The sequence below is a fragment of the Populus trichocarpa genome, chromosome 2 (assembly GCF_000002775.5).
Source record: "Populus trichocarpa isolate Nisqually-1 chromosome 2, P.trichocarpa_v4.1, whole genome shotgun sequence".
In the NCBI taxonomy this organism is placed as follows: domain Eukaryota; kingdom Viridiplantae; phylum Streptophyta; class Magnoliopsida; order Malpighiales; family Salicaceae; genus Populus; species Populus trichocarpa.
In genome coordinates this window covers 15,886,370-16,030,548 of record NC_037286.2, presented here as the reverse complement: position 1 = coordinate 16,030,548, position 144,179 = coordinate 15,886,370, and the positions used below count along the sequence as shown (strand labels likewise).

The 144,179-nt window shown below is 32.2% G+C and overlaps 12 protein-coding genes across 16 annotated transcripts in view; 7 read left to right on the top strand and 5 right to left on the bottom strand.

Annotated features, from left to right (window-relative positions):
- Nucleotides 1-11,767: 11,767 nt before the first annotated feature.
- LOC7460448 (BRCT domain-containing protein At4g02110) lies at nt 11,768-18,101 on the top strand. Its single transcript, XM_024594451.2, has 10 exons — nt 11,768-12,099; nt 12,194-12,283; nt 12,373-12,477; nt 12,598-12,699; nt 12,778-12,862; nt 13,605-13,674; nt 13,794-13,838; nt 14,521-16,608; nt 16,877-17,093; nt 17,275-18,101. Exons 1-10 carry the CDS (start codon nt 12,016-12,018, stop codon nt 17,827-17,829), a joined length of 3,441 nt encoding a protein of 1,146 aa, XP_024450219.2. The 5' UTR covers nt 11,768-12,015; the 3' UTR covers nt 17,830-18,101.
- Nucleotides 18,102-29,418: 11,317 nt separating this feature from the next.
- On the bottom strand, nt 29,419-32,391 carry LOC7481394 (uncharacterized). Its single transcript, XM_002302721.4, has 3 exons — nt 32,014-32,391; nt 31,440-31,837; nt 29,419-30,865 (listed from the first exon to the last, which is right to left on the bottom strand). Exons 1-3 carry the CDS (start codon nt 32,080-32,082, stop codon nt 29,635-29,637), a joined length of 1,698 nt encoding a protein of 565 aa, XP_002302757.4. The 5' UTR covers nt 32,083-32,391; the 3' UTR covers nt 29,419-29,634.
- An 18,506-nt stretch (nt 32,392-50,897) lies between these two features.
- Nucleotides 50,898-56,599, bottom strand: LOC7460449 (probable beta-D-xylosidase 2). The gene is made up of 7 exons (XM_002302722.4): nt 56,071-56,599; nt 54,503-54,781; nt 53,181-53,350; nt 52,968-53,065; nt 52,420-52,770; nt 51,927-52,340; nt 50,898-51,833 (listed from the first exon to the last, which is right to left on the bottom strand). The coding sequence occupies exons 1-7, from the start codon at nt 56,464-56,466 to the stop codon at nt 51,229-51,231; spliced, it is 2,313 nt and encodes a 770-aa protein (XP_002302758.4). The 5' UTR covers nt 56,467-56,599; the 3' UTR covers nt 50,898-51,228.
- Nucleotides 56,600-78,490: 21,891 nt separating this feature from the next.
- LOC7481395 (uncharacterized) lies at nt 78,491-79,414 on the top strand. Its single transcript, XM_002301470.4, has one exon. It carries the CDS (start codon nt 78,646-78,648, stop codon nt 79,237-79,239), a length of 594 nt encoding a protein of 197 aa, XP_002301506.4. The 5' UTR covers nt 78,491-78,645; the 3' UTR covers nt 79,240-79,414.
- A 5,171-nt stretch (nt 79,415-84,585) lies between these two features.
- LOC7481396 (60S ribosomal protein L29-1) lies at nt 84,586-85,190 on the top strand. Its single transcript, XM_002301471.4, has 2 exons — nt 84,586-84,796; nt 84,909-85,190. The coding sequence occupies exons 1-2, from the start codon at nt 84,695-84,697 to the stop codon at nt 84,984-84,986; spliced, it is 180 nt and encodes a 59-aa protein (XP_002301507.1). The 5' UTR covers nt 84,586-84,694; the 3' UTR covers nt 84,987-85,190.
- Nucleotides 85,191-87,248: 2,058 nt separating this feature from the next.
- Nucleotides 87,249-88,398, bottom strand: LOC7481397 (universal stress protein A-like protein). 2 transcript variants are annotated; one of them, XM_024594861.2, is made up of 4 exons: nt 88,035-88,398; nt 87,834-87,961; nt 87,632-87,750; nt 87,249-87,535 (listed from the first exon to the last, which is right to left on the bottom strand). In XM_024594861.2, exons 1-4 carry the CDS (start codon nt 88,213-88,215, stop codon nt 87,406-87,408), a joined length of 558 nt encoding a protein of 185 aa, XP_024450629.1. In that variant the 5' UTR covers nt 88,216-88,398; the 3' UTR covers nt 87,249-87,405. The 2 variants fall into 2 exon arrangements, with proteins under 2 accessions (XP_024450629.1, XP_002302760.2); XM_002302724.4 differs by having other exon boundaries at nt 87,834-87,943; nt 88,035-88,386.
- Nucleotides 88,399-95,130: 6,732 nt separating this feature from the next.
- On the top strand, nt 95,131-97,588 carry LOC7460453 (uncharacterized). Its single transcript, XM_002301472.4, has 7 exons — nt 95,131-95,405; nt 95,519-95,590; nt 96,104-96,168; nt 96,469-96,586; nt 96,917-96,997; nt 97,095-97,190; nt 97,393-97,588. Exons 1-7 carry the CDS (start codon nt 95,271-95,273, stop codon nt 97,465-97,467), a joined length of 642 nt encoding a protein of 213 aa, XP_002301508.2. The 5' UTR covers nt 95,131-95,270; the 3' UTR covers nt 97,468-97,588.
- Nucleotides 97,589-104,879: 7,291 nt separating this feature from the next.
- Nucleotides 104,880-105,770, top strand: LOC7481399 (protein TAP1). The gene is made up of 2 exons (XM_006386655.3): nt 104,880-105,166; nt 105,511-105,770. The coding sequence occupies exons 1-2, from the start codon at nt 104,914-104,916 to the stop codon at nt 105,588-105,590; spliced, it is 333 nt and encodes a 110-aa protein (XP_006386717.1). The 5' UTR covers nt 104,880-104,913; the 3' UTR covers nt 105,591-105,770.
- Nucleotides 105,771-114,222: 8,452 nt separating this feature from the next.
- Nucleotides 114,223-125,621, bottom strand: LOC7460454 (vacuolar protein sorting-associated protein 51 homolog). Of its 3 annotated transcripts, none has more exons than XM_052450677.1 (20): nt 125,318-125,621; nt 125,078-125,217; nt 124,929-124,983; nt 124,721-124,828; nt 124,128-124,226; nt 123,917-123,994; nt 123,220-123,297; nt 122,827-122,985; nt 122,654-122,754; nt 122,469-122,536; nt 118,050-118,123; nt 117,776-117,842; nt 117,421-117,536; nt 116,809-117,072; nt 116,579-116,695; nt 115,886-115,957; nt 115,753-115,803; nt 115,326-115,556; nt 115,053-115,229; nt 114,223-114,805 (listed from the first exon to the last, which is right to left on the bottom strand). In XM_052450677.1, exons 1-20 carry the CDS (start codon nt 125,489-125,491, stop codon nt 114,686-114,688), a joined length of 2,349 nt encoding a protein of 782 aa, XP_052306637.1. In that variant the 5' UTR covers nt 125,492-125,621; the 3' UTR covers nt 114,223-114,685. The 3 variants fall into 3 exon arrangements, with proteins under 3 accessions (XP_052306637.1, XP_052306638.1, XP_052306639.1); XM_052450678.1 differs by having other exon boundaries at nt 122,827-122,982; nt 125,318-125,620; XM_052450679.1 differs by having other exon boundaries at nt 125,078-125,230; nt 125,318-125,466.
- An 8,857-nt stretch (nt 125,622-134,478) lies between these two features.
- On the top strand, nt 134,479-135,688 carry LOC7460456 (bZIP transcription factor 53). The gene has a single exon (XM_002301475.4). It carries the CDS (start codon nt 135,027-135,029, stop codon nt 135,459-135,461), a length of 435 nt encoding a protein of 144 aa, XP_002301511.1. The 5' UTR covers nt 134,479-135,026; the 3' UTR covers nt 135,462-135,688.
- A 2,311-nt stretch (nt 135,689-137,999) lies between these two features.
- On the bottom strand, nt 138,000-138,765 carry LOC7481401 (calvin cycle protein CP12-1, chloroplastic). Its single transcript, XM_002302728.4, has one exon. It carries the CDS (start codon nt 138,609-138,611, stop codon nt 138,132-138,134), a length of 480 nt encoding a protein of 159 aa, XP_002302764.4. The 5' UTR covers nt 138,612-138,765; the 3' UTR covers nt 138,000-138,131.
- A 4,160-nt stretch (nt 138,766-142,925) lies between these two features.
- LOC7460457 (probable glutamyl endopeptidase, chloroplastic) overlaps nt 142,926-144,179 on the top strand; it is a 6,257-nt gene continuing 5,003 nt past the window's right edge. For both annotated transcript variants that reach the window (XM_052450642.1, XM_052450643.1), the window contains exons 1-2: nt 142,926-143,210; nt 143,595-144,179. The exon at nt 143,595-144,179 is cut by the window's right edge and continues 397 nt beyond it. In XM_052450642.1, the coding sequence (XP_052306602.1) occupies nt 142,961-143,210; nt 143,595-144,179 (835 nt within the window). In that variant the 5' untranslated portion in view covers nt 142,926-142,960. The remainder of the gene's footprint in view (nt 143,211-143,594) is intronic.

The window sequence follows — 144,179 nt, the reverse complement described above, 5'->3', positions numbered from 1 at the left end:
AATCCTATATTGTAAAAATAACTTTTTTCTTGGGAACATAGAGTATATATACTAAAGGGTTTCAAATTCCACATTGAAAAATCATAACTTTTTTCTTGTTAACATAAAGTATATATATGAAAGGGTTTCAAATTCCACATTGAAAAAATAGCTTTTTTCTTGGGAACATAGAGTATATATACCAAAAGGTTTCAAATCCCACATTGAAAAAATAAAACATTTTCCTAATATTTATATAGTGAACTTTAAAAAATGTTAATAACTAACTAAAAAAATAAGAAAAAACAGGGGTATAGGAGAAAAATCACATTTGAAAAAAAAAACAAAAACACTGGGTCTCGTCCGGGTTCGCCCGGGTCATGGGTCGACCCGCTGGGTTGATAGGGTTTTGCCGAGTTGTTGCACCGGCCGGTCTTTTAACAAACCCAGATCGGTCCAGCCACCGGGTCGACCCGCCGGGCTAGTCCGGGTTTAAAAACTGTGGTCTTGAGTTGAAATTTGTCTTTTACAAAAATATTTCTTTTGAGAATTGGAAAGATTGTTACTAGAAGAGTGCTTTAAAAAAATGTTGGATTGTTTTTTTTAATTATAATTTATATGATGTTTGCTATGTGTCCAATAAGATTAATAGTGGACACCTTTTTTTTTGTCAAAACAGAAAAATAATAGGTATCAGGAAAGTATTTCACACCAATAAAAAATTATAAAACAACATATCTTATTTTAATAAAAAAATATTTTATTTTCAATAACAAAAAATCTTAATCAAGAAACTTTATTTGGCTTGGGTTTCGAATTGAATCGAGCTTGATCTATTATGACCCATTTAAAATCTGATTTGACATAAAAAATATAAAATTTTATATTTAAATAACTTGTTTTTTATTTTAGAGTTTTTTTCTATCCAATTATACGACAGTAAAAGTTGACATCCATAAGAAAGCCATAAAAAAATTGAAGAAAAAAAAAGCTATTGTGAGGGGCTAAAAAAGGTGATAGCTAATATTATAAAAATAATGCTATAATTTTTTCTTGAAAATAAACAAAAAAATCAAATGGTATTTAATTAAACAACACCAAAAAAATGTAGCAATTGAATAGCTTTATTTTTTAAAAAGAAAAAAAATCATGAATGGTTATCCAAAATAAGCACTCGCTAATATAATAATAAAAAAAGGATATGATCTCATAAAGATTTGCATAATGTTTTTGCAAAAATATTTTTTAAAAAATTCCTCGATTGATCCCAAGAAGGTTCAAATGAATCCAAATCAACAAAAAAGTTATCCTTGAGTCATGATACCAAGGAAAGTTTTAATCTTACAATCAATAAATGTTGGAAAATCATGTAGCCAGGTAAGTCATTTCTAAATCTTGAGGTAGGTTACCTATTTAAATGACCAAATTTCAATATTTTTACACTGGGTAAGTCACCCATAAGAATAAGACCATCTTAAGTAGGTCATTCATAAAAATGAGACTACTTGGGTAAGTCACCAATTACAACGAGATCATCTTGGGTCCTACCCATTATAATGAGACCATCATATGATTTTCAAGAGTGCAAATCCCTTCGTTGAACTTAAAGGTGTCAAATCCCTCTTCTAAAATTTAAGGGTGTCAAGTCTCTTTTTTCCTAACTACGTGATTTTTGAAGGTGTTAGATCCCTTTCATTTCAAAATGAAATATTTGAGGTAGAAGATATCTCTTTTAGAATTTAAGGGTATCAGAATTCTTTCATTTCAAAATGAAATCTTTGAGGGTGTTTGATCCTTTTTTTAGAATTTAAAGGTGTTAGGTCTTTTTCCTTCCAACTACATGATTTTTTAGGGTGTTGTATCCTTTCTTTGAACTTAAAGGTGTAAGATCCCTTATATTTCAAAATGAAATCTTTGAGAGTGTCAGATCCCTCGTATAGAATTTAAGGGTGTCAGATCCCTTTCCTTCCAACTATATGATTGCTTTTCTGGAATTTAAGAGTGTCAGATCCCCTTTCCTTCCAACTATGTGATTGTCGAGGATGTTAAATCTATCTATTGAACTTTAAGGTGTTAGATTCTTTTTGTTTCTAACATCATTTTTTTCCCTTACAATCTTACTACACAAAGCTTTTTACAGGACTTTATAACGTAAGCATTGTAAATAATGGGTAGCTATCATAACCCGAAAACTGACCCCTCCCATTATAATATATATTTTGAAAATTAGAAAGATAAAAAAATATACCTTTTTAATTAATTTTAATCATTTTTTTCTATTTTCTTTATTTTATTTAATTTTAATGTGTCAAAAAATCTTTAAAATTATAAAAAAATGCAAAACTGCAAAAAATTAAAAATAAAAATATAACTGGGGTTGAGATTGGACTGATTGTTGTTATCTATTTTTGACCCTATATAAAATCAAGAAAATAAAAAATAAAATAAAAAATTCAAAATACAAGAGGATATACATGAAGAAAGCTTAGAAAATTATCCGAGTTGGTGGTAAAGGATTAAAATGACAAAGGGACCAAAAGTGCAAGAAAAAAAATGAGGGATCCCAAAAAATTCAAATTGCTTGGGGACCAAGCAATTGAGGGGAAGGAGACAAAAAAATTACCTATAAATAGGTGGTTATACACATACAAAAGGATATGAGTTTTAGGGAGCCAAAAACAAAAAAAAAGGCCAAAAAGAATTTCCCTTACTTTTCTCTCCATCACACATACTCCCCCCAAAAGATCTATACAACACAAAAAAAACCTTGTACCCATTATTCCAAAAGGAGTCATCAGCCACACAACAAAAAAAGGAACACCCTTCTTCAACCTCCCATCTCTTAGCCAACCTTCTCTAGCCACACGCTATCCTCTTCTTCAACCGAGATCGACCTGCCACCTTGAATAACAGCCCTCCTACACACAAACTAGAGCTCACAGTGACCATTTCCTTTCATCCAATGATGATTCCTCTCTCTCAAGCCCTCCTCCATAGCCCATCTTCCAATCGATAGTCCTGTCTTTTCTCTCTCTCTCTCTCTTTCTTGACCTCAACATCACTAGTGGAGGTGAGTTTCCCCAAGCCAACTGAACCAGCAAAGACCTATCAACGCCTGTTTCATCCCTATGGTTACAACTACTAACTTTATGACTAATTAAAACCAACAACCGACGACACCCTCATCTCATCTAGCACCTCACAAATCCATCGAAACTAAATCTACTAGCAGTAAAAGAAGAATAAATAAAAACCAACCCAACCATGGAAGAGGGAAGCAAACCTAAAGAAAAGGAAAACCAACTGTTGTTGGTGTCATTTTTTTTTTATAGGTAACAAAGATACTTACTGCCAGCGTAGGAAGAAAAAGAAGAATAAATTTTTTTAGATCCACCAGTTTTCCTTTCTCACCGGTGACGGCGTGATTCCACACATCGGTAGTGATGATGGCGTGTGAAACCCACATGCCGCTAATGTTTTCCTATTTCTAGCACTAGTTTTGAGTTACAATAACCTCTCTAGTCAATTCCCAATGCTTAGAAGGTCGATTTATAACCTCAAATTATTTTTTTGACAAATTTCTAAGCTTATGAAATTTTGGGACCAAATTTTATTATTTTGTATAATATTAGGACTTTTGGACACTTAATTTGGTTTGATGTGTGTTGTGATTTGAGATAATTTATGTTGGGTTGTTAGTTTTCTTTTAGGTTGTGATTGTTATTTAAACATTAAATGTTGATGCATGAATTTATGTTTGGATTTAGGTTGAGTCATTTGAATTATCATGAAATTCATATATAAGCTTGTGAGATCAATAAGATTTGTGTGAATGTTTGGCATTGTTTGGTTTTGAGTTGATTGATAATTTGTCCTGAATTGATATCGTTGTTGAAAAAGTCTTCATAAAAACATTTTTATTTGTGTTTTGCCAAACATGATCTTTGTCTTGTTCTTAATAAATTTTTAATTGTTGGAATATCATTTTGTAATTAATTTTGAATTCCCCATTTTTTTCTACCCTCATATATTTAATATTTGGAATTGTGACTTACATGTAATACGCTTATTCGGTATTAAATGAATCGGTTCCCTTCCATAAAAACAAAAAAAAAAAATCTTTCTTTTAAAAATACAATTTTTATTTTAAATTCATATGGCCAAAAACCCTAAAAATTATTTGAGGATTATTTCAAAATCTAAAATATTCTGGCATCTTTTTTTAAAAAAATATTTCATGGATTTTACAACAAGTTTGTAAAATTCAAAAGGATTTTGGCTAATATTTCAATAACCCTAAAAATTTTAATTATTGAAAACTAATAGTCAATATTCTCGTATATATATTGGACTTACAAATAGGCTGATATTTAAATATCAGAAGTTGACTAGAAAAATCTCAAAAATATTTTGGATACTCACCAATTTTAATTAGGGGTATTTTTCATCATAACATACGAGTTGTGAAAAATGCTTTCGTCTTTCAAGATGGACGAACCTTGTGAGGGAACCTACATTGATTTTTCCCACAAAAATTTATTTGGGTATACTAGCCCATAATAAATTCAAGATACTATATCTATTCATAAGCGTAAACCTTTATTTTAAATCATAGATGGACCATCGATTAGGAACCCATCAATACATTTAAGCCACTTCTAGACCATACAATACAGCTTACCTCATGTAAGATGCGTTAGGGATGATAATACTTTCCATAACCACAATCAATCTCTTACCTTAGAATTTCATATAAGACCAGTCCATTTGGGTCACCTAGTGACCTTGAACTAAACAACTAGGTGGTGAGTCCTTGATTCTGATGTCCCGCCACACAGCAAGCGTACGTGCGACACTAATAATTGAGTATTATGAGCAAAAACAAAGTTTGGGAATTTTTGGGCCATAATTGAAGGTTAAATTGAAGAGGAAATTGAGAAATTAGGTTTAATTTGATTAATTGACTAATATTAAACCAATTCAAAGTTCAAAGGATGATTTTGAAATAAAGAGCTGATTTAGAAATCAATAGAGAGCTTAATTAAAGAAGAAGATCAAAATTGAGAGTTAAATTGGTAAAAAAAAAAATACATAATTTTAGGAACCAATGGTGAATTTGCAACAAATTGTTAAATATGAAGAAATAAATTGATTCAATTAGGATTTGGGACACAATCAAGAACAAAAATGAGATTCAAGAATTTTAGAAAAACCAAAGACTAAATTGAAATTGAAATGATCAATTAATTCAATTTAGGGTTTAAATTGAAAGAAATTTCAAATTTAAACATCTTAATTGAATGAAATTGAAAAATTCAAAACCTAATGACTATAACAAAAAGGAAAAAAACATTTCAAGGTCCAATTATCTATTTATATAACTTTATTTTGGTCCTATTTGTTTCAATCCAGTCCAAATTGTCCCAATTAAGTTCAATTGAATTATATTAATTCAATTTAGCCTATTTAATTCATGATTTCGGTCCAATTGTTTTCAATTAACTTACTTTAGTCTAACAACTAAATTTGCCTAATATTTCATTTTGATTTCAAGGATTGAGCAAATCATGTTATATTCTCATTGGTCTCAATCTCTTCCGATTCCAGATTTTAGAGACCTAAAATACAGTAAACCAAACCTAAATTTCTTCAATCAAACCCTAAAATCTTGTCTTAAAAGAAAATAACCTTATCTTTCCATTTTAAAAAGACAAACCAAAACTAACCAAAAAGGAAAGAGCTAGAGAAAAATTCCCAGCACAAACTCTCATCTCCTCAACACACAAAAAAAATTATTAACCTCATCCCACAACAAAACCTAATCTGCCTAGACTAACATACAATGGACCAACCTTTCAATCATCAAGACAGAACTAACATCAGATTCTTCACTCCTAGGAAAAACACTTAATGTCCAAAACACTTTCCACCAAACTATCCCAAAACACCTTCCACCAAACTACCTTCAATCTCCATCAAAACCACAATAAAACCTTTTTCACCCGATCAATTTTCCTTACTAAAAACTAAGCACAACATTAAGGCAGAACCAACAGAGGCATATAGAGAGCACTATCACAACCAAGAACCAGAGCCTCTCATCAACCCATCACCCAAAAATAAATCAAATGAGATCTTCTACACTAACCTCCTTCTCACCACAACTAACAACTCAGCCACCCACCGTAGTTATCTTTTATCCTAAACCAACAACCTCTCCCTCTCTCGTCAACTTTGCTAGAGATAGCCACATCATTATCAAAATTAAACAGCCCACCAACGTATCTACCTCCCTCCCCCAATCGACCCGAGCTGGACATAATTAATCCATCCTTTATTAACCCGAAGCTTTTGATCGAAATGCCATCCTACTATCATCATAAGAACTACATCACCTTTCAACCATATGTTAGTCACCAATCACCAATCTCTTTCCTATAGCCATCACAATAGATAAACAATAGGAAGGGAAAAACAATCATGGCAGAGAGAGAAATAAAAAGGACAAAAGATTTTTTTGTTGGATTTTATGTTTCAAGTTGTTGGTGATTTCACTGTTGGTATTGAAGTGACGAGCAGAGAGAAGAGATTCAGATCCACAAGGTAGCACCCATTTAGTGGCAGCGACGCATGAACATACACACCAATAATGGTGGTGGTGCATGGCTGAAACACGCCACCACTTTTCTTACACCTCAATATCAATTTCAATAGTCTTCTTGTTTGATTTTAGCACTTCCAATATATTCCCAATGTTTTTGAATGTCCATTTTAAGTTTTTTTTATTGATTTTTAATGTGTTATGATTATAGTTGAATTGTGATAACTGTGTAAATGTGTGACTGTAAGGTGTGTGAGTGAATTTAATAAAGGAGATTAGTGTGTGTGTGTGTGTTGTACTTCTTTTTGCATGTGTTAGATAAATGATTAAAAGAAAAAGATAAAAAAATATTATACATTTGTTTTGATTTGCATCATGGCTAAGCTTTAAAAAAAAGGCATAAAAATATTTCTCTTTTGCATAACTTAGTATTTGTTTTTAATATCATGTTTAGTAAAAAAAAAAACCATTTTGAATGAATTAGCATTGTAAGAAATTATATTATTTTTTCATTTATTTTTGGGCTTGATAACAAGTTTAATAAATCCATTAAAAGCATGTCCCAAATAAATTGTTATATTGGGCCTACATGTATATAAAAAATAAAAAAATGATAAGAATTCTCAACATACAAGATATTCTAAACATAAAGCTAAAGTCTATTTTTGCTACTCCTGTAGATCCAAAGCCATTTCTTATCATCCATATGGATCAATGCCCATCCTTTTCACAACCTTGATGAAATCTTTTTTTTTAGAGATAAACGTCATTTTTATACCTCTCGTTTTTAAAAAAGAATCGATTTCCATATTTTAAAAATCAAATATAGGTTATGCCAATTTTTAACGATTTTGATGAAATTTGTTTTAAGACTTAAAATCAACATCTTTGATAAGTCTTTTATGTTTAGGTACTGGTGTTATTTTCTGATGTATCTAAAGACCGACGTTAAACTTTTCATAACATTAGAAATGAAAAATGACAAAAAAAGACTAAAAACAATTAGGATAATTGATGGCAATTGAAAAAGACAAATTTAAGAGAAAACATATAATAAAAGTAACATTTCGTAAAAGAAGATGTTTTAAGCATAATTAATCATTTACCTGAGTCTCTAGAACCAATGCTTATCTTTAGGATCCCTGGTTTTATCTAATTACTAGGTGGTGATTTTATTTTTTCACAATACATTTAGTCCCCGTTGTGATATCAATTGAGGTATGACACATAGGATAGACTATAATGGGTAACAATGGTGATCAAAGCTAACACTTACCATCTTTAAGACCTTAAGGTGGAAAGCCTCCCACATGCATTGCATTCAGATAATTAAATATGTATCATTAATGGATTGGACATTTTCAGTACTTATATATACATATGATTAAAAAATGTTAAAATTTTCTCTATAAATGGTCACCATTAAAATTGTTTTTATTTGTTGCTATCTAAAAATAATCTTCTTGAAATGATCTTCATACAATATTTATCATGTCATTTCCTGTATATAATTCTCTAACCATGGGCAAAAGAACTCATGTACCTATGTATAATGTGATATTTATCCAAGTACGGAGACAGCTTAGCCAACATAAAAGTTGTTCTCCATCCAAGCAAAGGCAACATCCAACCTAAATTCAATGATGTCTTCAAACAGTCATAAAAGGTCATCTTGGCCAAACAAAATGACAAACACATACTTGGAATTTTATTTAGAAAAAAAACAAATTGTAAATATCATATAAACACAAAAACCCCAAACATAACTTTATTCGGGTATTGTAAATATCATTTTCCCTTTCGAATTTACATGCTAAACACTTAAAAATTTCTAGGTATGGATTTTTTTCATCCTTTGACATACATGTTTTTTAAGTGTAGGGACTTTGAGTCCCTCAATAGATGGCATATAGGCTTTGGATCCCGAATAGAAAGATATAAAATACAAACATTACAAGATTTAGAAAAAAAATCATTCAATAAAATAAAATCCAAAAATAAGTTTAAATAAATTCATAAAATAAAACATATATTGGGAAAATATTCATCACACATGTAAAAAAAAAAAACTCATTGGTTCAAGGCTAAAGTTTAACAAAAAATAAAATAAAATATGTATACTCTTTATTGTAGGAAGCCTCTTCAGTTGGCTTCCTCGTCACCTAAGTTAGGGAATATGAAGGAGTCCTTTTTTTTTCCCTTTCGCGCTTCTTATTTATAAGCCTTGTAATTCTTAAAGAAAACCATAGTAGCCCATCCATTTAAGTGTAACTGACTTGTATAAATATTATAATGAAAATATAAACTTTGTACAAATTGGGAACTTATACCTATATTTGAACATATAAAATGGCATAATTATCTTCACCTCCCTGCTCGAGCCTTGTTAAGTTATCTACTAATCCTCTTTGCCTAGAAAGAAATCATAGCCATATATCCCCTCCATAACCAAACATTAATATCTATTACATGTTATATTATGGCTATGCTAGGGTAAATATTTTCTAACTGGTTATTAGATTGTCTTTAACCCTAGGGAGAGCCTTAGTTTATATAGGAGGTTTCCTAACCTCAAATTCAACACTTTCTATGGCCTTACCACATGGGGTAGTCCTAACCTAGACCCATAAACTTCCCTAAAAAAGTATGTAATACATAAGTTTTTTTAAAAGTTACAAAAAAAATTGCTAATCTAAAAATGAGTTTATTTACTATAATTAAAATCCCTTAAATGATGGTTTTAGAACTTGAAATTACACCTAAAATCCATACCAAGTGAAAAGGGAATAAGACTAGTTTTCGTGGTGATTTTCGGGTGGTTTTATACGATTTGGTATATGTTCTTGTAACTTCTTAATAATGGTCTTTTTTACCTAAAATCGTTTAGTCTAAAAAATATTGAGAGAGCAAAATTATAGCAATTTTGATTTTCCAAAAGGTGACAAAGTAAAAGCAATAACATACTTTATATACACCTTTATATAATAAATGATCGTGTATTATCTTTAGTCATGTGTCCCACTTACTTGACATGTAATGCTAGCCTATTTATCATTTACAAATTTTAAAATTCAAAAGTTATAAACCCTTCACCTCTTTATTACACATTCTTATGCTGGCTTTTAAGATTCTCTCGTATAATTTTATCATAATGATTCATAGGGAAATAAAGCAACATGGAAGATGTTTGTGCTTAGAATAAGTCCTAATAGAAGTATTTGTGTTCGATAACATAAAGACCCAGGGAAGTTGCTGGTACATATAGGATTTATGCCTATAACATAGGCAAAAAGTGCAAGGTACAAAACATAGCATAAGCCCGAAGGCATCGGACATGAGGTATATGTCAAGTCAAGCCTAAAAAATGATGGGTTAGAACATATACATAGGGTCCCCAGGCTTGAACATGACGCATCTCCAAGTTAGGCTTGATCACACCATTTAGCCTAATAGAACATTGAACTCATGATGATGACATGAGCCCTACGGGTGTACATGACCCCTAATTGACCCTATTAGCCCAAAAAGCCCTGGTAACTATATAATAGGCTCATGGTTTCCTCTTAGCCTATGAGACCACTCATATGAACATATATACCCTAACCTCAAGCACATCAATTTGTTTTGAATGTGTTAATATCATTCTATCACAACCATACTCATTTAAGTGATATTAATCATGTTGGACTTGTTTTAAACTTAGTTGATGACCTACGTGATAAGATATAAGAGATTAAGGTATATATGAGATAGTGAAGCTATTTGATTTTACTCAGTGTTTTTGAGGTAGATGTTTTACGAAGAAAAAAGAGGAAAAGGTCACGATCTTGTTGTGCTTTGCGAAGCTCTTAAAACCAGCCTAACCCATGACACCAGCTCAATTAAAGATTTGGGTCACAAGTTGATGAAGATGGTTAACTTGAGTTTATATTGTTTTAATAATTAATGATGTGCAATTTATTTATGGGTGCCACTGTTGGCACACTATAATTGCCAATGACATCCTTACCAAGTTGCAAAATAACAATAATGCCCTTCCTTTTAATCAAGGTCCATTTGTTTTGTATAAAATATTTTACATGTCAAATATTTTTTCAATAGTGGTGGTGGAGGAAGAGATTGTGGTGAGATGATGATGGTTGTGACGAGGCGATCATGATAGTGTTAAAAGAGGAGGTGGTGGTGGAGGATGATATAATGATTGAAATAGTTAGATGATATTATAAGAGGATTGTTGTTCATAAAATATTTTATGGAATTTTATGAGTTGAGAATATTTTATAACAAATAAATTAAATTTGAAGATTGATCATAAAATATTTTTTATCTATCAATTTTGTATAAAATATTTTATAAACAATAAACATGAAATATTTTTTTTAAAATATCTTCCAAAACAAACACAAAAGAATCCAAAAAATAGTTTCCTATAAATTATCTTACTCAAAACAAACAAACGGGCCTTGAAATGTAAATACTACTTCCTACGTAGGCATAAAAGCGCTTTAGCATTGGATCACAAACCATTTGTTAATCTTAATGTTTTATTTATTTAATCCAATATCCACATTTTATAGCAAACGTCTTAGCTTATATTTGATGAAATATACATTTTTTTAGAATGAAGTTTATATTATTTATTTAAATTGAAATACATAAAAATATTATACTATAAACATATAATTTATTTTATTACAATTCAATGTTTACAAAATAATATTGCAGGTTATATATTACAAATAAAACATCAAGTTACAAGACTGTTTAGTATTATATTATAGTAGCTTCTAGTTTTTATTATATTATAAAAAAATTATTTGATTGGTTAAATAATTTATGTTTTTTGCATCAAGCTCCATATATAATTATATTTTAAATTTTAATTTTGTAAAAGCTAGAATAATTTTTTTATTAATGTATATCTATTTTTTATTTATTCTGTATATAAAAAATCAACTCACAGTAATTTTAATTAAATATATATTTTTTAAAACTCTTTTTTTTTATTTGGCAGGAAGGAGATGACTTTAATTAAAATTAAGCCAAAAATAAAGAAATAAAATAAAACGATCAGAGAAGAGACGAACGACGGCGAACTCAGCTTCTACGAGGTTCCAATCTCGGTCAGGGCGTCGAAACCACTCGCGCACACGTGTCCTATCAAATGGAGGCACCCACAATTTTTCTTTCTCCCGCCAGCCGCCAGGGCATAAAAATGAAACCTATAATTCCCTCCCTCAATAATATTTCTCTCCTTCTTCCTCCACCAGCCTTGCCTACAATTCATACAGTAGAGAAGCCTCTCTTCATCTCCATTTTATCCTCTTCTCCTTTTCTTTTGACTCGAGAGTCACTTCTCAGTCTTATAACATACTCTTCCCTTCTCTCTTCTTATATAATAAATTCTTCATTTTGTTTTTTAAAATTTCGATTCAATGCTGGAAACAGATTCTCATTCCAAAACGTTTCTCGGCGTCCGTTTCGTTCTCTTTGGTTTCGATCCCATCAGCGAAACCGAGGTTCTTCCACCCCCTCCCTGCCTTAAATCATTGTTATTGATTGAAAGGAAGAAGATGTAATAGACTGATTTTTATTTTTTGAACTGTGGTGCAGGTTAAATCAAAGCTTGTCAATGGCGGCGGCGTTGATGCTGTTCAGTATAGTGAGAACTGCACTCACGTCATTGTCGATAAGATTGTTTACGTGAGTAATTAATTATTATTCACACTTTAATGATCAATTAAAAAAATTGTAATTTAGCCATCTATTTATTTTTAAATATGTATTTTTAGGATGATCCTGTATGTGTTGGTGCAAGAAATGATGGAAAGACGGTTGTGAGAGGATTATGGGTTAATCATAGTTTTGATATTGGGATGCCTGTTGATGCCACTTCTGTGAGTTTTATTTTTATTTTTTTAATTTCTATATTTTTATTTTTAATGCTGTTACTTTTTTCATTTGTTCTTTCACATATAAAATTGCTCGATGTTTATGATTTAGTTTTTGTACAATAGATAATGTATCGACCGCTTAGAGATTTGAATGGAATTCCGCGTGCCAAGAATATAACAATGTGCTTGACTGGGTACCAACGCCAAGATCGAGATGACATTATGGTAAATGTTGCTCGTTTTGTTAGCTTTCATGAGCATCTGGGAATGAAATCTTTATGGGTTTTCTATTTTCTTTCACAGACCATGGTTGGCTTGATGGGGGCACATTTTTCTAAGCCATTGGTGGCTAACAGAGTTACTCATCTCATCTGCTACAAATTTGAAGGTGTGGTTTTGATTTTCACATACTGAACACCATTCTTAATGAATGCATATATGCAGTTCCTCTTTTCCTTGTATTAATATGATTTTGCTTGATACCAAAAGCATACTAAGCTTGCTGCAGTCGCTGCATAATATATAGCGTGTTTTAGCTGCTGTTAGTTGGGTAATATGTTTCAAAGGCACGATAGTTTTGGAATGAGGCTTAGTTGACTGGAATATGCAGTCATCCATGGATTGCTCAGCTATGCATGTTATCATCTTCCCATAGCATATGGAAGATATTAACTCTAGAAAGGTACATTAGATGGAAAAAACATTGAACCAAACAAGAAGAGATATTTTTGCTTATGAATATTTGGTTAAACCTATCTTTATAGGGTTTTTCTCTTTAATACACTATGGATATTGTGCTCCTTTGATGATTTTGAAATCCTACTCATACATTAGGGTTATCATTGATTATTGTTCTGCTTTAAGTTCATATACTTCTTGTTTTTTTTTATGGTGAGACTTAATCTACAGAAGAAATTTTTTGCAAAGAGAGTTACTTTCATTTTTCTTGAACAGTTGACAGTAGCCTTCTTCTTCTTCTTCTAATGCTTTTATTTGCACGAACATCATAATTGCACTGTTACTTGCTGCTATTTTATCATTTGATCCTATGGAACTTTTCTTACTTCACTCTGGTACAATGCGAGTGCTCAGCTTGACTAGATGTTAATTAGAGATTTTCACTTGTCTAGGTGAGAAGTATGAGCTTGCCAATAAAATGAAGAAGATAAAGCTTGTTAATCATCGATGGTTGGAAGATTGGTGAGTCATCTTCTTCTTTTTTTTCCTGATTGGTAGACCACAGAGTTGGTACCTTTTGCTCTGTTACACATTGAAATACATGAGCATTCTCACATTTTGAACGTATCCTTCTGCTGCAGCTTAAGAAATTGGGAGCTTCTTCCAGAAGATAATTATAGCAAGAGGTGAGGCAGTTTAACTTCTGGGTTTAGTAGCATTCAACATGATAAATTGGACACCACTTCTTGACAACAACCTGTGCATAACGAGAGAAGAAACTTAGTATTATTTTAGCCCACCTTATGAGTTTGAACTCCAGTAAGGAATGACCTGAATGATAAATTGAGATTGTTTTAGGTGTTTTTGTTTCTTTCATTTGGATATTTCTTCACTTCAGAATAATGAGTAGAAAGAGAGGGCACGATTCTTTGTTTCCTTTCATGGACCACTCGAGCTTTGTGTGCATCCTCCATCCCAAGACGTTGAGTTTGGAGTGGGTTATCACATACAAGTACATGTCCCTTGTTTACTATATTGTTACTGAATGGATGGTCATTCTTCAGCTGAGATCTGTGACTCATTATCTGTTTGCACAAAATAAGCATCTCAATGAGTTGCATTGGTAAACAAGTATATGTTATCTTTTCTTATCCAAATAAAAGACAAACACACACACACACACACATATTAGGCAGCTGAGGTTTTCTAACCTTTGATTGTTTGCTTAACTATTTTTTCATATACAGACACTTGGATCTAGTGAAGATGCTAAAATATGTGCTTAACTTTGACTATTTTTTCATACACGGACACTTGAATCTAGTGAAGATGCTAAAATATGTGCTTAAATTTGCTCTATTTGAACAGTGGCTATGAGTTGGAGATGCTGGAAGCTGAAGCAAAAGACTCTGAGGATGAAGCTGAGGGTACCAGTGTGAAGCAACCAAGTTGTGAAAATGTGAATAAGAGTCAGAATTTAAAAGCTGGAACATCCAAGTCTTGTGAAATGCCCAAAACTGGGGAAGTGCTGAAAGTATCACATAATTTGAGTGAGCCTGAAGGTCTATCAAGGGTGCCTGGCCATTTGGACGCTTGTGGCTTCAAGGGTGCCTCTTCCAATGATCCACCTGATCCAAAAGAGAGGACTCCTATTTCTACAAGGACAAGCAATGACTTGGAATTTGTTTCTAGAATTGTTGAAAGGCCTTCTCATTCTGATGCTAAGTATAATGCTACAATAAGTTACACAAGGAGAACTCCACGAAGGTCCCCATCATCAATTTACCCTGGAAACTCAGGCAACACTAGAGGCTCTCCTAAAGTTCTCTTAGGTGAATCCGTCAACAAGTCTTCTGCCAAAGTTCTGAATCCATCAGTTACAAACGCAGTTCAAGGTTCTGAACCAACACATTTGGTGGATGGTCCATCTAGGATTAATAACCATTCTCCTCTTGGCAATACTGGTCACTCTGTGCATGATATGAGTAGTATGAATGCTGTGCTAAACTCACATGCCAAATATTCAACAGCCAAGTCATCAAAATTTAGTAGAAACACGGTCACAGAAGATAACGCTTTCCTTGCAAATATGGTCTTGGAAACTGGTGAAAATGAGAGTGCAAATAATAAGACACCACAACCATCCTCCAGGGACTTGAGAGAGAACAACTTGGTCCTCAGGTCTGATAGTGGAGGTTTTGTTGTTGAAAGATATGAACAGATGGTTGCAGAAGCAGGGGAGCCACAAAATCAGCAGCAAGATGGAGGCGGTCCATTTTCACTTAAGGAATTAGAGATAGATAAATCTGACATGCTTTCTGATTTGCATGTGCTTCGGGCAGGAAAAGATGACTTCATTACAAAGCCAGTTAGGAAGAAGATGATTGCCAAAAAGACTTTAGGTTCTAGATCAAAATTGAAAAGCAATGAGAGCCAGAAAGGTTCCATATACTTAAATGCAACTGCTTCTCAAAATGATCCTACAGTTACTATGGCTGAGGTGAAAGAGAGAGAAGAGGATGGGAATTTTTCTGATGCCACTGAGCTTGAGACATCCCTGGCAATTGTCAATGTTGCAGTAACAGAGAAGATGGAGACGGAAAGTGCTACAAAGCTGGGGAATAATATTGAGGTTAAGATTGGTTTCATGGATGATGAGACTGAGGCTCCAGATGAGAAAAATGAATGTGAAAACTTTCTCGAAGAAGAGCAGGCTGACATGATTGATTTGCCACATAAAGCAGATAATAAGATAGAAATGAAATTAGAAGCAGATAATTCTGCAGCTTACATGCGCAATGGTCCGGTAGAAGGGAAAAATCCAGTTGAAATACAAAAGAGGGATGAATCAATCTTGACAGAAGATTTTGTAAAAGGAAAAGGAAGGAAGCAGCCTTCAGGTAAGACCAATACCAAGACTGTTACTTCGATTGTTAGAAAAGAAGAGTCTAAGAAAGTTCTGAATATGGAAGAGAATCTTAATGGCAAGAAAATTGAGGAGAATGCTGCAGAAAAGGAAAGCACTGAGCCACATCGTGCAGGTCAAGGTAAAAGCAGAATTATATCTAGGAAAAAGTCCAAGAACTCTGTGGAAGCTGAGAAGGAGAATAAGCCTGCTGTTGATGGAGATCAATATGCAAGTCTGGATGACAAGCGTGTTGGTGAAACAGCTGCTAAATCCAATAAAGCACCGGTGAAGTTTAATCATAAGGTTAGTAAAAGTAATCTTGGTTCTACAACAGGAAGAGAGGTTACAAAGCAAGTGAAAGCCGAACCCCTATGGTTTATATTGAGTGGGCATAGATTGCAAAGGAAGGAGTACCAGAAAGTTATTAAGAGTTTGAAAGGAAAACTCTGCAGAGATTCTCATCAATGGTCATACCAGGCAACACACTACATAGCTCCAGGCCCAATTCGCAGGACAGAAAAGTTTTTTGCTGCTGCAGCATCTGGAAGGTACAGTACATTGTGCATTAACCTCTGAAGTTTGAATACAGATATTTAAAAAACCTCTTTTAAAATTCTTGTCTGTGACAGCTCAATGTGGTCCATTATTCAGTTTACTGTTGTAAACTATGTATTCCTCTTTTCTCTGCTGAGAAATTTTTTATTTTGTTCCTTTTTTGTGGTCAAGATTGGAAAATTGTTGGAATGAGTTACAGTATAGACCATCTATAATTGTACGAGTCACCTGCTCAAACTGATAGATATCTGTTTATTGCAGGTGGATTCTTAAGACGGATTATTTAACTGCTTGTAGTCAGGCAGGGAGGTTCTTGGCAGAGGAATCTTATGAATGGCACAAGAATGGCCTTAGCGAAGATGGAACAATTAACTTAGAGGCTCCAAGGAAGTGGCGGCTGTTGAAGGAGAGAACAGGTCATGGAGCCTTCTATGGGATGCGTATTATCATTTATGGAGAATGCATGACACCACCTTTGGTATGTTTTCTTCTCAGATATGTTTACCTGCGACTTTTTCCTTGGTCGAGTTATAACGTGTTGCATAAGCTTTCTCAGGGTTTCAGTTTTCCTGAAAATGGTGGTGTATAGATTTTAGCTGATCAATTATCTTATGTGCATGATCTGATGCACTGTCCGCATCTTACTGTTCAACAAACAGGATACTCTGAAACGTGTAGTGAAGGCAGGGGACGGTACCATCTTAGCAACTTCTCCTCCTTACACCCGTTTTATTACATCTGGAGTTGACTTTGCTATCATCAGTCCTGGCATAACACGAGCAGATGTGTGGGTCCAAGAGTTCTTAAAACATAAGATACCCTGCATCGTTGCTGATTACTTGGTGGACTATGTCTGCAAGCCTGGGAATTCTCTTGAGAGACATGTACTGTACAATACCAATGATCTGGCAGAGAAGTCATTTTCCAACCTTTTGAGCAAGGCAGAAATGATTCCTGAGGACTTGACAATGTCAAAGGATTGTGATGGTGGTGATGATATAGCCTGTGAAGTTTGTTGTTCTTGCGATAGAGGGGAAGATATGCTGATATGCGGTGATGAATGTGGCTCTGTTGGCTGTGGGGCTGGGATACATATAGACTGCTGCGATCCTCCTCTTGAAAGCATTCCAGAAGAGGATTGGTTTTGTCCAAAGTGTAGCGGAAGCAGGAGCACCAGCCCTAAGAAGAAAAGGATTAAAAAGGCACTTCATTAAAGGCTAATTGGTTTCTTATTTCTCTTGAAACCCTTTTAGCTTTCAATCAAAGATGTCCGTATTTAACACATTTTGTTGCGACCAAACATGTAGAATTTACTATACTTGATCTCATGTGTATGCCATAGATTTGTATAATAACCTTCCTAGTTAGCCACTGTGATTATAGGATGCATTCAGCCTGTGTTCAGGACATAATGTATTTATTTTCAGAAATTGATTCTTTGCATCTCGTAAGACATCTTCAATTTTATGTTTGTGAACTTATCCAATCCTGTCTCTGATGTTTAGGCATTATTCTTGATGCAAACAAATTTCATGAGCAATCCTGATGGTGGTTAGGATATATATACAGGACTGATCCTGTGATTGGTATAGGAGAAGGGGCAGAAATAGTGCAAACTGCACAGAAATATGCTTCATTTGCAATGAATGGGCGCATTACTATGGTCTTGTATTTCCTCTTTCAAGGTATGCATTCTGATTTCTCAGTTTTTCCTAGTCTTGTTAAAGAACTGCCAGATAAACGTCTTCATATTTGTGCATGAGAGTTGTGCCTTTTTTTTTTCCCTCTCGATTATCTAAATCCATGATGTTGGGAACTGCATAGTTGACATTTTGTACGTAGCATCCATGATGTTGGGAACAGTCCTCTCTATTTATAACCTAAATCCATCCTAAAATTTGAAAATGAAACTTCAAAGCTTGATGTCCCAGATTTAGCCATCAACTTATTCCCAAGAGGTGACTTTGGTTATGCGCCCCCCAAAGCTCTGGAATTCTTCTTCCTTTCTTTTTTCACGGAATCGGATGCCATGCAGGTTGTTCTCGTATGCACAAAATCGGGGACATGGCCCTTTGAAAATAGTAAGAAAATAAAGTGCCAAACAAAAGTTTTCTACTTAGCTTCAAGCACACTCTTCTATCTATCTATGATCTGTAATAAAGGTGTTTTTATTGGTTTCATTACGTGTTAAGCTGTGGGTCTTTGAGACAACAACCTCAAATCATGATTAGACTAGAGTTTTCTTACCACTAATCAAGCTCTTAATGTCACAAAAGTCATACTAAAAAAAGAAAGGAAGAAAGAAAAAGTCACTACAACAATATAATCAATCAAAATATTTATCGTTTTCCCATCTATTTGCCTGCAAGCCATAAAAATTAGTGCATGGATTACTTCAACATCAAACAATCTACGCCATGTCCCGTTGCTCCATGTAATTAAAAAGGTTTGATGAGATATTTTACCCTCTTAATTATTGGGTTGTATCAAAATAAGATCTAGACTGTCGACTAATTGATTTGTTGTATGTTTAAACTATTATTTAATGAATAAATTAAGATATGCTGTCAAATTTAACCGGTAGTTAAGCTTTGATCATTAATCTAAATGTTATAAACGAAGCAGTTTTGAAGTAATTTAATTTCTTAAGAGATTAAAATAATAAAAAAATAAAAAAATATGAAACGATGCATCATTTAATATTGTCATTTCAATGAATGATTTATGTGGAGAGAGGCAACATCAATTCCAAAATTTTCTTCTTCAAATCGTGTTTTTTTATATAGGATTTTAAACTAACAGCTGAAGTTCGATAATTAATCTCAACTATCAAATTTGATAATATAACTTAATTTACTTAATAAATAATAATTTAAAAATATAATAGACTAAATTAATAATTCAAAACTTATTTCTTCATAACCTAAGATATGCCATTTAACCTAATAAAAAAGTTATTTATGAGCTCACCTTCATAAAATGTGGATGCAAGTAAGGCATCATAGACCTTCAGTGTTGAATTGTTTTTTTAGATCTGAGTGACCCTAGTAGAATAGTTTTTAAAACTTGAATTGTTAGTCGACCCTGACTAAAGCCTGGGTTACGAGTTTTGACTGGGTTACCAGGTCATCTCATGTCGACCCTAATTTTTTTTATAAAGCAAAACAATGTCATTTTTGTTAAAAAAATAAATAGTCAACGGGTTACAACCGAGTTAACCTAGCCTTTCTACCGGGTCACCTAGGTTTTTACCTTCCCTTGTTTTCTTTTAGGGTTGGGCCGAGTTTTATAACTATGCCAGGTAGTAAGACTTATTGATTGATACTGGTGCCTGGAATATCAATTTCGTTAAAAGTATATTAGTTCCTATCAATTATTTAGAGGTCCAAGAATTTGATTAGTTCAATTTTAACTTGAGAAAAAGTATCTTGACATACTAAATTGCTTTTGGTGTATGCAATGTTTTATAGGAAAGAATCACTAACTAACTTCAATTTCCATCTTATAAGCCATTTGCATTGATTTTATTACTTCTTTTTTTTTATCGTAGCTAGCTAACTAGTATGTAATACTTAGACTCCAATTATCATCTCCAACACATTTATATTAATAAGAATAGATGTTGTGTTATGGTATACACTAGGTTGATCATTCCCACAATATATAGTATTGTCGGTATACACTCTAATTATTAACTCTAACATTTTTTTATATGTTTTCCTTACATCTTAACATATGCAATTTTGGAAAAAAGAGTTATATCATTGGATGTTCTGTGATAATTTCGGTTAAGTGAAAAACAAATTTTATTTAAATGTCATAGTTGAATATAATACTAATGTTTGTGCTTGTCCATGTTGAACAAGGCTAGAAAACCAAGCAATGGAAGGTTGTCAAAGTAAAGATAAAACATCCTAGATAAAAGAAATGTTGCATACTTTTTGTGACACATGTATCATAAAAATTGATAATGGTACGAGACCAAACACATATTTTAATAAAAATGGATGAAAATATATGATGAATACATTCAAAGAAAAGACTGGTCATTCTTTCATCAAGTTATAATTTAAGAACAAATGGGATGGTATAAAAAAAAATTAGAGGATTTGGAAAAAAATTAGTTGCTGAAACTGGTGTTGAATCGAATAATGAAATTGGAATTATTGATGCATGTAATGAGTGGTGAAAATTAAAAATTCAGGTTAGTTTTAGGAACTTTATGTTCTTAACTTTAAGTTGTTACTTTTAGTAGCTAAGAAATTGATTATATGTTATCTATTATATTGATTTCTCTTACGTAGAAAATTATAGGAGCCAAAAAGTTTAGGCGTGTTGGTATTAAACCATCTATTTGTAGTAAATTTGATAGAATATTCAACAATATTGTGGCTACTGGACAGTTTGTTTGGATTCCATCTACAAGAGTTTTATTTGATGATGGTGGTGGAGATGATGATGTAGGGAATGTTACAGATGATGATGATATGAATTTAGAGGAAGAAAATGGTAATCAGAGAAGGATGCCACAACTAATTTTGTTGATGATGTAGCAACATGGTAAATAGAGTGAATGTGGCAAACAAGAGCACCCATAATAGTGAGAAAAAAAACAAAGCATATTCCACAAAGAAAGGTGGGAGAAAAAGAAAAAAAAAGGTTTTGAAGTCTAACTTTAGTTAGTTTATTGTTTTGGTTTACTATTAGATAGTGTCTTCACCAAGAGTGAATTATGCATTTCTATCAATAAGGATAAGAAAGAGTATAGTACTACAGATGTGATGGCCGAGCTTCATTCTATTGATAACATTGTCAAATGTGGTGACTTTTATTGCTATGCTTTGGATTTTTTATTTTCAAGAAGCAAAAAATATATGTTGTTAACAATAAGAGACGTTACTATAAAGCTTGAATGACTACAAAATATATGTTAGTAAAGTTTAATGTCTTAATAACATGAGTTGTGCCTTATATACATCACTCTTATTGATTTTGTTCTTTTGCTTCATATATATACCATTATAGAATTGAAAATTATTGATGTGTCTACGTTATTATAATGTAAAGGTTCTTTGGCTATATGTAATGTACTAAAATTGTTATTTTTAGAATATTTGGTATTTGAATTGCTTAGATTGATATTTATATCAAGATTATAATGAATTATAAAATGTTGTAATGTATTTCCATTAAAAAATCTCAGTCTTTTTCTTTGTTATCTGGAATGCTAGAGTCCTCAAGTCAAGTTCTTTGGCCAATCCATATATTGACTTTTTTTTATTGTTATTCTTCTCCTTGATGATTCTATAGGACATGGATATCCTTCCCAAAGCTCTTTATAGCACAAGTAACATTATTATGTAGCAACTTCTCTAGGTATGTTAACCAATCATGATAGGTTACTAGCAATGAATGTACTAAGTAAGATTGACTATTTAGTCAATAACTCTCATGAACATGTTTACCATTTCTAGTATAAAACAAGAAACATGAAAATGATTAAAAGCTATTTTTATCCATCTTTTTTAGTGTCGAACAAAGAAACTAGGTAATGCTATGCTTAACAAAAAACTTGAGTCTATACAATTATAAAATCTCATAAAAAGTGTACTGACCATGCTAATAAACAAGGTTTTCCTTGCACTATTTGGGACCAAGCATGTCGAAGCACTCCCCTCGAGGTATAGCAAGAGATAATCCTCTCACTGTCATTTTTTTTAATTTCCATCCCTTCCTGGATACACCTTTTTCAGGTTATCACGGACGATTGAATGAGTTATTGTTGGTTTGAGCAATAACTACCTAACATTTCTCCCTCTACATTTAAAAAATATGCATAAAATTACATTTATACACGACTAACTAAAGATTATTGACATAAAAGTATTTAAAGATCAAATGAAAAAGTTGAGTGCTTGATAAACACATGAATAGAAGTCCATAAAAAATCATGAAATACTAATAATAGCTCTGGAATGATTAGAGGCATAGTTGGTCCACAACTCATAAGCCAATCCATCTTAGAATTTATTGTTTAGTAAGGAACATTGGGCAACTGTCCATATGTTGGACAGTTGAAATATTTCACTTCAAGAACTGCTCGATTTTGGATTTTATGGGATTCCAACATTATTTTCTAAATCCTCATTAGGCTTTATAAGTGGAAGTTTTAGATGTCATTACACAACTAATTTGAAACATCGTTTTCTTATGTTATTCTAAAAAAAGATCTACTTACCCATGTAGTAGTGCCATGACAAAGCCATCAAATCACTACAATGTCACCTTATAAGAATATGCATGAGGACATTTGCAGTATTGCATTAGACAAACAAGTTTCACTCAATAGTAGAGTGTAAAGAATAGAACAATGAGAATCTTTGTCTTGGATTTTTTTTTTGTCGGTAACTACCAAACTGTCAATACCCTGAGCATATAAGTCCTATTCATTTATTTTGGAGTGAGATAATAGAAAATTTTGCCAACCAACTTTCAAGTCTCTAAAATGATGCAAATTTTAGCAATAGAGATGAGAAAATAGCCATCTTCCAACTAATATCCAATTAAATTTGGTAATTAACAATTACCTTGAATAATATTACTAGTGTCCCTTTTTAAACATCTCATACTACAAAGGTAAGCCTGGTGCCAAGTTTTGCAGAAGCAGTTCCATTCTCATCAATCCAACCTTTGAATACATACCTAAACCCACCCTCCTCGAGAAGACGCTCATGCCTAAAATTTATGGTTACTAATTTAATGTCATTAAATGTCAAATTTTGGAGCTAAGAAGCAAGTTTCAATTCCTCACTGAATGTTGGAAGTGAGGATACACTCTCTGCATTGCTAGTCGTTTTCGTAGAATACATTGATAAAACAATAAGTTGGTCTTTGTTCTTATCTTTTATAAATTTACTTGGAACTGAAATTCAAAGTAATAGACAATTACTTGCTATTGTTCATTTCTATTAAAAGTATTTATATATAACAACTCATTAACAATGTTTATCAAAAGAACTAATTGGAAACAATTAAAATTACTGAATTTTAATAAAGTTCATTGAAGAACTAGTTATTGTCATGTTATTTTATGTATGGATAATATAGTAACTGATCATGATAGACATGTTTATCAATGAATATGAAGTTTTAGTTTAATTTTATAGGGCTTAAAATTATTTATTCTCTACTTAACATCCCTTAGTTTGTTTTTGGTTCACATAATATTAATTTCTTAACCAAACTAAAAAAAATTTATCTTTTCCTTTTCATTTGTGATTATAGATATGGAAGTCAAATGGTTTAATGCTTTATTCAAAGAAAATTTTGAGGAAGATTATGATAATGTAATGAATTGTGTAGTTGATTATATTAATTATAGTGGTGATGGAGGTAATGGTAGTGATGACAATGTTGGTGATGGTAGGGATACAAATGGTGATGACGACGACGACGACAATGATGGTGATGAGGATGTTAATTCATTTTAGAAGCAAGATTTTGGTTATCATAAACTAACAATATATACAGGTGGAGCTCTAATAATATATTATGTTAATTATATGTTTAAAGAACCTTGTATGGTTTTGTACAACACGGGTATGAGATGGTTGATGAAATTTTACAAGGATATTAGAAACGATATTTCAACATATTTAGGATGGATGCAATAACATTGCAAAGCCTATGTTATGATTTAGAAACAAAGTACGGGTTATAAGCTTAAAAAAAAATGAGTATTATTGAAAATGTGGCAATATTTCTTTATATACTAGCATTAGGTGTTTCAAATAGAGAAGTTTAAGAAAGATTTCAATATTTAGGCAAGACTGTTAACAAATATTTTAAGAAAGTGCTTAAATTTGTTTATGTGCTTACAACAGATGTTGTAAAACCAGAAGACTCTGAATTTCAAAACACTCCACTAGGAATCGAGATAGATCCAAGATATATGCCTCATTTCAATGTAACACTAATATATTATTGTATTATTAATGCTATAAATCTGTTTATATTTGGATAAAGTTTTTCAATCATTGACATCTTGATGCTTCTTCTATTTGATGTAGAGTTGCATAAGAGTGATTGATGGCACACATGTGTGTGCAATAATTTCTCAAGAAAATCAAATCCTATTTATTGATAGAAAATGTGTACCGACTCAAAACGTAATGAATGCATATAACTTTGACATGCAATTATTTTTTTGTTTGGATATGATGAGAAGATAATGCATATGACACACATATTTTTCTACAGGTAATTGAAAATTCTAATATAAAATTTTCAAAACCACCTCAGGGTAATTACATGAGAAAAAATTCATGTTTTTGTAATTATTTTTCTATATAATCTTCCTTTTGTGAAATAAGTTATTATTTGGTAGATGTTGGATATCCAAATGAGTATAGATTTTTAGGTTTATATAAAGGTGAAAGATATCACTTGCCAGATTTGCAACGACATAAACAACCTAAAAGTCGGAAAGAGGTTTTCAATCGTGCACACTTTTTAATACGCAGTGTGATATAACGTACTTTTAGATTATGGGAAAAAAAAGATGGAAAATTTTACAAAGCATGCTCGCATATGCTTACAAAACACAAGTTCAAACTGTAGTGGTATCAATAACACTACATAATTGCATTATAAGAAAGTTTAGGAAGATCATGCATTTGCAGAATATGATCGCCATTCAAACTTTGTTCCTAATGATATTTTAACCGATGTCGTGCCACGTTCAGAAAACCCTGGATATCATAGGCCATCTTGAATAGACCATGTTCGTGGTAGGACTGTAGCTAGTTTAATGAGATAATATAATTAGGACCCCAATGTTGCTTAGTGTTGCTTTGCTACATTTCTTATTTATTAATAATCACATGCTTTTTATTTAATTTGAAGCTATAAATTATATAATGTATTTTTTTAGTCATTTGAGTTTGAACAACGATTTTAATCAAACACCTTTTAATTATTTTTTATTCAACATGAATCTCAATAATAGTTTCAATCAAACACATATAATCATATTAGCAGCAATTATAAGTGTTTTTTATTATATAAAAAAAATTCAAATCACAACTATAAAAGCTATCTTAATGCCAACCAGTCCCTAAAACAACTTACAAGAAAAAAAAATATTTACAAGAAAGTTTTTAAGATTTCAAGTCATCAAAATAATGTTAAAGATTAGCAAACATTTCAACCACCCTAAAAGTTAAGCTAAAAGATGAAAAGGTGTGAAATGGACGAGAAATTGGTGCTAACAACTCATCAACGAACACATCTATTTGTAAAATTCCCCAAAACCTGGTTTTGACAAAGAGCTAGAAACAAGCCTTGAGTACCCACTCCTCCTTATCAGAAGGAAAAAGGAAGAAAAGGGAGATCATTGCACATGATAGCATCACATGGGGCTCCTGACATCATCATATCTGGCCACGACTTCTCCTCTTTCCATTGTTCCCAGCCTTCAAACACCGAGTCCTCTGTTCCTCCCAGTTCCCTTCTTACCCTCCAAATGCACCCAGCACGCGAGGGTGTTGTAGTCATTATACATGATACTATGAATTTAATTTGTTTTACTTTGTGGGGATTAAGCCTTAAATAATATCTCATGCTTTCAGAGATGCTCCATGATATCTGATCTGACGACTTTATTTATAAAAATGGCAGCCTCGTGAGAATTCGTGCAGAGCCCCCTTTCTTTCGCCATAAGAAAATAAATATAATGTTCTAAAAGAGTTGAAATTTAATATTGCAAGAAGCGTCCAAGAATTACAATGGCATGAAACTGGCTCTCATTCATACCAGAGTGCGTTTCCAGCATTTGAAAATTGCTGGAAATATCGACACAAAAAAAATACTTGAAAAAACTACGCAGAGGAGCTACATTAACAACAACAATAATATAAGAAATAATAACACGTCCGTTGAAAGAACACAGCAAGAACAAGTGTCATAAAATTCTACAGGAGCAATCATACTGCAGATTGAGAGCAAGTTTTCTGGTGGAAGATCAGCATGCTGTCCTAAAGCACGAGGATAAAATTCTCTTATGAGGTTAAAAAGCTTGAGCATCCAAAACTACAGGACGTACTCTTACTGGTAGGGTAAGACAAGTATCAAAATCATCACTCGTATTAACATCGAGTGAATCCAAGTTCAGACCAGCTGAGATCTCATCAAGGCTTAATTAATGGGAGAGAGAAAAGATACGCAGACGTTCAAATCATAATTAATCTCAAGCTCTCTGTTGATCAGAAGTTAATTATCAACATAATGATCATTTTGCATGAGGGTGGGGACTGGATACAACTAAAGTTGTTGAGTAGCGTGGAAGGACAAAAGGACAAAGCGAAATTTATGAGGATAAAAAAAGTTCTCAAATCACTTGCAAGGAAAGACAGAGAGAGCATTTTTAACAAGTAAAGATGGCATATTATTTGAGTACACTGCTAGGCTTGGGAGCTCCTTTTTGTTGCCTTAAAGTGAACAGAGGGAAGTATCACCTAAACAATGCATGCACCCACTTCCTCCATTGACAAGAGAGACATCAAGCTTTGGTCTCTTTTACCCTGTCATCATTTACATGGAAAACTATATGCAGCTGAGCTATCTTTCTGCTAGATTATAAAGATTATATATTAACACAGAAGATTATATCTTTTTATTTCAATCATAGTTTCAATCGGTGTAGATAAACATGAACTTAATCTTAAACATGAAATGAAAAGGATTCTATTTTGAATCGCTTAACAATATTGTTCAAGATGGGCTCTCTGCGGTAATTGTCAAATTACAAGGATAATTACTCGGCAGTTCAAGCAATGATCATGCTTGAATAATTGTTTTTCTTTGGCAAAAATTGATGACCACACGGAAAGGCAATCTTAATTATTTCCCACAGTAAAAGCAACTCATAGTAATAGTAAGTGTTTAATTGGCAAAGACAGTTTTGAGAAAAGCTTTAGCCCCACTGTATTTCTTTGGAGGTGAGTGGTTGTAGAACTGTTTGGAATTACGGTGAAATTATTTTTTAAAATATTTTTTATTTGAAAATATATTAAATAATTTTTTTTATATTTTAAAATTTATTTTTAATATCTGTATATTAAAAAATTAAAATATACTAAAAAATATTTAATTTAAAGCTAAAAAAGAATTTTAAAAAATTTCAAAAGCATAATTAGATTTGAATGCCAAACATGGGTATGATGCAACTTTTTTCATGGAATAGAAACCAGGTTTCTTTTATTATTATTATTATTATTATTATTTGGTTTACATAGGAGATATATGTTTTAAAATAGTATTTGGTTATTTTCCTAAAGTGAAATACAGATATTGAATACAACAATAAAACTAAGATAAAATTGTGTTTGGTAGTAATATACAAGATAAAATAATTGTTTCTATATCTTGTTTGATTATGATGAATAAACCATAATAAAATATAAAAAAGTTTATTTTCCCCGGTTGACCTAGCTCAATGTAAGAATAAAACTTATTATTATTGTAGTTTTAAAACTCACTCGGGGATCAATCGGGACAAGACCGAGGTTACAGATCGGAAGGGTCAACACAGGTTAACCTGAGTCAAAGTATATATAAAAATAATTATTTTTATAGTTTTAAAATCTGACTTGAGAGTCAATCCAATACAAGGTTCAGGTCATAAATCAAAAAGGTCAACTCGGGTTGATTCTCATAACACGTGACCCGAGCCATACCCTGAATTGACCCTCGAATCAGGTTTTATTCGATAATTTTAGAATTAAGAGTTTTTTACAATAATATTTTAGAAATAAAAAAAAACATCATCTCTAGAGATATGTCTTTCTGTATCTTATTTTTAAAAAAATATAGGAATTAACTCTAAATTTATATCAAAAACAAATGTATTCTCATATCAATTTCTTTTTTATATATTTTTTTTTCCATTCTCTCTATCTTATCTGTATTATCTTTTCTGTACTAGAAAAGTAATGAAATGCTATCTAAATGTTCCAACAGATACAACGAGGTCTGAGGAGGTTTACGAGGTCTAAGGAGGTTGGGAAACCTTATTGATACCCAACAACCCTCTTAAAAGTCGAAGCCTCCCCACAGTCACAGGACAGCAGAATGCGAATCGCCATTATTGCTCCCTATCTTGCCTCAACCAGTCATTATTTTGTACACTTTAGGTGTATATACACAGATGTGTGGAGTGCAGATGTGTAGAAAAAAAAGCTCGAAGCTCGAATGATGCAAGCCTTGAATTGACATGACACCTCCTTTTCAAAACCACCTTGTTTTTTCTTGTATTGAGTGCTTGATTAAGACCCCTTCTTCTGTTGCAATAGCCCGGCGTGGAAAAAACCTGACAACCTCTTTTCCGCTGGGAGATAGATACTTGAAATGGTCCCTTCTGCAGTTTCCACCATTGGAACACGGCCATGTCTTAATTACAAGATGCACTCAAAGCCATAACACCCACACAGCGTGGCTTCAAACCCAATAGGATTATAGCATTCACTGTTTAGTTACAGAGATTTTTCTCACCAAGCCAAGTGGATAGAGATAAACCTTAGGTGGCATTAGCAAATTAATGAGATCTAGTGGAATGTCAGATGTGTCAGCTTATAGATAGACTGATAAAAATTAAATGCCACGGATGAGACACCAGAGAGAACCCGAAGCCAGCTTGCTTCTCAGCAATCCCCTGGCTACACATGTGGATACCAAGTTACAAGCACCTATCTTTTCCAAAACCCAAATTAGTTAAAACGAAGAGTGAGAATAGGATGAGAAGGTACTAATAAAATTCCAAATTTAAACTAAGCAATAAAGCATAGACCCATAAATAGGAAATTCGGTACTGGAAATTCTGTACAAGTAGAGTAGATGGCGAGATTAAGAAAGAAATGGAAAAGGTAACAAAATTTCCCGGCAGCCTAAATTTATGTATGTGTTTGTACAAAATGAACCAGAGATTCCACTGCCGGTGACATCTCAAGAAACTTGTTTATCATTTAGCAGCTTAATGCTTCGAATTTCACTGCAAGTGGACGGTTAAACCCAGCTTGTGATAGCAAATTCCCAACCGCAGCAAGGTCGCGGCAAAACACCCCTTGAAAGACAGATGCAGTGTTGCTCCCTGAAGATGCAGATGCCACTTTATTTTCATTGGAATTGATCCTGTTGGGACCAGAAATCTCCACTGCAGATGGGTTCGATTCCATTTTGGCATTTTGAGTTGTCTGTTGGGTTTGAATGGCTGCTGCTTTCTTTCTTTGCTTCTCTGCAGCCTCTTCATCCATGATTGTTGACATGACGTTAGAATAACCCTTTTGAAGCAATCTATAGAGCAACAAAGCAGACATTTTTGCTCTGTCTTTTACCGATTCAAGATCCATATCATTTGCAAAGTCACACCTCTCAACGAAATTTATAGACTTATCAGGCTTGTGCCTCAAACTCAATAACAGATGAGCTCTCTCTAATTCGGATCTCGAACACCCACGCCTTAATCCAATCAAAGCATAATAATCAACATTTCTAGTCTCCCCAGAAGCAACTCTCTTCTTCAGTTCTTGAATCTTGGTAGTCAATGCACAAAGTTTCCCAGGAATCTCTCTGTACCTAACCTTGTGCCGCTTCCAAGCAGGACCTGGTAGCTTCCTATCCCTCAAGATTGAATTATACAGTAGTTTCAAGTGCTCCAGATCATGTAAACAATCGGGCAAGCACCGGATTGTTTCCAGAAGAGAAGCTCTTGTATCAAGCGCCTGAATGCAGGCGGGTTCTAAAGCTAAAGTCTTGTTGCAATCAGCAATGGACTCTGCAATTCTTCCTGATGCTTTGTATGCATAAGCTCTATGCATATAGCATTCAGCAAGGAATCCCTGTGGGGCCCCTCGTCGGCCCTCCAAGATCTTAGTGAAGTGGCGGATGGCCTCGGAATAGAGGCCAGCATCCAGGGCCGCCAGCGCGGCTGTTCGGCGGCGAAGCAGTAGCTTAATGTGGGCAAGGAGTTGCGTAACGCTTTCAGATTCGGTTAAATTTCTCGGTGGGGTAGGTGGGGCTGTCGATGTGGATATATCGCTGGAGATTGGGAAGTTTGAGAGAGAGAAGCTGTCCTCTGACCAGGAAATGCTTTGACGGCGGAATGCAGCAGTTGTCAGGCGTTTTCCGGTCTGGAGAAGCACCATGGCATCCTCCATTAGACCTAGATGGCAGCAAGCTTGGCCTAAAACCAGGTACCTGTAAGAATACACGTTAATGATCGAGTTAGTTGAATAGAATCATTCAGTTTCAAGTGTTTAACCACTAAATTTGGAGTCTTTGGCACCAAGATCCCAAGTTACAACTCAACTTTGTTTTTTTTTTTTTTAATTAGTCAATTTCAAAAGAAAATAATTAATTAGAAGCTAAAACAGTAGAATAAAATAAAATACTGATTTGGGCAAACGCGCAGATAGCCATCATGGGATTTTCTACTTTAACCTCAAAAGATGATCAAATCATGTTAAAGCAGGGCAAAGCCCGTGTGCTATTAGCCTTTATGAGAAGCAATAGCATTTTCACTGGAGAGAATTACCACGTAGTTCCCCAAAAAAAAAAGAGCTTTGATAGTTGAAAGTTTGAAAAATTCAATTATCGCTACCACCTTCATGTCCTAAAAGAAAAGGAAAAGGTAAGAACACATGGCTGGCTGGCTGTGTTTTACTCAAACCAATGCAAAAACATATCCACTGATCTAGACAATAAATATGGTTATTAAAAGTTGAACCGCATACCACAGCTTTAAAAGAGAAACAGAAACCGAGGAACTTACCTCCATTGCCCTTCTTTATCGCAATTTTTACAGAGTCCGGCCATCACTTTCTTCTTCAAGTCGGAGACAGAGAAACACTTGAAACTTGGATCAGAGTTATCTGAAGGCAGCAGCTTAACTCGCTCTCTTGAAAGCTGCTGAGAAGAACTATCAGAAGAAGAAATAGATCCCGAATCGTCGTTAGCCATTTTAAGGCTAGGAATGTAGTCTTGAAGCATATCAGCCACCTCCTTGAATCGCCTAAGATAGAGCAAAGATCTTGCTTTGAGTTCAAGAGCTACTTCTAGGCGAGGAGAGAGTGCAAGTGCCGCGTCTAGAAGCTTAAGAGCCGACGCAATCTCGCTCTGTTCTTCGCTTGCAATCAGGTTTCTTGCATCTTTAATGTACTTGTCCACAATCTGTATTATCACACGAAAGTTTATGCATTAGCTCATTAACTCTCACAGGAATATATATGTACGAAAAAGAAAAGCTCAAACCCATTCGAGAAAGAGATGAAATAAACCATAAGAAATGAAATGTAAAGGCAAAACAGAGATCCTCTTCATCAAAGGAAGAAAGTTGTATATTTTACCTTCCGGTTGCTTAGCCACCAGTGCTTCTTTTCATTCATACTTGGACAAGGAGAAGTAGAAGCAGCCATGGTTGTTTTTTTTTCTTGTTGAGGAAGAAGAATCAACCATTAACCACTCCCTCTCTCCCTCTCTCTTTTCTAAGTCAGGCTCTCTCTATCTCTATCTCTGTCTCCCCCAGAGCACATATATTTTTTCGGTTGTGAGATAAAAAGGAGAAGAAATATATATAGCAAGGGAATGAAATGGAGAGAGGGAAAACGGGAACAAAGTGGAGAGAGAGGGAGGGTTGATCTTTGGATTTAAAATCTTGTTTATGTTTCAAGTGTGTTGTAAATATGGGAGAGAAACTAAAGCAGAGAGAGAGGCCTGGCCTGGCCTTCAAAGAAAAGCAATAAATAAATAACTAAATAAATATATTGCCAGCTTTGACCTCAGAGAAAGCTTTGATCCTTCAACTTCATAGCTGGCACCACTTCCTTTTATTCTCTCTCTCGTCATCGTCACTATGGCTACGTGGCCTATAGCACTCTATACAATACCCTATAATTATTTTTATTTTTATTGTTTTTTTAGGAAAACAGTTTTATTACGAGCTTTAAATCTAAAATTTTGTCAGCCGTCAACGAGTTTTTTTAGAAAAATAATGCTTTTTAAGTTTTTTTTTTATTATAATGCTTTTTAAGTCTTTTTCTATTTGAAGAAAATTTATTTAGTATTATTAGAGTATTGTAATAGGCTTTTTTTTTTTTAACAAATAAAGACTTAAATGAAAAAATGAAATATTTTATAAATCTAAATACTTATAGTGATTTTGGTCTTTAAGAGTTTTAACATGTAATAAATTTATTTATCTTTTACTTAAGTCTAAGTTAGTTGATATTAAAACTCAATGATCCAAAAAAAGAGGTCAATGATTTTTAGTAATTATTTTATTTTGCTATATGCTATAAAACAACCATGATTGGAAGAGAGCCTAATTATCCATAGTGGTTTATTTTGCTTTGTTATGTGATGTGGAACAACTATGACGAGAAGAAGTTATAAAATATGATGTGTTTATGTATGAGAGGATAATGAAGATCACTCTAGGAACTAGTGTGTTGTTTCTGTTTGTATAAGTTGTTGTCATTTGTAATTTTGATGGTGGTACCTGTGATGAGACGTCCACAAAAGTATCGTGTTAGAGATTTATAATGAGATGTTTTGCACAAAGGTATTATAGATCCACGATGGGGCGACTCCCGTTTAAAAAAATGTTCTTGATGGAGAACAATTTTTAATTGAAGATTGAATTCGAGGATATGTTTCTTTCAACTTAGGGAGACTAATGTATGAGTTTTTTTTAAAAGATAGATTTTTTTTATTTTTTTTATGATATTTTTCTATTTAAAGGGAATTTTTTATAATTTTTATAATTCAATATTATTAAGGTTTTTTAATTTTTTTATATAAAATTTTATAATAACTTTTTAGCAAGTGAATTTGAGAATATGCCTATACATATAATATTATTATTTTTTTTGGTTTCTGACGGTTTTGATATATAATAAATCCATTGATGATTCGCTCTTCTCTATGTTATGGATACATCGGTTAGGGTTCATGATTGTTACCGGGCATAGACGGTCACCCATCACGGGTCCTCGGGTTCAACTACCGGGGACGAAAATGAAAAGATAAGACGCCATGAAATTGCCCGAAAAGAAAGTGAAGATCGTGTAAGAAACTCCCCAGTTATTTCTCTTTGGTCACTTTCAATTTACCCATTTGCCCTCCTGCTTCAAAGTGAGCTCGGGGAATAAGTGCACTTTTTTTCCTCTTTTCTTTTTTGTTCGAAGAATTTATTTTTAGCTCCCAAAATGGAACAGATAGCTGTAGGTCTTAGCAGTGTCTTCAGGGAGGGGTGACCATAATTGCAACCTAATCAAGCGTATTCTTTAAAATTTTTTTTTTTATTACAAAGAAACGACTCGAACAGGAGATCTCCCGACGAAAGAGAGTCTCTACCGCTAATTCATTCAACCAAGATGAAGCTTCTTGGTTCTTCCGATTTTCATTTAACCTCGTGCTCTATGATAACACACTCACTACTTTGGTTCTGGTTTCCTTCTTGTTTTGGTAATGGAACACACCAAGCAGAGGGGGGCTAGAAGGATGAGAGGGGTGTGGTGGTAATTATTTAAAAAGAGGGAGGAGGAATTAGTAATAATGTTGCAGGGGCATATTTTAGAGGGGGGGAGAAAGTGACCCTTCCCTCACCAGGCACAGGAATCATGCTTTTCTTTATGGGGTTTGCTTTGCTTTTTATCTCACTCAAATTGATTAATGTATGCACATGAATATGGATAGTAGCCAGATGGGTTTGTCTTAAAGGCTCCCCCTTTTTCCTTGGACCCCACCTCAAAAGGCCCAACAATCCCCCTTTCTAGAGGACAGTCCCTGCAATCTCGTGCCACGTCAGCTCCATTACATGGCCTGCATCCACGCGGCATGCCTCGATGGCAGGTCCCACGCAACATGTGGACACCCTCGCTGTCCAGATCAGCTAGGTGCTGGACGCTGTCTTGTACTCTTCTTGCTTTCGAGGCCTATATTATTGAGACTCAATCCAGTGGACAGCATAACATTATGGAATCAATGATGCAAAGTGTTTCGGATAATTTTTTTTTTTCAAATGTGTTCTTGTCAATCCTTTTTCGAGCAAGGTTTCAATTGCTTTACAAACTACTCGATTCGCCGTATCAGAGATTAAGCATTTCAGATACAGAGAAAATCATAACAAAAAAAAAAAAATACAAGAATATAGTGTTTATATTTTTTTTAATTAAGTTTATTCCGAGGAAAAAATTCACTATAATTATATCAATATCATTAAAAAAACACACCTACCAACAGGTACAGAAATACCATCCTTTATAGAACCACTCTTTGAAAATAAAAAAAAAATGACGCCTAGAGGGTAAAAAAACATAACGCAAGTAGGGTTAATGAGGCATTATCCACAGAAAATATAAAGGGCGTTTCTTTTTCACTTTTGAGCTTGCTTTGGATGTAAAGTTATTTCACCATGTGAATTGTTATAGTGTAATAATAATTTTATTTTTTAAAAAATTAATTATTAAAGGATTATTTGACATATTAAAAAACAAACAAGAAATTCATTACTTGTATATTGCTAATCCCTCCGCTCTCAAAATAATTGAGACAGATGCTTTTGAGTTGGGATACGAGGGTATTATTAAACAAGTACAAAATAACAAGGAATAAGTTCTTCAATCACATTTGTACCTTGGAATGATTGTTAAAAAAATTATTCCACTATAAATTTTTTATTCTATTGTGTTATGCATTACAAAATTTTAAAGTAATTTATTAAACCATAAATTTCTTTTAAGTATTTTTACTCGATATTTAAAATATTGCTTCAAAACATATTTTTACTCGATGACAAGCTATATTAAGTATTTTTTTTATTTTGATATAGAATATAAAAGGAGATACAAATTTCATTCTTGATTTTCTAACTAGAGAATTCCTCCAACATAGGTCTTGATGTCTCCCAAATCTAAATCCAGAGATAAAGGCAAAGCCCATAAACAAAGTCTTAATCTCCAAAATCCTGAAAATCACAAAAACACTACAAAAATCCTTGCCTCAACAATTTCTTCTACAAAACCAATTAAATCCTAATATGAAGCAGTAGTTGAAGATGAGGAAGCAGAACGCTCTTTAAAAGTATAAAAATGGGTAGAATCTCTATCCAATTCACCAGAATTACTTCTGGCCATACAAACTATTAGCCAAAAGTCATTACAAGAAGAAAAGTCTTCTTGAATAGGTAAACTTCTTAAACCAATTTTCAAAATAGAAGCTGGTTATTCCTTACAAAAACCCATGCATCCTTTTTAATCCAATTTCTCCATTTGAACTATTTCAAAAACTTCCAAAAGAAAAATCAAATCAAATTAAAAAATCAAAATTCCAAAATATTTTAACTATTGAAAATGGATTTTTCCATTTTTACCTTACCGCTACAAAAGTCTTTCCTTCAAATTAGTACTTCAAGCCTTGAGATTTATCCAAACCTTAATCTTACTATATGAAAATACTTGAAATAACAGGTTTCGCTAGATTCAAACATTTTAAACTACAACAAAATCATTCTTAATACGTTTACTCTACCTGTATCATTCAAAATATTTTTCATCCTTCTAATTGGAAACAACCCCTTCACCAAACAATTCAATTTTCAATTAGTTACCATGTCAAACTTTGTAATTTCATTGCCTATACGTATTCTTATTAGGGTTATCAACAAGCGTAGTTCAACACCTTTTTCCTTTCAAATTCCAAAGGTAGCCCACTCATGGCTATTCTGCTTTAATAATTCAATCAAGACTTCAAATTACCTAACTGGTTTCTTCAATGGTGGGATTACTTTGGTTGTATTTTTAAAGTAATAAAACCTCACCATTTAATTGAAAACAATTACATTTACTTCAAACAAAATTTTTAACCCTCAGAAACTAAGAAACAATTCTCACTAATTCTCTTTTTTTGTTCCAAATTCTTTGTCCCTTGGGTTTGTTCTTGGTGTTTTGACTACAATACTAAGCATGGGTATTCTATCCTCATTAAGAGATACAAAGTAAAATGCTATGACTTTTTTACATTAGAACCAAAAGTTTCAAACCTGTTGTCATTGAATGGTTACATCAACACCAAAATGCTAAAATTATAGACTCGATCTGTCAATCCAAATTCCTAGCACGTCGATCTCATGCTTATGCTTTTCTTGCCTCAACACAATATGAAGAAGATTATTTTCAAATCATGAAACAACTCTTATAAAGCATCAAAGACAATGATTCCTCTCCATCCTCGTCATCCTCAGGTTCTATAATTGGCTTAGCAGATGACAATAAAGATGATTGTTATGGTATCCTCCCTCCTATAGCAACTTATGTACAAAAATCTTAAACAACCATTGTCTCTATAAAAAAAAGTATTTTAAGAGGCACACAAATATTTTGATCCATTTTATTTCTTAGTCTAGACCCTCCAAACCATCAAGTCCAAACCATCAGGCTCAACTTCTCCAGCCGACACAAGTGGTTAAAACAGCTAGCTGTCACTCTAACTTTTCAAAAAGTTGATCCCCAACTTGCATAAATGACAAATAATTTTCGGTGATAATTGACAAATAACTTTTTCAACTTTTTAAAAAGCAAATCATTTACTTTACAAAATTTTTAAAAATGATAACCTTGTTCTGCTTTATATAAGAAGGCTCCTCTCAGCCTTTGAAAACAGAACTACATAGAATAGTTTCTCAGCAAAAGACATCAAATATTTATTTTCTTGTCATATACTCAAATTTTCCTATAACCTTTTGTATTATTATTTATCCCGATAGAGATCTAAACCTCTTAGATCCAAAATTCTACAACCACACACACACACATACACACAATGAAAAACAATGCATGAAGGGTATCCACAGTTGTGAAAATCTATACTTAGTCAGGAATGTATTACACTCATGTTTTAGTGCTATTATGGTATTATAATTTAAAATTAATTACTATTTATGGGTAATCAAATAATTCGACATGCTTTTATACATAGTTTGAACTATTTTTGTTCTTCTTTTAAAATAGTGTCATCCAATTTTATATATAGATTGTTTCACTCAAACTAACATTTTTGCGCTGGCCAGCAAATTTCACCCTACCCGCGACCAATTTCACCCTCCTCTTCTAATTTGTAATTAACATTTCTCTTGATACCGTGGAAAATTTCATCCTCCCCGCGACAAAGCGCGGGCGACAAATTAAGTAATCGATCTAATCTAAACCAGCAGCCAGGAATGTGATGCTATTCTCCTCTCGTAGTATTCAGGTCCTACCTACGTTACTTGGGTTGTTGCTGCTGTTCCCACAGGTCTGGGACCACTGGACCTCACGTAATTTTGGGGTCTACAAGGGTTGTTTTCTTCCATTAACGCAGGAGCAGCTCTTATACAGCTAAGGACTCCAGGTTGTAGAACTTGGGGCCCCTTATTCTGACGAAGACGAGCCATAATATTCTAGGTAAAGATAATCAATAGATAAAAACAGAAGAAAATTACGCACATCGCTCAACTTGCAGGGTCCAGTTAACTTTTTTATTTGAGAAACCTTTGTGAACAAAACGTTGAATGATCATTAATTCTCACTTATTCACTTGCATGTCTTAGGTTTGCGTGTCTCCCTTAATTAACCTTTCTTAATGAATGCTCTCCTCTTCACGAATATGTGTATATATATATATATATATATATATATATATATATATATATATATATATATATCTATCATCGACATCCAACACGACCTGTTCCATTTTAATTAGTGCTCATCTTCTTCCAGTTGATTTTCTTCTTCGATCTTCATTATTGTTTTTTTATCCTATAGCTAGCTAGGGCAGGTCTCTTCTGAAGAACGGAGCCTACACTTGTTCTTATTTTGAATGAAAATGGGCCAAGAATAACTAAAATTGACGGGACTGGTTTGTCCACCTACAAATTTCAATTTGAAGGACACATGCAGTGTCTCCACCATTATTAAAAATGGAATTGACCATATATATTTACATTATACAAGAACGTACATGGGGCATTAAACCTCCTTATATGATCCCTTATAGCATGAGAAAACAGGTTTCTTCGACCACGATAAGTATGGTAGGTGCTGTTTTCTTCAATACATTCATTCGAAGCCACCACACCCACAAACACATACGTGGTCGTAACTGGTAAGTGACAGTTATTTATTTGCATATAATATTAATATTTTAATGACAGACGGAAGAAACAGTACTTATCAACAACAAAGAAATCAATTGTTTTATATTTATATTCACTTTTAATTCGTCTTAATTATACCTGTGAGGTTTGATTTGAAAGCAATTTCGCGGTGCATGCCCCTTGATCACTTGGTTTATGTACATGCTTTTATTTTCCTGTCCTCACCCCTAGCCAAGGAGAATTCTACAAAATTCTTCAAGCATTGATTGGAGATGCCCATCATGCATGATTATGTTTTGGTTTGGACCACACGTATAATTAAGCTAATCATAAATATCAGAACCAGATTTTGGCGAAGTTTATGAGATTAATTAGTCAATAAATCTACAGATTAGTTGTTGATATCAAGGTTTTAAATTTTGTTTCGTACCTAGTCTTCATAATTAACACCCGACCTAATTTCTTGTCCTGTTATTCTTATTTATAAACCTTGGATGAATAATCCGGCAGAGTCTTGATTTCAAATTAATTAGGCTCACAGCTGTGACAGTCATGGAAATAATTCGGCAGAGCTCTGTCATCCTGTTAGCAGGTACGTAGCATTATATATGCACCAGAATATATAGCTTATGCTTGCAACAAGGTCCTTATTAAAAAGGGTAGGGGAATCAGCATCGTCATGGGATTCTCTCTTGTGCCAATCTTAGTATATAAACTAATTATAATGATCTATTAGTTGATCGATCGGGGGAGACGCTCCCATTCTCTAGACATGTTTACATACAAGGAAGCAAGAAAGGAGACGGGAATTCCCAAAGATTCTTGATTAAAAAACACACTGAGATAAGCTTGTTAAATATATATATTCACATACACAGAAGCCTCCCTTTTAATCTTGACGGCATGATAATGGCTTATTATAAATTTGGGTTTTTAACCAATCATGCTTTCTGAACTAATGATTCAACCAATGTGCGACACTCTTTCCAAAAGTTTGTAAATATGCTCATCCCTGCACAGCACAGATAAAAGCCCAGACGGATGCACGTGTCTATGGATGAAATTTCACGTGGGAGATGGTGACCCATGTGAAGAAGCTTTGTGATCATGCCCGCGCCGGGGGTCATCGGTTTAGTGGTGAGCCTGTAAGCCTTAAAATGGCCGGCAAAGCCAGCTTAATTGGGGTGGTCGTGCTTCATCTTTGCTCAAAAGTTGCTAATAACGCACGAAATTGTAGATTTACAGGAGCACGGATTGGCTTATTTCCTCTTGTGTGCTGATGAAAGATGACGATTTGCTCATATAAACAAGTAGGGTCATCCAATAGTTGCGATTCATAATCGTTCAATGAATCTTTAAGTTTCACTCATCACCATCCATTTAATGGATTCGGATTTTTTCTCTTACTTTTAAACTTTGAACATGAATTATTTGTATATTAAACACATATGCGTTGCCTATGATTCTCACCATACTTTGTTTATAATGATATATATAGGCCGATGTAATTCATCGTATAAAGAATCAATCTTGCCCACAAATTAATACCAAGGGACTTTTTAGCCTTAGCTACCATTCAAGCACTAATAAACAAATAAAAAGCTTCAAATTATGTTCTGGCCTAATGTGATTGTCATCTTGAGCATCTATAGTAAATGCAGTCATATTCTCTGCCATTTATTTTTCAAATAATTTAACTCCTGAAGAATATTCAACCGTTTAGTGGAAAACGAAATGCGTTCCAATCTTTATCCATCTAGGATTTTTCTCGTTGAATAAATTGTATAGCCAGGCTGAACATCATTGTGATTTTATTTCTTTATTTATTTTTCCATGTGATGTTTGTTAATTTCTCAATGTCTTAGATTTGTACTAGCCGTTGATATATATATATATTTTTTTTGCTATATTCATTCGATTGAACGTTTTATTTATCTCTAATCTTCATAAGGAAATGTTATTTTCTTTTACTCTATGCGTGCGCGGTCAAAACTCTGTTTGTTCAAAATTTAATTTAATTTTTTTTACTTAAAACTAGTGTGTTTTTTATATTTTTAGATCGTTTTGATATACTAATGCTAATTAATTATTTGGAAGTAGTATAATTTTTTCACAAGGTTTCATTGATCATCACCATATTGATAAGGATAGATTTGGTTTTTTACAATTCTAATGCACGTATAAAATGACTTTTTTACCAATGAAATCAAAATTCTTAAAATTGATGTCAAGGAATGTTTTTCATCTTTTTTTTTATAAGCACATTAGAACAATATAAATGCTCTTAAAAATATAATTTTCTTTAACTTACATACATGGATATTGCCGTCTTTTCATTCATGTTTTTTATTGAAGTTATTAGATTGATAGAGAGCAATTTTGTAATTTTAGAAATATAAATATTATTAAAAAAGTTGTCACACTTGTCACATATAATATGTGGGCGGTGCATGCAAAGTTGTTTGGTGACCAAATACCGCATTCCATAGTAGATTTTAAATTGTCTCGGTGTTCCCATCGTAATGAAATGGTGCATGGGGCCAAAGGCCATCCAAATTGGCATCATCGATCTTTTTTTTTCCTCTCTCCTCCTTAATTTATGTGACAACCCCTTCAAAATTATGAATTAGCCCTTCAATTTGTTATTCCTTCAAATTTGGTATTTGTTCTTTTAATTCTATTTGTTTTACTAGGAATAATTTAAAAAATCAATTTTTTTTTTAATTTCATCCCCTTTCAATTTTTTCATCTTTAAAATTTGATTCCAATTCTTTTAATTGTTATTTGTTTTATTTGAGATAATTTTTAAAATTAATTTTTGTTTACAATTTAATCATCCTTAAGTTTTTTTTTCTTACCAAATTTGATCCTTATTCTTTTAATTGCTATTTTTTTTCACTCTTGCATTTTTTTTTAAATTGATTTTTTTTCTATTTCATCATTCAATATTAAATTGGTTGGGAATTAAACTTCTTGATTGAGCCCTAGTCTAGGATCTCACAATATTGCGATTTTTAGAGATTGACTCAGGTTTAAGAGGTTTGTTCGGGTTCACTCCCCCCTTTTTTAAGGTCATGTTATTTGTTTTTCACTTTTTAGACTTCAATATTTATTCAATTGAAGATTAAGCTCTGCTATTTTTATTTATTTGCTTTCTATATAATTTTTTTATTGATCTTGAAAATGACCAAGGTTATCTTGTTCATTTTATTGGCCGCTCTTTGTTGAATTTACTTTGGAAAATTTTTTAAATTAAAATTTTTTTGTGATTTTATCTTTCAACATTATATTGATTGAGAATTAATTTTCTTTCTCACTTCCATCCTTCAGGGTTGAAGTTTTTTGATATTGGGCTTCATGATTTTCTTCAATTTCCATTCTATTTGTTTATGATGGTCGCATCACTTAGACAACGAGTTTGACTGATTAGTATGAGTTGACTCAAATTTTTTTTAAAGTTGTTTTTTTTTTAAATTTAATATTTGTTGTGTTCAATCTCTTGGATTTTCCAATTACGTCTTTAGTTATCACTAATGATTTATTTATTGACACATATAATCTTTGATTTATTTAGTTAAATACATGCATAAACTTTTCACTTTATATTTAATATTTTTTATATAAAATAACACGTTTTTTAAACTTGCATATTTTTTTTTTATTGAAAGAAAAAAATCAGCCCATGACGGTCAAAATAGCTTAGTGGACCTCTATTTTACATCACAAAACATTCATTTCTTTGTCATGAATCTATTAGAATAATATTCTAGCATTTGCGGGTTTCATATGCTGAAACCTTTATGAAACCAAAAAATTCCTGAACGGTACAGTTTAATTATCATAACGGCATGCTTAGTTTGAAGAATCACAAGTTAAAGTGTATTAATAAAATATCTATTAGAAAGAATAAAAGTGGTGAAATCACCTTGAGATTCAATATTCTTTTGCCAGTTTGCTTTTTAAAAATAATTTTTATTTTAAAATATATAAAATATATTTTTTAATTTTTTTAATTTTTAATATCAGCATATTAAAATCATTAAAAAAACATGCGAAATCACTTTTAAAAACAATGTAAAACATTAAATATACATATTGATGATGCATGCATCTAAGTGTTGAACTGTCTGTCTCTCCAGACGGCTCTGGTCTGGGCTAAATTTACTCATTTACTAAGAAAAGGCATCTACAATGAATCACCCGGCCCCTTTTATATATTCAAATATTGTTCCCTCTTCCTACCCTTCGCAAAATCAGGACAGGTTATACCGTGGAAGAATATGTGCGCCTACTTATATTAAATATTATAAATTAAATCTCCTCAAGTAATAATAATAATAGTACTCAACTTACTTATATGTATCTATTAGTAATAATCTAAGTACCATTTTAGAGAATTGATGCTCTTTTTTACTTTCAAATTCACTTTTGGATAATGCCACCAGCTAGAAAACAAGAATCTTAATCATTTAAAAGATCAAAACCCATTATATAATTCCAGGGAACAATACCTCTTCAATGGTCACAAATCGTCACCTTCCATCACTCATGGGGTCCTGGCGGAGTGGTTAGGCGCGCTCTCGTCGCTTACGAGGTCTGGGGTTCGACCCCTCTCTTCGTCTACAGCCGGCCCTTTGAGGAACACTTGCCACCCGGTGCGCAAAAGGATTAGTCTGGGTCAGCGCTCAGGATACCCTTGGTTCTACCAAAAAAAAAATCATCACCTTCCATCATATCTGATATATTTACTACCAAGTGATAGAAATTCAAACCATCAACCAGGTGCTCCAATTATAAAAGGTTGGAATAAAAGGATTTGATTCTTCTATAATCTTATATTTAGCCCTGTGGTTGCTAATATTGATGGTCACTAGAGGCTTATCTGGTCGTTAAATTGAGGACTCGTGAGAATTAGTCGAGGTGCATATAAGCTGGTCCGGACACCCCTTGTGAATAAAAAAAGAAAGTGATAAAAATTTGAAGTGGAAATAAATTTTTTTTTTTTAAATCAATTTAAAAGGAGTTGAAAGCATATCATCAAATAATCACCCTACAGGAGTTGAAAACTTCAACGAAGTTAAAGAGCTTTCACCAGCCTGCTCGCGACGCGCAAAGTCAAGCCTCCTTGGTTTTGTCCGGAGCCAACTCTGAAATCTGAGCTGTTGTCGAAACTTCTGCGCCGGGGCGGCATGGGAAATCGATGGTAGCATTATTCAACGTCTTTGGTCAATATTGATGCCAGGATCATAAAATGTCAACTTAATTGTTGTCGTTTGGCATGCCAGCTTCTTTTTTTTTTTTCTGGCGCAGGAAAATTTAAGATGAAATTACTTGTTACATTTGCTTAGAGTTGACCTTTGCTCGAAAAAGGAAAGAAAAAAAAACCCATTACACCATTTCATCAAATGCAATTAATACCAGTGCTCACTAATAAAGTGAAACAGAAGAAAAGGAAGAACAGGCTCTTGCAATTATAGAAACTTGGAAGAATCTGGAAAGGTGTCCATGGAGCTTCGGCAACTCAGGGGCTAGCTCCCTGGGCGCTCTACGAGTTTTAAGAATCTTTTCGAGCCATCCCCACCTAGGCAGCCTTTGTTAAAGCTTTCTCCTTGCACAATTGTATTCAGATTAAAGTGAAAAAACAAATTAAAGGAAAAGAAAATTCTTTCCAGATAGTTCACTCCACCCTGTTCATTCTCTTTACTTGGCAAAAAAAACTCTACCTAGGCCTATCAGCGGCCTAGCACTTGACTTGAAATGGAGAAACTTAGAGCAAACTTCCAATGAAAGCAAGAGATCACATGCAGATTGATATATTCTATGCTTCACGGTTCTCTATTTGCAGATAATGCTAGGCATTTTTTCTTTCTATATATGGAATATCAAAGCCTAATCATTCCCCCCCCCCCATACAATTACAAGAGATGATATCATGATACGCCAGAATGCTTCGCGCCACGGGTGGGAGATGAGTCAAAACGAACATGTGGATATATAGTACTTGCAAAGGGTACTGTACTAGGGTATGGTCACTGAGGATGATACTAGGCTTTAGAAATTGTATCCTCTTCCTCACCTCTCGTTGAGTTCTTAAAAAGTCTTTATTTATGTTTAAAGTGTTTTTTTTTAAAAAAAATATTAAAATAATATATTTTTTATTTTTTTAAAATTTATTTATAACATAGCATATATTAAAAAGATTCAAAAAAAACATTAAGAAAATTATTTAAAACAAAATTTTTTTTTAATTTTCTCAAGAACATAATAATACCACAAAAATAAACGGTTTCTTGCAGAAAGGCCAGCAATCATCAGATTTCGTCCCGTATATACATGTCAAAGTCAGTGCCATACTGCTTCATGATTTTTTTTTTTCCTTCCTGGTTTTTGCACATGCTAGGCTCACTCATTAGATTGTGGGAGCTGGGTCATTGTGTGAACAAGACAGAGGCCAAACAATGCACATGGGACATGAATGTAATGCCAAAGTAAGAGCATTGCTAGGATATATCAGCTTGAGGTATAGTTTGAAATTGCGTATTAAACGGTGTTATATGAGATTTTATTTTTTTGAATGATTTGATGTATTAATATTAAAAATAATTTAAAAATATAAAAATTATTATTTTCATATATTTTCAAGTAAATATAACTTCAAAAAATAAACACTGCTACTCACCAGCTCTGTCTAACTCATGTTCGGTCACTTTTACCCATTTTGGAAATGTTAATTAATAATTGCAAATGCTGAAATTTTCCCGCGTGCACCCAAAATCAAAACATGGTATTGATGTACAGCTCATGTGAGATGAGACTAAATGCACAGCTCATGTTCTTCAACAAGCAGAAATTATTGTCGTAGATTGCTTTTCAGTACAGTTTTTACGCGTGATTAATTTGTTTTTTATACATGAGCAATGTCTTCTCAATTGTAATTCTAGTTACAGAAACAGCATGTGATGCTGGCAAGTGATTTCCCCCTACCAGTCGGTCCAGTCTACCTTGAATTAGCGACTGATAACTGGGTCCAAGAACCTGCAAGATTCTTAATTGCCAGGCACGGAATGGTGATTTTCTGGTGACCATGACAGCCAAAGCAGCTCAACAGTTATTGACTAGAATGGGGCTTTACAAAAATGAAATCGTGTGGCTCTTCCTAACACTAACACATATATCTAACTATATTAGCTGTAGCCTATGGTCATATGAAAATGGTCTGTCCCCTGGCTCGAACGTTTTCCAGGTCCTCCCTATGGACTAGCTCTTGCCACAGATAGTCCTGTGCGTGTCAGGTCAAAAGTAGCTTGCCTATTCCAAAAGGATCATAAAACACTAACTGGTTGCTGGTCTTTTGCGAAGGGGAAAGGAGAAAATCAAAGAAATTACTCCATCATGTTGCCGGGAAGAAAAAAATGTCATTCACCAGACTATATTGAAGAAATGACTGTGAGGCCCAAGGAGCCACCCGATCCATAGATATAAGTTTTCAGTTATAAGACGCCATGGGCTCGCAAGATCAAAAGAAGGGCTTCGAAGAGCTATAAAATCGAATCAAATCCTAGCTGCTTCTTGCCCCCGGAAGGTTTATAAATGAGTTGAAAAGAACGATTCTTTTTTTACCTAAAATTTAGGATTAGAATAAACTACACTATTGGCACGCGGCGGTTGTTTTTCTATGAGAAAAAATATTTTTTTAAAAAAATTTGAAACTCGAGTTATAAAAAAATTATAATAATAATAAATAAAATGAAAAAAATAATAACAAAAAATGTAAAAAAACTTGACTTAAGCCTATTCAGAGTAAAAAAAATTTAATGTTAAATAACGAAACTACAAGAAAAAAAAAACAACAAAAAAATCATAGTTAAACTGAGTTAATTCACAAGCTCCATAACTGTAGAAATAAGATTTATATAACCTCATAAAAAGACCACTTGCAAGGAAAGGGGAAAGAAGCACAAAAACCAATTTTTAATATATTAAATGTTGAATAATAAAATTAAAATAAATAAACTTAAAAAATGACAAAAAAAATAATCAACTCACATTAACATTTGAAACAGTAATTTTGATCATAAACTCAAGACTAACCTCATAAAAGATAAATTGTACAAGATAATTAAGCAAAACTCTAAAAAAAAGGTGAGAAATACAAAAAAAAACATCATCTAAAAAAAGCAAAAAAAAGAAAAAAAAGAAAACTTGAGCAAACCTCCTAAACTTGGTTTAATTTATGAAACTTGCAACCCATGAAATCTTGGACCCGAGTTTAATCAAGAAGCTTAATTTCCAACCAATTTAATTTTAAAGGATGAAATTATGAAAAGATATGCAAAAGCAAAAAAAAAAAGATAGCAATAAAAAGAATAGGGACTAAATTTCATAGAAAAACACACATGGAGGATGAAATTGTAAAAAAAAAAACAATCTAAAAAAATGACTCCAAATAAAACAAATAGCAATAAAAAGAATGGAGACTAAATTTAAAAGATTAAAAGTTGTACGGGGTGAAATTAAAAAAAAAATTGTAATTTTATGACGCAAGCATGTTTTAGATTATTTTTTTAAATGTTACTCCGGTTATAGACCCGACCGAGAAAAAAAAAGCTAATACATGGACAAACTAGAAGAAAAAAAGAGAAATCATCAGAAAATAACGGTTAAAAAACCCAAATAAAAGGCAGAAAAAGAAAAGAATAAAACCTAATCACTAATGATATAAATGCTAAATGATACAACTAAAAAAACATAAGCTTTTTTATTTAAAAAACACAAGATAACTCGGACGAACCATCTAAAATCGGGCAAAGGTCTCAAACTTACAACCGATAAAATCCTAGACCCGAGTAAAATCAAAAAGCTCAATTCCCAACCAATTTAATATTGATTAGCCAAACTAAATCCAATAAAGAACACTAATTAAAAGGACTTGAGAAAACCTGAAGCATTTTCAAAATCATTGAGAAATCCTAGAGAAAGAAATATAATTCTAATGTTATAAATTGTTTTAAAAACTTATTTCGAAGGATGGAATCAAGAAAAAAAAAATATTAATTTAAATAATTAGCAAAAAACCCAATAAAAAATGATAAAAAAACATGGGAAAAACAGGTCAATTTCAAGATCAACAAGAAATTCAACATAAAGCAAGCTAAAAAGAAATGGAACATAGTCTCCAATTAAATAAATATTGAAGGATAAAACAAGAAAAAAAAACTACCTTTGATGAAGAAAAAAAATCAAGCAAACCCGAGCAAACATCTTAATCTTGGTCAAATCTTTAAAACTCTCAACCATGAAACCCTAAATCCTGGTCCAATCCAGAAGTTTTTTTTGAATCACTTTAAAAATATCAATTTAAAAAACTTGACAAAGAAAAAACATTAACAATAAAAAAAATAAAGATTAAATTTGATAGGAAAAAAAATTCAAAGGAGAGTTTATACAAAAAAAATATATTTAAAAAATGATTTGAAACAAAACAAATACTAATAAAAAAATGAGGACCAGATTTGAAAGATGAAAAAAATAAAGGTTAATGAAATTAATAAAAAACCTACCAATTTTATAAATTATTCAAGATAAAAAAAATTATAAAAATTATAAAAATAAGCTAATTCTGAAGAACCAAAAAATTAAAGGTTATTTTGGAAATTTTAAAGGCCTGAAGCAAAAATCTAGATAAGAAGAGAAATAAAAGTTTTTTAGCAATCCAATAAAGTTTTTTTAAAAAAATCATGAAAGATTGTACAAAAAGTATCTATTAATGTAATAAAAAAGATTATGATCTCATCAAATATTAATTTAAATTAATAGAAAAAAAACCCAATAAAAAATGATAAAAAAAGACACAGGAAACCAGGTTTTTTCAGGACCAACAAGAAATTCCACAAAAAACAAGCTAAAAAGAAATGGAACATAGTTTCTAATTGAATAAATATTGAAGGATTAAACGGGAAAAACAAAACTACCTTAGATAAAGAAAAAAAACCAAGCAAACCCGAGCAAACATCCTAACTCTGGTCAAATCTTTAAAACTTTCAACCCGTGAAACTCTTGATCTTGGTCCAATCTAGAAGTTTTTTACGAATCACTTTAAAAATATCAATTTAAAAAACTTGACAAAGCAAAAAAAATTAACAATCAAATGAATAAAAATTAAATTTGATAGGAAAAAATTATTCAAAGAAGGGTTTGTACAACAAAATATATTTAAAAAATGATTTGAAACAAAAACAAATAGTAATAAAAAAAATAGGGACCAGATTTGAAAGATGAACAAAATAAAAATTGATGAAGTTTAAAAAAACATATCAATTTTATAAATTATAAAAATGGATCAAATCTGAAGAACAAAAAATTAAAGGTTATTTTGGAAATTTTAAGGGTCTGGAGCGAAAATCTAGATAAGAAGAGAAATAAAGTTTATTTAGCAATCCATTAAAGTTTTTTTAAGAAAATCATGAAGGGTTGTACAAAAAAACATTTATTAATGTAATAAAAAAGGCTATGATCTCATCAAATAAAATTGAAAATTCAATGGTACCTAATATATATTTTTATTTATTGAATGAACCCAAGATTAAAATGCAGGGAAAAAACATGCTAAACATATGGGCCTGTGCTTTGACTCGTTAGGAAGAAGCCTAACCCACAGGGAAACCTTCTTTATATATATATATATATATATATATATATATATATATATATATATATATATATATATATATAAAAGAGGCTGGGTTATTTTTTTTTTAAATAACATAAATGACACACTGTTTATTATTTTAGATTTCAGTGACCAAATAGTTGTTGAAAAATCATAGCAAAGATTTTTTTATCTAAAAAATTAATTTTTAACCTGTTTTGCTCGAAAAACACTTAAAAGCATATTAGATATCCTAATAACCCATCTATAGCCTTTAACAACCCAAAATTGGTCAAAACAACCCAAATCCAACTTGAATTTCAAAAACTTCCCAAATAAATCTACTCTCTCAAGTAAGGTTAAGCCCAAAGAACACTCGGGTAGAACTTCTTTGATTGAATGAAACTTCTCCATGCTAAGATCGATCATTTTCATGGTTGGAATTAGCGTTAATAACAACTTTTTTTTTCAACTGGAATATGACAACTCTCTTTTCTCTCTTAAGCAAAGAAACAAAAATATAAAGAAAATAAAATTTTGAATCAAAAGTAAATTTTTAAAAACCAAAGGGGCTGTAAATGTATTAATTGGAATGTATAAAGACAAAAGTTCACTTTCACATCAAATTTAAAAGTGCTACCTAGTTTTTCCGCTTTTCTCACTTTGATCCTTCATTTTTTAATATTGTCCATCCTTAATAAATTAGACCTAATTGCCCATAGATTTGGAAACTAAAGGCTAAAATAGAAAAGAAAGAAAGTTCGACAAAAAAAATATTAAAGAAATCCACAATGATTTGTTAACATGTGCACAATGATTTTTGCATAAAGAAACCACTACGTCTTTTAATTTTTTCTATAATTATTTGTATTCTTAATTTGCTTGATTTAACAACAAACAACCTTGTCAACAAAAAACCACGAACAAGCTTATAAAGAAAAATAAGAACAACAAACCAGGCATAGACATGTTTTTCTTTGAGTTTTTTCTATTTTTGCTAGATATTCTTTATGAGACAATATATGGGGTTATAATCCTTGAAAAAAAGGTGAACTTTGATTGTCTCATAAGAACATCACATTATTTGTACAACAACACTACATGGTTTGATTTTTCAGGTTAAATGTTAATGAAAGCAAAACTAAACTGATCATTTAAAGCATAACTAGATAGCAAATTTACTATGATAAACCTAGTTAACTTGGTTTGGACAACCTCATTTTAGGTTTTTTAAAATAAAAATCCAGGTTAGTCTAAGTTACCTTAGTATATTCACAATCCAAACCATGAAATGAATTTTAATATTGAGTTAGGTTTCAAATCTATACTCACGGACTCAAATCAAGGATAAAAATTCACATAATTGTGAATATGGAGTTTTTAATAAGTTTCGACATCTGAATTAGAGGTAATTAGAGAAATGATAGCAGTTAGAGTGCTGTAAGAAGTTGAAGAAAAAAAGTTTATCATCTCTTTTACTATTTTCAATAATAAAAAGGCAGAAAATAAAGGAAAAGAAAGAGATGTTATGTTTCACAGCTTAAATTCTTCATTTCGTTCTGAAAACCCCACTATAATCGTCCTTTAATATGGACTATCATCAACGAATAACAAGAATTTATCAAAAATTTAATTTATACTCTGAGTGACGAGTTCTTTTTATCCCGACTCCGTGACTGTATGTCAATGAGATGATTTTGGTGGAGAAGATTATGCTACTACTGCTTGATTACTGGAAACGGGACATTTCAATAGCCGTCCGTCATGCCACGAGAGATTTTAAGACTTGATCACACCTAGAATTGAGGCTTGAAGTGACACCGAGTGCTTCACGTCACCAATATGAAGACTATGTGCTCCCATTGGAATTCTTCGAATTCCAGATCTGTCCACAACACTCAAGAATTTGCAAACATGAACGTTAATTCCCACTCTTTGCTGAGTCCCTGCTGCAACATGCACTTTTTCGAAGGCCACTAATTGTTTGAGAGGAGCCCAATGCCCTGCTGGTGGTTTAGAGTAGACGAGCAATGTGTGAGTTCCATCCATGGAGCCAGTGTTTTTCACGTCTACTTGCACTCCAAACGACAGCCTATTACATCTAGCATGTGTAACTCTGATTGCCTTTCCTGAAATGGTTGCATTTCTGGAGGCCTGGCGGTGTCCATCAAGGGGTACAGAAACCATTGTTGGTGCACTTGCAATGGTATGAACAAAATTTGTGTAGCTTATTCCGTGACCAAATGGGTACACCACTTTACCTTTATAGAATCTATAGGTTCTTCCAGGATAGCCATTTGATTTGCTTGGTCGCATGGCCATGTTTGTCATAGGCAAATTTGTGACATAATCTTGTGGGTACCATGTCATAGGTAGCTTGCCTCCTGCAAGACAAAAAAACAAGTCGTTATTCTCTGTTACATTCCTGATGAAGTGAGCCTAATAAGACACTCGAACAAGCACTACTAAAACCAAACCTGGGTTAGTAGTTCCAAACAAGACATCAGAAATGGCTGCTCCTCCAGCTTGGCCAGGATAACCAGCCCATACGATGCCTCCAATTTTTGGATCATTCTCAGCGAAAGACACATCAATAGGCCCCCCAGACATCAAGACCAATATGGTTGGGCCCTTCGATGCTGCGGCAACCTTGGATATAAGCTCTTGTTGGCGTCCAGGTAGAAGAAGCTCAGTCCTATCTCTGGATTCTGCCTCAATAGACTGGTCAAGCCCCATTACTAGAACCGTTGCATCCGCTTGACGTGCTGCGTCCATTGCTGCGACAAATTGCTGGTCACTAACACAAGCAACATCTGCACAACCTTGCTGGTATATTGTCTTGGCGTATCTCCCTATCCCTTGTAGGGGTGTTGTGTATCCACAGGCCACACCTAGTAATCGACCATGAGTAAAATTGTTAATGATCAATATATGTAGATAGTTCAAGTCGCCAGGCTCTATAGCACTCACCGGCATAATTGCCGATCATCGTAACAGTGACATTCGAATTAGGCCCAATGATGGCAACGGATTGATGATGGCGGGTAGATAAAGGCAATGGAGGACCATGATTCTTGAGAAGCACAATGCCTTGTCTTGCCGCTTCAAGGGCAAGCTCTTGGTGAGCTGGCGTGCACACATCTGTTGGGCCTAGGTTCCCATATGGCTTTGATGATGGCTCACCATCAAACATCCCTAGCCTCATCTGGACTGTCAGTGTGTTAAGTAATGCATTATTTATTTCTGCCTCAGTTAGCAAGCCCTTTCTCACTGCATCCTCGGTGTGTTGACCTAGGAATGGTCCGCAGTCCAAATCTAAACCTGCAACATATTAAAATTAATTTGTTACCAACATATATATATTTTCTTCGACAAAAGGTAATGTAGTCTCTCTCTCTCTCTCTCTCTCTCTCTCTCTCTATATATATATATATATATATATATATATATATATATATATATATGCGCGCGCGCGCGTGTTCATATTGGACTTAAGCAGTAGAATAAAGGCTACTGGCCTGCTTTAATAGCATCAGCAGCTGCTTCTTCTGGGGTTGTAGTATAGTGTTGCTGACTATAATAAACCCCAACTGAGTCGCAGTCTGAAACAATGTACCTGTGGTGATAATCGCAAACAGCATCGAAAGGGTTAGTTATATATTACATGATCATGTTATATATAATCATCAACATATATATAAAACCAGGATGCCGTTTGGATTTGATCATACCCATCAAGTTTCCACTGACCACGTACAGTTTTCTTTAGCAGCTTTGGGTCAGCGCAAGTGGGGATCCCATTCACTTGATTGTAAGAGCACATAACACTTGCCACCTTGCCTTCTTTCACACACATCCTGAATGGTACATCAAATGTATCTTCCATGTCCTGCTTGCTTACCTGTTAATGAACCCCCACACGTGAGAGGAAAAAAGGCAGCATATTTAACTTTAAAGTCTCAGGAAATTAGTACAGGCGCGTGCTGGTTCGAATATTCAAAGTAAAAGGAAGGAAGGAAGAAAGAAAGGCAGCACATAGCACTTGAGCAGCCGTGAGGATTGCTAGTAATTTGGTGGATTTTTCATCCATGTTATGTCTGGCTTAGGTAGGAGAAAGTTGTGCACAAACCAAAGCAATGATCAGGATGACACAATAATGATACGTATGGGCATAAGCAAAGACAGACTGAAAAGTGGGATTAACTTCTCTTGCTGCTACCTTGATCGACTTCTTAGATTTTGTCATAAGCGAAGCGAATAACTTTAGGGAAAAAGCACAAATACTTCATGTTGGGATCGGCAATTAGTATAAGGTCTGGATTTGCAGCCTTGCAGCTCGTGCATGCTGGCCACTTTGGTTCAAAAATATTCTAATATTTAATTATTCTTTTGTATAAAATAAAAATAAAAAAGTTAAACTCCATTTCCGTTCTTCAAGGTATATATTATTCAACCTCGAGATTATATTATCTACATCATGTTATTTATTAAGAGTTAAGGTACATATTGAGAGCTTAATATATAATCTCATACAATAAATTATATGGACCAACCTCATATTCCATAATGTCGAAAAGGAGACCACCACACAAGGCGGAGCCTCACCTCTATGTTATTGCTACAGTTAACAAAAACCCAATACCTAAAGTCAACAAAATTGACGATCAATCGTATAGCTCCAATGAAAAACCAAACCAAACTGAAACTAAAATTTATCAGAAAGTTCAAAAAAAGCTATATAAAAAATAAAGTTTTTGATTTTTAATATAAATTAATTGAATCAAACCGAACTGAAACCAAACTAAACTGAACCAAATCGAACCGAAACTAAACCGAAACTGAATTAAAATCGATTGGTAGGGTTTTGGTTTTTGATATAAAATAACCGAACCGAAACCGGTCGGTTAGAACCGGTTTCAGTTCGGTTTTTTATTTTATTTTTTATATTTTATGAAATTTTAATTTGATTGTTTTTATAGGTAAAAACTAGACCGAACAAAAAAAAAATCATCCTGATGTATATAGATTAAACATTTCTTAAATTAAAATGTACCTGGGCGTTGAAGTGGAACCGATCAACCCCATTCCAGTTATCGAGGTCATAGGCCGTGAAGTGCTTGCAACAAGCAGCCACCTTCAGCCGGTCACCGTCATTCCCCTGTAAACCTCTAACATAACTTGCAGCATATTTACCAGCTACTACTGGGTCCTCACCGGGAGTCTCCTGTCCACGACCCCACCTTGGGTCCCTGAATATGTTCACGTTTGGGCTCCAATATGTGAGCCCGGCCACCCCTCCATTGAACATTGCTCTTGCTTCATCTGACACAACCTGCACAGTACACAGGCTTGGTTTTATTTTAGATAATTTTATTTTATTTAGCTTTAATTCTAGCACCACTACCGTCTGTGTTGAGAGAGAAAAATAAAAAAGAAGCAACTTGCCCGACATTATATTAAGGTAAAATTAAATTCTTATCCCTTTTTCTATACCCTTTTGATTGGCCCTGCAATTAAAGTAAAATTAAGGTCCCATTTGGCGTAAAAAAAACATGGATATATTCGCTTTTTAGCAGCCCCATACACACTTGGCAAAGAAATGACTCTACAAATTATGATAATTTAGATTAATATTTTTTAATTAATTAAAGTAAGTAAGAACATTTGCGTTACCACTTTCTTTTGTAAAGACAGTAATATTTGGTATCTTTGTTTTATCTCTTTAATGTGTCGTAGCAAGCAAGCATGTCATAAAAAAAAGAGGTCGTCACATCATCGAATTTATATATATATATATATATATATATATATATATATATATATATCTTTAATTTTATTCTTAAGATCTCTTAACTTGTGGTGCTGTGTACTGGATGTTGTAACTAGCAGTAATTTTAAACTATACATTGCATTCATTTAATCACTGACTTTAATTTATGTTAAATCTATATATTAATTGAAATGCATAAAAATTTAATTAATGTCTGAATTTTAAATAATTAGTACACAAACAGCACCAGATGCAAGTTTTCAATGCGCACACAGTCATGATATGAATGTGTGGTTTAAAATTGAATTTTAAATTATTTTAATATATTTTTAAATAAAAAATACTTTAAAATATAACCATATTACTCTCAAACTGATAGCAGAACTTATACCTGAGATTCGTCTTCTTAATTTCCTCTCCTGAGGAGTGTTACTGTATCAATGGTTACTTTTTTTTCATGGTATCAATTATCACATATTAATGTTATGGTTATTGACAATGACACTCCTTCATAGAGTAATTATAAGCTTTGAAGAGTGATATTGGCTCATGTAGGAGGCGTCCCTATACATTATTTGTATGAGCCACCATGCAAATTGGGTTCACAGAACTGTCACATTTCATGCATGGTTCACAGAGCTGGGTGAGGTTTGCATGCTAAAGGGCTGCCTTCCAAAGTAACTGTTCTATCCAGCTCACATGTACAAAGTTAAGAACGCCATTACAAAAAGAAAACAAAAGGTTCTCCAACTGATAGAATTCTTGTTAATTGTTATGACTTGAATTAATCCATTAACTTTTACAGAGTAGTCTAATTATTATTTAATAAAAATCAAGGTTTGAAATCTCACCCGACCAATGGCCTCCCACAAAGTTGCATTGAAAGAAGCAGCGGTGGTGATCACTTGAGGGAAGCTAGTGGCCCCAGGGAAGGCCCCACCAAACTGGGTCCCTGGACCCACATTGGAAACTCCATGAAGAGCCTCGGACCACCACTCATACCCTTTAATCCCGAGCCGTGGAACTGCCGCAGCATCGTTCACTAGCAACCCAACCTTCTCTTGCAATGTCATCCTTCCAATAAGGTCACTGACTCTGCTTTGTATTGGCAACTTCACTTGGCAAAATGGAAAGTTCCTGCTCGTCCCATCTTCTGGGTCACAAGCAAAGGGGTCCAGAGCTTCGCTGGTTTGCAGAGAAACACCCAAGAAAAGAACCAAGAGGATAAAAACGAGGGATGCGGGCATGGTGGTGTAGTCCAGTATAATAAGAAATGGAAATGCTTTTCAATGGGGATGGAGAGCAAGGGAGCCGAGTGTGTAGAGTACATATAGGTGAGGTGAATTACCAAGTTCGTGAGAGAAATGGAGTGATGACGTGGGAGAACAACTTTGATGATTAGAGGACCATATTGCTCTTTTAACTTATGCCCTTTTCCTTTCTTGTGGTGGGATTACTATAAGGTGGTTGCTAATACAAATTTACCTGCCATTTTGAAGATAAGAGTGGAGTTCTTCGTGTAAGATTTCACGTGGCATGTTTGTATTGGTGGTTTGGAATCCAAGAAATGGTAGGTCCAAGATACGAGGCATTATAAGGATGATCAGGTGGGGTTAGATCATCCAATTGACCCTTAAGCCAGTGATAATATTTCTACAGATTTGCGTATCTGAGAACTTTTGTTATCTTGGTTGGCAAGCAATACCTACGGAGAGAAAATTATGGGCGTGTTTGGTATAATGGGTTTCGAGTGTTCCCACAGGGATTCTCGAAGCGTTCACGAGTTGGAAATGGAAGAAATCGATGTGTTTTTTTGTAACGAATCTGATTTTAATTGTTAGAACTATATAAACAAAAACATTAAAACGAATCAATTTGATATTTTCAACCAAGAGTCTTGCAAACACATTGCAAAAGGACACTAGTAGAAATTATCAGTGGTCTTGACATCTAGAGCAAGGCAATTAATGGTCAGAGGGCTGCCATGGTGGTCGAGCGAAGAAATATTGTCAGCCAGTTGCAACCTGCTAGTAGCTCTAGCTTCGCTTGAAAGGGAGGTCAGATTGGCTCAGGATCAGATCAGATTAACCCATACTGGACGGTGATATTCACATTATTGCATTACAGGATGGAATAAAAAAGCACTGCACTATCTCTCTCTCTGTCTCCTTTGGATAAGAAATAAATTTAAAGTATTCCCTTTTTTTTTTTTTTCTAATTAGCTAAGAACAAAAGCAACGTCTTGATCCAACAAGCCAAAAACTAATTAACTATGAAACTTAATTAACATTCTGCTCGGCTCACTAAGGAAAGGAAAATCCAATCGTTATACTGATATAAAAGCTTGGAAATCACAGAAGATCTAAGCACAGATTTCTGTAGTCGATATTTTGAAACCATCTACCAAAACGATTGAGCAATACCATGACACTGCGTGCTGCTTTGTTTTTATTTAATCCCAGTTATCAATCTGATTTCTGATAAGTTTTGTCCCTTGATTGCAAACGATAAGGTATCTGGAAAAGGACTTGGAAAGATCTTATCTTTAATATCGAATCATGGTTATTTGGAGTTCGCATGAGTATTGAGGATATTGTCTTTATACATGAGTGGTTTTATGAATGAGTCAGTACCCACTTGTTCGAGGTTTGTTTCTGTCATTCATTAAAATGCTTGTTTTCATTCCCGGGAAGGTTGAATTCCACCATTGGTGTAAGCTGCATAGCAGAACTTTGTCTCCTTTCATCTACTTCTCCCCTTTTTGTCTTTGCTAATTAGTTTTTGGTAGAGTAAATTATTATTTTGTTAAAATGCTTGTATTTTCCCTAGTTGGATCTATCTGTATTTTGGATAGTGAAGTATCTGTGTATGTGAGCTTAATTAGTGGATGTAATTTCTAATATTTGATAATGAAGTTCTGTAAAATAAATTTCGCCGACCATTTTTAAATTTTTATTTTTATAATTTCTAATATTTCTAATATGCGACCATTTTTATTTTTAGTTGAATAGCAGAAATACTCCGATTTTTATTTTTAATACATTTAACTATGTGGTTAGGATGCCAATTGTATCCATGTTTTATATATATATAAACCAAAACCGGTTGGTTTGAACCGGTTTTGGTTTTTTTTAAAAAAAAATTTGTTTGGTTATTTTTTTTTAATAAAAACCGAACCGAACCGAAAATAATTACCTCTAAAAAAAACCTATTACATTCAAAATAATTAATACTGATGAGAAAGTTTTTGAGATTTGAATATATGGTGGAGTTAATTCTTCCATCCAATCTCGTCATCGGTTTCCTTCATATTCAGAAACTCTAAGCTCATAGAAGACATGCATGCAATGATGTGCTAGCTGGGTTTTTAGGTTACCCAAGAGGGAAGGCTGGCTGGTTTTATTATTATCGATCATTTTTTAAGCTTATCTAAATCCATGCATGCTGTCAATATCTGATTATATATGTTGGTTTAAGTGCCACGTTAGCAATATCCATCTTGAAAATTATAAAAAGGAAGAAATTAAGAAATTGAAGAAAAACATTTAATTATCATCCATTATATATATATATATATATATAAGACCACAAAAATACAAGAAAATCTTCATATTAAAACGTGGAAGAACTGATCAGTGGTGATGGCAATTGCCAGGCGTTCGATTCATCAAGCCAGCCCCATCCTCTATCCATTTAAAAAATAAGGGTGGTCTTGTTCCCACTTTAATTTTTATTATCCTCACTGTATTACTTATTGTAGAGATTAAAATAGTTTTATTTAATGTATTTTTCTCTATTTTATTGAAATTTAAAATAACTTTCTTTATAATATGCCTTAATTAAAAATACCCTTCTTTAATAGTGGATTATGCCTTAATATTTATGAATTTATTTTCTGAAAATACAAGTCAATTTAGTTGTTTTTACAAACTTAACGTTGAGTTGGTAGATATCGGAGATTTTAAGATAAAGTTACTCAATGAATCATGAGCTTGAATCTTTTGAGTATTTAATAATAATAATAATAATAATAATAATAATAATAATAATAATAATAGTAGTAGTAGTAGTAATGCTTATAGTGATAGTGATAATAATAAGAATAATAATAATAATAATAGCAATAAATAATAATATTAGTAATTATAATAATAAAATTAATAGTAGTAATGCTAAACCATAGATTTGATGGATTAAACCATAACGTTCAAGTTATTTTTCTTTTGTTGTTTATTGTATTTTTTACCCCTTATTTTTTTTAAATAAAGATTTTACCCTTTGTTATGAATGATATGATTTTTTTATTAAATTTAAAACTAAAAAAATACAATTTTATCATTTGTTATCAATGATCTGCTATTGCTCCAGCATGCAACATAGCGCAGACCAATTATATTATCGTTTGATCAAATAAAGAATTTACTATAAGATACAAAATTATTAGAAGCAACTGGGTACATGACTAGTACTCCTGTGAGATCAAATATTTTGATTTATATCTATTTTTTTATTCTTCAAGTTTAGTTTTTGGTTATCATTAACTATTTATTTTATGTTTTATTAATACGAATAATCGTTTGATTAAATAAAAAATTTATTCAAAGAAATAAAATTATTAAACATAATTGGATACGTACATGGCCTATGTTGCGAGATTAAATATCTTGATCTATATCTATTTTTTAATTTTTTTTTAGTTTAGTCTTTACTTATCATTAACAACTTTGTTTTTAATATTTATTGGCATGAATAATTTTCTATCTATTTAATTTTATATATATATATATATAATCTGTTTTTTGTTGAACTTTTTTTGTGGCCAAAAAAGCATTGGAAATGCCCACACATTCATTTTCTTTGGTGAAAAATAAAATTATCTAACATGTAATGAAACGTGGATCAAATAGCTAATTTGATCTTTATGTTAATCTTTATGTTAAAATATGTTTTTAAAAAAGTCCCTACACTTCAAAAGATTATTTTTGTCTGATTTTAATAGGTATTTAATGGTCATGAGAAGGCATCAAGAGTACCTATATTCGGAAGCCATACTCACTAAAATGATGTGTGTGTGTGTGTCTATATATATATATATATATATATATATATATATTATTATTTTTTTCTATCTCTCATACATGCTTAAACACCATCAAATACGTGTAAGGTGCATTTTCTTGATTGTATAGGCGGATTCTTGCTTTATACTCCATCTATTGCCATCAAATCAAGTCTCAAATGATTGCTTCCTCTTCTAATACCACTTCTTTGGATTTGGTCGGTGGGGAGGTGTTTCTAGTCATGTCCTCAATATGCAAGTTCAAGATAATATAAAACTGTTAGATGTGCATTTTTGTGAGTGTAAATTATTTTATGAAATAAAAAACTAATTCATAACCAGTCTAATCATGAAGTATCAAATCCAAAAAATAAAAATCAATTTTAAGAATTTTTCAAAATAAATTTAACAAAAAACGATAAATAAAAAGAATTAAGATAATTCAGGTATTTTTTAAATTTATGAAAAAATCTATAGAAAAAAACAAATAAAAAAATAACATGTTCAATCTCCAATTAAATAAATGATGAAGATGACATCAAAAAAAACTTGAGCATTAAAAAAAAAAAACAGGTGAATCTTCTAAGCCTAGATTGATCTCTAAAACCTCGCAACCTTTCAAATTCTAGACTCGGACTCAATAAAAAAGTTCAATTCCCAACATATTTAATATTGAAGGATGAAATCAAGAAAAACAAATTATCAAAGTGAAAAAAAAATAGCAATATGAATGGAGATCGAATTTGATAGAAAAAAACTTAAGGATGATGAAATTGTATTAAAAAATCAATTTAAAAAACTATCTCAAATAAAATAAATAACAATAAAAAGAATGAAAACCAAATTTGAAAGGTGAAAAAAATTGATGGGGGATGATATAAAAAAGATTTGAATTTTATAAATTATTCTAAATAAAACAAATAAAAATAAAAGGAACAAATACCAAATTTGAAGAAACAACAAATTAAAGGGTTGATTTGAATTTTTAAAGGGGCAAGTGTGGAAATTAAGAAAAAAAAAGAAAGGGAAAAAAAAAGTCATCGATGCTAAATTGGAGAGATGTTGGCAACATGCGTCGTGTCATTACAAAAGGGACGCCGAGAGGATTCAAAAGTCATCATATATATAAAGCGGTGTTTTGGCATGTGCCGCTCAAATGGCACGAGGGCCGCCTATTTTCTGGCCTGTGCATATCACACGCTTGCAGTTTTTTAATTATAATTAATAATTGGTCAAATAAAAAAAAACGCTTGAGTCAACTTCATATTAATAAAAAAAAACATGTTGAAAAGATGAAAAAACCTCTGGAAGATAATTAATAGATTTTTTCTTTAAAGGTAATTAAGTGATTTTACAAATTAAAAAGGATTGAAAAGCCCTTTGACGTCAATATTTTTTTTTGAGGTAGCTAAGTAATTTTAATCTGCAAATTAAAAAGCTAAAAACTATTCTTCTCCCATAAAATTTAGTAACAACAATTGAATCATGATGAAAAGATCGTCTTGTTCCTAATACATAGTTCAAAGATTTTATAATTAAAGAAAGAATTTATCATTACATTATTATAATGTAAAATATTTTGTGAGTAATATTTCCGGAGAAGATTTAGTTTTTTTTTTTTTTCCTGTTAATCTCATTCCTTGTTCCAACTTCCAAATACAGTAAACTACATTAAAAATCTTTCATGAACTCATTTTACTTTTTCTTCCTTTTCTTTTTAAATTTCATAATAACATGCAAAGAGGACAAGAGAAATCCACCAAAAATAACATTAAACTTCATATAGCATGCAGTTCATCAATTTGTAAAGTAGTTTTTTTTTGTAAAATTCTACAGTATTATATGAACTATTTTAGTTGAGGATTTAATTAACAATATTCACTAGCAATTATAATTATAATGCTAACTAAGATGGGGTGCATTTTCCACCCATGAAGGCTGAAGCACAACGCAGCCGGTGGACCTTTGCCAGAGACATCTTCATCCAAAACTCTCAAGTTTCATCATCGCCCTGTATAACAATCCTACAAACCTGCAAGAGCAATTAAAGATAACTTCAGTGGTAACCTACCCTTTCCCCATGGAACCCACCAGCTTCATCCAAATTCTTGTGTGCCCGCTTGTTTCATGTGATCCAGTGTGGCACTTACGATCTCTGTCATTTATCTCAAAGTTACGAAAACCTTCATATTTCTCCCAAAAGAAAAAGGAAAAAAATACCTCAGATATATATGTTCCAGTGTCTAGCAGGTGAGAATTAGGACACTACCAGACTTGGGGGCCGCCCCTCGCTGCCAGCCGGATCAAAAGCCAATTATTTTATAAAACAAATATGAATGTTATTATTTTTTTTCCCTTGCAATTAAATATTTGGGATGAGAACTAAAAACTCAATCAGTATGTTATATCAAATTAATTGATTGTTAATAATAAAAAAAAAGTAGGTGTAGCTTGTTCAATCAAGTCAGTCAAAAGTGAATTGGTCGCCTCGTTCAAATAACAATATGGTTAAAAACAATTTCATACCACCGTTATTTTAACCTCTGTCTAACCCTAATTTATATGAGAAAGAACAGTCAAAGGATTAAATTGAAAAAATATAAAAAGTAAAATGAAAAGATGACAACATATTATATTGACCTGAGTTAACACATGAAAGTTACGAGTCGGGTAACGAACACGATCACATTGAGTTAACCTGGTTGGACATATCTCTTTCTTTTTCCTTCTCTTATTCTCTTCCTAACTGGGCCTTAATTGCTGGGGGGAAAGATCAACCTCGAATCCTGCCTTTGAACACTATTTGTTCTCGAATCGAAAGGGGTCTTAATTGAATCCAGGTTGAATTAAACCTAGAACTAAATTGAAGTGTTATAAAAGAATTAGAGATATAATTTTAAAAAATATAACATATTGTATCAACCCCGATCAACCTAAGTTGACACATCAAATTCACAAACCGGTTCATGAATATGATCCTAATTAGGCAACATGTCATTTTATTTTCTTATCCCTTACTCTCTTCCCAACTATACCTTAATGGGGCCTTAATTAGCTACAAATTGGATGAAATTCATGATTAAATTGAAGAGTTATTAAAAAAGATTGGGACCAAATAAAAAAAAGCTTAAATCCATGACTAAATTGAATTGACATAAAAGAATTAAATGGAAAATAAAAAATAAAAAAAATGTATGGCGCTTGCGTTTCACATGCCAATGTGTGAAGTCATTGAGATTTGGGCAACACGTGTGGTCTCCTCTGTGAACCGATGGTGGTCGTTTTTTGTGCTGCCAAAATCTTCTCTTCGAGTTCTTTCTCTCAAAATGGTGTGTGTCGGCGACCAACTCCCAACATAGCTCCAATGACCTCCCCCCCTTCATTTCCCCCCTTGTCTTGAGATTCGTGTAGCAGCAACAACAACAAAAACTTTAGTTATCCATAGTGTTTTGTGTGTGTGCGCGCGCGCGCGTGTGCTCTCAGTGCTTTCTATTGTAGTTATCCATAGTCTTTACTAGGATAGACACATGGGACTAAGATAACAAAAGTATGCATTTTTTTAAGCTAAATTATAATAAAGGGTGAAATTATATTTTTATTTTATTTCAACTTAAATAAAAAATAGATATAAAAAAAGGGCTTAAATTGAGGGGGGAAATGCATTAAACAACATAAAAGAAAAAACAAACAGTCTGGATGTTGTGGTTAAACTCATCGAATCTGTGATTCGAGTCATGAACTAAACTGAGTCTAATAGTTTTTTTTTCTTAAATTTACTTTGTACCTAAATATATAATAACAAAAATATTTTAAAAAAGCCTTAAAAAAGAGTCCACTTGCGCGGGCTACTAGCCCAGCATACTTAGGCTTCTAATAAAAAGATTGCCCAGGCGTGTGGGCTTTCAAGCTAAGACCTACGTGCTTGGGTTTGTCATATTTGTTTTTAACCTTTTTAAAAGGTGAATGACTATTTTTTTTTATCAAAAAAGAAAATAACTAAATCACTTGTTGAGGTAGACGACATTTCGTTTGTCTGCCCTGGTTATGGATACCATTATGATGGTAAAAAAATCAGGGTAAAGAATGTTTTGCCCTAAAAACCCATTTTCCTAACCCATTTTAACAAAAAAAAAAAAAACACCTTATAAACACCTTTAGAACATTTAGAAACCAATTTATCAACCTAAGAAAGCCAAAAAGGTCTAAAAACATGAAATCAAACCAGGTTAAATTTTTTTTCCTTAAATTGGATATACTTTTTGGACAATATTGAGGTTTTAAACAACCATCATCAAACTTCTTTCATCAAATGAAACTCGTGGATACTAAAATTAATTATTTTGGTGTTCGAAATTAATGAAGTGACTTTCTTTTTCTATACTGAAATCTAGCAATGCTCTCTCTCTCCTCCCATAAACCTAGACTGAATATTAAAATTAAAGTTTTGTATCAAAATTGAATTTGAAAAAATTTAATGAACTGAAAATGTATAATTTTTGGAAATTAGATGATCAAATTGAACTTTTCGCACCAACTTCGAACACACCATCTATTTTTGGCGCCTTTTCGACCTTGGTTCTTTTTCTTTCATTTTGACCCTTGGTCAACTAATATAAAGTAGTTGGCAATGAAAAAAACTTTGGGGACAAAATTGAGAAAAAAAAAAAAGGAAGCTCCGGAGTGCACTGTAAGTATATGCATGGTGTTTTATTCTGTTGAACACCAGCCTTATGTTTTTTTATTTAAGGAGTTTAATCCTTATTGTATAATTCAAGTAATGCGCCCACAGCTAGAGAAGGAGGGAGACAACGGTGGTTAGGATGATGATGAGGCACAAAGGTCAATAACAAAGCTTATTATAGAAGCAAAGCTGTAGCAGATGATGTTCCAAACGGAATCATGATCAAAAGAATTGGTGATCGGATAAGCACTCGAGAGAAGTTTAGAAACAGAAAAAAGGGCCTTCGAAGTTTAAATGTCTGTCGAATTTCAATTATGTTTTAATTGACCTAAGTTTCCACAGACCAAAGTAACAATACTGTTGTTTTATCTTATCCACTTGGTCCTTCTCGGAATTTAGCTACATAAAGTAAAAGAATTAGATATTAATTATTTTCAGTTATCATAATTTGTTACTTTGGTTATTTTATTTTATTTTTATATTGAAAAAGGGGCTAAAAGCTCTAAGAGAAAGAATTGCATGGGGTAGGGTCCATTAAAACATATCCCATACATTATTATTATTATTATAAATTATTATTATTAACAAACACTAAGCGTAGTTTTTTTTTTTTTTTTTTCTAGTAGAGGATGCACTGTGGATACACCCTAGGTGCACTGTGGACTCATTGTACACTAGGTGTTTTTTATTTTCATCATTTTTTTTCCTTTTAATTTCACCATTTCAAGACAAAATTTAAGATCAATTTAAGTTAAATTGTTAAGGAACAATAGAAATAAAATACAAGTGACTAGAGAGAAAAGGCATGTAAAATGAGTGGTGGTTTCAAATATTTACGTAAAAAGATTTATTTATATCCTTTTATTTTTTCAATTATATCTATTTTCAATAACAATAAAAAAAGGAAGTTCTCGTTGACACTGATTCTGGCTATGAAAAAAATTGATCTTGATTTCCATGGGTTTCATTAGATGAAAAGAATAAGAAAAGGCATGACACCTTGAAAATGCTTGAAAAAAAACAAATCTAGCATCGAAAAAGTTTAGGGTTTCAAGTTAATTTTTCATTTTTAGACATATATTTTAGTTGTTTTAAGACATTAAGGGTTTACAGGGGTATTCAAGCTGTTTTGTAAGTGTTGTTGGGTCAAAAGATGTTGAAAAATGAATTTTTAGGATTGAAAACCTCAGCCCTGATTTTTTGGCTACCTTGGGTCATCGAAAACTAAAAATGCAAACAACACGTCATTTATATAAAAGAAATTGGTTGTCGTCCACCTAGCCAAGCTAAAAAAAAAAATTAAATGGGCCTGCCTTTGCTTTGGAACTAGGAACTGGTCTGTTAAGCCAAGACTCTTTGGCTCCTTTTTAAAGGGTTTTTATTCCATTTTTTTAACTTCATTTAAAAAAAATCAAAATCAAAGAATTTATTTAAAAAACAATCCATACATCAATAATTTTTTTAAGATTATGGCAGGATAGATATTCTTTTTTCTTAACTCTACTTTAAAAAAACATTGCTTTTTCTAGGAAGTTACCCGGTTTCATGATTCATGTTACGAATTTGATGCGTTAACCAAGATTGACTTAATTTTTTAAAAAAAATTAATTTTTTTTTTGATTTTATAATTCAACAATTGGCTGGTTAGGAACTACTCATTGTCTTTTTTTCATTTTTTTTCTGTTAATGGATCCCGTTTTCATAATTTTAGTCGCAAGTTTGACTTTTTTTTCTAGTTTAACTAGAGTCATTTATTTTACGTCTTTTTTTTTTCAAATTAAATATTTTTTTCATTTTCATCCTTCAATATTTTATTGATTAAAATTGAGTTTTCTAATTTGTTTTAATTTGTGTTTTATGAGATTATCATGATTTCATAACTCGAGTAGTGGGTTGGTCTAGGTCAATCCAATATGTCATTGTCTTAATTTTTTAAAAACACATATGTCATCTAGTATATCATAATCTCAATATTTTAAAAGTGTGTCATCCAACATGCATCAGATTTTAGGCTTCCTAGCATCTTTATATTTTCTTACAATTAGAAAAAAAAAATGATTTAACTAGCGACGATGCCCGAGTCAAATAGCTGGTGAATAAACTAAAAATTGATTCTTTTTTACTATTTTTCTGTTACATTATGGATTGCTACAGTGCAACTTGCAATAGGTTGAATCTTTTTTTTTCTTTGAACAATTATGTGGTTTCAATCACTATTTTTTAAAATTTTATCCTTCTAAGTTATGTTCATATAGTTTTAAGCATGATAATTTGTTTTGATGTCAAAAAATATCCTGACATTAAATTGATATCTTGTTTTGCATAATAAGATTTAATTTTATTGATTAAAAAGAATTAAAACAATTGTGAACAAATTTAACACAAAAACAAGAAAAACAACTTTTTTTTATCCTTTTGGTTGTTTATATGGCGTGAAAAACTACAATTTGTTCCGTAATGATTTTTTTGTTTTTATTTTGGGTCCTTAGTTTTTAAAGATTTCATGTTTCAGTTCTAAAATTTATTAGTTTTGCATTGTAATCCCTAGAATGTGAGAGTAGAGAGAGTCATTGAAAAATGAAAGAAGAGAGGAAACATGGTTGGTAAGCCACTTTCCAGCAAAAACAAAAGTCTGATCTTAATGTCAATAAATTCATCTTGAAGAGAGAAATTCAATGAATATAATGTTTTCATTTGGACATGTGTAAAAAGAATATTCAAACCCAAAAATATTTTTTTTATTATTTCTATTGGATTTTGGTTTTTAGAGTCATTATAGTCTCTTTTAGAGGTTTTAAATAGGTTATTGAGGTTTTTTTTTTTTTTTTTTGTGGGGGTTCGATAAAAATAAATAGAAAATCAGGTTTATAAGGTCTCAAAACATAGACGCTGACTTTTAGACTATTAAAGATAGCTAGAAAATCAACCATAAAAAAACATGATGTCCACTAAATAAAAAAATTGAAGTTGTCTGCCCATTGAAAACAAAATGGTGTGCCTAGATTTGTTTTTGTAGGTATCTTTATTTTTTTATGAGAAAATCTTTTCGAATCAATCTATTAAAATAATATCTAAGTGATTGTATAATTATGTTATTTATTTTTAAAAAAATAAGATTAGGTCTTTTTAATGTGATATTATTGATTTTTTATGAATAATTATGTATTAGACTAATACATAAAATTTTTAAAATAATTTTCTCATTAATATTGAATTAAAATAAAATATCTATTTTTTATATAATTTTATCAAATTTATTTTTCTTATATTTTTTCATATTGGTGCGTAATAATTATAGATTCATGGTTTTTTAATTTTTAACTGAGAGTTTCTTTAATGATCATAATAACTTTTTACTTAAAAAACAATATTTTTCATAAACAATATAATTTTTGGTGAAAATAAAAAAAAATGCACGAATAAAGAAATTATGTTTTTTTTTTTACATTAAAAGTATATGTTTTGCACTTTGAAATTTAAATCATTATAGTTTTTTTAATATATTTTTTCCCGATTGCCGTTAATTTTTATTCAATGAATTATATTATTAATACAAAAATCATTTTGTTGTCAAAATAAAAAATAAACACACGAATCAGAAAAAAACTGACATGAAATTTTCTTCTCCATTATTTTGTTTGGTTGTCTTTTCAATAAATAACTATTTTTATTATTGTATAATTAAATAAAAAATAAATTTCAAAGAATTCTCAACCATAACACGTGAGCATTATCACTAATGTCATCTAAAAAAGAATAAAAAAACCTAAAGGGAATAAATTAAAACAGACATGGATTATTTAATTTATTTTATTTAAAACAACATTATCAAAGTGCAAATGGCCAAGCTATAGGCTACTTTTCGCGTGGTTTTAAAACATAATATGAGCTCTTTGGATTTGATATTCCTCCTGTCTGGCATATATGTGTGATAAACTTTTGACTTCAGATAGCTGCATTTCCTTTCAGTTTAAGACAAGAGGTAAACTCATTGTCTGGTCCTCAAGTTTTAGAAATTAGTCACTCAATCCTTGTACTCCATACTTCATTTTCCGGTCACTACAATCTGTAGCATTTTCACCTCTTTCTATTCGGTAACGCGGCTCAACCTGTTTTTTTAATCTGTTTTTTACCTGATGAAACATCAAATTTTATATGTTTTTTTAATAGTTTTGATGGGTTGTATCAAAAATTAAAATAAATTATTTTGGTTTATTTTCAATTAAAAAAACACCATGCAAAACGTTACCAAATACTTAATCGCGTGCATGCTGATCCTAGGCACATCATGCCACTAGCTGCCAAATATTCACATAAAAGTAGATGAAGGATCACATTATGTCCATAGTTAAAGTAGAGGGCTGATTTAACAGATTTATGAACTTGAGGGACCACACAAAATTTACCCCTTAAGACAAGTTTAGAAGATGCCTAATGTAGGGCGCGCTCGCTATAGGTATTTCTCTTTCAGACAATGCGCTTTTGCACCTTTACAATATGCTGCTGCCGAGATTGTCTCTATGACCTTGCTCCCAGAGTAGAAGAAGTAAAGGGATGTTCTGATTCTATACATGTTTGCACTTCGAATGTCTTCGTATGGTTGTGTTTGTGTTTGTAAATTGTAATTCTCATCCATATATGTTGTCCTTCGCTATTTTTGTATTTGGTGCAGAGGTTGCGGTTGCGTTTATTGTTAGGTATATGGTTTTTTTAGGATTGTGGTTGTGGTTGTTTTTTAAAGTGTTTTTCGTGTCAAAATACATAAAAATGATGTTTTTTTTATAAAAAAAATCATTTTTAAGATCAGCGTATCAAAACGATTTAAAACATATAAAAATAATAATTTTTAGCCAAAAATAAAAAAAATTAAATTATTTTTAAACACGGGGTGCTCCACGTTTCCATATACACCCATGATATTTAACAAACACAAATAGGCAAAGCATGTTTTTATATTTTTGTTTGTTGGTTTCATGTAAAAAGTTATTGTAATTGCTCCATCAAACACATTTTCAAAAGCTTTTTAAAATAAAAGGGTGAGAAATTTTTTTTTTATTTTTTTTCAAAGTGGTCAGCTGCCTTGACAGTGCAAATAATTTTACAATTAATGCATGAAGGATCTAAAACCTAATTTTAAAAGTAAATTTACGAAAAGCCACATTCTGTATTTGTTGCTCCATTATATGTACAAAGTGACATAATTTGTTGCTCCATTAAACATTCCCTTTTTTTCTCAAAATAAAAAGAAAGAAAATCCATGCTGGCTTAATGGACTGTCCTTGTTGGCGGCGGAGGCACCCAAACAAGCCCATGTCGCCTTGGAGCGCTCACCTATCAAAATCCGTTCAAAATTATTTTGCTAATGTTTTATAACATTGACTGAATGACGATCTAAATGTAATTTCAAAAAAAAAAAAAAAACAAATGCAGATAATAATGAAAAGAAAAATGAGAAGTTTTTCATATGATTTATTTTGAAGAAAAAAATCGATAAAAAAATATTCATGATATATAAAAATTATGAAAATATCTACATCTAAGACCTGTCTTTTCTCATAGTATCTATATCTTTCATTAAACTGGATAAAAAAACTAATAAAATATCATTAATTATTCCTTAAATACAATAAAATTACTTCTAAACAAATAGTAAATGTTTGGGTCATGGTTTAGTAAATACGTTGCAAATGGCTAAAGATGAAATTTGAGAAAACCTCAAAATGTACCTTTAAATTATTTTAGTAATTTAAATTTTGTATTAATTATTTTTTCCATTAATTTTATTCTTAAATTATTTTGAGTTTTTAATAAGAACTCATATTAGAATCACATAACAAGAATTTTTAAATTTATTATGTTAAGATTTCAAAAACAATTTGACATAATTTACTAATTGAGTATTTAAACAAATTTAAAGATAAAATTAATATAAAAAATTATCTAATAATAAAATTTTGAATACTTATATAATCAATGGGATTTTTGAGATTTGCATATAAAATTTTCAGAATCTAGCCCGGTATGAAATGGGCTAAAAATGAACTACTAAAAGTTTGAAGCCTATGGCCGGAAAAGCTTTCGCCCTGGCCTGCGTGAGCAAGTTGCCGCCTTGCCAGTTCAGATGCACCTGATTGGCCATTACAAAATAAACCTTTCTTCCTAAAGAACCATTAACATTATTATTAATTAACATTAACAAAGCACCACTTCTTTCAAATATATATATATATATATTCAATTTTATTCTTTAATATTTGAGAAGTTTGAAAATTAAGTTTAATGATTTGTTTCAATTTACTTTCTATAAGATTGTCTCATCTTTATTACTCAAGACATAGATTTGATGAGTTAATTTAGTTGACTAATAATTTTTTTTTATTGAATTTTTTTTAAATTTTATCATTCAATATTTTATTGATTAAAAATTAAGCTTCATGATTTGTTTTGGTTTGTTTTCTATGAGGTTATCTCAGTCTCATGACTCGAGTTACAGGTTTAACGAGTTAACCAAATTTGACTCGTGTTGTTTTTTATATTAAATGAATATTTTCTCATATCCTTTAACATTAGATTGATCGAAAATTGCACATAATAACTTGTTTTGATTTGCTTTTTATGAGATTATCAAAATCCTCATTACTCGGGTCTTGAGTTTTGTGGATTAACCCAAGTTGACTCAAGTTGTTTTTTGGTTTGCTTTATATTAGGCTATCTTAGTTTTATGACCCGGGTTATAGTTCGACATTTTAACTCGGGTTGACTCGAATTATTTTTTGTGTTCTTTTTTAATTTGTTTTTTGAAATTTCATCATTTAATGTTAGGTTGATGAGAATTGAGTCATGAATTTGGTAGGTTAACTAGGTTTAACTCTGTTTTTTTAAAAAAATTTAATTTCATCCTTCAACATTGAGTTAATTAAAAATTATGCTTCGTAATTTGTTTCAATTTACTTTTTATGGGGTTGTCATGATCTTATAACCATGGTTGCAGACCTAGCAAGTAACCCAAGTTGACTTAGAGTGTATTTGGTATTGCGGTAACTGTTGTGGTTGTGGTTTGAAAAAAGTTGTTTTATAAAAAGTACTTTTAGTTGAGGTTGGTTTGAAAAAATAGGTGTTTGGTTAAAACTGTGATTGAAATTGAGGTTGAAGAAAAAATAGTTTAATGTGTTTGGTTAAGAATGCTTTTGAAATTGAGGTTATAAAATAATTTTAAAAAATATATATTAATATTGATAGTTTTTAATTTAAATATTGTAGATTTTACTTTTGTTATTACATCATGAAATAAATAATACTTTATATAAAATATTTTTTATTGTTCCATTAAAATATCTACAATTCCATCACGTATGAAATACATCCGACAAGGACTACAATTTTTTTGGTTGTTTAAGCGCGGAATAACATCAGGTAAAATATAATCAAGAACGAAATTAGGATTGCGATCAAATTCTGCAAATGCTACTTTATCAAGCGATTTCTGTCTAATTTATGTAGTGTCATTAAATAATGTTAAACACTAGTTTTTCGAATAAAAAACAATTAAAAAATTAAAAATAATTTTTATTTTACTGGGTTGAACCTGATTCAATGTATTTTAAACTTTGAACCGGAACTGTATGCATGTTACACTGTTCATGCGAATTAATTAGCATGAACAGTGTAACATGCATACAGTGTACAGTGTATGCAAGTTACACTGTGCATGCTAATTAATTAGCATGCACAGTGCGTAAATATGTGTTGCCCATTGTTTACTGTTGAAACAAAAGCAGCCTCCTGCTGCTTCGCGATTACTGCGTTTGTAACGCAGTAAAAGGTGGGACCCATGAATAGCAAACAATGTTTTTTTCTGTAATCAAACATATATTTGCTGCGTTTTATTTTAACCGCAGCCACAGCCGTGTAGACAAACAAATTCTTAGTTCAATCAAATATATTATCATCTCAATATTTTTTAAAAAATAGTATCCTAAACTTTTTTAGTCAAATTATTTTTTAACTAATTGTCCAAATTATCTTTATACTGCTAAATTGATCAGGTCATATCGATTTAACATCTATACGTTTAATTTTTTCTATTAGAAAAGTCATTAGCAATGCTTGAATGTTTTTTTTATATATAAAAAAAAAACTAACATAACTTGCAGTGTAGCATGAACCAATAATCTACTTAAGGACCTAATTGTTGTTGGAAATGGAAACCGGACATTGTTTTGTTGGCATTTGCATATTAAAGTAGCGTTTGACATTGTAGTAGATTTTGTTTTTCAAAGTGCTTTTCACTTGAAAATACATTAAAATAATATATTTTTTTAAAAAAAATTATTTTTTGACATCAACACTTCAAAATAATCCAAAAATACTAAAAAATAATAATTTGAAGAAAAACAAAATTCAAAAACTTTGAAAAGCGCAGCTGGATCGCACAAACAAACGATTCCTAATAGCATACCAACTTGTCAAAGGAATTCCAAAACTTTTTTTAAAGAATAAAATCATACAATGACTTTTGTTTCTGATTCAGTAAATAAAATTTCACATGAGTTGATCCTAGAAAAACCATTACAATTATTTAAACTAAGTTCATCGAGTCTTTAATACTTACTAGATTGGTGGCTTGCATTACGCAACAAGGCTAACTAAATTTTTCTTAACATAAAAAAGGATGCTCAAACAACTTTAGGGTTTTTAAAGAAATAAGAAAAATTTAAGACTTGAGTCATTAACTCTACTGAGTTCAATAAACTTAGTTAATTTAACAATATAATTTAAAAAACTAAACTAAAATAAATGACAATGATTAATTGTTAAACCCCTTATTTAACTAACTAGAATTCTAATAACTAGAAAATTCCTTTTCTATTTCATTCAAAAAAGAATGATTATTGTCGATTTCAAAAACTTAATTTTCAATATCAAAATATATGAAATACCGTCTTTTTTATTACCTCTATCTAAAACTAAAAAAGTGTCATAAATGTTTAAATTATGAATATCTCTAACGCTAACTAAATGATCAACATTATTATTGTCACTATGACTGCAATTATAAGTATTTTTCTTTGTGTCATTTAGAATCGGGTCTTCACTCACACTGGTATTTTCAAGAAGATGATTATCCATTGATTTACTTATCCTACACTTATATTCTAACTCCACATTGAATAACATCGAATTGAACTTTCTTGCCGCTATTTACATTAAAATAAATAGATGTATAGTCATTTCCTCTCAATATATATATAAAATACAATCACTAGTATTATTAAGTAATACATAGAGGATATTGAAATTAAAAAATAAAATAAATATAAATAAAATAGGATTTTATCATATTGTGTGAAATTTGCATCAAGAAAAGAAATCTTTCTTTTCTCCAAGGAATATTAGGATGAACCTTTTTTTTAAAAAAAAAAAAATTTCATCTATTAATAACTTTATATTCCAACAAAGAATGAAAAGGAAAATATATATGAAGCATAGAAGAAGTTGTGGTACTTTGCCCGACTCATGACCCAAAACTATGGGATATAAAAGAATACACATTCTTATGATAAATTAGGGATCTAAGACAAAACATAATAGAAAGGTTTGAACTCTTTAATCTCATATTTTGTATTTAATATTTTGTATATCTTGCTTAAATATGTATTTATAAAAAAATACATACAATAAGATATTTGTATTTGGCTCAATCTTCTTAGTTAAAGATTAAGCCGAGTTTAATTTAATTGCAATTCAATTACAAGAGTGAACATTAATTAATGAATTTCAATTTACTTAATATTAAAAAATTAAATAATAATTCATCTATTATTTAATTTTTAATTAAATCATTTAATTTTTTTTAAATATGCAATGCAATTCCCGAAACTATTTCATATTTTTTATGACAAGAGATGTTAAAGAAAAAAAATATTTATAATGGAAAAGCATCCATTGTCTAATGGAGGACTTTTGGTATAGGTTCAAATCCTATCATACGCAATATTTTTTCATATACATAGTTATTATTTCTTCTTCTTCTATTTCTTCGTATTATTATTATTATTATTATTATTATAAAGATTAAGAGAAGTTATAATAAATATTAATTTCTTTATACATGTTCCTAAAATAGAAAATGTTTCATCTGTTCCTAAATGACTTTTTTCAAAATGTTTCCTGCTTAAAAATAAATGCTTGTTAATATTATGTAAAGATATCCCCTAATATTCTTAAAAGGTTTTAATGATCTTATTTTATAATAAAACAAAAACATTAATAAAAATAAAATAACCCTATAAAAAGCAAAATAAAAAAAATATTTGAACTTCAATTCTTAGCAAATCAAATATTGAAGGAAAATATAAAAAAAATAAAATAAAATTTTTTTCCAAAAAGTCCACTCGAGTTGGCTAACCAAATCCACGACCTAATTATGAAACTAGGATAATCTCATTAAAAAAAACTGAATAAAATTATAAAGCTCAATTATTAAATCAGCCAAATATTGAAGGACACAAATGAAAAAAAATCAATTTTTGAAAAAAAATAAAGAAAAAAGACACTAGTCAACTCATGTTAATCCACTAAGTTCACGATCTGGGACATTAAATCAAGATAACTCCGTAAATAAAAAATTAAAAAATAATAATTTAATCTCCAACCAATCTAATATTGAAATATAAATTTGAGAAAAAAAGGGATTAATTAAAAAGAAAACCTAAAACAAATTGAAGTCAACTCAGACTAATTTTTCAAACTCGTAATCTAAATCATGAATAAAAAACAAATCCAAAATACTCATGAACCCAAATTTTCAATCAATCAAATACTGAAGTATAAAAATTTTAAATAAAATTCAAAATAAAACAAATAAAAAAAATAAACACCAAACTTGACATGAAAATAAAAAATAATCATCCAAAGCATAAAGAACCCACCACCATTATTAGCTTCAGATTGAGTCAATGTCTTGGCAAAAGAAACAGTATCTTTTTGCCCCAAATATCATTTCAAACCAAGATTCCATTGTCCCAATGCTTATTTCCCTTAAATCAGTCAGTCACTCCCTCGTCTGATTCTTCCAATTGATCAGTCTCTTTCTCCACTATAAAATTTATTGCTTCATCAAACATGGTCCCAATATTAGAATCCACTACATTTTCAAGATTGGATTACACTGCTGAGCCTCCTGAGGAGACCATTCTTGCCAAGGATGTGCACGGAGAGACTTGGAAATTTAGGCATATTTACAGAGGGGCGCCTCGTCGCCATTTGTTGACTACTGGATGGAGTAATTTTGTGAATAAAAAAAACTCGTGGCTGGGGACTCGATTGTGTTTTTCAGAGCAGATAATTGGGACCTTTGTGCTGGAATTCGACGTGCTGAGAGAGGGATTGGTGGCATAGTCATGACTCATGAGACCTGACCCGGCTGGAAGGTTCACTCGGGTCTCTAGTTGGGTCTGAAAACAAAGAAAATCAGAGTTGTAATTGGCCCAATAAGACTTGAACAACTCACTAGATCCGTCTGGAACTCACATGACCCGCTGCATCCCAAGTAAATTCCTAACAGAGACTTGCTTTATATATATATATATATATAACTAAAAACTCAATTTTCAAATACCTTTTTGTTAAGAGGTGGAATAAATTCTCTCGGATGATTGTTCTCGAAAACAAAGTAAATAATTTACAAATACCAAGACTAACATATTTATCTATAGCAGGAACAATTTTTTCAATGGTGTTGCTTACTGGAACAAACTCATTTTTTGCCTAATTAATAAACCAGAAAATTAATGTACAGAAGCCTCATATTTGTTTTTTGGTGGGTGCTCCCAAAAATTAATGTACAAAAACCTTGTTTTTTTTTTTTAACGCCATTAAAGTGTCATGAACATCAAAGTTGAAGACAATGTATTTTTGTAATTTACAAAAAAATAGAGACAATGTAATTTGGAGTAAATTTGGGTAATTTTATTAAAATAAAATCAAACTAAATACTGAAGGATAAAATTAAAAAACAAAATTAATGAAAAAGAGGATTTAAAACCAAACAAACAATAATTAAAATAATATTACCCGAATTTGATATAAAAAAAATAACAGGACATCTTTTAACTTTGACAAATCAATGCAAACTCCAGGGAAAAAAAAGAGAAAAAAGGGAAGAAAAGAAATAAAAGGTCTCTGTAGCCTCACTGTATCTCTATCGTGAACATGCACCTCTTTATGGAAAGATCTCGCAGTGATTATTCTAACACAACCACAAACGACGGTTTGGAACCACCAGAAGAGGCCACACTCGTCACCATAGCGCGATGGCCTCTTCCCATATGCTAGTGCATGTCTTACACTCCAAACAAAAGATGATTTTCTTATTTGTATTTTTTTTTCAATTTTAATCCCTCGAGCCTTAATTATTTTAGATCAATAAAATTGTATATTGTTTTTTGCAAAACCTAGCATCAAACAATATTATAATTTTTTCTCGATATTGTGAGGTCTCCATATTTAAACAAAAAAATAAAAAATCTATCAAGTACAATCTAAAATTAACATCTTGAGTCCAATCTAAGAAAATTAAGGAATAAAAAAAGAAAAAAAGGTTGAATCTCTCCCCTCACCGTGCATTTCACTATTTGATGTTTGCAAGAAAAAAGGGCTCAAAACTTGTCTAGTATTCAAATTCAGTCATATAGCTTCAATTGTTTTAATTTAATTTAATTTAATTTTTTTAAATTAAGCATCAATTAAGAGTTAATTTTGTTTTCCATGACTGCGAGCATCTAATATCAAGCCAACCAAAGCAAATAATAAAATATAATTCTAAATTAATCTAATATAAAAAGATTAATTAAGAAAAACGATGAAAAAAATAAGGACTGAAAAAAAGAAAAGAAAAAAGAGAAGCACTATTTGAATCATGTTTTCTGACATGCTATATCGAAACAGCAATCCCTTTTAAGTTTTTGTTAATTTTTTATTGGTGTTTGCTCTTTGCTCACGAATTACTTGACGTTTATATATAAAAAAAGGACTACATATCCCTTGTTTTCATACAAAAAAAGAGACACATCTCTCGAGTCTATAGTCTATAGACTGTACACCTTCACATGATGGAGCAATAGTTATATTCCCGTGTATTCAATTCTTCTTCTTCTTCTCTTTTCCACAAAAAAAAAAAAGAAAAAAAATGTTGCTTTCAATTCTATTGCATGCATGCCCGTGCCATATTTTAGATACCCGTGAGGGCATGACTTGTAGATGGCATGGACCGTCCAATTTTTACTCCTCCATTACGTTATCTCATGCATATATTAAAAGAAATTAGTTAATGTAGTTATAGTTGAACCGTTCTTCTGACTTCCTCAAACCATTTGGTACAAAAACTTTAACAGGCCTCTTCTTGTGACCCCACAGACAAGTCGAAGTCCAATAGAATCCACCAGGATCGGATCGAGCCTAACATACCTGTAACAGGTCAAACACTTTGGATTAAAACATACCTCATGCACCAACTTGATCTAATTTTTTGTTTACTACCAATTCCACCATTGCATCCGTCACAAGATGGAGCGGTTTAACAAACACCTCTCACTTTCCCCACACACGGCTCGATAAGAACCCCCAAAAACTAACCTCCCTAGCTAGCTACTTCCACTTGCATGAAGTTTTTCTTCTCTACTTGAAATGGGAAACTACATCACATACCCCAATTCATCAAACTCTGCTGCAGGGACTGGGAGAGTGATTCTATGGGATGGCAAGGTTTTTGAGTTTGACACGCCCCTAACAGCGGCTGAGCTAATGCTGGAGTATCCACAGCAAGTCGTGGTCGAGTTTCGCTCGGATTTTACTGAAAAAAGGCCAGCACCATTGCCTGCTGACAAGAGGCTAGACTTGAAGAAGGTGTACCTAATGCTGCCCATTAAGCGAGGGAAACCAGCATCATTGTCATCAGGGGAAGCGAGGCGTGTTCTTTTGAGTGCAAACTCGGTTTTAAGGTCACGGTCCCTTCTATCATCGTCAAGGTTTTTCCCTTTATTTGCTAGGATATGCCCTTCTGGAACTGGAGAGGAGCAAATATTTGTTATGCAAAAGAAGGAATGTCACGTGGAGGAGAAGCCAGCCATGGAGAATTATGATTCCGAGTTAACAGAGATTTCTGAGAGTAGGCCCGAGTATTTGAGTAGGCAGCTTTCTGGTAAAGGGACTTGGAAGCCCAGCTTGGATACTATCAAGGAGAAAAAGGTTGAGAAAAAAACCCCTCACTGGTTGTTTTGAAGGGTTAATTAATTGAGTTAATTTAGGTTCTATATATCACTAGTTTGTGATTTGTGCTTTGATGTCAATGGTTGTAGCATGTATGTGTCTATTATGGTAAAGATCGAGAAACAAAGTGCATTTGTACCATCTTGATCTTATTAATGAAGAAGTTATGAATTTCTGTTTAACTAAACATTAGCTTTACTAGATCTCTTTCTTTCTTTCTTTCTTTTCCCCGTATGATAATCGCTCTGTGAGCCTCCTCTACATTGATCCAATGAACATGTTAAAGCTGCTATACAAGGGAATTTGGCCGAAAATAAGAAAAGTTTAATTTTGAGTGCCAAGAGAAAGCCTGCAAGGCCAATTACAGGGGGAGGGTATTGAACAGATTATGCTTTTGCCGTTTATTGAACTGGTTAATCATGTTATTTTCACCCACCAGCCGCTCAGGCCAGAGAAGTCTATCATCGGTGTTTGTTTTGTAGTTGTATCGTAAACGTAAACCTATTAATTGGGAACGTGACAAACTGGTCAGGCAAAACAGATATATAACACGTCCAACATGTCACTGTGATGGCCGGTGACGAGTCAACAACAAAATATCTCTGTTTGTAATATGGTGGACTGAGTTGGGGGGAAAGACAATAGTTAAAGAGTAAAATAGAAGAAAGATTGTGACAAAAAGAAAAAAGAAGACGAAGAAGAATTCAAACTTTAAAGCAACTAAAGTCCCATCAGAAAGCTACATCATTCCAATAAATTTCTCCAGCTTTCTGCTGGATTCTTTGAAGTAGCCATTGTGATTTGTGACCCAAATGTTTTTTTAGCCCATAGGTAAGAGCTTTAAAAGATCTATGTCGATTCTGATGTCTGTGCGATTATTTTACTCAGCAGTTGCGAAGAAAATCAGAACTTCTGTGAGCTGGAAACTACGGCAATTGGATCCCAACTTCTGACCGGATCAAGCATATAGAAAAATGAATTATTACATTTCCAGTTTTGCTTGGTTTACTATTTCTATTACAAGTCTAGAGGAGTGACAAACAACCCTGTATAAAACAAGCATATTGTTATTGACAACTTCAAGCATATTGTTATTGACAACTTCATGACTCAAGGGCGGAGCTTAAGGTTGACGCTTGACAGATGAGCTTGATAGAAATTCTTTCCATTGTTTTTCTTATTGGTTATGTTTTAAAGTTTTCTTAAATCTTAATTACATGTTAGTATATATTTTGAATTGTGATTTTAAAATAATATGTTTCATAACTATTGATATACATAATAGAAAAAAAAAAGTTGTTTTAGTCATTATTTTACATTGTGATGACATTTGAAAAAACAGAAAAAGAATATATATCTTACATCTTGTTTTTTTTTTTTATATATATATATATAGTAAAGATCTTATTTAAAACGTTGTCACCTCGTATTATAGTTACTAGAAAACCTTAATTGATCAACATAGATTCTATGATACAAGATTGATTATGTAAAAGAAAAAATACTATCAGTCATAAAACATCATACCCGAGATAGGCTGCATTGCTGGTTTTGTCTTAAATTATTGAAGGTTTGTTGTGCTATACTATCGATGGTCTGCCTATAATACTCTCAACTCTAGCGTCGGTGAATAATTCAACTAAAAATACTTATAACTCTAGCGTTAGTAAGTACTACATGCAAAGGTCTGATATTCGTAACTTTAACATCAGTGAATATTTAGCTCAAAAGTATTTATATTCATGTCGTTAATATTCCTAACTTTACCGTTAATGAATAATTATCCTAAATGTATTTTTAATTTTGGCATTGGTGAATATTAATATTCTTGATTCTAGCGTTAATATTTATTTTAGGTGATATTTCTAATTTTAGCATTGGTGAGTATCAGTTCGAGTTAGTATTCCTAACTTTGGCATTAATAAATATTTTCAAATTTATTTGAGGTTTACAAATTATATTATTTTTATATTTGAGGTAACAACTCATTGCAAGTCCATTTACCTTAAATAGTTTTTGAATTGAATTTTAAAATGAGCTTTTATCCAATAAGAATAGCAAAAATAGGGTTTGACTTTTTAATTGAAAAATATTATCATTGTTTATTTTCCCAAAAAGATAAGTTTTTGGTTTTTAGGTATGTAGGCCTAGTAGGCCATTTAATGTGGAAAACGTTTTTAATGGGCTTAATAAATTTGTTATTAAATCAAAAAAATACATACAAGAAATATTTTGAAAATATGCGAACATAAATATTTGTTTTTCCTTTTTTGAAATGTTAAACATGGTAATTGATTAAATGCCAAATCGAGAAAAGAAAATATTTTTAATCATTTTTTCTTAATGCTCGGCTATGATGCAAGTTATAATGTCCATTTTGGTAGATTTAAAGACTCTCAAATGCTTAAGTAAATTTTTTTTTTAAGAGAGAGAAATTAAAAAGATATTTTAGATAGATAACTCTGAAAATATATATGTTAAATATATTGAAAATGAAGAGATTGTGAACCTTAAACTTGGTGGATTCATGGGGTATTTATTGCCCATAAATCTTGTACTTTGGTGGAGAAAAGAGATTGAAGAGTCATTTCACTCTTATAAATTAATGTGGTATTTTAAGATGTATTTCACTCAAAATAATAACATATTGCATCAGTATAAAATTCCTAAAAAAATTCTCAAATGAGTGTTGGGTCCACACATTGCTTAGACCTATTCTTTTTGGGTTATTGGGGGGGTGGGGTTTGAACCTGTTAAATTTGGGTTCATCAGTAAGCCCCTAAGTTTTTGTGATATTGATATGCAAAGACTTTTAAAAATACCCGGTTACCATGACAAATTCATCAAATTTTTTTCATATGAGAAAATGAGTGGAAACCCCGGGTAAAGTGCCGGAGAGCCCATGTGTATGGGGCGTGCACTATGTTTGAAGAAATTTCTAAGTATGTAGAGGGAAACTATAGAGGAACTCGTACTTCAAAAACCTCTAGGAGAGTGAGATGAGATATAAAGGACTTCATACTTAGAAAAATTTTCTAATAGATAGAGAAACTTATGAAAGAAGAGCTTGTACTTAGAAAAAATTTTAAATGGTTGGAAGAAACTAAGGAAGATAAGTCTATTCTTAGAAATCTTCTAAAAGACTGAGGGGAACCCATTGAGGGTGGACCTAGTACTTAAACAATTTCTAAGTAACTAGAAAGATCCCAATAAGAAGGGAATGGCTAGGGAGAACCCAATGAGAGGGGAGAGCTTGTATTTAGAAAATTTCTAAGTGGTTAGGGGAATCCAAAGAGGTTGAAGGGAATCATAAAAGAACCCAATAACAGTGTTATTGCAATAGGAAGACCAAATCTATTCATTGAAAGTTGATTTTATTGCATCAGGGAAACCAAGTCTATTTCTTGGAGAGTGGTGCTATTGCACTAGTAGGTGGAGCTCGTCTAGGTGGAGCTCGTCTAGTAGATGAAACATAGGGTAGTGCTCTTATACTAAAAAGACTAAGTTCATCCTTAAGAGATTGATGTTATTGCTCTAAAGAGATCAAGTTCATTCCTTAAAGAATGGTTCTATTGCACTAGTAGGTGGAACTCATCTAGTAGGTGAAACTCACCTAGTAGGTGGAACGGAGGGTTGTGCTTTTGCACTAGAGAGACCAATTTCATTCCTTAAAGAGGTGTGCTATTACACTAGTAGATGGAACTCGCCTAGTAGATAAGCTCTCCTAGTATGTGGACCTCACCTTTTGTGTATCATTAGAGCCCCCAAGTCCTAGTGACACCTTTTGATGTGTACAAGCCGCTATAAAAATTATAAGAGTAGCCTTGAGGCACAGTCGTAAAGCGTAGTCATGGGAGTAGTCGTAGGCATAGTTATAGACATAGCCGTGGGCAGCGTCGCGGGTGTTGTCATGGGTGTAGTCGTTGGCGTAGCTGTGGGCGTAACCGTTGGCATGTCGTTATTGTAGTCATGGACATAATCCTTGGCATAGCTACCACTGTATTAGGGCTTCGTCAGCCATGAAAAGAGCTTTTAAAAAACAAGAATGAAATGGTTTTTTGTTTAGGCTCTCACAAAAAACGTCAATAATAATGTTTCAAAAAATCTAAGTAGCTTAGAAGTAAGGTTTATGTGTTAGATAATCGGTTAATCTATGGAGCGCCCTGGACCCTTTTTTTTGGGTGTTTGGGGGGTTTTGAGTCAATTAAATTTGGATTCGTCATATGTAAACATTCATAAAAATTAGAGATTTTAATAGAAATCATGGATGATTATTCGGGAAAGTAAATAGATTTATATATTTCTTAGAACTGAAATTATAAAGCTAACTTATATATCATTGAGAAAAAAAAAATTTCTGTCTTTTGTTTTATAAAACTAAACTAGTTATAGGTTCCATGATGCAGGAATAAGGATGGATCGATTTTGATCTTATTATTTGCAAGAAGCAATATTATAGAATTTTTACCATATTAATATTTGGTACTATTTTTTTGTTGTTTTATTTACTATGTTAAATTTTGATCTAAATTTTGTAAAATGTTCCAAGTTTCTACATTTGCAGTTTTTATTAAAAGAATTTTTTATGGTTTTTGAATTTTTTAATTTTTTAGGATTTTTCAAATTTTGTTATGCATTTGAAAATAATTTTTTTATTTTTTAGATTTTGAAAACTAATTTTTATTTTGGTGTTCTAAGAGGTTTTTTTTTCTTCCAAAAATTAATAAATGGGTATATGATAGAAAATATGGTTATGTAAAAATAGACGACTTTGAAAAATTCTAAGAAATGCATATGAAAACATGCTTAGTATATAATTATGTTGATATTTATTACTCGTTGTTAGAGGTGAATATTTTTGGTCCGATTCGGTTTTTATAAAAAAAAAAGTAACTAAACCGATTTTTTTTAAAAACAAACCGAAACCGGTTCAAACCGGCAGGTTTCGGTTCGGTTTGGTTTTTTAGGACAAAAACTGGTTCAAACCGGTTTGGCTCGGTTTTTTCAGGTTTGGCTTGGTTTTTTTCGGTTTGGGTTCGGCTCAGTTTTTCTGGTTTCAGGCTTATAAAACCAAAACCGAACCCGAACCGATCGGTTTTTTCAAAATTGTAATCGGTTTAATCGGTTTTTTTTCACGGTTCGGTTTTTTCGGTTATTTTTTTTTTAGTTTTTTCGATTTAATCAGTTTTTTGATTTTTTTGCTCATCCCTATTCGTTGTAACATCTTCATATTTTCTTTGAGTTTTGTTAATAAGGTTATAAAATTTTTATTAATAAATGTATGAAATATAATAAAAAAACAATTTTTTTATAAAAAAAACTAATAGAACTTGTATATTTCAGTAACTAAAATAAAATATTTACCCATTTTATGTTGCTCCTCTACGTTTACGCAAATACACAAAACCCCTAATCCCTACAACCTCCGAGGAATCTCTGCCTCTGCCTGCAATTTCTTGCTGATCCAATGGCAAAGTCAAAGAACCACACTGCTCATAACCAGTCTTATAAAGCTCATAAAAACGGGATCAAGAAACCCAGAAAGCAGAGGCACACGTCCACTAAAGGGGTCTGTAACTTTTGCTCTGATTTCTTTTTTTTTTTCATTTTATTTCTCATGTCACTTACAATTTTGATGCATATATGTCAATATTCGCTCTTTTATTTTTGTGCACAAATAGATGGATCCTAACTTTTTGAGGAACCAGAGGTACGCGAGGAAGCATAACAAGAATGGTGAATCTTCAACCGAAGAGTAGATATTGAACCTCATCTTGGCTGTTTCTAGTAATTGTTTTCATCATACTATTTTTTTCCTTTTGTTTCACTCACAAGACAGCAACATTCGTTTGGTTTTAGTCTGATTTTATATCTCATGAATTAGAAAGATGATTTCTTGGACGTGTAGAACTAATTGTCTGGTTATTATGAAAATAGAAACTATTTTTGGAGGTTTAAATTCATGAATGTGGCTTGCACTCTTGAAATAGATGTGATGGATGCTTAGCTATAATTTTCAGTGATATCTTGTCTTAGTGGGATACCTTTTCTGTGGCGTAATTTTGGGAGTTAACTGATTTGGTCGTCTGGGAGTGATTCTTGTTTTTATGCATGGCTCTCCTTGTTGATGTATTCAGCTGAATTCATTGAAGTTTTCAGATGCAAGGGAACATTTTATATGATTGGCATTGGCTTGTGTTGTGTAATGTTGGTATTAAGCCTGTTTTCTCGGATTTATGTTAGCGAAGGTGAAGCTGTAAATTGTTTGTGGATCTTTATTGCTTCCACTATTGCTTTGGACAGGTTTCAGGACAGTTTCATTTATGCATTGATTAGTTAAAATAATTGAGACTATGCCATTTTTAACTCAGTGCGATGAATATCTGACCATTAACAGCCTTCAACAATTATATAACCACAATAGAAAGTCATTGTTTATCAATCCATAAGCTGCTATTACTTTAATCATCACAATGCTGTGGGTCTGTGTACCCTCGTTGCTCAGTCAAGAGGTGAAAGTTTGCTAAGCTCTTTTACTCCAGTTAGTGGGTGGTCGTTTTAGCTTATTTATTTGATTTGGTAACTGAAAAGGCTGGAGACAGAGAGATTCTGTAGGTTTTTACTTGTCAATTAAGCATTTTCTTTTCATTTAAGAAGAGTTCTGTGTCAAATACGTCCAATATTTCTTGGGAAGGTTTTCTTTCGGAAAGTGCCAAAAGGTTAGAAGGATTACTCAAGCAAACTGTTTTATTGGAAATATACTAAGTTTTGACTTATTAGTTTGAAAAGGAAAGCTGTGGCAGGGTCTACTTCATTCTGAATGCATCTGTTGTGGACGGATGTTGATCAAAATATTTCTTGTTATCAATTGAAATTGAGAATCATCATCATCATCATCATAAATGGTTGATTTTAGCTTCTGTGAGTTGTTAAAATTTGGAAAGTTCAAAGGAAGTTGTGGGATGGTCAGCTTTATTCTGAAGGTTTAAGGAACCAATTGTCATGGATGAATGGTAATCATGAATTTTCTTGTTATCAATGAGGTTGAGAAGATTTTGAGACTTTTCTTGATCATTGTGGTTAGTGGTTGATTTCTGCTTCCGTGGATTGTTGTAATTCAGAACCAAACATATGCAAGTTGATTGTGCATATCAGATTTTTTACCTATTGGTAACCATCATGTCTTGCAGCCCCTGAGGGATTATGGAGATAAGTGTTATCTTATCGTGACCACTAATCTAGGGCCTGGTTTGGCATCCTCCTTTTTGAACTGATAGAACTGATGATAGCAAGTCTTTCAACACCCATTATAGACCCCTTGACATGGGGATTACCTTTTTATGTGAGCTCATGTCCTAAAATTTCAGACTATTTAAGGTGGTTGGTTAGAATCTTACAGTTTTTTTGTCGGCAAACCAAGCAGTCAAATGGAAATTCTTGGTCACCTCCCGCCTGGTGGGGTGAATAAGGCTAGGATCATGTTTAGCTTCCCTTCTGGAGTTTCTCAAATATGTTGGAAGCGCGCAAAATAACTGGGGAAGGCCAAAAAGTTCATTGTGGCACCACTTGCGCATGAAGCTTGAAGAGCTCGAGGACAAAGGTGTCCATATCAGCAGTAATCACCTTTCTGGTCAAGTTATTGTGTTTCTGGTGAGGTGCTATAGATTGGTCTTTAAATTAAGGAGCATTCAGGGATGTGTTTTGTCAGTTGAGCTTCCCTTCTTGGCATCTGCCACCATGGATTTCGGATAGAATCGATTGTTCTTTCATTTCAGTATAGAAATTTTCTGGTGCTTTTTCTGTGGGGCTATTTTGTTCGTGGTAAATGATTTCTGCTGGCGATTTTATATTATATCTTCACATGAAGCATATATGAAGGCTTATTATAAAACAGGTCAGAATGTGTTTTAAGGTTTCTGGAATATCTACCGGCAGTAACACCCAACTTGCCCCAATTCAGGGAACTTAGAGTAAGTGCTGCTAATTAATGGAATAGCTTCTGAATTGTGATAAGGCGCAGCAAACATAACTTTTTTTTTATTATTAACACATTTTAAGTACATAAAATGATGCAAGCAAACCCTAAGTTGATCCTAATGTAGATTTATCGTTTCTGTGAGCCTTCTTCCCCTTCTTTGGTGGTAATATACACAATATTCTAGCTTTGTTGGAAGAAAGTTAGAATCCGTCATCATGCTTTAGGGAAGAGGTGGATGGGAGAGTAGTCTTGTCATGAGGGTGCTTGACGATCACGACTGGACACTTGACACGCTTGGCACAATGTTCACTCACACTTCCGAGGATAGCCCTGTAACAATGAATTAGAGGATAAGGCCTTGCTGTCCATAGAAGAATAATCTATTCGATTTAGCTGAAAGAGTTCAATAATCCAGTGAATCTTTACCTCTTCAAGAAACCGTAGCCATGGCTTCCCATGACCAAAGTGTCAGGTCTAAGTTTCTCAACTGTATCACAGATCACATCCTGTGCCTCTCCACTCCCAATTACTTTTTCCACGTTTACCTGCACAGAGCTTCCATCATTAAGCAGACATGAAGGGAAGGAAGCAAACAGACAGACATACAAAAGGAAAAGGCTTGGTTTACATTGCTGTTGAAGTTCCTGAAGACGGTTTCTGCTCGTTTCATCACTGAGTTCACCAAGTCGGTCCCATATTTTTCCATGGCAACAATCACATCAGCCGAAAATATGTGCTCTACAATCAAAGAGTTTCCTGCAGGGATTACTATAGATTCTAGCTAAACAAGAAAATAAGAGATATAAAAGAGCAAGAAAGTAATGGATACCTGCGATGTCAAAGGAAGAGTAGATAGTTGGACGGGGTTTAACATAGAGGAGGACTAGCGTGGTGGTGGAATTGTGAGAAATAAGGTTGCTTAGACACCATGAGAGTGCATGCATGCTCTCCTCACTCTCGTCCACCGCCACCACTATCTTGTGCTTGTCGTCGACACTCACTCCTTCCATTGTAAGTAACCTAGAAAGTCTGGTTTCCTTACTCCCAGCTGATTTATAAAGCTTATAAACACAGCTCTAGGAAAAATACTGCCCTCAAGATGTTGATAACAAAACTAGCCTAATCCGTAGTATTATTTATAGGCAGTATATGCCGTCCTGGGTTTGATTTGCTGGTTTTGAGTTCAGTGGGTTTTGTGATTAGATTAATCGGATGAGGCCATTGAAATGAAAAGGACTACCTGCTAATAAAAGTATAGGCATTAAAGAGCCACCTTGACTTCGAGGCCAGTCCAGCACGATACTCGACAAAACACTTTCATCTTTGCACAGTTAAAACAAGGTCCTAGGAAATTTACTTTTTCAAGCTCAAGTAAATGATATTTCCTCTTTCAGTTGAGTGATTTCTTTCTTGTTTTGCATTTAAACTCGGTTAAGATGTCTGGATATTCCTTTGACAGGACCAAAGCCATTGACTTAATATGGACAAACATGACACGGTTGTGACGGAGTTATTATTTTTGTCATGTTTTTATAAAAAATAAAATAAATTTATTTTAAATTTAATTTTTTTGGTGATTTTATATCGTTTTAATGTGTTGTTATTAAAATAAATCTTAAAAATTAATAAAAATTATTATTTTAATAAAAAAAATAATTAAAATGAAAGTGATAAAATATACTTTTATTTTGTTAATTTTTTATACGATAAATAGAGGATAATAGCTATTAGTGTAGCGAGGTAGAGCCTGAGCACACCAAAAGCATGGCGATCACAAGCTTATCCACAGATCATGGAGATATCTGTGGCCATTAAAACTTACTAAGGAGTTCGGTGTGTTCAGTGAGCTCATCAAGATGATAATACAGGAGGGAGGCTGCTTCGATTTCAATCAAACTAGTTTTCTAGCAAATTCCCCCACGAAAGATTCCTTTGCTCTCTGATTGGGGAGGTCAGTCCAAATCTGTTGCGATTGCGTGAGCAAGCTGGAGGCCACCTGGCATCGTGTGGATATTATATTTTTTTAATTGAAAACAAAAGGATACTGTTTATCTTTAATGACATGAATTTTTTAAAAAATTAAAGTGATAAATTAAAAAAATATTAACTCTAATTAAATACTAAAGTTGATTTTCTTAGTAAAACCAAAAAATAGAAGTAAAAAAACACTTAATATCCTTTTCATTTTATTTATTATTTCTATTAGGTTAATTGTCGTTGTCAATAACAAATGATTTTTGTTTTTATAAAAAAATCATGTAAATACAACTCATTTATATAAAATATAAGAGGATAAAATTACATGCAAATGATAATAATCTTTTCGAAGTATTATAAAATTAAGAAAAAAAACATTTAAAAAGATTAGTAACAATTTAAAAGGATCAAACTATACTATTTTTTAAAAAATAAGATAGAGGATATTGATTAATATTTAAATAGAAAAAATTAATGAAAAAAAAAATAAACCATGCGCTCTTGTGCTTAGTCAACTATCAAAAAACCTAGGCACACCTTGGCTTGGAAGCCCAAGCCTGACAAATTTTTTAAAAACAAATATTGTTTATTCTATTTTTTTTTTAATGGGTGATCAAATTCTCTATTGTGGAAGATGAATTATTGCCCGCCGGATAGTTTTTCAGTCACCTCTGATGAGCGAAAATCAGGGTCCAAGTTTTGGAATATCAAAAACCTCATTTTCAATTTATTCCCCCCCTAAAAATCAGTTTTTTTAGTGGCCTAAATGTGATCATTTGATTACTTTCTCTCTTCACAATATTTCCCGATGACTTTCTCTCACCTCTTAACATTTAGGGTTTAAAACGTAAAAAAATAAAGTTTAAGAATGAAACATGAATTGCTAAAATAACAAGGGCCAAATATATAGATAAACTAGAACTTTAGGTTTCAAACAAACTTTTTCTACACCAAAATTTAGATGTGATTTCTTTTTCTATTTTTCATAAAAACAAATTTAAACTATACTTGAAATGTTTTAAACAGAAATTCTAATTAATTTTTTTATAATTTGTTTTTATTTTTTATAAAAATACAGTCAAATTACCCTTGAAATATCCTAAACAGAAATCCTAATTATTATTTTTAATTATTGTTTTTACTATTTATAGGCTCTTAGATCTTGTAGTCATGCCAAACCTACCCTTCTTGGGTCTGGTAGCCACGTTTAATTAATTTGTTTTTTATTTTTTATAAAAAAATATTTAAATTATCCTTAAAGTATCCTCAACAGAAATTCTAATTAATATTGTTTATAATTTTTATAAAAAAAAACATTTAAACTATCCTTGAAGTATCCTAAACAGAAATTCTAATTAATGTTTTTTATAAATATTTTTATTTCTTATAAAAAAATATTTAAACTATCATCGAAATATCCTAAACAAAAATCCTAATTAATTTTTTATAATTTGTTTCAATTTTTTATAAAAAAAAATATTTAAACTATCTTTCAAGTATCCTAAACAGAAATCTAAGTTTAGAAATTATTATAAACAACAAAAATCTAATATAACATTTTAGATCTAAAAAATCAAATCATATCTTCCTCTTGAAATAGTTTATTTTTTTATATGTTTATGAATTTGTTATTTCTTCATTAGAAATTATATTTTCTCTTTTTTTTTCTCTTTTTTTTTATGAATTTGTATTTTTTTATTGTTTTTAGTCAAACTCATTAAAAAAAAAGGTTTATTTAATGGGTGCTCATTTATGATTTTTCACCGACGACAACATTATTTTATATTTTTTTTAACAATACTAGACTATATGTGTTTAGTTTCATTAAACTATTTATGTAGTTTTTTTAAAAGAAAATTTTTTATCATGTTTGTCTGAACCTTTTATGTAGATTTATGTTGCAAATGAGGTTTTTTAAAAGATAAGACCAAGTTTATTGGGTCTGGCATGGCTGCAAGACTAGCATATTGGGGGTCAGACATGGCCACCAGACCCACACAACTTGGGTTTGGAGCTTGGGTCTGGCCAGTCCCAGGCATTTACTTAAAAAAATATATAGTTAAAAAAAAAAGATAAAATTTTTATTGAAGGAATAATAAATTCACAACCATAAATAATGAATTGTTTTAGATCTAAAATGTTAAATTATATTTTTGTGATGACTTGTTGTTTATAAATTATTTATACTTCGTTTATAAATAATTTTTAGACCGACATTACTTGGACCTGTCAAACATGTCTGACCCAAGTTTATTTGAATAATAATAATAATAATAATAATAATAATAATAATAATAAGCACAACAACAACAACAATAATCATACCAATAACAATAACAATAACAATCACACAAATAATACAAATACAATAAAAACCACAGCAACAACAATAATAACAATACTAATAATAGAAGATAAAATTTCTATTGAAGGAATAACAAATTCATAAACATAAAAAATAAATTATTTTAATGGGAAGATATAGTTTGAATTTTTAGATCTAAAACGTTAAATTAGATTTTTATGATGATTTGTTGTTTATAAATTATTTATACTTTGTTTATAAATAATTTTTAGACTCATGTTATTTGGGTCTGGCAAACATATCTGACCCAAGTTTACTTGAATAATAATAATAATAATAATAATAGAAGACATAATTTCTATTGAAGGAATAACAAATTCATAAACATAAAAAATGAATTATTTCAATGGGAAGATATAACTTGAATTTTTAGATATAAAACATTAAATTAGATTTTTATGATGACTTGTTATTTATAAATTATTTATACTTCGTTTATAAATAATTTGCAGACTCACGTTACTTGGATCTGACAAACATGTCTAACCCAAGTTTACTTGAATAATCATAATAATAACAATAATAATAGTAGTAGTAGTAGTAGTAGTAATAATAATAATAATAATAATAGCAGTAGTAGTAGAAGATATAATTTATATTGAATGAATAACAAATTCATAAATATAAAAAATATACTATTTTAATGGGAAGATATAATTTGAATTTTTAGATCTAAAACGTTAAATTAGATTTTTGTGATGATTTATTGTTTATACATTATTTATACATCGTTTATAAATAATTTTTAGACTCATGTTACTTGGGTCTGGTAAACATGTTTGACCCAAGTTTACTTGAATAATCATAATAATAATTATAAATAAGAATAATAACAATAGCAATAGCAATAGCAACAACAACAACAATAATAGAAAATAGAATTTCTACTGAAGGAATAACAAATTCATTAACATAAAAAATGAACTATTTTAATGAGAAGATATAATTTAAATTTTTAGATCTAAAACGTTAAATTAGATTTTTGTGATAATTTGTTGTTTATAAATTATTTATACTTTATTTATAAATAATTTTTAGACTTGCGTTACTCGGGTTTAGCATACATACCTGACCCAAGTTTACTTGAATAATCATAATAATACCAATAATAGTAGTAGTAGTAGTAACAACAACAACAATAGTAGTAGTAGTAGTAGTAGTAGTAGTAGTAGTAGTAGTAACAATACAGCAACAACAACAACAATCATATTAATAATAGAAGATATAATTTCTATTGAAGGAATAATAAATTCATAAACATAAAAAATAAATTATTTCAATTGGAAGATATGATTTGAATTTTTAGATCTAAAATGTTAAATTAGATTTTTGTAATGATTTGTTGTTTATAAATAATTTTTAAATCCATGTTACTCAGGTCTGGCAAATATCTCTGACCCAAGTTTACTTGAATAATAATAATAATAATAATCATACTACTACTACTACTACTACTAATAATAATAATAATAAGAATAAGAATAACAAAAAAAAATTTAACAACAACAATAACAACCATGTCACATCCAAGGTGCTTGAGTCTGACAACCATGTTTAACCCAAATTTACTTGAATTTGACAACATGTCAGATTCACAATAGTTGGAATTAGCAGACCCAGGCGCATGAGTCTGACAGCCTTACCAGACCCCAGCAAATTGGGTATAGTTGCCATGCAGACCCGCGCGTTTGGGTCTAGCATCGCATATGGTTGCTAGACCCAAAGTGCTTGGGTCTGGTAACTCATGTCATACCCAAACAAATAACAAACAAAGAAAGGACAATTGTGCACTTTAGTTGTTAGGAAAGAGAAAAGAAAAGAAAAAAACTCAAACAATCAATCACCTGTGGCAATCCAACCATGATATGTCTACAAGCGTTGCTCTATGTAGAGAGAGCACAACTGTGCATCTAGTGATACAACAGATGAGTATATTTGACCATCGGGAAGTGTCTCATGCGCCTTCTTATTGGCGCCGGCGCTGCCCACTCATTGGACTTGTGAAACATGCTCCAACAGCTTTTTGACTAAAAAATACAAAATACAACGTGAAAATATTAAGACACCCCTCATGGTCCTCTTAATTATACAAAATACCCATGTAAAAATACCAAAATACTCGCAAAGGCAAAACTTTTTTCTTGTCTTATCTGAAGCTAAAAGCGTTATTTGCTTGTACTTGAAAATTGAAAAACTTGATTGCCCTTGTTGAAGAAAGCCAAAGAAATGTTATCCGCTCGCGAAAAGATGAGAAATTGAAAGTGAAACTACTATTACAATCCACAATGAAATGTCTCTTGAGTTATAGTGATTTTCCCATACCATTTAGCTTTTGTTACACACACACACACATATTCGTTGAATATTTGTAAGAAATTAAAAAAAAAATATGTATATTAAATTTATATATAATTATTCATAAAATAACTTCTAATATTATAAAAATATTCTTTAATCTTATTTGAAAAGTATGATATTATTATATGACTTTTAAAATATCACTGAAATTATTTTATTTGAAAATATTAAAAATAAAATAACTAAATTAAAAAAATTAGATAATAACCAAGAGAGTCAAGCCCAACCACGCCAAGGCTTGAAAGAACAATCCATGCGCGACTGGGCTTACAAGGCCAAGTTCATGGTCTTGACCTTAAAAAAAAATAGCAAATTACATATTTTTCGTCTAGATATACAACATATTTTCTAATGCAATAATTGTTTTGCCACCTATGATAAATAACAAATGGGGATCGGAACTTAAAAATTATATTTCAACTAGTTTTTATCTAAAAACATCAAAAACACATTATATGAATCTTTATAACTTTATTTCCAACTACGTAACATATTATAATCAACATAAAAATTCAAAATCAAACCAAAATGTATTTTTTAGATTCAATCTACTTTTTTTTTCTTACATAAGTCTTAAACTAAATTAATTTTTTTTTCAAAATATACTTATTAACACCAACATCATACTTTTTTTTTTGTGATAAGTTGAAAGCTTTCTCTCTTCTCAATACCTCTTTCTCTTTTATGTATTAGAAACTAAAATATGATATAAATAAAATTTATAACCAAACTTTAAACTTCGAATACAAGTGGGATGATATTAAAAAAAAGCTAGCCTCATTAAACCGTATATGTTACGGTGTGATGCATAGTGGAACACTATTTTTTTTTTAATAATTTAATTTTTATTTTGGGTTTTTATTTAATTTTAATAAGGGTAGTTTTGAAATTTGAAGTCCAATCCCTTCTTTAAAGTCGAGTGAGTCCAAGAAGACAGAGAGGGAAAAAAACAAGAAGTTCCGAAAAACAGAGAAGAAACCAGAGAGAATTTTTATTTTTTTTTAAAAAAGAAAAAAATTAGAAAGGAAAGAAGGAAGGTAGGAAATAAAGGGAAAATCACACAAAAATGGGAGATGCTGTATTGTTTGTTGATGATTTGCAAACTAGCTGTGCAATGCTGTGTTTTTTTGTTTTTTTAATAATTTAATTTTAATTTAGTTTTTTATTTAATTTCAATAAGGGTAGTTTTGGGATTTGAAGTCCAATTCCTTCTTTAAAGTCGAGGGAGTCCAGGAAGACAGGGGAAAAAAACAAGAAGTTCGAAAAACAGAGAGGAAACCAGAGAGAATTAATTTTTTTTTTAAAAGAAAAAACTAGAAAGGAAGAAGGAAAGAAGAAAGGAAATAAAGGGAAAATTACACAAAAATGGGAGATGTTGCATTGTTTGTGGATGATTTGCGAACTAGTTGTGCAATACCACACTGTAGAATTTGCCATGAAGCAGAATTTGAAAGCTGTAAAAGCTTGGAAGCTCCTTGTGCTTGCTCTGGAACTGTCAAGGTAAGCTAACAAAATCACGAAACCTCACGTTCTTCTACCTTTTCTTGTGAGAACCTTTAGTTTTGATTTTCATCTTCTGTTCATGACTCTTTTTTTTTTTGTCTCTGTTTCAGTTTGCACATAGAGAGTGCATACAGAGATGGTGTAACGAGAAGGGAAACACAAATTGTGAAATATGTCTCCAGGTTTTTTGAAACTTGAACGATTTATCTATTAAGGCATGTTTAGAGCTGCGCCTGCATGTTAAAAATGAACTAAAAAATAAAATACATTTTAAAAAACAATTTCTAACAGCCTCTCAGGAGTTCCTCTGCTCTCTTATTTGTTTTGGTTTCATGGTTTGTCTTATTGTTTCATTTTTCCTGTCAGCTGTGTTGCAGATACTTTTGATTATATGAATCAAGTATTTGTTCTTTATTTTACTTATCTGTTTTTCAAACTTTGAAAACATCAGTTTCGGTTTTCTTCGAATTTTCGAGCCTGCAATCTTGTCTTTATCCATTTTCTTAATGTATGCTGTAGGTTCTCTAATTGTAGCCCATGAACACAGAACTTTCTGTATTAGAAGGAAAAAGGAAAGCTTTCTATGATTTTTTTTGGATGAAATTCGTAATTTGGTCTTAAATGGGTTTAGTCTTCTCAATTTCAAAGATATATTAGATAATTAATTATATTTGAATTTTTTTATTTTTTTCCAGAATTATGAACCAGGATACACAGCACCTTCAAAAACGTGTGAGCTGATTGAGGCAATGACGATTAGGTACCTTCATATTTCCATTCAATAATTTTCATAAATTGTAGATAAAAAAAAAAAAAAAACGCCTGGCAGTATTATCCTCCAACTGCATGTGCGCGTTTTAGAATTCTTGCGTTCCCTTTATTTGCAAGCTTCCTCCTGATATAAAACACACCAAGCAAATTGGTCACAGCTGTTTGCTACTTGGTCCTTGAACCACGACTACTTTTTGTCCTTTTCACGTCTTTAGCCTTTCTGTTGTTTTTGGAGCTGTCATGCATATGTCAACTAGTAATGTAGTACAATCATGAGTGATTGTGGCAGAGATAGTTTGGAAATTCCAAGAAGAGAACATGATCCGGAAAACCAAGAAATAGAAGCCACATCTGAAAGAACAACAGCTGACTCTCGGTCTTCTTGCTTCCGGTTTTTGGCTATAACAGTAGGTTCTTGTTCATTATACGATGCTTGAAAGTACATTTATTAATGCTTAGTTTAAGAAGATTATGATAAAAGAAAAAAGAGGAAATGTTAGTTTAGCTATGGCCTGGTGTAATGGGGAACTTCGGTTCGCCGGAATCTTTTGTAACATTTAAAAATTCGGTGGGATCGCATAGCTAAGTTACTGATTCATTCAAGCTGCCCTAGAATCAGTCAAATTGAAGGTGGAGAACAGTTGTTTAGTAGCAATAATGTGGGCCAAAACCCCCACGGCCATGCAATAAAAGCTCGAGTTTATTGATGGACTGTTCCTTCATGATTTTTTCTGCAGATTACAGCCCTTATGCTTTCGAGACATCTTTTCGCAGCAATCACCGGCGGAACAGAGGACTACCCATTTACACTTGCTACTGTGAGCATTTGATTCCCTAATGGTGGCTGTTCACACTTCACAGTTCAACCTACCTGTATCCTTTCCAAATTGATTCTCTTCCTGGTGAATTTTGCAGATGCTTGTCTTAAGAGCTTGTGGAATTCTATTCCCAATGTATGTTGTTTTTCGGACACTTGCAGCAATTCATAAGAGCATTCGGTATCAATATCAGGTGAGAACCCTTTACAACAATGGACAAAGTTCTGTATAAAATCTAAACGGCAAAGATTATAAACCTTCTATTTGCAATTTGAAGCGAGCAAATTTATTCCTGTAAACATAAATGACCATAGAAGATACGACACCAAGAGCTCTTCAGTTAATAATATCTGTGCGAGCTAACAAGAACATTTTAATTCGTTTTTGCTCATCAGGATTCTGACGATGACGATGATGAAGAAGATTACAACTCAAACTCTGAGGGTGATGAGCAACAGCATTTAGTATAGGCATGCTCCTAATAAATTTTATGATTTTTTTTTTGTTGTATGTGAGCATTCCATCAGTGCTCGTCATGTCATTATTCTTCCCCATTTTGAGGGTAAAAGTGAAGAATTGAGCTTTTAGAAATCTGTCGCATTCAAGGTGAGGGTGAAATTTCACATTAATAAAACCCCACCCAGCAATACCACCCAATAACTAAAAAGCTGAAACATGCCGGTCGGTGGAATTGAACCACCAAACTGACTCGTCATCTGCGTTCACTTTCAAAACAAGTCACATCACTCGCATTACGTACAAATTCTTCCATGATATGGGCATAGCCAACAACCTCTTCCTTTTGTTGCCTGAACCCACCCCTTTGACATTACAACCATCTCTGATCGGAGCACTATCCCTTATCCTTTCAATATTCCATCACCAATGTTATATTTCAATTGCAATTATAATTGTAATATAATATCGGTATTATAATTATAATTATAAAACAAGGTAAAGAAGTTAGATAATTGATTGTTTTAATTGTTGGAACTCCTCATCCAATTTACTTTTTTTCGTCCATCTACTTTCTTTTTATGTAATCCTTCCGCATTTATTTCATTCGAGATTGACATTAATAGTTTGTTCCACTGAGCATGATATGGGGTTTTTCACATAGACAAAAAAATTTGTGTGCTCAATTTTATGAAAGATTGTTCAGAGATTTTTTGTTTTTCAAAAGAAAAAAGGGACTACAATTCAAAATTATGAAATAATGTAGTCATTTTTGTCCCTGAAAGGTAGGAAAAAAACAGGTGAAAAATCTGAAGGTAGGAGAGAAAAGATAAAAAAGAAGAATTGGTCACTGGAGCCACACTAAAGCTTCATGAACTCCCCGCATCACCATGGGAGAAAGCCTCTACTGAGATAATTCTAGAGACACTAAGGAGGCCATCTTCAGAGCGTAGAGGAAGTCACACACCCCTTTCCAATATGGCAGTTCCTCTTGCACGCAGACATGTGTCTCTTGATGAGTCCTTACCCCTAGATCGAAACGTTACGATTCACTCTGGTGTTGCTTGCTGGTGGAGATTGGGATGAGCAATAAGCGCCAGGTAATGTTTTTCCTTTTCATTGGATTTAATCCCTGATTCTATAATAATTATTTAATTGAGTCTCGAGTTTCATCCCGTCAAGCTCAAGCCCTCTTCTTTCAATTTAGTGTTTGATTCTCTAATAACTCTTTTATCTAGTTCTGAATTTTATTCCACCTAAGACCAATAAAGGTCCAACCCGAGAGAGAATAAAGAAAGGGGAAAGAAAGATGGCAAATAAGGTTAGCACTATAGTCGTGTCTATGATCTAAGTCGTGAATTTAACTGTTAAATCAGGTTAACCGAGGGGTTATTCAATATGTCATCATCTCAATATTAAACAGAGATGTCATCTTAATTTTTCTTTAAAGCTAGCGCATATTTTTACTGATTGTTTGGGTTGCCTTTAGACTCACCAAATTGAATGAGTCATGTCATGTCAACTTTTACATAGTAACGCGTGTATTACACATGCCATATATTTATTTCCCCCCCTTAATCCATTTTATAATAACTCTTCAATTAAGTCTCAAATTTCATCTCACCCAAACCAAGCCCTCTTCTTTTAATTTAGTCCTGATTCTTTAATAACTCTTTAATTTAGTCATGAGTTTTATCCTACTCAAACCCAATGAAAGCCGAACCGGGGAGAGGAGGGAAGGAAAAGGAAAGAGATAGCTTGCCAATTGGGATAATGCATTGCACTCATGTCCATAATACGCTAATCTTGTATGGTTACAGGAAAAGGAAAGAGATAGCTTACCCAAGTCACGAATTTAACAATTAATCCAGGTATTTATGGTCACAGGAAAACCTTAATTGGTTTACAAGGGAGAAAGGTCTAAACTTATGTTATATGTAAATGAGATGTCACCTAGTATTTATGGTCACATGAAAACCCTAATTGGTCTTTTAGAGTTCTAAGGTAAGGGATTGATCATGCTAAAGAAAATATATTATCACCCTAAAGCATCTTACCTGAAATAAGCTGGATTATTACTTGTCTTGCATTCTTAATAGGTTGTTATGCATGTTATATTGGTGGTCTATTTACAGTGGTATAAATGAGTCTACTATAATGAGTTAAAGCTTGGGTACAAAGTGGATATTTAGGCTTAAACTTATTCGTTCTAAACTTCAGGTCATTTTTTCCAATCCTAATTGCTATCAGGATGGTGACTGGTAAGGGTTTATTCACTGTAATAACGACTATTGAACTGACATATCTAAAACCAGTTACTCTTAATAAAGACCTGTAATTATTGGTGGTCTTTTTAGGTAATGTAAGTACATAACCAGGATGGGCTTATGTGGGACCCAATTGAACTAGCCCTAAACCTAGGTGGGTTATCACTAAACATGTGTTTATGTAACTATGGTCTATGGACAATGAACAATAAAGGTTCATTTATCTTATGGTACTAGATTCACTCATTTGTTTTTGTTGAATAAAGCTTTATACCATACTCCTAAATATCCAAATAGTGACATTTATAGAAACATTTATTTGAAAACAAGATATAGTGGTATTAAATGTCCTTTTATGAACCAAATTTGGACAATAACCTTTATAGGTTTATTTTTGTGAGGTTGTGTTCTTGATATGAATAATCATGTTGGTGATTCATTTTTAGAATGTCTCTCCTAATAAATATTTGTGCACACCAGTTGGTGGAGACTCGTGTATGCATAAACATTGTAAGTGGATAATTAATTTAAGTTTTCTTATTTATCATCATGTGTTCTTTGGAGAGAGACTCACTAAGGAATTTAATATCTCTAATTAACACCTAAGTGTAATAACAATGAGCATTCATTAACACCTAAGTGTAATAACAATGAGCATTCATTTTACACTTGGAAGCCATTAGTAGACATTGAAATAATTGAATTGACTAACATGTCGCCTTTAATTTACCCAAAAATACAATGACCCGTTAAGGTTCATTTGTACCAAGAAATCCTTAATAGACATTTGATTTAAAGGCTTGTATGTTTCAAGAGAAGACTTTTTATGTAACATCCTCAAATTATAATATCATGAAATCTTAAATATTTCTTTACGAATGTCAAGTATTGAATAATGTCTAAGATTATGGAATTTTTTTTTGGTTGAAAATTTTGCCAGAGTTTCCTCTATTTTTGTTGGTACCAAGTTATCAACAACATTTCTATTATGTGTCATTACAACTTTATCTTGATCCAATCATCCCGGATCACATATCATTCATCAATCAATCTCTCAATACTTATACTTATCAATATATTCAAGTCTCATAATATTAATTAACAAGTCAACATAAAAGAATTACTAATACAAATTGAAAAATAAACAATTTCATCACTAAAGAGTAATAAATGCTAACTAACTACATATATGCATTTAGACTAAATGAATACAATATTAAGATTAAGAGTCATATTGTCTTAAAACATATATATATATATATATATAGACACACACACACACACACACACATCCATTACATTCTACACATCTTCTATTTGATTTTTATAACGTAAAGCTTTTCAAAGAAAATAAAGACATATAAATATTACATTCCAAAATGATAATTCATAAATAGAAAAATCCTACATCTAACGATCTGCATCACCTCACGATGTACTTGTTTCAACAATAACCATATTAATTAATTTACTCAATATCTTATTCATATATTAATTATTTTACTCTTAACCTTTGAAATTTAATACTTCTAACTTCAATCAATTAACACATAATCTTTTCAAAACTTAAATGTGGGGCATGTGATATCAGGAAAAGGAATATCTATGGATCCAAAAAATATAGAAGCAATAATGCAACAATAGCTTCTCCAATGACTCGATTAACTTGAAAGGAAGTTCAATTTGAATGGTCAAAGGAGTGTGAAGCTAGTTTCCAAGGGTTAAAAACAATGTTAACATCAACTCCAATGTTAGCCTTGCTAAAGGGACAAGAAGGAATTGTGGTGTATAGTGATGCTCCCATTAAAGGTTTAGGATGTATACTTATGCAACATGGAAGGGTAATCGCTTATGCATCTAAACAGTTGAAACCTCACGAAGTAAATTATCATGTACATGATTTGGAGTTGGCAGCGGTTGTATTTGCATTGAGGATATGACTACATTATCTGCATAGAGCACAAGTGCAGATTTTTACAGACCACAAAAGTTTAAAATACTTCATGTCGCAAAAGGAATTGAACATGCTACAAAGGAGGTGGATGGAACTAATCAAATATTATAATTGTGTCATTGATTATCATTCGGAGGGAATAAATGTTATAGTAGATGCCCTAAGTCAGAAGAATAAAGCTTTTATTGGTGGATTACTTGTGAATTGAGATAGAGAACTCTTAAAATTGGTAAATTCAATGTGCATTTGAGTATGAATTCGAGGGGATGCTTATTGGCAAAGTTAGTAATACAGTTTGACATGAGAGAAAGGATTCGAAAGGCTTAGCTTGTTGATCCTGATAACAGGCAACATCCAGATAAGAGCAATCTCTCCATCTATGCTCCTATCTGCAAATATAACATCTACCAGGTATAGTTGAGCAATCTCCCGAATGTTTATGCTCACACCTTACACATAAAGGGTATGTAACTGTTCTAGTCCTTTTAGTAGATCCACCCGACAAACCAGTTATATATCCTGGTTTGTTTTCTTATATGTGTATGAATTTAAATTTCGAGGACGGAATTATTTTTTTGGAGGGGAGAACGTAAACTCTCTGGGCGAAAAATAATAAATTGACTAGTTTTATGTAAAATAAAATTCGTAACTCTCGATCGAGTTATCAGAAAATTCTAAAATTTATGTGAAGCCTTCTAATATGATGCCTTAGCTTGGGTTAAAATTTCAGAATTTTTGGAAAACATTCAGAAATTTGACGAAAAATCACAATTTGACCAGTTTTACGTTATTGGGCGTAATTTTCAATCCGACCATCAGATTGAGATTAAAGTTTACAAGAGATCTTAAAATATATTGAATAAAATTTGGTTAAAATTTTAGAATAAACAGAGCTTGGTAGTGTTAAAAAAAAAAAAATAAGGACCGTCAATAGAAGGAAAATGACTCATTAAGGGCAAAATAGTTATTTGCCATTAAAAATAAAATAAATCAGCTCTCTCTTCCTTTTATATGCTACTGATTGGGTAGAAGCAGAATGGAAAAAGAAAGAAAAGAAAAGGCGAGAGAGAAGGAGAGAAAAGAAAGGAAAAAACATAAAACCAAAGAAAAAATAAGAAAAGTGAGAGAATAACCTTATAAACTTACAAAGTCTAACTTATAAAACACTAATCTAAGAAAGAATCAAGTGAAGGAAGGAGGAATTGAGAGAGGGAATTTGGCTAACCTTGGGAGAGAAGAGAAATTGAAAGAAAGTCAATTGGTAAGCATGAGAAGTTTGGATTTAATGTTTGATTTAGATGTTTTTAAGCTTACTTGATTAAGTTAGGAAGTAATTTCATGGAATTTTACTTTAATTTCCCTTAAATCCTTGATTGAACTTAGGGTTCTTATGGGAATTTAAAGAAATTAGGAGAGAGAAAAAAAATGATGAAGTTAAAGTGGAATAGCATAAAAACAAGTTGCAACACTCAAGGATATGCAAAATGCCTCAAAGCTCAAAACCTTAAAAGATAAAGATCCCAACCTTTCCAGTACCGTTCCTAAAAGGTAAACAATAACACAACTAATCTGAACCCAAGTCATAAAACCCTATTTTGCTCACAAATGGTAAACATTAATATAAACCAAACATTCATATCAAAGACAGTTGCACAAACTAATCTGAAATTCGGTCATAAAATCAATTTTTGCTTAGAAAGGGTAGGCATGAATGTAAATCAATCATTTACATTAAAAAAAAAAAAACCAACACAAGCATCTTAAGATTGGTTTTAAACATGCATAAAAAAATCATTGTGAGATATAGAAAGAGACACATAAAATAACCACATTATACATCACAATCACAATCACAATCACAATCACAATCGGAGGTAGATCTAGAGCAAGACCTGGGCCACGGGTTGGTAGAATCAATCCAGATTTATTCGAATCAATAGAAGAATAAAAATAGTTTTAAATCCAACTTGGAGGTCAACCTGGAACTAGATTTGGGTCACGGGTCGGGATGGTCAACTCGGCTTGATCCAAGTCAACGTATGGATAAAAATAGTTATTACTATAGTTTAAAACCTAACTCAGGAGTCGATCCAGGACAAGGCTCAGGCCGGGAGAGTCAACCCGGGTTGACCCAAATTTAAAAAAAAAAGTCGAAGCAATCTTGTTTTGACAAAAAAAAATTCAAAAAAATCAATGAATTTTTTACTCATGTTTTATCTTAGATCAACTGAGTCGCAGGTTGACCTAGGTTTTTGACCAAGTGAGGTCAAATTAATTCTTCCTTTATTTTTTTCTTAAGCTCAAATCGGTTTAGACATCGGGTCAACCAAGTCCCTTCTAGTGTCTACCAAACACAAAATAAATTAAATTATTTGGTTCAATCCAGTTCAAAGCACACCAAATACAAAACAAGATAATTATTTATCCACTCCCATTTAGTCCAATCCAATCAATACTCACCAGCATACCAAACTATTAAGTATCTGTTTATCTAGCTATGTATCTTTACAAAGCTAATTAGCTACTTTTTATTAGAACTCGTGAATAAAAGTAACTGGGTTGTGTATGCTTCTAGTACTCTCTTTTTTAATTTCTCTTTCTTTTACCATTAAAGAGTAGTCTGGTCTGTATGTTCGTAACAAAAATGAGAATCTACCAATGTTATTTTATTTTAAAATATTAAACTATATGGTAACTGAAGTTTATTTTTTACAAATAAATTAGAAGGAAGAATTTTGTAATGACAGAAAGGAAATTCTAATAATTTTTTGTAATCTTGGCTTTGATGCATCGTACACGCTTCAGTCTGTCGGTAATTCTCTAAGTGCTATTTAACATATCGCCATTAGGAGAATCATATGTAATTTCGTCGGTGAGTTGCAGTGGCATTCAAAGTAATTAAATATTACCAACAAATTGAATTATTCCGATAATAACTCCGTCGGCAATTCAGTTGGTAAAAATATCTTGTCATCATACGATATACCTTTTTGAATTCTACTGTAATATTTCCGTGGTGTGTTTGTCTATTTTCAAAGTAGTTTTAGTGTATAAATGGATTGGATAACAGTTCTTCATGCAAATTGCATTTAGTAGTAATACTTGCTGATTTTATGCTATTTTTCCTTTGCATTTAGTTACCAATGCATTTACGTGTTAACTTGGTTAAAAGAGTAGAGCATATAAGCTGCCTTTTCGGATGGGCCAAAGCACGATTAATCAAAAGAAAATTCACAGAGATGGAGTTAATTACAGGGTTCAACAAGGTGATCGTTCTGATGTTGATGCTGATGCTCTTGAGGAAAACAACAGCATACTCGGAAGAGTACGATAAGAAGTGCTATGATAAATGTTTTAGAAGCTGTGTTGATCAAGGTAATATACCGTGGCAGTGTTCGTCTCACTGCATGGACGCGTGCAGCAACAATTTAGATGTAATTCGCTACTGCAATGTTGGTTGTTCGCTTCAAAATTGCAACAAAATCATGGACGGTAACACCAACCCCTTCTCTTGCCTCTACTTTTGACTTGAAAGCCTAGATATAAGACTCGTTTTGGCATGGTAGGATCCACTGGTCGTCAATGAAGTCCTTTTCAAATCTTTCTACCTATCATAATTTTTTTGAATAACTAATTATTTCTTTGTGACAAGTACTTGACTAATTTGCTACAAATGGATTGCTCATTTTTGTGCCTTAATTCCCATTTATCTCCCTCTAATAAAATAAATCAACATGGATATATGCTAGCTTTATAGTGTATATGCACAAATAGTTTTGAAATCTATTCATATGTGTGTAAATTTATTACCTTTTTAAAGTGTTTTTGATGCACAGATGAGGTGAAAAGGCATATTTGCTTGAAGGAGTGCTCGAACACTCACTGCAACCCCAAACACTTCAAGAAGTCTCCGTAGCATCTGCTCTTTCATATTTGGAGCAATATATCTACAAGTAATGTCATGATAAATAATCAAATGATTAAGGGATGAATCATCCTTAATTATCGAGTAATTAAACCCATGGCTGTAACATCAAGCTGGTTGTTGTGCTTCATTATGTTAATGACTATACAACTTTAAATTTATATATTTAAACTTTTGTTTTTCCACAACCACCTCATGATGAGATGGAATCCAATCATTCAACCTTTTTGATATTGAGAATAAATTTCTATGTATTAAACAATTAAAAAAATAAAAAGAAATATAAAAATATAAAAGAAAAAGACTAGAGATTTATTGATATTGCATGATCACTATAATTTAAAGGAATATATCTAACATAACTACAAAAAGATTATATATAGACTAAATTGAAAAGAAAATAAAATATTATTCTATTCTTAATAAATAAAACAAAATAACTTATATTTCTTATTAATACTATGAAAATATATTCACCTCCATAGACTTTGAAATTGGCAAAGCAGATGGAAAATGGTTGAATAATTATAAAATCGTATGATCTACTGAATTTAACATTATTTTTTAACAAGATTCATTTATTATTTATTTAATTTTAATTAAGTGCTCAACAGTAGATTCTTCACCTTAATTAAGAAAAAAAAGAAGAAGAATGGAAGTAGTCTTTTGAATGTTTTTATAGGATAAACAATATTCAAATAATACATAAAACAATATAACATACAAATGTAGCTTCAAATGTTGGATCAAATACTGTATATTTTTTGAGTCTTCCAAGAAAGATTAGTACGAAAACCAAAGAATAAACCACATACTAACTTTTCTTCACAATCTTTCCTATGTGTTAGAAACTGTATGATATGTGATAAAATACACCAAGAGATCTTCCCCTTACACAGGTACTCAGGTAGGGATAGAAGTACAGGGTGGTAAAGATACTCCTTCAATTTTTTAAATGCCTCGTTATGTTCTTGATATTAACCCACTTCACTCTGTTTTCTCAACGCTTTGAAGATCGGGAAATATTTATCAATCAATCTACCCATTAACCTATTTGAAGTTGCAACTTTATAAATCAACCCCTGCACTTATATGACCATTCAGGGAGGATTCATCTCTATAATAACTCAATTTTTCTCTGGGTTTGCTTTGGTCTCTCTACAAGTTATCATAAAAACCAGATTTTTCCCTTGCTTTACACTAAATGCACACTTCTTCAAATTAACCTTTATGCCATACTTGTTCAAAGTAGCGAAAACATTAATTCTCAGGGTTTCTAGGATGGTCTATGGAAGATACAATCTTTTTTTCTTTTTCTTTTTTTATATATAAGGTATCTTGAGTCAGCTTATATGCACCGAACTAGATCCCTACACCCCCAACAAGACTTGTAAAACAGGATTTATGCCCTGATCAGTATTAGTAAGCAGAAGAAGTCAAACTAAAAATTATACAAGGTCCATTTTACCAACTTATACCTTGTGGTCCGTGAACATCAATATTAGTGAGCAGAAGAAGTCAAACTAAAGCCTATATAAGGAGCATAACTCTTGACCGCCATCCATTTTACCAACTCACCCACCCACTTATGATTTAGAAGATACAATCTTTAAAATGCATGCTTCAATTTTATATCTCAATAAATTCTCAAAGACCTGGCTACTAACCTTTGATGTGTTGTTCCTCTGTTCTTCAGACCGAACAACACTACCTTGTAACAATACATTCCCCAATCAATCATAAAGGAATTTTGTCCTCACCTGCCTCTTCCATTCTTATTTGATTATAATCCAAAAATATATTTGAAACCTTGTTGTGGAATCCACCATATGGTCCATCCTTAGGAGTGGATAACAATCTTTAATTTGAACATGTTTGGGTAGGAAAAGTTCATACACATTCACCATCTCTCTTCTTTTTTAACTAAAAGCATATTTGTTAATCAATCTGCATATTGAACTTCCCTAATAAAGCCCGCTTCCAGTAATCTAGCCACTGTTAAATTGAATAATTATAATTATGACATGGACTTTGGACCACACAATAAAGGGTGTTCAATCCTCTTTTATTATATTACATGTGAAATCGGAGTCGTTAGGATTTGGATCTTGATTCAGGAAAGGAAGCTACAAATCCATTCTCAGCCAACACAACATGTCCTGTTCTGGTGAGATGACACTCTGGTTTGAATCTCAGTGGCTCGTCCCAAACTTTAAGGTCCCTAATCTGCTAAGAATAGCATAACTACCTTGCGGGATGAAATGGTTGGAGACTACTGTATCAGCCATGGACACGCGAGGAATGTTCAATGGTGCAACAGGGTGGAGCCGAAAGGCTTCTCTAGCGCAGACCTCGACGTAATTGAGTAGTGCAGAATCTGATTCTTGAACCAGTTGTTGCTTCCCAACCACTCTATTCAGTTCTTCAACAAACATTTTGAGTATCCCAGGGCTGTTTAGCACCTCTGCAAATGCCCATTCGCAAGCATTTGATGGATTGTCCACTGTTGCTAAGATTATATCCTGAGAATATTATAATGTATAGTTCAAAATCATTACTAAAATGTAAATCTAGTAATATGTAATTATTTAAAACTAATAGAAAAGTTGTGTCTGTAATTGTAAAATAATTATCTCAAAAAATAAAAATTAATTAAATGCAAGCTCTTAGATGAAAACTTAAAAGTGATTTTATAGCATTAATTCAGAAAGTAGAAAATATTTAGATAAACAGTTAAATAACTCAAACCTACCCTAAGCACGTTATCTCTTGAATTACTTTTCTAGCCGTAGGTCCCAACAACAAACACGATGATTTTTTTTATCTAATGTTCTTCATGTACCTCATATCTAATATTCAGCCTTTCCATTTCTAATATTGGACATATTACATTATATACAACAAAACACATCTTTAGCTTATTTAATATTCTTCATATGCCTCATATTCAAAAGTCATTGCTTTTTGTTGAGATATTTTGCCGTGATAATAATGTTTATTTTAAATTTCAAGCGTTTGTGCTTTATGTTAAGGATCTTAACACCAAGTCAGTGCTTCTTTCTGGTCAGAGTAAAGATGATCTCTAAGTTTTGTCCGATTCTTCTGCCATGTCAATTCCTCAGGCTTACTGATCTCCTTATGTATCTACTTATGTTGATATCTGACATCGTCAATTGGGTCATCCTACTTCTCGTGTTTTCATTTTTTTTAGTATCAAATAATAAACTTACTTGTAATTCTCGACGTTCAACCTCTCAATGTTAAGCATGTTAGTTATGAAAGTCGTCGTGTTTGTTGTTGGGACCTACGGGTCACAAAACTTCTGCTCCACTTGATTTAATTTTTAGTGATGTTTGGGCCCTGCTTCTATTTTTTCTTATGATGGTTTTTATTATTTTGTTATTTTTGTTGATGCGCATACAAAATATATATGGTATTATCTTTTTGTTGCAAAATCTGATGTATTTTCTGTTTTTCATCGTTTTCAAGCTTTTGTTGAGGTTCAATTTTTGGGAAAAAATAAATCTATTCAGACTGGTTGGGGTGGTGAATACCACAAGTTAAATACTTTATTTCAGACTATCGGTATTCATCATCATTTAATTTGTCCTTATACTCATGAACAAAATAGAATTGTTGAACGTCTTCATTGGCATATTGTCGAAACTGGTCTTAATCTTCTTGGACAGTGTAAAGCATCATTACAGTTTTGGAATTATATGTTTGAATCCTCAGTGTATCTTATGATTTGTATGCCTACTCTTTTCCTCCACAATAAGTCACCGTTTGAGTGTTTTTTTCATCATACTCCTAATTATGATTTTCTACGTACATTTGGGTGTCTTTTCTTTACATTTTTGTGTCCATATCATGCTTATAAATTAGATTTTTGTTCCTCTTCATGTGTGATTTTAGACTATAGATCCTCTCATCTTGGTTATTATTTTCTTGACATCACATCTCAAAGTATTTATCTCTCATCATGTCTGTTTTTATGAATAAGTGTTTCCTATTGACAAATCTAGATAGATGCCAAGCCTCACAACACCTCTCCACGTCATATTGCTACTACCCACTTGCCTAATTTGCTTAATTCTCTAATTTTTCACTCACCTGATCTTACAACCTTTCTACCACTAATATTATCTACCATTCTTGCCACTTTAAGACAACCCATCAGTCTTGTTTTTATGTCATTGTATGCTTGTTTATCTAATGATCATTCTCCAGGTACAGGTTCTTCTTCTTTAGAGTTGCAATTTTCTAGGTTTGACTTTACTGGTTCTGCTGTTGATTCACCCGGGTCTGCTATTGTCAGCCCAGCATCTCAGTATGAATCTTCTATTGGGTTGAGTTTGGTTGTTGACCTCTCCTCCTATCCTCTGCAGTAGCATACAGTTTCAAACTTACCTGCCTCGTGTTTTGTGGTTCGTCAACATCATATGGTTATTTGTCCATGGCTGCCAAAGACAGCAAATTTGACGCCTTCTTTTTCTTTATCTGCCAACTTTATTTCTCGAGTACTCTCTCCTCCTGCCTATGAACTAATTACATTTTCTAATGCTGACATGTATGAGGCTTGGCACAATGCTATGAAAGATGAAATTCAGGCACTACGTTCCAACAATACTTGGTCTTTGGTTCCTTTTCATCATTCAATGAATGTCATTGGTAGTCATTGGGTGTACAAGATAAAGCATCTTGCAGATGGCAGTAGTGAGCGCTATAAGGCTCAGTTGGTTGCTAGAGGTTTTACTCAACAAGAAGGTATTGATTATTCTGAGACTCTTAGTCCTGTCATTAAGCAAACCACTGTTCGGTTGGTTTTTACAATTGCGGTTTCACGTTGTTAGAATCAGATTGATATACATAATGCCTTTTCAATGGGACACTTGACAAAGAGATCTACATGCAGCATTCTCCAGGTTTTGTTGATTCTATTCTTTCCTCTCATGTGTTTTGGTTGCATAAGTCTTTATATGGTTTAAAACAAACTCATCGGGCATAGTACACTCACTTGAGTGATTATCTTTTCTCTATTGGATTTCATGCTTCTAAGGTTGACACATCATTATTCATCTTGTCTAAAGGTGATGATATATTTTATCTTATTGTTTATGTTGATAATATTTTGCTTACTAGAATCAATTCAGTCTTGCTTCACCGATTGATACAATTGTTAAGCTCAAAGTTTAAGTTTCGGGGTTTAGGAGTTGTTCATTATTTTTTGAGGAATGAGGTTCATCCTACTAGTATAGGTATTATGCTACGACAAAATAAGTATATTCTTGACATACTTTATAGAGAAGGTATGTCTTCTTGTAAACATGTTGATATTCATATTTCTACCTCAAAGATTGTTGTGATGTCTGATTACTTGTTTTCTGATCCTACATGGTTTTATGAAATTATTGGTGCTCTTTAATATTTCACTTTTACAAGACTAGACATTTGTTTTGTTGTTAACAAGGTATGTTAGTTTATGCATACTCCTACATATGCATATTGGGCTATCGTTAAATGTATTGTATGTTATTTTAAGAGTATGGCTTCCTTTGACTTACATATCTTTCATAACTCCTCATTTTATGAATCGAGTTTAATAACAATGTTTGTTTCATATTCTAAATTTTTCTATATTTGTTTGTCATTAAAAAAATTAATTAATGAAATATATTTTTTAGTCAAAGAAAAATTTGGTTTGGTTTCTAGAAAAATAATTTCCTTTTATTTTAGACAGAAAATACTTTCCAGAAATTGCAAAAAAATAAAAAAAAATCTTGTTATTTATTGATTATATCAAATTTAGTCCTTAAGCTTTTAATTGCTGAATATTTTATTTTGATTTTTTTTTCAATTTTATCCTGTAAAATATGATTTTATTTTATTTTTATATCAACTTTGGTCCTTATTATTTTTATTGCTATATTTTTTTTTGAATTGTTTTTTCAATTTTATCAACTTTGGTCCTTGTTTTTTTATTGTTATTTGTTTTTCTCTTATTTTTTATCTTAATTGAATTTTTTTATCTATCAGATATGGTCTTCATTCTTTTGATTGTTATTTATTTTATTTGAAATAATTTATGAAACTGAGTTTTGTTTTTAATTTCATCATCTTTAAACTTTTTTATTTGTCAGTTTTGGTCTATATATTTTTAATTGTTATTTATTTTATTTAAAATAATTTATGAGATTTGATTCTTTTTTAATTTAATCATCCTTTAATATATTTTTTATATGTCATATTTGGTCCCTGTTCTTTTAATACATTTAAAAAAAATATTAATAAATTATTTTACAACTTATTTTTCATGATATAGTCAAACACTAAAAAGTATTTTTCAATTTATTTTTCATACATTATCAAAATATAAAAAAAAAATTCTTTTTTATAAATTCACTTTTCATTTAAAATCAATTTAAAAAAAAAACAAATATTTCTCAACAAACAAACAGCTATTTAGTTTTTAGTCTCTGTAGTTGTGTAATGAGGAATTGTTTCGATTAACCAGTGATACGCTTCCATAAAGCAAAAGAAGAGAGTGCTTGGTCAATGAAAACGAGAGCAAAAGTAAGGATAGTATTGGCCAAATCAGCCTCTAACATTTATGGTCAAGAATATGTGTTGTTAGGTTCTAAATTAAAAAAGGGATTATTTCAAAAAAAAAATTACAAAACTTAGTAATATTTAAATGATGTGGGTGTGTTATTAGGTTCTAAATTAAAAAGGGATTATTTCAAAAAAAAATTATAAAACTTAGTAATATTTAAATGATAGTAGTGACATTAGTCAAATTATAAAATTTCTTGAAATGAAAGAGAATAAGACAAGAAAACACGAAAGATATTAGAAATCATTGTTTTACTTGTTATAAAATATAAAAATATTTTTAAGAATCTGATTAGAAAAGTAAGGAATAAAGAATTTAACAACGATTAATTGTAATTTTTATGTCATATGGACGTTTAAGATGATAAATGATTAAATGCTAAATAATCTTGGAAAAACATATTATGGAGATTATGGATTTTAAGTTATTTACTTGTATCATGTCATATTTCAAAACTACTCAAATTTTAATTAATTCATAGCAAATTAATATTTGTTTTTAATTATTTGTCTACAATAGAATTTAAAAAGTAATATTAAAATGGTGAGTTAGTTAAAGCTTCTTCTCATTAATTATATTAATGTTAAGAACAATGAAACTTTTCTCATTATTATACTAATGGCATGAACAATGAAACTAACTTTATTATAGTTTGGGATTATTTACTATTTCTAATAATATTTATTTTTTTATTAACAAAACTGTATAATTGTGTATCATGAATTTATTTCACTAATGAATATTTAATTTTGAATAATTGAAATTAATTTGGTTTGTATATAAATACATATATTGATTATACATAAATCTTACATTTTTATATTTTATAGTTTTTTAAATTTAATTGACTTTTATTTTTAGTGGTTTTTGGGGTTAAGAATTGGTTTATCAAGGTTCTTAAGATGTTTTAGAGGTTTTTGCGAGTAAAAATAAGTTGAAAATATATTTTTAGAGTTTAAAAACTTAAATATGAATTTGTCGGTCAACTGAGGTAACTAGTGTCAATCAAACAAAAATTTGTGTTTTGCATAGATAACCTGTCACCTGATATTAAAAAAAATGGAGTGGATGACACCTAAAAAAACAGGTCAAGCTCAATCTTATTTGTGATGGGTCATGGGTGTTGGGTATCCAGGCTCGCATGCTTGATCTATTTTTGTTTCTTTTTTGTTTTTTTTTAATATTAATCTAATTTATTTTAAGTTAGTTTATTAAAAAAAATATTAAAATCCTCAAGTTAATTAAAAATATTTTTTAAATATTGTTTTATTAAATATCATTTAAATGTTAGTTTTTTTTAATAAGATTATAGCAATCTTTTAGAAACATTAGCAAGTTTTTTTTTATGCGCAACCAACCATGGTTTTTTTAAAAAAACTGTTGGATTGTTTTCATGCGAGCATCTTTTTTATCATATATTAAATAAAAAAAAATTAAAAATAAAATTATTAAACTCAATCAGGTGAATGACTTTAATCATGAATTTTACATATTAATTAAAATTAACCTGAATTGATTCAAGATTTCATCACCTAAACATTTTAAAATAAAAATTCATCTCAATTTTTTTTTAAAACCAAACTGAGTTTTTAAAGATTATCAAGATTATCTTTAAAACTACCAACTCAACCAAGTTACTTCGAATTAATATTTAACCTGCATCTATTTTTAATTTCACAACTTAATTTTATCAGCATCAAAAATTTATTTTATATTTACTAGTACTCGATGTATTTTATTTGAAATACGTTAGCAATACATGTATGTTATTTTTTGATATTGGAAGGAAAAATATTTGCTCCGCCGCCGCAGCATAACATAACGGGGTCAGTTAACTAGCTTGAACAAATTGAGTTGGTAACAGGCCTGTCTCGCCTTATAAAATCTCATCTGCGCCACCATTTAAACCCCAAAGCTGCACGAAATTCCTGAAACCCGAACACAACCATTCACGACGATGATAAATTGACGGCCACATTATGAAAAATAATCAAGCCATTGCTAGTCCTCTTCTGAGAGCTCATAAATGAGCCGATTAATTATTTTGATGTATCATAATTTGACAAAAATATTGACTTCTTGAATTGAAGCATGAAAACTATTTATGCCCTGCCAAAAAAATATGGAAATAATTGCACGGTGTTTTATACAGTGTGTCAAGGTTACATGATTCCCTATGCTCACCATATCACATCCTTCCGAATTGTGGACGGCAACAACGCAGCCAAAAAAGCAACACTCAGTAATCAGATCATGACCATCAAAGGTGCACCTTCAAGAGTAAAAACATGGAAGTTTGCATGGTCATTATCAGGAATCAAGAAAGATCTACCATCCTTTTCATACCATCTTACCACCACAATACGCTGGAGGATGCCGGAGAAGCTTCTGTGACTTCATTATTCCTTCAGAAATACACTTGGCAGTTCCTGATGACTCAAACATTCTAACCACCAACTTGACCTTCCTCTGATTATGGAGAAATTGGAGTCTGTTCCTTCTCTTTTGCCAACTTTGCTTGAATTAATTTATCCAAGATAGGAGGCTCCAGAGGAATTGGATCAAGGCAGCGTTCCGAAGCACCAACAATCACCTGTTCCATCAGAAAATCAATGCATATTATTTATTGCTTAGAAGTTTCAAAGCTACCTACAAATATCATAAGCTCCGAAAACTCAGAGAATAATGAGTTAAGGGAAGGAATCCAACCCCCGTCCTCTCTTTCCAAGATAACACATTTTCATATAGAAGGCAGAGGAAAACAACCAACAAATAAGAACTCCAACAGACAATTCCCAGGATTGAACTTCAAAATCGAGTCAAGTTGTTCCTTGATTTACCTCATCAAGCAAAAAGTCAACAGCAGCTTCATCTTCAACAATTTCCTTTAGAGAAGCCCTTAGAAACTGAACATCCAATTGAATTTGCTGAAATCCACTCCGGTTGAAAGTCTGGAGTCTAACATATTCTTGCAAACTTTTAAGACAGAGTTTTACAACAGTAGTTACAACAGATTCCTGCAAATTGCAAGCAGAATCAGTCCATGTTACTTCATAGTCCGTACCAGTATTCCTGCCCAATAAAGTAAAAAAATGGCAAGGATGGTCTTATACCTGAGTATATTCGGTTTTTGTAAAAATCTCAACTTTTTGCTTGAACAATTTCGCTAGGTGTTTTTCAAGAAGTTGACTCCTGGCCCGATGGGTGTTTGACCGACTCATTTTGTCATCCCGTAATGAATTGCTGCGGGAGGAAGCAGAGCTTCCATTGCTTTCAGAGCGACGATGCTTGCGAAGTACTCCATGAGGTAGGATCTGCTTTGCCTCTGTTCCAATTGCTTCCAACTAGCAAGGACAAAACAAAAGTAAGTCGTCTTCTTCCCTTTTTCCCAAAAACTAGGTGAGTGTCCACATAACGAATCTACAAGTTGTCACGACTGTAATTTGTAGGAATGTCAAATTAAATAAATTTGGCATATCCTAATACAACCCCAAACATCACCCAAGATAATAACCCAGAAAAATCAATGAAGCAACAAACCTCTTGAAGGAATAAATCAACAAACATATGAACTTCTCTTGGCTCCTTGTGCTGTGAAAAATTAAGAAATATTAGGCACATATCAAACTAATCCACACTAAAATATACTTTTACTTTCATGTATCATACTGACCTTGACCCAATTTGGAGCTGTAAACCTCTTCCTCAGGAGAACCGTTATTTTTTGAGTTCTCATATTTATATACTGAATAAAGTAACAAAATTACAATATGTTATTTGGAACAGATAGTAAAACTGATGTTGGGTTAATGAAAAATATTACTCAAATTAATTAATTTTGCATTGTATTTGATGACTCAATCTGTGATAGCAAATGATGTATAATAGCAAATTTGTCAATGAGTGCCTATGACACCCACGCCCAAGGGTGAATGGCCTATTGTTTTGTTGGGGGTTGTTTTGGAAAGGGGAAAAGGAGGAAGATGACGAATTTTTCAAGAGGGATGGGCTTTTTATTTTTGGGAGATCACGGTCGCACTTGGATCCCACTTTTCCAACGCATAATCAGGCAAAATTCAAAACAGGAAAAATCCAGTGCCCGATGCTGTGATGGGACCGGTTGTGAGTGAGGGGAAAGTTTTCAGTTATCCTCCAACAGACAGGTGTTTTGGGAGTGGGTAGTGTTGTGGATTATAGCTAAGAAGAAAATAAATTTGTAGGAATTTTAAAGCAATGAAGTAGTGATAGTGCCATGAACATCCAAAAATTCACTACCACCATGAGATTTTTGTACAGTCACATAAAATAGGCACTTTGTACATTCCTTGAAGAATTAAAAGTTCTGAAGAGAGACTTTAATTCGTACATGCTGTAGAAGAATTTCACCAGCTGAATGGAAGGTTCGACAAATTTCACCAGGAACAAATGCTGGCCCATTTTCATGAGCCCCACCACCACCACCAGAGAAATAAGCAGCTATTTCCTGGCAATTAAGACATATAACTTTAAGGTAAGCCACGGAGAATATAAAATGCCAAATTATGATATTTTACCTCTTAAATGAAAATGAAATACAACTGTTGAGTGGCTCCTTGCCTCAGTAATTCTAGAGATGGCAGTTTGTTCAATAAAAATAGACAGTTGAGCCAGCACCAGGACAAGACCAGGAACCACTTTCTCAACCTGCATACCCTTTGTGGAATTTTCATCTTGAATGGCAGATTTATTTTTCCCTGAAAGCAAGAAGAACTGATCATGCAGTGCCCTGAAGAAATCTTGAAATCCTTCTTGAACCCAATCAACAATCAAGCCACTCAGTTGAAGCCCTCCTAAGTTTTCCTTGAGAAGTTGGCGGAAGTCCTGGAATGAACGAGTCAAGGGATCCAAAAAAGCTAGGTGAGGATGTGTTCAAATACTTGACAGATAATGTGGTTGTCAGTGACAGAGATGTCTAAGTACAAGGATCGAGGAAGCACACACAAATCATTAGAGAAAAAAATAGAATGCAATGTAAGACTGCATTATCACCTCCATTCTGTTAAAAACATACCAAACAGCAAACAAAGAGAAAGTCACAGAGAATGGAGTCCAGTTAAATTTTCAAGAAACCTATTAGAAATTTCAGCAGGATTTGTAGATTTGTACAGAGGAAAAGTAAGACTCCAAACATTCCTGGGTGTATTGTCTTTATGGAATTTTATTTATTACCAGTAAGACATTCACGCTCCCTTGAAGCACTGAGCTTTTGCCTGCCTCCAGGAAAACCACCAGAGGATGCTCATCCACTTCCTCCTTTGGTTTGATATGGACATTGGTTAGGGCATCTGCCAATTCAGATGGAATTTAAATAGGATAGACAAGCCTATCTAAAAATCAATAACAATTATGAATTTTCCTGAGCTTTTTGGTCAACAATTTTATGTTCACTGTCAAGCCATTGGATGATACAAAGTTGCAAACTTGTGAGATTACACCACTCCAAGATTTCATAACCCTCAATCCATTCTCAAAAAATGGACAATTGCACCACAGAAGTAAAACTTTGTTGAAGCTGTAACAATACCTGAGATATCATGCAGAAGGTGAGAAAATGTCCTTTTTATATATTGTCTGACAGCAATCCGGGAAGCCTGTGATGATGTAGGATTTGATTAGTTATGAAATTCCACTTCCAAACAAACATATTTTCTTTTTTTAATTTCAGTTCAGAAATTTGATTTGTATGTCTTGATTTTGCCCTTTATTCAAGCAGTTTTTTCTTCACAAAATTGCGAGAGGAGGAAAATGAAGGTAGGGATCATTATTAAATCTAAGAGCAGCTGACATAAAAGGACAACCTTCGAAGAATAATCGGGGAGAAGAGCCTCATGCAACACCTTATCTATCAGGAGCACATCTTTCCATATAATTCCTGTATTTGGTAAAGCAATTCAAGAAATCAGATGCAAAGCTTCCAAATAAGAAAGATTAAGCAAGTGATATTTAATTAATCAAAAGTCGAGGGAATTCAGATAAGGACAGTTGGGAACAAGGAATGTTGAATTGATTAGATGGGTGATAGAAACATTAAAGGAATGAAGCATTTTTTCACCAACTATAATAGTTTCATGATGACGTGTATGATAATTACCTAAAATTTACAAAATAAGGGGAATTTTCCAGTCTCGTAGCATAAAGATAGGCTTTTTAAAAGACGAAAGGAAGAAGACAACTTGCTTTTGCAGGTATAGGATGTGTAAAAAACTTTAGTTTGTTATGCAAAACCCACAAAATAAAAGGGACGCAAACAAAAATATAACATGGTTCGGCAAAACCTTCTCCACAAAACTTCACTATCAAAATTGGAGATTTCACCCACTAATTACTACACAAATACATCACTACCCAAAACCTTGAATCTTCACTACACAACTACCAGGCCTCGCAAATTTCTGTTGTGTAAAACTATACGTGAAGGAAACGCTTTCACAAAACCCACCACAGTGCGCACCAAATAATTCTACTATTAAGATTTGTGGTTGCCACAACACACCATCAATATTGGAAGCACACATAAACTATTCATGACACATTCTTTTTATACTAGCAATCAAGTTGCGAGACATGCTTCAAGTTCAACTCCAATAAAAAAAAGTCCATTTTTCTAAACAAAATATGTCCACACATTCCCTTCTTGTCTAGAAAACCACACCATGCAATTACCAACTAGCTACTTGACTTGCACTTCACCGCGAGTCGGATAAAAAAAGAATTCAATACTAAAAAATGAATATGATAGCATTTCCTGCATGTTTTTTGACATAAAAAAATCTCAATCATAAATTGAAAAGTTTATGTAGCATTTATTTAAATAAATCTATAATTATTTGTGCAACCGAAACAAATTATGAAGCCCGACTCCTAACTAACCGAAATTAACTAGTCAAATCCGTAACCCGTGTCATAGACTCAATCAGGTTCAATAAATTTTTTTTATATAATTTTTTATTTAAAATAGACGCTCACAAAATTGATAACCAACTAAATATCAAGAATTTTGTTTGAGATCACGAGAAACCTACAGATATCAAACCGAGATAGATTACGTTACTCAATTAAAAATCAACAAAATATTAAAGTATGAAATTGAAAAACAATAAGCCAAAAAAAAAACCAATAAAGATTCAATTGGGAATAATCAAATTGGGGAAAAAAACCAATTAAAAAAAATAAATAAAAAAAGGACAAAAAAGGGTCCAGACATGCAGGCTTGGAGTAGCCCACGCGCCTGGGCCTGTTTAATTTTTTTTCTCTTTTTATGGGGCAAACGACCTGTCCTTTGCCCCTGAATTTTTTGGAAAAAAAATTGCAAGCAATGCCTAGATTACAGCGACCAAAGATAACCGGAAAGTTAGGATAGGGGTTTTTACACCTGAAAAATCCATTTTCAACCAGTTTTTTACCTAAAAAGCCTAAAAAACACCTTATACCCCTTGAAAAAACTACTCATGGCCCCAAACAACCTAAAGATCAGCCCAAAATCAAAAAAAGACTCTAAGTTCAAATCTACCATCTTAAGTAAGGTTAAGGGCAAAGAACACCTAACATAAACTTCCCTCATCGAATGGAGCTTATTGACATAAAATTCATCATTTTTCATGGAAAAAATCAGTGTCAACCAAGACTTTCTCTCTACCACTGGAATCCAGCCATTTTCTCTCTCTTCTCTCAAACTAGAGATCAAAAATATAAAAAAAAAATATGAAGTTTTGAACCAAAATTGAATTTTCAATGTGTAGGGACCAAAGTTTATAATTTAAAAAGTTTGGGGACAAAAGTGAGCTTTTCACCCCAAGTTTGAAACAGTCACCCCTTTTCTCCGCCTCCAATTGCTTATACCTTGCAAATTTCTTCATACGAAAAATCTTCTTTACCACTATCCATCAAAGCAAAACCAACTCTCTTCTAAAAAAATATTATATTTTGTATACTTCATTAAGCACTTCATTGCATGCTCCACCTTGAATTGCACTTCCTATCAACTTGTATAAATTATTATGCAAAAGTTTTCCTTTCATCACTATCAAAGCACCACGACTAACTTTCACAACTCCACCTTCAGTTGAGCACCTATAACCATGTGAATCAAGTCTCCCAAATGATACTAAATTCCTTTCAACTTTTGACACATGCCTAACATCACCAACAGTCTTCATTGTATAGTCATGCATCTTAATTTTAACACTATCAAATCCCATCAACTTTAATTTCATTATCATCCACTAGCACTACATAATCTCCATCAAATTCTTAGGAAGTATCAAACAATTCTTTCTTTGAACAAATATGGGAGCATGCAAAATCTAAAAATCCCTGAATTCTTCAACACTTTCTTACCTTTACGAACCATGAGAACATGGCCATTATTGCTCTTATCTACCATTGGAATCATAGCATCCCCAAACTTCTTGCGACTTTGTTTCAACTCTTCTAAGCCGACTTTCATCTTCTCACAATGGTACAAAATATGGCCTATTTTGTGATAATAAAAGCATTTTTTATTAATGTAATCCACTTTAGGTCTAGAATTTGATCTAGAGTTATTTTTATCATATCTACCTCCTCGTGTCGTATCCCTATTATGATGATCATAATTTTGTTTTCAAAGGAACCTTCTATAACCAATGTCTTATCACCACTGACATTATATTCTACTCCCAAAAACCTATCATTTTCTAGTAAAATTGAAGTCATGTCATTCAAACCCAATTTGTCCTTCCAACTAGTATCATTTGCACTACCAGCTTGTATGACTTGTGCAAAGCTAAAGGCTTGCTCTGATCCTCAATCTTTTCTCCTGCGTTAATTACCCATGTCATCAACCTATAAAATTCTAAAAAAATGGTTTTGCACACTTATTCCTTCATCCATCCATCCTCAAGCAGTACAAATCCAATTTTAAAAGCAAATGATTAGTCAACAACTTCAAAGCATAAACTCTCCTACTTTTCCCATATGTCTCTAGGTGTCAACTTACCTAGGATATTGTAATTAACCTCTTGAGCCAAAGCCAATCGAATCTGAATCTGACTCACACTCTCTTCTGAATTAAGCTCCAATCAGCATCCTTCAATTGTTTGTGTTTAGTCTCTTCAAGGGCAATATCAAGTCCTTGAAAGATCAAACATCGTTCACTTTGCTTTGCCAAAGAACGAAATTGTTTTTCCCATCAAACAATTTGATCTCCAGTTTTGTTACGCCAATGTGTGTCCTCGCCATCTTCAATTGTTTTGCACAAGACTTCAAACAACCTCGAACTAGGTTCTAATACCGGCTGTGCAAAACCCAAGCAATAACACAAAATAAAAGGGAAATAAAATATAATGTGATTCAGCAAAGCCTACTCCACAAAACTTCACCACCAAAATTAGAGGTTACACCCACTAATCAAACGCTACACAAATACTTCACTACCCAAAATCATGTTACATTTAAGGAATCTTCACTACACTCAATTGGTGATCAATCAAGCATCTTAATTAATTATAATTTCTCAATGGAGTGTTTCAACTCTCAATTTTTTCTTTAAAGTTAAAATTTTTAATTCTCAATTTGGTTCAATCAAGTGCTGTGTGGTGAGTGTTTTACTAGTTATCCCTCGTTTTGGAAGTGTCATGTTATCACTTAAGGGCCAAATTATTTAATTTTTAACAAACATCCAATTTTAAAAACTGACTGATCACATATTGGGAGTTCAGAAACTTTATTGAAAAAAATAACAATTGAAATACTTGGTTGAAAAATCAAGCAAGTCCATGCACTTGAAGTGTGTTTTCTAGCAAAAGATGCATGTCATAGGGAACCTGATGAAGAAACCATTCCAGAATTTTTAAAATGAAATGAAAATCTGGACTGGTCAGCAAAAAGACCATCATATTATCCTTTAGTTGTGTCATATAAGGAAGGCTAAGCTTGCACGAGGAAGTGCCAAAGAACAAAATAGTTCAACCATCGTTATTGTTTAAGTAAAACAAATTCAATTACACATATTTCTAAAGCAACCTAAACAAAGGACATAAAGAACAAAAATACCCTGAAACGCGTGCATAAAGCTGCCCCAAACACATGCTAACATGCAAATTGTACTTACATGGTAGATGAATGAGATATTAAGCAAGGAAAATTTAAAAAAAAAAGGTAGACAATTTAGAGAAGCGTTTTGCAGTCCAAAACATGATTGTCAAGAGAAGCATTGATGAGAGATTCATAGTACTTACGAAGAACACCCAGAAAATTAGCAATGGGAATCCACTTCTTTATAAAATCCGAAGTGATCTCGAAGTGCCTAAAGAAATTGCCAAATCATATTTCATGAGGAATCTTGTGAATTTCAAATTCATGCTGTCCAAATATTGAAAAAAAATAAAAATAAAAGCTGTTGTAACCAATTCAATGCCCTTACTTGGTAATCAAGTCTTGAGAAAGTTTAATCAGTTGCTTTTCTGAGTCAGGAAATATTACTTGATAAGCTCGAACAGCTTCAGCAAACTCACTAACTAAAGCCTAAGATCAAAGTTTATATTAGTATGAGAACCAATTGCCAACAGATATAAAGATGGTGCATGTTGCACTTACACCATGTGCAGAACCAGGAATTGACTCAGTATTATTTCCTTGCTCAGAAAGGTTACTAGATTCAACCGTAACATTGGCTATCTCTTCATGCGTGAGCTGAAGGCCATCAAGAGATTGTTCTAACTTTTCAAACAGTTTTGCTTTTAAGCTGTCCACCTGCTAAGACAAAGGGTCATTTGTTATCATATGCACATTGCCCTCTCCAACAATTACATGATAAGAGATACACAATAGGCATGTAATTTCAAATAAGTAAAATCCAGCATCTATCTGCAAGCACTAAACATAGCTTGCAATTCATAGTTTAAAAAAATATAAAAAAGAACTGCAGCCCCATTAACATACTGGCTAACAAACAAACAATTTGAAGTGATACATTGAATGGATACAAACCGGAAAATCCAACTGTTTAAGAAGTACAGCAGCCTCAGCCCTTGCTTGTATGGATTCAGAATCCGAGAATAGCTTTCCCTGAAAAGCAGATGAAACAACACAAATTCCACATCAGAGAAAACATAACTTTAATAGCACATATCAATAGAAGTCAAGCCTCAAAATTAGGATTTCATTCTTTCAGAAAGTCTCTAACCTTATATTGGGAAGCCTAAGGAATATGCCCAAAGATATAAGAAGTGTTAGAGATTTATGACACGGTGCAAAAACTTTGGTCAGAGGCTTGCACAACATACCCTCATGTCCACAAATCTCAATTTATTGCAATCCTAATGCTTTTCGTGCTTTGAATCCAAATATTTTCACCAGGAGGAATTAAGTAATCAAACAAAAGTAACAATGGGTGATGGGATACCCCTGTGGCCCAGAGACCATGAAAAAGAACAGTTGCGAGAACTTCCATTCAAATAAACCTAAACAGTATGCTATCCTCCCCTCCCACCCCAAGAAAAAGGACAGATTCATGCAAGTAAATCGCACCAATTGCTTTACGAAAAGCATGGTCAGATCATCACGAATTCAAATTTCTAATTGCAATCTTATAAGGCCAAAGAAAATGTTGGAACAATAAGAGTGGAAGTAAACATCCATGGCTCCTCTATCCATCCATATGCTTAATTGAGAAAGAAGAATATACCTGCAGATTTTTTATAATCGTGTCCATAGCTTCTTCGGATGCTCGCTTACAATCCTGGAATGATGAGTCCCCATACGCCTAGTGCATAAAAAATAAAATAAACATAAATTTGAAGAATATGTAATAAAAAAAAAAGGAAAATGCCCAGAAAAACCAAGAAAAAATAAATGCTTGAACCAGCCGTCAAAGGTCAAGGTCTAAAAGGACGGACCTTAAAAATTGGCATTGCTCCAATGTAGAACCTGACTGCATCAGCATATGCCTCTGATTTAATACACTTCCCAAGTCTAGCAGGTAGATCATATATGAACTGCTCTATTCCAGAGAGGAAGAAATTCATATGACTCACATATTGCAGGAACATATGCTTTCATTATGTAGAATAAGAAGATTCTATTCAATCTATTAAAAACTTAAACTATAATAACAGGAAAAGGAAAAGAAAAAAAAAAGCTTGAACACAAATCGTTGCAACCTGCATTATTGAGAAACTCTTTTGAAACAAAAAATGCTGCATATACATGATAATTACTGTCAACTAGCAAGAGACTGAAATGCAACCAGCTCACAATTCAACAACATAAATAGTTGCACATCAATTAAAAGTCAAATAGCAGGTCAAAAACAAAATTGACAAGTAGCATTGACGTAACAGAGTTCCAATTCGGCATATTTGGCAAGGAACATTCTCTAATCCTCCTAAAATCCGATTCAATGTCAGTTCAAAAATTTCTCAAAAGCCACAACAATCATGTTTTCATCAGCATATATATGACCATGAAAGAAACGATGGTTTCTGAGTACCTGAACTTTTCGAAGAAGGTTGCGTGTGCGATGCAATTTCTCTATATGTTCTCTCTTCTCGAAAAGAGAAGTGTTCACGCCATCACTTCTTGATTGCACAGTCATTATCTGCAATGAATTGGTAGAATCTTAAGCAATGACATTCACATAATATGCAATTGAAAGGACATATTTCAACAAGAACGAATATGAGAAATTTGGCACATGCCTTATCGAGGAGCTGCTCCATATTCGTTTCCATGCCAACAATATTAGTTTTCATCCTGTACGAAGAAGAAATAAATAAATTCAAAATTACATCAGTGCCACAGGTAAGGATTGAAAGGAATTGCTAGCAAGGCAGGTCAAATTATATACCTTTTGATTGTGTCAGTGGCACTAATAAACTTGTTGTAGTTTTCATAAACTAACATTTGCAAATCAGTGTCTAGATTCTTTATCTCAGCTGCCATCTCAACATGCTTCTGCAAAAGCCCTTCCAAGTTTGATCTTTGCACCTGAATTCAATTTCTAAATAAATCAATTAATCAGAAAAAGAAATATCAAAAAGATTAACTTGAGCTTCAAAATAAACAAATAAATAAAAAGCAAGCGTACCAGCAGATTCATGTACTGATCTGCATCGAAGGAGGTGGTGTTGATGACATCTAAGGAAGCAAATTTGAAAGGATTATTAGCATTGGTAACTGAAGGATCTGGAGAATAGAAGCTTGATAACAGATCTCTCATTCTCTTTGCCTTGTCATCCATCGGCATATCGTCCTCCCCCATTTTGTTTTTAGAAATCAATGGATTGTAGATCCAAGATTCCGGCGATGGCTTTTGGTTTAATAAAGCGGTTAAACAGTTCCGGCTAAGTAATTAGTTTCGCGTCCTAACTCATTATACCACCAACGACTATGAGGTTCAAGACCGCATCGGCACCGTCTAACGAGAGGCAGCACCATTCCGCTAAGGCCCAGAACCATGTACTCCAAGCCCAACGTTCTAGACATCCAGTCCAGAATGTCGATCCACGCATGCAACTAGCCGTTTGCCCTGCAGGTAATTTTCAAAATCTATTTTTATTTAAGTTTGTGGTAATTAAAATAAGTATTTATAAAAATTAAAATGATGTACATTGTAGAGAAGAAAATTTATTTTTTTAGTAAAAACTAATTTACTGGCAAGCTCATATGTTTTTTCCAATTTAGATCCTAGTCAGCTAATTTTGTTGGCCCTTAATTTTTTGATAACTTTTCAATTTTTTTTTCTTTTTATTTCTTATTCTTGGATGGATAGTCAATTTGGTCTGAAATCTCATCTCACCTAAGCCCAATTAGATAGAATAGATGGGAAGGAAAATGAATGAGACGGATAATACCAGGTTGGCTCATTGTGGTTGTGTCATGACAAGGGTCGTAAATTTAAAAAGTTGATCTAAGTTGACTAGGATCGATTTAATATAAAACCGTCTCTTCATTTCAATCACTAAATTTTTATTTTATTTTATCCTTTGAAGATTCTTTGTTTCACATTTGAGCTTAATCAAGATAGGTAGAGATTAAAATGACAACGATTCTTAATGGACTATAACATGGTAGAATTGGGCAAAATTGTTGGAAAAACACATGAGGGACTCACGAATAATTTTAAAATAGTTCTTAAACTTTTTGAGATTTTTAAGGCTCTATTTGGCTAGACACATAAATATAGACAAATTTAAAACTAAAGGAAAAACTTAAAGCATGTTTGTCAAACACGTCTTTACCTTAAATAAGAGGCATAAAAAAGGTCTTAAGAGCGTGTTTGGAAAACACCCTTTAAAGAGCCAAACAAGGTCTTATTTCTTAAGTAAAAAACATGGTGAGTCAAACACACCCTTAAGTCTAGGTTTGGGCTTGAAATCTAAGCTATGTATATGGGGTTGGGCTTAGGCCCATCTCCACTCATTTTGTTAGGCCTACGGACGATCCAACTAACTTCTTTATTTTTAGAGGTGAGTTGGAACAAGCCTAGCCATACGAGTTGGGTTAAGGGTCTAACCCACATAAGCCCTTTGCTGGTAAAAGCTAGCAGAAACAGGGCGTGAATTAATTCATTTCTTGCATGCTAAAAGAGTGCATAGGGGAAGGGAGTAGTGGATTTGTTTGGCCAAAGGGGAAGCGCTACTGGTGGCATGCTTGGTGGCTCGAGGTGAAGGATGGCGTGGCTAAGAAAAAAAACTCATGCTTACAGCGTGGAAGGTTGGCATCTATGAAGGAAATGATAACAACGTTGTTGTGCCGGTACTACTAGAGCTAAAACTACTGCTGGAGGAGATGTCGTGATGGAAGAGAAGTCAGTGTTATTGTTGTGTTGCTGCTATGATGAGGAGATAATGGCGTGGAGGAGAGGTTGCTGAAGTTATGGAGGAGATGGTGCAGGTGTGGTAGTGACGACTAAGAGAGAAATGGAGGCAGGTGCAGGTTTTTTGTTCCTGGCTACTAACTTCTTGAATAGGTGTTTCTGTGTGGGGTTTTAGGCTAATGTAGCTCTTGGATGGAACAAGGAAGGTGATGTGTTTTTTCTTTCTATGTAGTTTTTTTAGTCTCGAGTCTCTCCCCTCCACTTGGAGCTAAACGGGGCTTCTGTTTCTAGGAGGTGATGGAGATGTATATGATCCTCCCTGACTCAGCTCCTAACCTCCTTTAATCTCTTTGGAATAATCCCAGCCATTGATGCCAAGCCAAGAACCTGGTACTCTCAAACCAGGTTGTCAAAGGCTGGTTGAGTCAATGGTTTTGGACCGGTATTACAGAGGCTATAAAGGGAACCACTCGGCGAGAATCATACTGGGAGGTGGTAGATTTTAGGGCTATCAAATAAGCGTCCATTTTCTTTTGCCTAAGGCATGGGAGAGCATTAAATGCTCTACAAAAAAGGACCCCAGCTCCCCACAAGAGAAATGAAGAAGAAAATGAACAGTGGTGCTAAAACAGTATTGTTTTGTTTATTTTACAAAGAGATCCCTGATCTTCCAATTGCGTCGAATTTGGGCTGATTTCTCAAGATTTCTTTCGATCAAGTCCTTGGTCATGTCAATTTGGACCCTCAATTTTTGATGTCTTTTTTAATATAGCCCTTGGTCTTGTATATCTCCAATTCCATCCTTAATTAATTTTTAAACTTCTAATTTCTTCAAATTTACCATTAATTTTAATCAATTTTGGTCCTTAAATGTGCACACCTCTTCCACCTTGATCCTTGATTTTAAGATTCTTCAATTTACCATTCAATTGACCTCCAAACTTTGATTTTCTTGTAATTAAGTCCCTAATTGCATCAATTTAACCTTTCAAAGTTTCAATTGTGTCCTTAATCTTTCAATTTTTGCAAGTTTATTCGAGTTAAGCCTCCAAACTTGATTTTTCATCAATTGAATAAAACAAACTCATTAGAAGTTTAATAAAGTCCTTAAACTTAATTAATTCTTCTAATTTTTTCTCAATTGACTTTTAAACTTAATTTTTATTTTAATTAAGTCCTAAATAAATCAATTAAACCTGTTAGAAGTTTAATTAAGCCTTTAGACTTAATTAATTCTTCTAAATTTGATCAAGTTTGGATTTCAACCTCAATTTTCTTCTTTTCTTCATCTCATCTTGTCAAAAGATCTCAATTTGACTATGCTTCCGGTGTTTTGGTCTTTTACAGCTTGAAGGTTTATCTCCTCGTGTCCCGTTTTGAATTTTTAATAAAAAAAATTGTGTCCTTAATCTTTTAATTTTTGCAAATTGATTCGAGTTAAGCTTTCAAACTTTATTTTTCATCAATTGAGTCTTTGATTGAATAAAAAAAACTCATTAGAAGTTTAATTAAGTTTTTAAACTTAATTAATTCTTCTAATTTTTTTCCAATTGACTTTTAAACTTAATTTTTACTTTAATGAAGTCCTAAATAAATCAACTAAACATGTTAGAAGTTTAATTATGTCATTAGATTTAATTAATTCTTCTAATTTTGATCAAGTTTGGATTTCAACCTCAATTCTCTTCCTTTCTTCATCCTATCTTGTTAAAAGATCTCAATTTGGCTATGCTTCCAATGTTTTGGTATTTTACAGCTTGAAGGCTTATCTCCTCCTGTTCCATTTTGCATTTTTAATAAAAAAAATTAAATTTGGATAGGTCTAAAATTGAGTTATGACAAAATACATCTTTGAGATTCTTTGGCCTTGATCTTGTAATTGGCTCATCTGGAACTCCTGAATAAACCCGGGTCTTATGGCTTAACTCTCCAGAGTCCAAACCCATGACTCAAATCATGGATTCCACGGAGTTTAACAACTTTGAATTTTATTTTTAAAGTATTTGTTTACTTAATGATATGTTAACAAAAATAGATAGTTGTAAAATTGAGCTCCAATCAAATACTAAGATATTTGTGTGAGGCTACTATAATATCATAGGAAGCAAACCGAAATAAATTATGAAGACAAATTTCAAATCAACCAAATATTGAAAGATGAAATTGAAAAAAAAACAAAAATGATTCAATCAAAAGAAAAAAACTAGAAGATGGAATTTGAAAAAAAAAAGAAAAAAAGGGATCGACCATATGGGTCAACCTTGAAACCTTTCAAGCAGATTCCTTGTCTAGCCTGGTTTTAAAATTAACTCGCGCAGGAGTTAACCCCCCATGACCTAGTCAATTTGGCAAAAAAGCATAATTTTGTCTTTGAGAAAACTTCAAGAAGACATCTTTTGTTTTTTTTTTTAATATTAAGATGATGACATATTGAATCGACCCTAGTTTCATAGCTTAACCCACTAAAACTGCAATTTAGATCATGGACTCTATTAAGTTCAACAACTTTATTTTTTTAACTATTTTTTACTTAATGACATGATAACAAAAATAACTGCTTGCAAAATTGAGCACCAACCAAATATTAGGATGTTTGTTTGAGACTACGATAACCTCATATGAAGCAAATTAAAATAAATTATGAAGATGAATTTGAAATTAATGAAATATTGAAAGATAAAATTAAAAAAAAAACTAAAAAGGATTCAATTGAAATAGGCACTCAAAAAATTAAGCATCAACCAAATGTCAAGACATGTATTTGAGACAACGATAACATCATAAAAAGCAAACCAAAATAAATTATAACGAACAATTTTGAATTAACAAATATATTGAATTATAGAATTAAAAAAAAAACTAAAAAGTATTTAATCGAAAGGAAAAAGAAATTGGATGATATAATTTTTTAAAAAAAATTATAGAATTAAAAATTAAAAATTTGGAAATTTGGGTTTGTGTTTTTTCTATCCCATAATTCAAATTTCAACTTGTTTTCACTTGAAAACACAAAAATCACATCATAATAATCTATATAACCCCATTCTCAACTCTAAAACACACTATAATTTGTCTAAAAACTCAAAATAAAATCAAATCAAATGTAAGTTTCATATTATGATCTACTTTTTCATATATGATTTAAGGAATAAATTTTTTTCATTGAACTTCATTCTCAAAAACGATCCCAGTGACATGAAGATCAATGTTTTTATGGTCAAAATGTGGCTAGTTGAAAGTTTTCTCTCTTTTATCCCTTTTTGGTGTATCCCTCACCTCCTCTCAATTGTTAAAGATTGAAATGTGATAGAAATAATATTGCTTGAACAAAATGTAAATTGTGAATGCAATAGATACTAAAGTGTAAAAAGCACATGTCATGAATAATTCGATGAATATTTATACATGAGTGTGTGAATAGTTATATGTAATGTTCAAAAACTCCAATTTTTTTAGTTTATAGTTAAACTAATTTCTTGGCTCGTATTATGCTTTGGGTAGGATTAACATTTTATTGAATGGGAAAAGGAATGTTCAGACCATGGGAAACCATTTGGTATTGTTATTAATATAATCTAGCAGTCAATTTTAAAACCTTTCAATTTGACTCCTTAACTAACCTAAGTTTAAAATTGACCCACGTGGGAGTTGCCTTAACATAACTTAGTTGACTTGTCAAGTCCAAAAAAACACAGATGGCCGGTAGAAAATATGGTTTGGCTTTTAAAAAAAAAATTAAAGATGATGTCTTTTTTATTTTAATACTGAGACAATGACATATTGGATAAACCCGGGCCTCCCAACTTAACTCTCCAAAGTCCAAACCCATGACTAAAATCATGAATTCCCCAACAACTTTGAATTTTCTTTTTAAAGTGTTTTTTACTTAATGATATGATAACAAAAATAGACACTTGTAAAATTGAGTATCAATCAAATATCAAAATATTTGTTTGAGACTACGATAATATCATAGGAAGCAAACCGAAACAAGTTATAAAGACAAATTCCAAATCAATCAAATGTTGAAGGATGAAATTGAAAAAATAAAGCAAAAAGGATTCAATCAAAAGAAGAAGAAAAATTGAAGATGGAATTTCAAAAAAAAAAAAAAAGGAAAAGGAAAAGGAAAAAAGGGGCTCGACCGTGTGGGTCAACCTTGAAACCTCTCGACCAAATTCCTTGCCTAGCATGAGTTTAAAATTAACTCGCATAAGAGTTGTCCTCTCGTGACCTAGTCAACTTGGCGGGTCCAAAAGTAACCCGAACAACAAGAAAAAACATGATTTTGGCTTTGAAAAAATTTCAAGATAATATTTTTTTTAATATTAAGACAATGGCATATTGGATCATTCCTAGTTTCACAGCTTAACCCACCAAACCCGCGGCTTAGATCATAGACTCCACTAGGTTCAACAATTTTGTTTTTTGAATTATTTTTTACTTAATGATATGATAACAAAAATAATTACTCGCAAAATTTAGCATTAACCAAATATCGAGATGTTTGTTTGAGACTAAGATAACCTCATATAAAACAAACTGAAATAAATTATAAAGATGAATTTAAAATCAATGAAGTATTATTGAATGATGAAATTAAAAAAAAAAGCTAAAAATAATTCAATTGAAATAAATATTCAAAAAATTGAGCATCAACCAAATATCAAGATATTTATTTGAGACAAAGATAATATTATAGAAATCAAATAAAGAAATTTCAAAATTAACAAAATTTTGAATTAAAAAAATTTAAAAAAGCTAAAAAGGATTTAATCAAGAAAAAGAAATTGGAGAATAAAATTAAAAAAAAAGCTTTTTTACTATTTATATGAATAGTGAATGAGCTGAGAATTATTTTTAGTTTACGTAATATTTAACATTATCACTTCTATTTGATTAATAAAATTTGTTTTCAAATTAAAATATTAATATTATTCCATAGCATCTTAGTTGGCCACGTTGCTTCAAATTTAGAGGTTTTTCCTCGAAAAATGTTCCCTTTAAAATATAATCATGTTTAATTAAAAACAATATTTTTAAATTAAAATAAATATAGTTGGTTGATTAGAAGACATAATTAAATATTAATAAATGGTCAAAAAATATTTTTTTGTGTAAAGAGTATTCACATTTACTAATAAAAGGTTGATGCCAACTGTGATTTGTCAGTCCTTGAGAAAGTTAATGAAGTGCAAAGTTTTCATAACTTGGCGACTTTCGACGTCAGGTTTATTCAAATCTTCAGCAATATAGGAACACCCATCATTGATAAGATTTAAAAAATAAAACAATATTTATTAAAAAATAATTTATAAAATTTATTTATCTACTGTTACTTTAAATTCACAACACACATAATTTAAAATAACATTTTAAAATAAAAAAGGTTTATAATAATATAATATTAAATGAATGTTTTTATATAATTATCATTTTTAAGAGTTATATATATTTATGTTTTGAAAGATTCTTCAATTTATGTACCTAATATTTACTTAAGTATTATTAAAGTTACTTTATATGATAAATTTAATTATGATTATTAAAATTTATATAAAAGTATTTAAAAATATTCAGTAGATAAATAAAAAGTTACCTAATATTCACCAACGTCTAACATTCAAAGTTTTGAGGGAAAATAATATCTAAAAATCTTCAGTATTTAATTAATTACTTAAACAGATAATCATACAGCGATTATGACTTTGGAATATTTCGTCCTTTCCACAGCCGTTCAGGATTCATGAATGAAGAAGACCAACAAATCCCACGAGCACAAGCAAGGAAGCTTCGTTTTTACACTTTGACTTGGTAAAAGAAGAAATAATTATAGTTTATTCCCCTATGCAAAAAAAATAATCTATATTGCAAATTTTTTAAGTACCGTTCAAGAATTGTAGGTCGGAATTTAGCAGCGATAACAAAAACATGTGATTTCAACTTTTTTTTTTTTTTTTTAATGTTAGCGGCCACAATTCAATAATTAAAAAACAACAATCGAACAATGAGGACAATTAAAAAATAAATAGATAAATAATAAAACTTGATTTTAGAGTATTATTCTGATATAAATTTGAAAAGTAATAATTCTTAAATCCATAAACAAGATAGAAATAATATAAAAACGTTAAAATCAAATTGATAAAAAACCTAACCCAATAATTACCTAAACCAATAAATTTAATTTATTGAATGAAAGACCCTAAATCTTTGATTATAATGAATCAAGAATTGTAAGTATGAGAATGAACATCACAAAGACCATTAATTTTTGATAAGTTATGAAGAGTTCAATGAAAAACCAAAAGTATGAGCAACTTCGTACAAACATGATTTTTTTTTTTATTCGAGGAAACCCCACCCCCGGAAAGCGCACTTTGAGGGTCCAGGTGAGCGAGTAAAACCCCGGCTGTCCCAAGCTTTTACAAGAGGTGCACGCCCTGACTCGAACTCGAGACCTGTTATGTAGATCTCGAGCCCAAACACGATATTATTTATGAATAAAACCAAGTTTTTTTTTTAATAAAACCTAAATACAATCTAAATAGCCTTACTAATACTACGTAAAATGTCCTACATAAGGTTGGAAAAATAACAAAAAAGTTTTAAATAAATTAAAAAAAAAAGAATCTTAAACCAACTATGAAAACAATGTAATTTTCACACAATAGCTTATAGGCTTATTGCAATACTTTCTTGAACTCTAATTACTATGAAATAACATTATATAAAACAAGGCCATTGAAATCTACTATTAAAATTTTAACTCGATCCAATAGTCAAATAAAAATTTATATTTTTTTGTTTTCTTAATAAATAAGGTATGTAAATGATTATAGATGATGAGAGTTATACTAATATAGTTACTACTACAATTCTTGATTAAATAAGAAATAATAGTAGATTTATAAATAATAAGATATTTTTTATTATTTTTCTAAACATGTTGGATATAGCAAAAAAATTTAAATTACAAGTTATAATTTTTTAAAATTTTAATATGCAAATATAATTTTAATCAAACTATAAAATACTGGGATAATTTTCCAAAAAAAAAAAAACACTGAGGTCTAACATTCGGGAAATATTTTCTACAAATCTTCAGTATTTAATTAATTACTTAAACAAATAATCATACAGCGATTATGACATTGGATTTTTTCGTCCTTTCCACAGCTGTTCCGGATTCATGAATGAAGACCAACAAATCCCAAAAGCACAAGCAAGGAATCTTCGTTTTTACACTTTGACTTGGTAAACGAAGGAATAATTATAGTATATTCCCCTATGAAAAAAATAATATATATATAGGAGACTTGGAGAGGCTTAAAAGCACAGCTGGCGTCATTCTGCACGCCAGCAATTACACCGACGCCACTCATAACTCTATTGGGGGGAAAAAAAAAAAAAACCCCACTATTTTGAATTAAAATATATCTTCTAACAGCTAAATCCAGCCCTTCTTTTTCTATAAAACCCGCACCAAACGACCTCATTAACCTTCCTTTCTTTCGAATTAATTTGGGTCCTCCTATTTTAGGGTTTCTGTTCCCCCAATAATCTCTCTCTCCTCCCCTCTCTGCGTTTCGTCAGCTAAGTATTCTTCTTTCAGTGTCTCTCTATTTTTGTTTTTAGATCTAGAGTCTCGGATCTAATTTTTGGGTGATTTCTTACTCTCGTGTTTTCTAAAAATCCGTGCTGTTCGATTTGGGGATCGAAAATTAGGGTTTTGTAAGAAGTACCAATGTTTTTAGAATTTCTATGAGTTACGCTATACTCATGCGTCGAATTCGGATTCTTCACTCTTTCTCGGTTGTGTTTCTCTACTGGTTTTATGTGTTCTCATGAATTAATCCAATTTATTTTCTAGATCTCGACCCCTAGGTTCTTTTTACAATCTAATTATAACCGAATTGGATAGGTAGGTATTGAATTTATTTGATCTTGTTAGCGAAGAATATAGAAATTGTAAAAAATGTCTGCAAGGCAAGCGGCGAGCTCAGGATCGGATAGTGATCCGCGATATGCGAATGTCGATGAGAGGAAAAGGAAGAGGATGATATCCAACAGGGAATCTGCGAGGCGTTCCAGGATGAGGAAGCAGAAACAAATGGGGGATTTGGTCAATGAAGTGAGCAAATTGCAGAACGAGAACAATCAGTTGATGCAGGGTATCAATGTTGGCCAACAACGCCGCATGGCGATGGAGTCAGCCAACAATGTCCTGAGGGCTCAGGCTGTGGAATTGACTGAGAGGCTGCGGTCGTTGAACTCTGTGTTGCAGATTGTGGAGGATGTTAGTGGGCTCTCTATGGAGATACCCGAAATACCCGATCCTTTGTTGAAGCCGTGGCAGCTCCCCTGTTCAGTAATGCCCATCATGGCATCTGCTGATATGTTTCAATATTAGTGTTTGTGGGCCTGTTCGGTGCTTTGGTGGAAGATGTTGTTTGTCTATCGTCCGGGGTTCATCTTTTGCTTGCGTGGGTCTTTATAACAGCATGGTTTAATGTCTTAGGTGGATGCTGGTATGGTGTGTGTTTGATAGCAGTGTGGTTTTGTCGAAGTTGTGATGTTATGGGTCCTGTTTGAATTTCAATCACTGTTTATAATGTAATCAATTTCCAATTTGTGTCATTTCCCTTACTGTTATGTTTCTCTGCAGCTTAATCTCGATGTGATTGCATTATATTTTCCATGTTATGCATGTGTTTGGTTTATATGCATTAAATCGTGAGTGGATTTGATGTTTAAATGAAAGTGAAAGATTATGGTCTCCAGCATTTTTATGCTCACAGATTGCACTCCCCTGCACTTGATTGCGACCCAAATGTGAGGAGCTGGGGCTCTATTGTCTGGGTGATGATTTGTGATCAGCTTGTTTTTGTTGCTGGTTTCATTATAGTTGGAATGGTTAGCACTTAGTGGGTGGTAGTAAGTGTTTATATAGTAGTGACGGTGAATTGCTACGCCGTCTGCTTCCGGTGGCTTGTAAGGATAATTGTTTGTTAAATTGGATACAAGAACTTAATAGGAAGATCAACTAGAACGATGAGATGGTTGCTTATTGCGCGGGTTGAACCTTAAGCTGCAGAAGAACTCACTTGAAGGTCTCTAACTCTCTACTGAGCCAATTTAATGCCTTTAATTTTTCCTAATTTGTTGTTCTTACATGTGGATGGTGGTATATAGCATTTTGCACCTAGTTGCCGGGTGCTTTTGGATAGACTTAGATTGGAAGTTGTAGAAGTTGAATGATCTTCAACTTGGATGAGCTCATTTGGGGACTTGGGGTTTATGTTTTAAGCGTGTCTATATTTGGAAGCTGATATGGTTTATGGATATAATTTGGTAACAGTGCGGCTCCTCTAGAAGCTGTGCGTATTGGACTCAGGAGGGGACGATTGGTGAGTGCTGTTTTACTCACCTCACGATTCCTCCCCCCTGGGGAGCGATGTAGCTCACAACTTTTGACTGCTATTTAGCATGTTGGGTGTTGTTCCTGGAAGATTCCTGGAAACAGCTGAATTGTAATGCAAATCATGAAGCAAAGCATTAAAGTTAAATCAGGAATTCCCTCTTTTTGACTAAGCCAGGAAGCAAGGACGGGGTAATTGCGTGAGTTGCCGTAATCCCTGCTGCAAGGCATCTAGGGGTTCTTATTACCAATTCAAGTCAATTTTCTTATGGTTCTTATCTCTTCTAAGAATTTTCTTGGATTTTGTCCCGACAATAAATATGTTTTTAGATTAATTTGTGCATTAATTGAGATGACATCTCCTTATTTAATAATTTGAAAAACGTATTTTCACATGAAATTATCTAACCTCGAACAAAAACACAAATGGTGAGACCCTTGTATTAGCACTTTCCTTTTTACTTTCCTTGCTCACCCGACATCCAACCCCGTAGATAACAGTAAATAGTAAAGACTACTGTAGAGGGTTTGGAACCTGAACTTCTGTTACTTCTGTCTTCTTAGTAACAGAAGTTAGTTCAATTTTATTAATATAGGATAATGGAATCGGATGGCGCCATTCCCCTCTTCTCTATCCTTTTTTTCCCACAGGCAATTTAGCTTTGACTTTTTTATATCGTGGTTAGCCTCGATTCTATCCGGTAATCTTTTCTGTATTTAAAATTAATTGTTTTTGTATTTTAAAAGTATTTTTTAAAATATTTTATTTTTTTTGTTTTAAATTATTTTTTTAATATTTTCAGATTATTTTAATATGTTAATTTTAAAAATAAATTTTAAAACATAAAAAATATATTATTTCAATATATTTTCAAATAAAAAATATTTTAAAAATTAACCACCTACCAGACGAGATATTCACTAAATAATTTGCAGGTTAGCAAAAAAATAAAAGAGGCAGTTCTATCCTGGATTCTTCAGGGCTTATTCAACTATATTACTGTGCCTGAGAGCACAAACCAAGATCCAAAAAAAGATCCGATTTTGTAATCTGAATTCTTCTTTTTTCTAAGAAAAAACAGAGGCTATTGTTCGTGGAGAAATATTTTGAAGATGACCCAATGATAGGAAAAAACAACAAAGGATAATTGAATAGCAATTGTAAATTTTTCCATGACGTAGGTTAAAATGGCCAAAGGCGTAGTAAATTGCCTTGAGGCTTCAGCTATAAGCCAAAGATATTTGAACTTCTTTTAGAAAAGTAAGAGATTGTTTGGCTGTGAGTGCTTTTTAAATAATTTTTTGTGTTAAAATACATGTTAATGATGTTTTTTTATTTTTTAAAAATCATTTTTGATATCAGCACATCAAAACGATCCAAAACGTACAATCCATATTAAATTTTAATAAAAAAAAAATTAAATTTTTTAAGAACGCAGGTTGAACCGTGTTCCCAAACGTTCCTTAATAGCTAGAAATTAAGTAGAAATATAACACAAATTTATCTTTGACGAAGGTAGGGTATAAGTATGTGCTAATTAATTAATAGAACATCATATAAATAATAGACACCACACAGCATCTCCAGCGTTACATAAACCAAAATTAATAAACATATCTAAAGTTTGATCATTGAAAAAGGTTCATGAAGTAAAAACCATTTCAATCTTCATAAGTGCGGCACTCGTCTGTCTCAGGGTTGTCCTTGCAATACTCCTCCAAAGGGTCAGACCCTTTCTTCTTGTCCTTGGCATGGCTAGCAGCAGCACTCAACTCCTCCACCTCATCCCATGCGGCTGCGCATTCTCCACTTGCTGCATCATCGGAGCAGGCCGCCTCTGCATCTTTTATGCTCTTTTCAACCTTCTCTGATATGCTATCAGGGGCAGCCCTCACGGGTCGGATTTGCATGCGCCCACCGGACCCCAGGTGGTATGTCCTCCTCCATGGCTGGTTTAACTTGACGAGGGCTTGAGCTTTTGGTTTGTCTGTTGCCTTAGCTAAGACTCTAGGTGTTGAGAGGTTAAGACCAGCTATTGTTGCCATTCTAGCCCTGTGGTGTGGTGTTGCGCAATGGAGATAAAATTGATAGTGTCCAGGGAAGGTGACAATGCGAGCTATATTATCGGGACATGTAACCATTACCGAACACAGATTTCTTATCAGGTGTCAACCAATTGCATGCTTCCACGTCAGACTGGGGAATTGTGGTGTGGTTTGTGCAATGATCTTGTTAATTATTACATGTACACACGTGGTTAGTACATATTTACATAAATAAATATAAATCAATAAATAAAAGACTTCGACTTATAATATTTGTTGATAAAATATAAACTTGGATATATAAATTAAAAATCTTAAAAATAATCTACTGTCTTCAAACGTCAAAGATCACGGTTTATAACTGACGGAAAAGTTGGATCGGAGTAAAAGCCTTGTTGATATTTATAGATCCTTTTTTTTTTTTTAATAAATCCTTGTATTTAAAAATTCATTAAATTCCAACTAATTAAGCCCCAATTAATTTGACCGAGTTGATTCAGCCTATTAAAAAATTAAATTCTTTAACTAATAATATATTCTATTTACAAAACTCGAACTTAAAATAATATTTTAAAAAAATAAATATCAAATCACCTGAACCAATCACAACTCGCTTCTTTAGCTGAAAGTTCCTAACCCACCTCCAGAATATCAGCCATGGCAGACCTTTATCTGTCACGAATTCAAGATACCCAGATATAAAAAGAGGGAGAAAAAACGTGTTTTCCATGTAAAAATGGTGACGGACGTCGGATAAGATGTAGAAGACCAATGCAGGAGCCAGACCCCCTCGTTGCCAAGTTGATATTTTAGGGAGTTAATAAATTCATCGTCACCTAAGATGTTGAAAGTTGAAACTTTGAATGATTCCATTTCCAATTCCGCCTCCCATAGAATCTTTAGAGATGGCAAATTTCTGACCCCAATATTTTTTTTTTTTAGTTTAATGTAGGTGTTCGGGCCAGCTTGCGCGCACTTCAATTAATCTCACGGGCCCTGAAGTTAACGACCATGTAAACTTCTAGTGGTCATCATATGAGCAACTACAGGGCTCCAACCTGCTGACCCCAATAATTAATTCCCTTATCATCAGTACTGAATACTTCTCCGGGCATGCTACTAAATAGTTCCCTTTGCTACTAACAGACTCATTTTGTGTTATGAGGCTGCTAGTGAATGAGACTATATAGTAACTGAGATATTTATACATTTTTTTATATTAATTTATGATATTTAATTATTTTTTAAATATGTAATTTTAACAATAATACATGTTAAGGGTAAAATATATTTTTTTATATTTTATTTTATTTTGTCCACTATAACCTAACATGATATAGAAATAATTAATCATTTTTTTTTACATTACGATCAAACATAATTTTATCTTTGTTTTCTTTTCTATCTTGTTTTTTTTATCTTTATCGTTTTTATATCTTTTGTTTCAGGATAATAATCAAACATTATTTTAAAAAATTATAAATAAAATACATTATTTATATAGAAAATCTCACATCAAGGTTAGAATTCATCACATCCAATTCAATATTTAAACAAATCAATGTTTTTATCCACTTTTATAGAGATAAAAAAAAATCTCCCTTGCCCTTTTCAATTCAAGTAAATAGGGAAGAATCTCAGTAAAAACCGTATATTTATCATCTCTGTTGTTTTCCCCCACCTGTCCCTTGTGTTCTTAAGAAACAAATAATTCAAAACCCTCTAATAGAAAACCTCATGTTTGATCTCTATATTTTGATACTAACTTACCGTTTAGTCTTTTCATTAATTTATTTGTTAATAAGATGCGCAACCATCACATTAATTTCTTTTTCTCTGCCATTTTTTTTTAAAGTTTTTTTAAGCAGTGTTTGGTATGTTGGATAACATTGATTGGACTGGATTAAACATTACTGAACTTGACATGAGTGGACAAATAACTGGCTTATCCAATGTTTAGTGTGCTTTGAATTGGACTAGATAATTTACCTTATTTTGTGCTTGATAGATACTAGACGAGATTCAGCCGAAACGAGGTCCGCAAAGATCTAGATTTAAAAAAAAATAAAGGAAGGATTAATCTGTCTGACCTGACCTGGTAAAAAACTCAGGTCAATCCATGACTTTGTCAACTTATGATAAAACATAGATAAAAAAAAGTTATATGATAAACATATATAACTTTTTTATATATGTTTATTTGTCAAAACAAGGTTGCTTTGATTTAATTTTTTTTAATGTGGGTCAACTCGAGTTGACCCTCCTGGCTCGTAAATTGAGTTTTACCTTGGGTCAATCCTTGAATCGGGTTTTAAAATTATGATAATGATAATTTTTATTCTTATATTACTTTGAGTCAACCCAAGTTGACTATCTCGACCCATGACTTGGTCCTTATCCCGGGTCGACCCCATAGTTAGGTTTTAAAACTATGTTAAAAACCATTTTTATCATTACATTGACTCGGGTTAATGGTCAACTCGATTCATGACCCGTGACTGGCCCCGACCCTTGAGTAGGGTTTTAAAACTATGATAATGATCATTTTTGTTCTTACATTGACCTAGGTCAATGGTCAACTCGACTCGTAACTCGGACTTGGTCCCATGTCAACTCCCGAGTCGAGTTTTAAAACTATGATATTAATCATTTTTATTCTTACATGGACCTAGGTCAATGGTCAACTTGACCCATGACCTAAGCCTGGTTGATCAGGCCTCACCCTGAGTCAACCTTCAAGTCGAGTTTTAAAACTATTATAATAATTTTTTTTTATCCTAAGGTTAACCTAGGTCAATGACCAAGCCGACCCGTGACCCGAGTCTGGCCTTAAGTCGACCCCCTAATCGAGTTTTAAAACTATAATTGTAACTATTTTTATTCTTATATTGACCTGGGTTAATGGTCAACCCGACCCGTGACTGAGGCTTGGCCCCGGGTCGATATCCGAGTCAGGTTTTAAAACTTTGATAATAATAATTTTTATCTTTACATTGACTCGGATTAACTAGATTAACACTTGCGTAAAGTATTGAACTTGTCGTATCTTTTTTAGTGGAATGATTTTTTTTTCATTAGAATAACTTTACACCAAATAAAAATTAATTTTTACATGTATAAAAATTAACCAAATAACTTTATAAAAAAATTATTTTGTCCTGTGCATCATTATCCTATAAACACTTCCTTCATGACTTCAAATGATCAGAAACTAGAAGGACGAGATGACTCTTTTCTTGAAGATTGAGGCACCAAGTTACTCTAGGCTCCATTTATTTGCTGGAAAGTAGTTTCCTTTTGGAAAGTGAATTCCAGGAAAGTATTTTCTGATGTTTGGTAGTGTAATGAAAAATAAGTTGGAAAACACTTTCCAGTGTTTGGTTATGTCATGGAAAATGAGCTGGAAAATAACTTATTAATGTTTTATTTTTCTCAAGTTTATTAAAATAATAAGGAACAAATCTTACAAATTAAAAAGTTGAATGAGAATGAAATTGAAAAAAAATATAATTTCATAAATTATCTCAAATAAAATAAATAATAATCAAAATAATAGATATCAAATCTAAAAAATTAAAAAAATGAAAGATGAAGAAATTAAAATAATAATAATTAACATTTCATAAATTATTTCAAATAAAATAAGTAACAATCAAAAGAATGGGGACCAAATTTGATAGATAAAAATTTTTAATAAAAAAATGATAAGAAAAAAGCAAATAACAATTATACAAATAAGGACCAAAATTAATATAAAAATTAAATTTTAAGAGATGAAATTGAAAAATAAATATTCAAAACAAATTATATATAGCAATCAAAAGTTTGAGGATCAAATTTGATATAATCAGCAAATAATGACATTTCTAAATTTTTCACAACTTCCGGAAAGTGTTTTCCGCTCAAATTTTTCAGGAAAACACTTTCCTGAAAACCAAGCCAAATTTTCATTTGACTGGAAAGTGTTTTCTGTTGACCAACTTTTCTAATGGCAAACAAACACAGGAAAGTTTGAAAAGTGGTTTCCAGGAAAACAAACACGGCCAAAAGGAAAAACACTTTTCTGGAAACCAAATCAAATTTTTTTTTGACTGGAAAGTGTTTCCGTTGATTGAAAAGTATTTTCTGTTAACCAACTTTTCTAATAACAAAAAAACATATAAAAATTTAAAAAATAATTTCTTAAAAATTACTTTCCAAAAACGAACATGTATTAATTGAAGAATAGTATGAAGAGAAGTTATCTAGTGTAGGATGGTAAATTCTGTAGTTGACGGCGTTGCCATATGAGTCAGGTTAATAAGGTGCCCTGTAGACTGCGGTGTGAGAGAATATAACTAATTACGAGAATATAAAATTCTATATATATATATATATAACTAATAAAATACGAATAATTAATTCTATGAGCACTCTGAAATTTCATTTATTGGATAGGAAGGCCAATGATGCGGCTTCCCAAAGTCAATCATCGTCTGAGTTTCCTGTCTCTCCCCCCGTTCTCTCTTCCCTCACTCACAACATCCGTACGAACTCATGGCCACCTGAGAACTCATCACTCTAAAAGGTTCAAGTCAATTTCAACTATGCCTTGTAGACTCGGCAATCTTGTGCCTCTAAACTCTATTGCAGCCGAAAATGTTGGCAGTCGCTCCAATGCCTCTGTTTCATCCACATCCACCACCGAAGAGGAAGGTGCTCATTCACTCTCACTTTTCCTTTTCTTTTTGCAATTTGAGGTTATTATTGCTAATTAATCGCATCGGCTCACTAGACTAGACTGGACTAGATTCTTCGGTAAAACACAAGGCAAAACGAAGCGATGATGGTTGCTTGATCGAGAGAATTCGTAGAGTGATCAGCTAAATATATCAAACAAGTTTATTAGTAGCTGTGTGTATATGTTAAAGCACGTTTCCTATTTCTAGGAAACTGATCGGTCTTTCCTTTTTTTCCTTTTTCGTTTTTCGTTTTTTTTTTTTTTTTTTTTTGGGGGGGGGGGTTTAAGTCTTAAAAACTTGCATGATTATAACTCTAACTGGTGATTTTTTTTTATTTTTTATATTTGTATAAATGTAGAAGCATTGGCATGTAAATATCAGCTTCCTCCACCGGAGATAAAAGACATTGTTGATGCTCCGCCTCTCCCTGCGTTGTCATTATCACCGCAAAAGGATAAAATACTTTTTCTCAAGCGGAGATCATTACCTCCACTTGCAGAACTAGCAAGACCAGAGGAGAAGCTGGCTGGTTTGCGTATTGATGGGAAATGTAATACTAAGAGCCGGATGTCATTCTACACTGGTATTGGCATTCATCAGTTAATGCCCGATGGTACACTAGGGCCTGAAAAGGAGGTACATGGATATCCTGATGGTGCTAAGATCAACTTTGTCACCTGGTCTCTTGATGGAAGGCATTTGGCCTTCAGCATCCGAGTTTTCGAGGAGGACAATAGCAGCAGTAAACTTAGAGTATGGGTTGCTAATATGGAAACAGGGCAAGCTCGACCTTTGTTTCAGTCACCAGATGTTTACCTAAATGCTGTTTTTGATAATTTCGTATGGGTGGATAACTCTTCTCTGTTGGTCTGCACCATTCCATCATCTCGTGGAGATCCACCAAAGAAACCATCGGTGCCCTCTGGTCCAAAGATTCAATCTA

Bases quoted from the DNA above. Each gene is read 5' to 3' on its own strand.
- LOC7460448 (XM_024594451.2), top strand. From the start codon at position 12,016: ATGCTGGAAACAGATTCTCATTCCAAAACGTTTCTCGGCGTCCGTTTC. The intron at 12,284-12,372 runs GTGAGTAATTAA...ATGTATTTTTAG, and splicing joins TTGTCGATAAGATTGTTTAC to GATGATCCTGTATGTGTTGG. The intron at 12,700-12,777 runs GTAAATGTTGCT...TTTCTTTCACAG, and splicing joins AAGATCGAGATGACATTATG to ACCATGGTTGGCTTGATGGG.
- LOC7481394 (XM_002302721.4), bottom strand. From the start codon at position 32,082: ATGGCTGCTTCTACTTCTCCTTGTCCAAGTATGAATGAAAAGAAGCAC. The intron at 31,838-32,013 runs GTAAAATATACA...GTGATAATACAG, and splicing joins GGTGGCTAAGCAACCGGAAG to ATTGTGGACAAGTACATTAA. The intron at 30,866-31,439 runs GTAAGTTCCTCG...GTATTCTTACAG, and splicing joins GATAAAGAAGGGCAATGGAG to GTACCTGGTTTTAGGCCAAG.
- LOC7460449 (XM_002302722.4), bottom strand. From the start codon at position 56,466: ATGCCCGCATCCCTCGTTTTTATCCTCTTGGTTCTTTTCTTGGGTGTT. The intron at 53,351-54,502 runs GTACATTTTAAT...GTTCATTAACAG, and splicing joins GGTTCCACTTCAACGCCCAG to GTAAGCAAGCAGGACATGGA. The intron at 53,066-53,180 runs GTATGATCAAAT...TTATCACCACAG, and splicing joins GGTCAGTGGAAACTTGATGG to GTACATTGTTTCAGACTGCG.
- LOC7481395 (XM_002301470.4), top strand. From the start codon at position 78,646: ATGGGAAACTACATCACATACCCCAATTCATCAAACTCTGCTGCAGGG.
- LOC7481396 (XM_002301471.4), top strand. From the start codon at position 84,695: ATGGCAAAGTCAAAGAACCACACTGCTCATAACCAGTCTTATAAAGCT. The intron at 84,797-84,908 runs GTCTGTAACTTT...GTGCACAAATAG, and splicing joins GGCACACGTCCACTAAAGGG to ATGGATCCTAACTTTTTGAG.
- LOC7481397 (XM_024594861.2), bottom strand. From the start codon at position 88,215: ATGGAAGGAGTGAGTGTCGACGACAAGCACAAGATAGTGGTGGCGGTG. The intron at 87,962-88,034 runs GTATCCATTACT...TAATCCCTGCAG, and splicing joins CTCTTCCTTTGACATCGCAG to GAAACTCTTTGATTGTAGAG. The intron at 87,536-87,631 runs GTAAAGATTCAC...TCATTGTTACAG, and splicing joins GGCTACGGTTTCTTGAAGAG to GGCTATCCTCGGAAGTGTGA.
- LOC7460453 (XM_002301472.4), top strand. From the start codon at position 95,271: ATGGGAGATGTTGCATTGTTTGTGGATGATTTGCGAACTAGTTGTGCA. The intron at 95,406-95,518 runs GTAAGCTAACAA...TCTCTGTTTCAG, and splicing joins CTTGCTCTGGAACTGTCAAG to TTTGCACATAGAGAGTGCAT. The intron at 95,591-96,103 runs GTTTTTTGAAAC...ATTTTTTTCCAG, and splicing joins ATTGTGAAATATGTCTCCAG to AATTATGAACCAGGATACAC.
- LOC7481399 (XM_006386655.3), top strand. From the start codon at position 104,914: ATGGAGTTAATTACAGGGTTCAACAAGGTGATCGTTCTGATGTTGATG. The intron at 105,167-105,510 runs GTAACACCAACC...TTTGATGCACAG, and splicing joins TTGCAACAAAATCATGGACG to ATGAGGTGAAAAGGCATATT.
- LOC7460454 (XM_052450677.1), bottom strand. From the start codon at position 125,491: ATGGGGGAGGACGATATGCCGATGGATGACAAGGCAAAGAGAATGAGA. The intron at 124,829-124,928 runs GCATGTGCCAAA...AATTCATTGCAG, and splicing joins TGGAGCAGCTCCTCGATAAG to ATAATGACTGTGCAATCAAG. The intron at 122,986-123,219 runs GTTTGTATCCAT...CCTTTGTCTTAG, and splicing joins TTAAACAGTTGGATTTTCCG to CAGGTGGACAGCTTAAAAGC.
- LOC7460456 (XM_002301475.4), top strand. From the start codon at position 135,027: ATGTCTGCAAGGCAAGCGGCGAGCTCAGGATCGGATAGTGATCCGCGA.
- LOC7481401 (XM_002302728.4), bottom strand. From the start codon at position 138,611: ATGGTTACATGTCCCGATAATATAGCTCGCATTGTCACCTTCCCTGGA.